The 144,179-nt window shown below is 42.1% G+C and overlaps 3 protein-coding genes across 3 annotated transcripts; 2 read left to right on the top strand and 1 right to left on the bottom strand.

Annotated features, from left to right (window-relative positions):
• The first annotated feature begins 32,620 nt into the window (after window positions 1-32,620).
• mrpl39 (mitochondrial ribosomal protein L39) lies at window positions 32,621-48,078 on the top strand. The gene is made up of 10 exons (XM_060899474.1): window positions 32,621-32,791; window positions 35,435-35,641; window positions 38,062-38,201; window positions 38,299-38,398; window positions 39,761-39,828; window positions 40,026-40,138; window positions 43,402-43,467; window positions 46,843-46,996; window positions 47,630-47,677; window positions 47,789-48,078. Exons 1-10 carry the CDS (start codon window positions 32,755-32,757, stop codon window positions 47,870-47,872), a joined length of 1,017 nt encoding a protein of 338 aa, XP_060755457.1. The 5' UTR covers window positions 32,621-32,754; the 3' UTR covers window positions 47,873-48,078.
• Window positions 48,079-70,830: 22,752 nt separating this feature from the next.
• jam2a (junctional adhesion molecule 2a) lies at window positions 70,831-107,553 on the top strand. Its single transcript, XM_060899473.1, has 11 exons — window positions 70,831-71,039; window positions 89,809-89,874; window positions 89,978-90,088; window positions 91,314-91,463; window positions 91,649-91,836; window positions 93,318-93,420; window positions 93,576-93,683; window positions 97,604-97,616; window positions 98,050-98,121; window positions 98,577-98,610; window positions 106,957-107,553. Exons 1-11 carry the CDS (start codon window positions 70,991-70,993, stop codon window positions 106,993-106,995), a joined length of 933 nt encoding a protein of 310 aa, XP_060755456.1. The 5' UTR covers window positions 70,831-70,990; the 3' UTR covers window positions 106,996-107,553.
• A 7,450-nt stretch (window positions 107,554-115,003) lies between these two features.
• atp5pf (ATP synthase peripheral stalk subunit F6) lies at window positions 115,004-129,804 on the bottom strand. Its single transcript, XM_060899472.1, has 4 exons — window positions 129,732-129,804; window positions 123,332-123,508; window positions 123,124-123,248; window positions 115,004-115,106 (listed from the first exon to the last, which is right to left on the bottom strand). The coding sequence occupies exons 2-4, from the start codon at window positions 123,499-123,501 to the stop codon at window positions 115,078-115,080; spliced, it is 324 nt and encodes a 107-aa protein (XP_060755455.1). The 5' UTR covers window positions 123,502-123,508; window positions 129,732-129,804; the 3' UTR covers window positions 115,004-115,077.
• Between the last annotated feature and the right edge of the window lie 14,375 nt (window positions 129,805-144,179).

The raw sequence follows: 144,179 nt of genomic DNA, 5'->3' as shown, positions 1-144,179 counted from the left end.
ACACAACAGGGACCTGGAGAGGACTATACATTTTACATGTGCTGTGAAAAGCATTTTCAGTTTTGTATAAGCTGGTTTTAACATCATTTCCTTCCTTTTGCCTTCACGGAAGCAGATATACTGTGAGCTTATCTATGTTGCTTTAAGGCGTTAAAGCGAAGCTAATGACGCTTTTCTTTTTCTGCTTACTGGAAGCATTGGTTAGCTACGAACATGACAGCGTGGGTCATAAATTTCCAGATTTTTAGGGGAGCCCCCTGATTTTTCTGTAAGTCCCTTCTCTCACTCTTTTTTCACCTCTTTCTCTTTTTGTCACTTCCTTACCTTAACCATTAAATGCCCCTTTCATTCACTTTCACTTGTCTTTCATTTTCTTAAAACTGAAAACTCTTGAATGAATGAATTCAGGTTCTTGTCTGTGTCAAGCCAGTGTACTCTAAAAAACGTTGTCAAACTGCCTTTAAAAATGCTATATAAGCCAAAGATATCTATCAAATATCTGGTATATCTTTCTTTCATTGTTACATAGTCTGTGTATAGTGTTACACTGTATATACTAGCTGTGCACTCTTGATAAACCCTTACTCTTAAATAAGGATTTGTACTATGCATTTACACCAAGTGAACCTTTTTCTGTCGAAAGAATTGTGCTGAACATCCTGTGGCAACATACAAATGATCTGAAGAGCAGCTGCGCCAGATTGAACACGTAGTTCCACAGGTGTTGAACACAGCCAAATTACTGCTAAAAGGTCCTTTTTTGTTACTGTATTTAATATAAATTGTATTAATAATGCCAAATCCATACATTCAGATTTTGTGTGAATGTTAAAGAATTGTAATATGGACACCTTTTTGATCAAATTATTACTATTAGGGGCCAAGCACTGAAGGTGCAAAGCACCTATTGTAATTGTTAGAATTTTTCACTATCAAACAGTCTCTCATGGTAATCTATTGTAGCCCATAGAACCCATTGGTGAATTTTGATGAAATTTGCTACATTAATAGAGAACAGTCCAGGCGTCAAATTTGGGGGCCACGCCATCCATCTTTTGCAGCACCACCAACAGGCCAAATTCCAAGGTACATTTTTTGCTTATAACTTTTTGTCCTTTTGAACTATTTGTCCCAGGGTTAGGATCCCCCCCCCCGAATCTGTGGGTCATCCATTGACATTAAAGTCATATATATTGACTTTTCTGCCATTTTGAATTTTTCAAAAACCTTTTGCATACTAGTCCTAGATCATTGAGCCTATCACCACCAAATTTGGCACACATCATCTACTAGTGCATCTCAAAAAATTAGCATATCATGAAAAAGTTCTTTTTTTTGTAATTTAATTCAAAAATTCATATATTCTACATTCATTACATGTAAAATGAAATATTTCAAGCCTTTTTTTGTTTTAATTTTGATAATAATGGCTTATGGCTCATGAAATCGTTATCGTTTTTTTAAAGGTTTTCTATGGAAGGCCATAACATCCTAGGTGGATTTTAGTGGAATCTGGCACCCTCATAGAGCACAGTACAAGGTATCCAGGCACAAAATTTAGGTTTAGTTCATTCCTTGTAGCACCATGAACAGGCCAAATTTCAGAGTATATTTTTGTTTATAACTTTTGAACCATTTATCCTAGAGTTGTGATCCTTATTTCCCCTGAATCCCTGGGTCCTGATGAATAGAATCATCTATTGCATTGGATTTTGGGGGGAAAAAATCATATTTTGAATTTTTTGCAAAACCTAATTTTCCAAACTAGTCCTAGACCACTGATTATATAATCCTCAAATTTGGCGAGAATCATCAATAGAGGGTTCTAACCAAAAGAATTGTGATAGGTCAACTGATATAGCCACAGTCATCAATGGAAATGGAAGTGAGACACATCTCAGCAGTGTTTTGTGGAGCCAAACTTGATACACTTTAATGGTATTAGGAATACTAGCCATGCACCAAGTTTCGAGAAATTGGGGTCACCTGGGGACACTATACCATTATAAAATACATTTAAATCCTCATAATGCTGGCACAAAAGCAGATGTTTCTACTAAATGTCTTATGCATTATCAAAGTTAAAGGGGAACTGAAGTCACTTTTAAACTTTTTTTATTTCTTAATTAGCGTGCTATTCAATTACATTTTCAGTTTTAGTAACCTTATATCGTGACTCGTATTGGCAACTAATTGCAATTAAATATTATACTTATCGGCCTAGGGCGGCACGGTGGTGTAGTGGTTAGCGCTGTCGCCTCACAGCAAGAAGGTCCTGGGTTCGAGCCCCGGGGCCGGCGAGGGCCTTTCTGTGTGGAGTTTGCATGTTCTCCCCGTGTCCGCGTGGGTTTCCTCCGGGTGCTCCGGTTTCCCCCACAGTCCAAAGACATGCAGGTTAGGTTAACTGGTGACTCTAAATTGACCGTAGGTGTGAATGTGAGTGTGAATGGTTGTCTGTGTCTATGTGTCAGCCCTGTGATGACCTGGCGACTTGTCCAGGGTGTACCCCGCCTTTCGCCCATAGTCAGCTGGGATAGGCTCCAGCTTGCCTGCGACCCTGTAGAAGGATAAAGCGGCTTGAGATAATGAGATGAGACTTATCGGCCTATTCGGTTTTTAGCCATGTTGAATTTAGTTTGCTTGGTCCATGGCAGGCATCACTTATCCGCACAATCTTCACGAGACGTGTGAGACTTTGAAACGTGAAGTGTCAACCAGGTGTCGGTGCCGCCATTTTGAAAACTGTTTTCCAAATGAAATATTGCACAAAAAGGAGTTTAAATGACGATTACTGCCAACTTTTTTCAAACTTTCCTGATTGCTATCAAAGCAAGCAAAACTCCCAGCTTGATTACATCAGCATTTGAAAGAGGGCGCGCGCGTCTTTTGACAACGTTGGCAGATGTCGGTCACTTTGATTTCCGCTGTACATTTTACTTCCGTCCTACGATGTCTCGCACAGGTCTCAACGAATCTCATTTACGGCCATTGCTTTGACATATGGACTGATATATTACAGAGCATATTTCAAACACTCATAACTTGCTATAGCAGTGACAAAATAGCTATCAAAAATGCATTCTTATATTTAATAAAATGAGATAAATAGAATTTTGATAATAAAAAAATTGTCTTCAGTTCTCCTTTAAGGATCCTAATTGGGAATCAATGAAACATCAGCTTTTTATGTTTCATCCATCTTTGAGTTTGCCAAAAACACATTTAACCATCTCCTCCTAATGTTATGGCACAATGAGGTTTTGTGTATTACCTCTTTGGACCATTGTTTTTAAGACTTGTTAAAAAAATAGTTGCCTGGTTTAACAATATGACCACAGTGTACCCATAAATTCACCAGTGAAGTCGCCATAAAGGAAAAGTGGCCATATCTCTGTAATGCTTTTGTTCATTGGCATAAAACTTGGTACGCTTACTTACCATGAGGCCTCTGTGGCACACACCAAGTTTAGTGAAATTTGGCCACTTTGGGGTGTTATACTGAAAAACAGATTTAAACACCAATGTGTCCATGTATTTAGATTTTAATGACATTTTGTTCCAGCGGACATCACAAGGCACAGACCATACAAAGAAAAGCAGATATTGTGACCAGTTCTTTGTAGATCTTACAGAATTACATGTCAGTTCCTAATTGGGAAATAAACACATAGTTCAAAGTCAAAATGACATGGCTGCTAAGATATAATCAGTTTATAATCAGTTTATAGGCACGTCTCCTGCACCTTTTCATGTACTACCACAACTAATACACTAAATAGTGTTGAAAAAACACTTGAACTTACCATATTGGCCTGAATATAAGATGGTGTTCTTTTTCCTTCCAGAAATTGCATCTGAATTTATCAGTAAAATGGATGCTTTTCACAAGGAGATTTGGATTTAATTTAATTAAGGTTCTTTTGAAAATGTTTACATTTTTTTATTTCAGTGTAACAATTTCTTTTAAAAGATGTAGAAAACATATCGGCATACCTTGTTTTATTCAATGTGTTCTATTAAATCATGTTAATTTTATGGCACTGCTTATTTACTATAAGCTTGTTCATTGGCATAAAACTTGGTACACTTACTTACCATGAGGTCTCTGTGGCACACACCAAGTTTAGTGAAATATATCACTAAACTTGATAGGGAGGCATTATGGTGGTGCAAATGGGTAGCACTACTGCATTACTGCTAGTCCAAACACATTCAGGTAATGCCAACTGAACATGCTATATTGCCCATTGGTGTGAGTGTAAGAGTGGGTGTCAATGTGTCTGTTGACCTTGTGATGGACAAGGTCTTGTTCAAGCATTGTTCTGATAATTAGTCTGCTTGGTAGCCCTGTAGTGCTTGGCCTTTTCATTGCTGCTTGCAGCTATTATCTCATCTCATCTCATTATCTCTAGCCGCTTTATCCTTCTACAGGGTCGCAGGCAAGCTGGAGCCTATCCCAGCTGACTATGGGCGAAAGGCGGGGTACACCCTGGACAAGTCGCCAGGTCATCACAGGGCTGACACATAGACACAGACAACCATTCACACTCACATTCACACCTACGGTCAATTTAGAGTCACCAGTTAACCTAACCTGCATGTCTTTAGACTGTGGGGGAAACCGGAGCACCCGGAGGAAACCCACACGGACACGGGGAGAACATGGAAACTCCACACAGAAAGGCCCTTGCCGGCCCCGGGGCTCGAACCCAGGACCTTCTTGCTGTGAGGCGACAGCGCTAACCACTACACCACCGTGCCGCCCACAGCTACAACCCCGATTCCAAAAAAGTTGGGACAAAGTACAAATTGTGAATAAAAACGGAATGCAATAATTTACAAATCTCAAAAAATGATATTGTATTCACAATAGAACATAGACAACATATCAAATGTCAAAAGTGAGACATTTTGAAATTTCATGCCAAATATTGGCTCATTTGAAATTTCATGACAGCAACAGATCTCAAAAAAGTTGGGACAGGGGCAATAAGAGGCTGGAAAAGTTAAAGGTACAAAAAAGGAACAGCTGGAGGACCAAATTGCAACTCATTAGGTCAATTGGCAATAAGTCATTAACATGACTGGGTATAAAAAGAGCATCTTGGAGTGGCAGCGGCTCTCAGAAGTAAAGATGGGAAGAGGATCACCAATCTCCCTAATTCTGCGCTGACAAATAGTGGAGCAATATCAGAAAGGAGTCTGACAGTGTAAAATTGCAAAGAGTTTGAACATATCATCATCTACAGTGCATAATATCATCAAAAGATTCAGAAAATCTGGGGGAATCTCTGTGCATAAGGGTCAAGGTCAGAAAACCATACTGGGTGCCCGTGATCTTCGGGCCCTTAGACGGCACTGCATCACATACAGGCATGCTTCTGTATTGGAAATCACAAAATGGGCTCAGGAATATTTCCAGAGAACATTATCTGTGAACACAATTCACCGTGCCATCCGCTGTTGCCAGCTAAAACTCTATAGTTCAAAGAAGAAGCCGTATCTAAACATGATCCAGAAGCGCAGACGTCTTCTCTGGGCCAAGGCTCATTTAAAATGGACTGTGGCAAAGTGGAAAACTGTTCTGTGGTCAGATGAATCAAAATTTGAAGTTCTTTATGGAAATCAGGGATGCCGTGTCATTCAGACTAAAGAGGAGAAGGACGACCCAAGTTGTTATCAGCGCTCAGTTCAGAAGCCTGCATCTCTGATGGTATGGGGTTGCATTAGTGCGTGTGGCATGGGCAGCTTACACATCTGGAAAGACACCATCAATGCTGAAAGGTATATCCAGGTTCTAGAGCAACATATGCTCCCATCCACACGACATCTCTTTCAGGGAAGACCTTTCATTTTCCAACATGACAATGCCAAACCACATACTGCATCAATTGCAGCATCATGGCTGCATAGAAGAAGGGTCCGGGTACTGAACTGGCCAGCCTGCAGTCCAGCTCTTTCACCCACAGAAAACATTTGGCGCATCATAAAATGGAAGACACGACAAAAAAGACCTAAGACAGTTGAGCAACTAGAATCCTACATTAGACAAGAATGGGTTAACATTCCTATCCCTAAACTTGAGCAACTTGTCTCCTCAGTCCCCAGACGTTTACAGACTGTTGTAAAGAGAAAAGGGGATGCCTCACAGTGGTAAACATGGCCTTGTCCCAACTTTTTTGAGATGTGTTGTTGTCATGAAATTTAAAATCACCTAATTTTTCTCTTTAAATGATACATTTTCTCAGTTTAAACATTTGATATGTCATCTATGTTCTATTCTGAATAAAATATGGAATTTTGAAACTTCCACATCATTGCATTCCGTTTTTATTTACAATTTGTACTTTGTCCCAACTTTTTTGGAATCGGGGTTGTATTATTATTATTATTATTATTATTATTTCTTTGTTTTCTCTGCAATTATCCAGTAGCTGCTAAGGTGTCTGTGACCTGACCAAGAACCAAAGGTTTAGCCTAAGATGTGTGCATAGGATGTGTGCAGTTACCATCAGTGCTATATTCTGCACTTCCGGGGCTGTGTGTTCTCTCTGTAACTCCTGCAGGTTCTTGTCAGATCCTTTCTTGATGGTGCCAAGAGTGCCGACCATCACAGGCACAACTCTGGTCCTGGCTCCCTACATCCTGCTCATCTTCAGCTTTCTGGCTTCCTTGAACATGATGTTATTGTAATCTGGGATCACTACATTGATCAAGCAGGCCTTGCTTCTGCTTCTCACAGTGGACCACCAAATCAGGACAGTTTGCTGGGATGGAATGGTTGGTATACATTGGCATTAGTATTAACAATTGCTTCAGTTAAGTGTTCATACCATTTCCTAGGCACTTGTCCACCAAGCCCCTTGTAGATCAACCAGTGCAAATGGCTTGTTACATCAGTGTGCCAGTTCAGTAGAAGTCAGTTGGAGTTCAATAGGAGTCAGTATTGTGCAATCAGCGATGACATGGTTGATCATCTCTTCAGCTTTGTTGAATATTCTGTATTTGGTATCGACCTGCTACTTCAAAATATTCCGCTGGTGGTACCTGGTTGAGTGCCTGGTCCTGCGCTGCTATATTCTGTCTCTCCCTTCAACCCAGAGCTGCTCAGCCATGCCACACTACCACTTTTAGTGACAAATGGTTCTGGTAGAGCTGGCCTTGTAGTGCTTTGTCTTTGAGTACTTGAATATTCTTGATATCAATGCTGATCTTGATTCTGTACTTCAATGAAGAAGTAGAACTGTCAAGTACTTGATCTTTATTTCTTTTGTCATTGTTATAAGGGAATATTTTGCTTTGCCAGCCTTATGAGTTTTCACAAGCCTGGTGAACTGGAATTTGGTGAGCTTGATGTAGTCAATCAATTAAATGATGGCGCAGTTGTATGCAGATAGTCCGCAACCAGAATTCCACCTCTTGATATACAGTCAACATTTGCTTTTGGATGGTAAAGCCCATGCATGATCAAGAGCTTTCTTGTCTTAGAGTTCACTCTTTTATTTCAGATCTTTCCAGTTAACGATCCTAAAGCTGTACATGGGGACTGAAATTATCAGATTGTTGATGATTGAGATCTTGTTTTTGAAGTTGAGCTTAGACTTTAGGACCAGGAACACCTCTGACAATCTTTGGCTATATTCTTCTTCATCTTAGACTGGTGGATCCTCTCACTGTCTTTGATGCCAAGGTATATTTAGACATGTTCATGTCCAAACTCTGAAAAGTCATTTTGTGGTCCAGCTAGATGTTTTAGCTCTTCAACTTTGCTACCCTTAAAGACTGCAGTAGCACCCTTGTCCAAGCCAAATTCAATTTTGATGTACTCACTGAACGCTTTGATGGTTACCAGGGCTAATTCTCATCTTTGGTGAATAGCTTGAGATTGTCCATGTAAAGCAAACGACTGATGTTGTGCAGTTTGTTCAGTGCATATCCAAGACCCTATCTGTGAGCAAAACAATGGTGGAAATGAGCCACCATGGAAGATTCCTCACTTGAATGTGATCTTTCCTGTCTTGACACATCATCCTTGGTAGAGGATGTAGATAGAGAGACAGTTGAAAAGGAAAGCCACATCGGCCTGTAGGTCACTGGGCACTCTGCAGAATAATATTTTCATTTCTAGGCCATTAGCGGAAATAGGGAGGGAGCAGGCCGCAGAGACTCTGACATGGATGGAAAGCTGGCCAGGTTTATCAGGAATTTTATTTGATTTTGTTTTGTACATTTCTTACAGAATAATAATATTTAATTGCTACATTGTAAAACGAATCTGATTAATTGAGTAAACACTGGCTTGGACAGCGTTGGTTGGCCTTTTCAGATTCAATTATTTCTGAAATTACTCACAAATTCTTAAACTAGGTTAATGTAATAATGTGAAATCAATTAATTTCCATATAAACCAAATCAATTACCATCCAAATCCTCAATCTTTTAAATTACCTTTATAACTATAACACTTAAAAATATTTACTCATATTTTCTCATACACAGTCCTTAACCATGCACAAATCTTTACCGGTATATGCACATATGATGGTTCCAGGTGGTGCAGTTGTGCAGTAGTTAACACTGTTGCTTCACAGCAAGCAGGGTCTGGGTTTGAACCTGGCACTTGACTGGGACCTTTCTGTGTGGAGTTTCCATGCTGTCCTTGTGTCTGCGCTGGCTTCTTCTTGTTGCTCCGGGTTCGTCCCACAGTATTAAAATATGCACATGATATCAACTGGCTACTCTAAATTGCCCATAGGTGTGAATATGAGTGCGAATACCTGTCTATCTCACTGTGTTAGCCCCGCAATAGCCTGGAGACCTGTCCAGGGTGTACTCTACCTCTCAACCAATGTCACCTGGGATTGGCTCCAGCTCACCTGCAATACACAATAGATATGCAGTATGAGAATTGAATGAATGAATGATGGCTCCAGTTTTTCAGTTAGCATGAGTCAATCATAGACTTTCACATTGGTCTTTTTTTTGCAGAATTGTGACAACCGACTGTTAAGACCATGCCACACCTTATGCTTACAACATTACCTCAAATGACCTGGTTACAATTGTACACTTCTGTTATAAGAATGTCTTTTAAGCAGGTTACTTGAGGTAAAGTTACAAGCGTGAGATTGATTTGGTTTGGCGTTGTCTTAACAGTCATTTTGTTACAGTTCTGAAAAAGACCCACAGTGAAAATCCATGACTGACTCATGCTAACTGAAAGAAAAAAAAAACCCCTAAAACCAGAATTTTTGAGTGTTGGTAAGAAACATTTTATTTACTGAGTTTACCAAATACAGTAGGAAGAGCCTCTTTAACATCTCACCATCACTATATACCATGTTACTGTGCATCATTTATTTGCAGCATCTTTCATTCATTCATTCATTCATTCATTCATTCATTCATTCATTCATCTTCAATAATTGCTTTATCCTGGCCAGAGACACCATGAATCTGAAGCCTATCCAGGGGACACTGGACGAGACACCAGTCTATTACGGGGCACCATGAAAACATACATTTGCACACAATTTAGTTCAGCCAAATACGGGAAGAAACCAGAGAACCTGGAGGAAACCCACACAGACATGGGCAGAGAATGCGAACCCTGGTTTCCCTGCAAGGCAACCTCTGGTTTCTACATCATATGATATGACTTTTAAGGCAATGATTAAATATTTGCTGATACAACTGAATCTGATACGATACAATTAGATATTTGAGCCCACTGAATCTGATATGTTGTGATAAGAGTCATTTTAGTGGCCTTTGATCAATATATGACCAACTGTGTTTTTAGAATCTGCGGTAGTCCTAAGGTTAAATTGTGAATGATGCTGATGTTGATGCTGAGAAGGACTATCAGAGTGATGGACAAATCACCTTGCTAGTGTATTTCCGTATCAGTTTAAAAATATGGTCCTTTTTCTGATAATAATCAATTTATAATGAATTCTAATGTAAAACTCTAAATATCCATATTCCTATGTCAACATAGTGAAAAATATTGTAATATTTGACATTTCAGTTGGTTGGATAAAACTGATAGTGTGATTATAAATGATTACAGTATAGAGCTGTGCAGTAGATGAGGAAAAGCAAACACTACTAAATGTACTGATGAGTATTTTGTTAATAAGAGACCTGCGAACAGCAGTTTCAAAGCAAAGGTATAAATCTAAAGTATCCAGGTATATTGTACACTAAAGAAAGGGTGAGACTTGGGTATAAACTGTTTAAGGCATAACATTTTTTTTTGACAATTCTGCCCTGCCCAGATCTTAACAGCTTAATTGTTGGGCACAGAACCTGAGTAATATCTTCAGTAGACATGATGAAGTAGTTAACAGTCTTAGTTTCATGTAGATGTGATCATCCGCCAATTACTTCCCCCCAGCTTGGGGAATTCAGATGACTCATTTCGCCAAATATATAAAGACAGTATATAGGGCTCCTTTAGATGTGCTCACGTAGTGTCTGTAAGTGTGTGTATGTGTGTGTTAGGAGAGATTGTGAAGTGTTGAAGTGAAAATGCGTGAGAAATTTGCTGATCTGAGACAACTAAGTGGAATACCACATGGGCATGGACATTTGCCGAACATAAACCCAGATGGAACGGAAGAACAGAGGAATGATCACGAACTAGAGACAGATGTTTCTGAAGAACATTCATAACTGCAAAACCAAAAAGAAAGAAAGAAGTGAGTTTGAGCAGGTAAATGAGTTTCGAGTTTTAAACAACCCACATGGCCACGTGGTACTTTTCTACAGAAACTATGTGCTGTGGTTTGTAGCCACATTTCCTTAACTTTTTTTTTTTAATTCAGTCTTTCAGTCTCAGTTTTAAACATGGCTTATTCTCTTTATGTCACTGCAAAAGGTAAAAGGTTCAAAAAAGTCTGAGACTGTCTTTCACTATATGGTTCAAGATTTGTGCCTGAGGCAGATAACGCAAGAATGTTAAACCTGCCTGTTCATATTGGAAGCTTTTTTTTTGTACTAGAAATAAAATGTCCACATAACATGCAATGTAAAGATGACAAACAGCAACTTTATGGTTTTATGCAATATTTAAGCAAATTAATTTCAAATTGTCAAGTTTTTGTTATTAAGACATGCAGCAAAGAAAAAGAAATCTCAGTGATTCCAACAACTGTGATAAATGTGGTAGTGACGAGTAAGCAGTGTGTAATTGGTGAGTGACAACCCCGTCAGAAAATGTTGTCAGAGCAAAATGACTCAGTGTTACCGCATTTAAATGTCACTGAATTTTGGAAGGATGGTACTCCTCTTGAAAGGAAAAACCTGAAGGTGGGTGCAAACGCAAACTACAGTATGCATGGCAGACGTCATTTTCCACACTGACCTGTTTCACACTCTTTTGAATGGCATTTAAATGCCAGGAGGCTCAATCTGCCTCGAGCTTTCATAAAGCAAGAAGCTTAGAACCTGTATTTTTTTTATTTTATTGCTACTACACAACTTAAACTTTGTACTTTATCTTACTATGTGATATGATTCACAATATATACTGTGTGTTCTGGATGATACACATGACTGGATTTCTCTTTATTTGTCTTGTAGGTGGCGTTCACGGCAGCCCTTCACTGCACCGAATGACCTGGTCAGTTCAGGATTAATGCTAATCGTGATAGGGGTTGTTTCTAAGTGAACACCTATGCTGTTAGCATTATTCCTGCATCGATCAGCTTACTTCAGTTAGGACATGGTGGCGAAACATGAAACATTGTGGAGCAATGATGGAACAAATCATGGCTGTTTATCAAACTTTGTCAGACACAGTCTCTTTCTGTAGCCCATTTTCTTTCTTCTAAAATACCACAGACTTTCACAGACATTGTGTTAATGCTGGTCATGACTGGGGTTGTGAGAGTAGAACCCCACTCCAGCTTGATAGCATTCACACATTCCAGCCAGCGAATGAATATGATGTAAATCCAGTCGACTACACAGTAACGTTGGTTCTTAGTCAGCTGTTGCTTAAATGTTTAACTTCTGTTTATAGTGAATGGTAGAGTATCAACATGGTCTCACAGATCATTAAGAAAGTTACTCTTATGTATGTATTTAATTTTTGTACTGAATTTATGTATATATGTATTTATTTATTTTAAATTGACCACAATGTTCTTGCTAGTTTTAATGTAAAGTTTTAATTTCTGCTTTCATAATGTCATTCTGTGTATACCACTACTCGCACTATTTTATGTCTCTTTTGTGTTTTTCTTACCTGGATCATGTGTAAATCATTTCTTCACCATGATACAAGTCATAAATTAAAAATAAAACACAACTGTATTCATAATCTGATATGTAAAATGCCCAGTGTAGCAATTTCTAATGAGACACTTAGCCATTCAAGAAGAAATAACTCAGCAATCACATTGAAAACTTGACTGCTGCAGTTGCACTTCACTCCTGCACGTGATTAAGAAGAAGAAGAACAACAACAACTTTATTCATCACACGTACACTTGTGAAATTCCTCTCTGCATTTAACCCATCTGAAGCAGTGCACACACACGTGAGCAATGAGCACACACACATACCCAGAGCAGTGGGCAGCCATGCTAACAGCGCACGGGAGCAGTTGGGGGTTAGGTGTCTCGCTCAAGGGCACCTCAGCCCAAGACCGCCCCATGTTAACCTACAGTTGATATAAAAAGTTTACACACCCCGTTAAAATGATAATTTTTTTTACATCAGAAAAACCTAGACCATGATAAAATAATTTCAAAACTTTTCCAACCTTTAATGTGACCTATAACCTGTAGAATTCAATTGAAAAACAAACAAATCTGTTAGGGGGAAAAACATTAAAAATAAAAAAAGGTACAATAAGCTGGTTGCATAAGTGTGCACACCCTTAAACTAATACTTTGTTGAAGCGCCTTTTGATTTAATTACAGCATTCAGTCTTTTGGGTCGGAGTCTATCAGCCTGCCACATCTAGACTTGGCAATATTTGCCCACTCTTCCTTGCAAAAGCACTCCGAATCTGTCAGATCGTGAGGGCATCTCTTGTGCACAACCCTCTTCAGGTCACCCCACAGATTTTCAATTGGATTTAGGTCTGGGCTCTGGCTGGGCTTTTCCAAAACTTTTTGGGGTCATTGTCATGCTGAAAGATGAAATCCTCTTCATCTTCAGCTTTCTAGCAGACACCTGAAGGTTTTGGGCCAAAATTGACTGGTATTTAGAACTGTTCATAATTCCCTCCACCTTGACTAAAGCCCCTGTTCCAGCTGAAGAAAAACAACCCCAAAACATGATGCTGCCACCACCATGCTTCACCGTGTCTATGGTGTTCTTTTGGTGATGTGCAGTGTTGTTTTTGCACCAAACATACCTTTTGAAATTGTGGCCAAAAAGTTCATCCTTGGTTTCATCAGACCATAACACATTTTCCCACATGCTTTTGGGAGAGTTCATATTTTTTTTGCAAAATTTAGCCAGGCCTGGATGTTTTTCTTTGACCCTACCTCATAGTCCAGACATATGGAGAATATGAGAGATTGTTGTCACATGTAGTACACAACCAGTACTTGCCATAAATTCCTGCAGCTCCTTCAGTGTTGCTGTAGGCCTCTCGGCAGCCTCCCTGACCAGTTTTCATCTTGTCTTTTCATCAATTTTGGAGGGACGTCCAGTTCTCGGTAATGTCACTGTTGTCCCATATTTTCTCCACTTCTTGATGACTGTTTTCACTGTGCTCCATGGTATATCTAATGCTGTGGAAATGTTTTTGTACCCTTCTCCTGACTGATACCTTTCAGCAATGAGATCCCTTTGATGGTTTGTAAGCTCTCTGTGAACGCTGGCTTTTGCTGGAGGAGGCAACTGAGTAACTGTCTGAACTTTATTTGGGGTTAATCAGAGTCATTTTAATTGATGGCAGGTGTGAACCCAAAAAGACTGAATGCTGTAATTAAATCAAAACGTGCTTCAACAAAGTATTAGTTTAAGGGTGTGCACACTTATGCAACCAGCTTATTGTACGTTTTCTATTTTTTACGTTTTTCCCAGGGGCGGCACGGTGGTGTAGTGGTTAGCGCTGTTGCCTCACATCAAGAAGGTCCTGGGTTCGAGCCCCGTGGCCGGCGAGGGCCTTTCTGTGTGGAGTTTGCATGTTCTCCCCGTGTCCGCGTGGGTTTCCTCCGGGTGCTCCGGTTTCCCCCACAGTCCAAAGACATGCAGGTTAGGTTAACTGGTGACTCTAAATTGACCGTAGGTGTGAATGTGAGTGTGAATGGTTGTCTGTGTCTATGTGTCAGCCCTGTGATGACCTGGCGACTTGTCCAGGGTGTACCCCGCCTTTCGCCCGTAGTCAGCTGGGATAGGCTCCAGCTTGCCTGCGACCCTGTAGAAGGATAAAGCGGCTAGAGATAATGAGATGAGATGAGACGTTTTTCCCACTGAACAGATTTGTTTGTTTTACAATTGAATTGTACAGGTTACAGATGACATTAAAGGTGGGAAAAGTTTTGAAATTATTTATCATGGTCTAGGTTTTTCTGATGTAAAAAAAATTATCATTTTAACGGTCGTTACAATCGCGACGCCAAGGGAATTGTCGACCAGGTGGTACTGGAACAGTTCATGGCCCGCTTACCAGCCGGAACCGCGGAGTGGGTCCAGTGCCACCACCCGGCATCGCTGGATCAGGCAGTCGAGCTGGCGGAGGATCATCTGGTGGCTGTCCCAGTGGCAGGACAGCAGATGGCATCTTCTCTTCTCTCCTCTTCTCTCTCTCTCTCTCCCTCCTCCTGTGTCCCGTCCTCGCCCCATTCCCCCACCGCGGAGGTGGGGGCCGGCACCACCCCAGCTGGCCCGCCGCACCCGCGGTGCCCTCCCGTTTCTCCCTTCTGTGTCTGTCTCTCCCCCACCTCAGGTGAGTGAGCCCCAGATCACCGGTGCAGGGGGAAAGCCCGGGCCGGTTTGCTGGCGCTGCGGGGAGCCGGGCCACCTTCAACAGTAGTGCACAGCAATGGAAGTGGGCATGGTGGTTCGGATCCCCGATGCGCCAGAGGCCGCCCTTGATCGGGCCGGAGCGTATCGCATACCGGTGAGTATCCAAGGGGCTACATATCAGGCGTTGGTGGATTCTGGTTGTAATCAGACCTCAATTCGCCAAAGCCTGGTTCAAAACAAGGCATTGGGGGGAGCACAAGGGGTGAAGGTGTTGTGTGTGCACGGGCATGTTCACCGCTACCCTTTGGTGTCGGTCCACATTATTTTCAGAGGGGAAAAATTTATAGTGAAGGCGGCGGTTAATCCTCGCCTTACCCGCTCTTTAATTTTGGGGACTGATTGGCCGGGATTTCAGGGTTTAATGACGCGCCTAGTAGAGAGTGGGTCCTGCCATTTGACAGGGGGAGGTCCCGGTGTCGCTTTGGCGGGAGCAGCTGTCACAGAGCCGTCTACGTCATCTCCGCGTCAGAGTGAGGAGCCACCGGCTCCTCCTCTCTCTATCGGGGATTTCCCATTAGAGCAGTCACGAGACGAGACTCTGCGGTATGTGTTTGACCAAGTGAGAGTAATCAATGGTCAAACGCTCCAGCTGAACGCCACCCCGTCCTTCCCCTACTTCGCGATTATGAAGGATAGATTATACCTAGTGACGCAGGATACTCAAACTAAAGAGCAAGTCACGCAGCTCTTAATTCCGAAGAGCCGCCGGGAATTGGTATTCCAGGCAGCTCACATTAATCCCATGGCTGGACACTTGGGGCAGGATAAAACACTCGCCCGAATAATGGCCCGATTCTATTGGCCGGGGATTCGCGGCGATGTCCGTAGGTGGTGTACGGCATGCCGCGAATGCCAGTTAGTAAATCCAGCAGCCATTCCAAAAGCGCCTTTGCGCCCTCTTCCATTGATTGAGACCCCGTTTGAGAGAATTGGGATGGATCTCGTCGGGCCATTAGATCGGTCAGCACAAGGGTACCGCTTTATATTAGTTCTGGTGGACTATGCAACGCGATACCCGGAAGCAGTGCTTCTGCGCAATATCTCAGCACGCAGTATTGCAGAGGCACTCGTCCGCGTCATCTCCCGAGTTGGAATCCCAAAAGAGATTCTGACTGATCAAGGCACCTCGTTTATGTCACGTACACTGAACAAACTGTATGGGTTGTTGGGGATTAAGCCGATCCGCACCAGTGTGTATCACCCACAAACAGACGGTTTAGTAGAACGGTTCAACCGCACCCTCAAAAATATTATTAAAAAATTTGTGAGTGAGGATGCACGTAATTGGGATAAGTGGCTCGAACCCTTGCTGTTCTCAGTGCGAGAGGTACCCCAAGCCTCCACGGGGTTCTCCCCGTTCGAATTATTATATGGGCGTAAGCCGCGCGGCATCCTAGATGTGCTGCGGGAAAATTGGGAGGAGGGACCTTCACAAAGTAAAAACGAAATTCAGTATGTTATGGACCTGCGCGCAAAACTCCACACGCTCACCCACCTAACTCAGGAGAATTTGCGGCAGGCCCAGGAACGGCAAGCCCGCCTGTACAACAAGGGTATGCGCCTTAGAGAGTTCACTCCGGGAGATAAGGTACTCGTACTGTTGCCCACGTTGAGCTCCAAATTGATCGCCAAGTGGCAAGGACCCTTTGAGGTCACACGGCGAGTCAGGGACGTCGACTATGAGGTGAGGTGAACGGACAGGGGTGGGGCGCTACAGATTTACCACCTCAATCTGCTTAAACTCTGGAACGAGGAGGTCCCCGTGGAGTTGGTTTCGGTAGTTCCGGAGAAGGCGGAGCTGAGGCCGGAGGTTCAAAAAGGGACATTGGCATCACGTACCTCTCCGGTCCCCTGTGGAGACCACCTCTCCCCGACCCAACTCACGGAGGTCGCCCAGTTGCAGACCGAGTTTTCGGATGTGTTCTCGCCCCTGCCCGGTAGCACTAACCTCATAGAGCACCACATAGAGATGCCCCCGGGGGTGGTAGTGCATAGCTGCCCTTACAGACTACCTGAACACAAAAAAAGGTGGTTCGGGAAGAACTTCAGACCATGCTCGAAATGGGCATCATCAAGGAGTCCCACAGTGACTGGAGCAGCCCGGTGGTCTTGGTACCCAAGGCCGACGGGTCGGTCCGGTTCTGTGTGGACTATAGAAAAGTCAACGTGGTGTCTAAATTCGACGCGTACCCAATGCCTCGTATTGACGAGCTGCTCGATCGACTAGGCAAGGCTCGTTTTTAATCGACACTGGATTTGACGAAGGGATATTGGCAGATCCCCTTGACTCCATTATCCCGGGAAAAAACGGCCTTTTCCACACCGTTCGGCTTGCACCAATTCGTCACACTTCCTTTTGGGCTGTTTGGGGTGCCTGCTACGTTTCAGCGGCTGATGGACAGGGTCCTCCGCCCCCACGCCACCTATGCGGCCGCATACCTGAATGATATAATCATTTATAGTAACGACTGGCAGCGGCACTTACAACACCTGAGGGCCGTCCTTAGGTCGCTGAGGCGAGCGGGTCTCACTGCCAACCCGAAGAAGTGTGCAATTGGGCGGGTGGAAGTATGGTATCTGGGCTTCCACTTGGGCAACGGGCAGGTGCGTCCCCAAATTAACAAGACAGCAGCAATTGCGGCCTGCCCGAGGCCCAAGACCAAAAAGGGGGTGAGACAGTTCCTGGGGCTGGCTGGCTACTATCATAGGTTTATACCTAATTATTCGGACGTCACCAGCCCGCCGACTGATCTCACTAAAAAGGGGGCACCAGATCCGGTCCAGTGGACGGAGCAGTGCCAGCGGGCTTTCTCTGAGGTAAAGGCTGCACTGTGTGGGGGGCCACTATTACACTCCCCTGACTTTTCTCTCCCTTTTGTGTTGCAGACCGACGTGTCGGACAGAGGGCTGGGGGCGGTGTTGTCCCAGGAGGTGGAGGGGGAGGACCGCCCCATCCTGTACATCAGCAGGAAGCTGTCGGTGCGTGAGGGGCGCTACAGCACCATAGAAAAAGAATGTCTAGCGATCAAGTGGGCGGTCCTCGCCCTCCATTACTACCTGCTGGGGCGCCCTTTCACCCTCTGTTCGGACCACGCGCCCCTCCAGTGGCTCCACCACATGAAAGATGCCAACGCGCGGATCACCCGTTGGTATCTGGCACTCCAACCCTTCAATTTCAAGGTGGTCCACAGGCCGGGGGCGCAGATGGTCGTAGCGGACTTCCTCTCCCGTCAAGGGGGGGGGGGGGGGGGGGGGGGAGTCGGCTGCAGGCCGGACAGCCGCCCGGCCTGAGTCGGGCGGTGGGGGTATGTGGCAGCGGGGGTGTGGTCAAGCGCCGGTCTGTGACAGGAGGGCGGAGTCAGGGAAGGTGAGTGGCAGAATCACTACACCTGACGGCAATTAACCTGTGTTTGTGTGTCTTCCCAGTAACCGCGCCCTATTTAAGGAGGCAGAGGGAGAGCAGAGGGAGAGCTCCCCCGGATGAGACTACAGTGTGTGTATGTTTGTCTCTGTCTCTGATTGCTGTTTGAAATTGTCTACTGAAAAGTGTGTCAATAAAGCCTCAGTTGAATCCTGATCTCTGTCCTGCCGTCCTCTGTGCTCCACCCACCCATAGGGAACTTACTACAGCTATCTATGGAGATGCGGTGTGGTACAATCAATGTCTGTCACATCCACCATTTACAGTGTCTTGCAAAAGTATTCATCCCCCTTGGTGTTTGTCCTGTTTTGTTGCATTATAAGCTGGAAGTAAAATGGATTTTTGGGGGGTTAGCACCATTTGATTTACACAACATGCCTACCACTTTAAAGGTGCAAATTGTTGTTTTATTGTGACACAAACAATAATTAAGATGGAAAAAAACAGAAATCTGGAGTGTGCATCGGTATCCCCCCCCCCCCCCCAGTCAATACTTTGTAGAGCCACTTTTTGCTGCAGTTACAGCTGCAAGTCTCTTGGGGTATGTCTCTATTAGCTTAGCACATCTAGCCACTGTGATTTTTCCCCATTTCTCAAGGCAAAACTGCTCCGACTCCTTCAAGTTAGATGGGTTGCATTGGTGTATAGCAATCTTCAAATTATTTCACAGATTCTCAATTGGATTGAGGTCTGGGCTTTGATTAGGCCATTCTAAGACATTTAAATGTTTCTCTTTAAATCACTCCAGCGTAGCTTTAGCAGTAGGTTTAGGGTCATTGTGCTGCTGGAATGTGAACCTTCGTCCCGGTCTCAAACCTCTGGCCGACTCAAACAGGTTTTCCTCCAGAATTGCCCTGTATTTAGTGTCATCCATCTTTCCTTCAGTCCTGACTAGCTTTCCTGTCCCTGCAGATGAAAAATATCCCCACAGCATGATGCTGCCGCCACCATGTTTCACTGTAGGTATGGTGTTCTCAGGGTGTTGCGTTTGCGTCACACATGGCATTTCCCACGATGGCCAGAAAGATCAAGTTTAGTCTCATCTGAACAGAGACTCTTCTTCCATGTGTTTGGGGAGTCTGCCACATGCTGTTGGGTAAACTCCAAATGTGTTTTCTTAAGCAATGGCTTTTTTCTGGCCACTCTTCCATAAAGCCCCACTCTGTGGAATGTACAGCTTAAAGTGGTCCTACGGACAAATACTCCCATCTCCACTGTGGATCTTTGCAGCTCCTTCAGTGTTATCGTTGGTGTCTTTACTGCATCTCTGATTAATGCCCTCCTTGCCCAGTCTGTGAGTTTTGGTGGGCGGCCTTCTCTTGTAAGTGTTTGTAGTGGTGCCATATTCTTTCCATTTTGCTATAATGGATTTAATGGTGCTCCCTGGGATATTCAAAGTTTGGGATATTTTTTATAACCCAACCCTGATCTATACTTCTCCACAACTTTGTCTCTGACCTGTTTGGAGGCTCCTTGGTTTTCATGTTGCTTGCTTAGTAATGTTGCAGAGTCAGGGTCCTTCCAGAACAGGTTGATTTATACAGACATCATGTGACACTTTGATTGCACACAGGTGGATCTTAATCAACTAATTGTGTGACTTATGAAGTGAATTGGTTGGACCAGCTCTTATTTAGGGGTTTCATATGAAAGGGGGTGAATACCTATGCACGCTCCAGATTTCTGTTTTTTTTTCATCTTAATTACTGTTTGTGTCACAGTAAAACATCAACTTGTACCTTTAAAGCTGTAGGCATGTTGTGTAAATCAAATGGTGCTAACCCTCCAAAAATCCATTTTAATTCCAGCTTGTAATGCAACAAAACAGGACAAACACCAAGGGGGATGAATACTTTTGCAAGACACTGTATGAAGATAGGCACTTACTGCTGTCTGCCAGAAGCTTAATTATACAGTCATGTGAAAAATAAGTACATCTCATGGAAATAGAAGACTTTTCTCAACATTTTTATTCAAGCAAATATTTCACCCTTTTGATACAGTGCTTACAGATAAAGGTGATATACTTGAACAAACAACAAGGAAAATGAGCTCTTTCAATCAGTTATTCAACAAAAATATCAGTAGATGTAATGTACTTCTGTGGAGAAAGTATGTCCACCCTTGGTTTTAGATGCTTGTATTGCATAATTGTACACCAGTCTCTGACATCAGATTGCTGAAATTTTTGTCCACTCTTCCATTCAAAATTCCTTCAGTTGCAAGATGTTTCAAGGTTTTCTTACATGTACTGCCCTCTTCAAATCTCCCCACAACATTTCAATGGGGTTCAACTCTGGGCTTTGACACAGCCATTCCATAATCCTCCATTTCTTCTTTTTGAGCCATTCCCTGGTGGATTTGCTCATGTGCCTAGGATCATTATCTTGTTGAAAGGTCCACCTCCGGTTCAACTTCAACTTTTGCCTCACATTATCTTCAAGCACTCTTTGATATGATTCAGGATTCATAGTTGAATCAATGAATGCAAGCTTCCCAGTCCCTGAGGCACCGAAGCAACCCCAAACCATAACATTTCCAACACCGTGTTTCACAGCTGGTATGAGGTTCTTCTCCTGAAAAGCCATCTTTGGTCTGTGCCACACATGTGACTCTTACTGTGGCCAAACAACTCTATGCTTGATTCGTCTGTCCAGAGCATATTAGTCCAGAAGGCCTGGTCTTTGCCTATTTGTTCACTGGCAAACTGTAGTCTTGCTTTAACGTTCCTTTTGGACAGCAAAGGCTTTTTCCTGGCACGCCTCCCATGCGGGTCAAATTTGTCCAATCTGTTTTTGATTGTAGATGTATGCACTTTCACACTAACAGTTACAAGAGTTACCTGCAGATCCAGTGATGAAATTTTGGGCTTCTTGGAGACTTTTTTTTTTAGCATCAGATGGTCTGCTCTTGGGCTGAATTGATTGGGGTGGCCAGTCCTGGACAAATTGGCAGTTGTTTGAAATCTACACCACTTGTAGATGATTTTCCTTACAGTGGAATTATTTATTTCTAGTAATTTAGAGATATTTTTTAAATGCCTTACCAGACTCATAAGCATCCACAACCTTTTTTCTGAGGTCCTTAGAGAGCTCTGTAGATCTTAGCATCACACACTTCAGTAGCAAAGAGAACACCAGACCCTAGATGTCAGGTTTAAATAAGACGGGTTGCACCTGCACCTCCACCTGCAGGAGGTTCAAGCCAATGAAACCTAATCTGGAACACTTGATTCTCATTTTATGAACTTGAAAGTGTGATAAATATAAGGGTGTACTTGCTTTTCTGACTAATTTTTAAAAATTATTTAAATTTAAAAATTTAAATTATGAAAATTGCCATTGCCATAAACTGTCATTTGACGTGTCATTTGTTGGAATATATCACCTTTACCTATAGGCACTGTATCAAAGAGAGTGAAATATTTGCTTGTTTAAACATGCTGAGAAAAGTCTATAATTTCCATGGGATGTACTTATTTTTTCACATGACTGCAGTTTGTACCCAGCCAATGAGGTGCACACTATTCACAGAACTACTTCTACCTAAGTGCATATGAGGCCAGTGTGTTCAGGAGTATTTGAGAACTGTTAGATCACAGACCTCAATTAATGGTGATACCCACAAGACACAAGTAACTAGACTGAATCTTTGTTTATATCAGACCGATGTCTGAGACGGCAGATCTGATCGGGCATTATGATACTTAGCAACTGTGCAAACCAAGGTGCTGATGGCAATCTCAGAGCCACAAGCCTGTGGTATATTTGCAGAATTCTGTACAAACAGATGCACATGATTCAAGGCTCTTTAACTTCACATAACTCAAAACAAAAAATATTTTATGACTTTCCCCCCTAACTTTTTTGCTCCGTATTATGATTTTTAACATTTAAAACATAAGCAAAACAATGAAGCAAAACACCTTATAAACAGCTGCAGTGACTTGAAACGGAGCAGCTTTTCCAACAGACCAGTTTGCTTTTAGGACAGATTAGTGGCAACAAGGGGTGGCATGGTCGTGTAGTGGTTAGCACTGTCGCCTCACAGCAAGAAGGTTCTGAGTTTGAGCCCAGTGACTGACTGGGGCCTTTCTGTGGGGAGTTTGCATGTTCTCCTCATGCCTGTGTGAGTTTCCTTTGAGTGCTCCGTGGGTGGTAGAAAAGGGCAACTGGACTTGCTTGAAGATTCTTGAAAACGTTTAACCTCTCGTCCGAAAGGCTTCCTCAGTTCTATCTGACTAATAGGGAGTATCAGATATTTATCCTCTCCTGGATCAGAATCAGAATTCTGATGACCAGCTCATTTAAGGTGTCATTGAGGCATCATGTTGGTGTGGGTCACTGGAGGCTGGGTGTGAACGGTGAGTCATTAGGGTGATCAAAAGATTGCCTGTTAGGGTGATCAATGGAAAGCTGACTCTCTCTGTCCTCCTGTGAGTCACTGAAAACAGCTGGGTCCTGGCGTACACCCAGCCGTCTGGGAAGAGTGTCCAAGACCGCATTGTAGATGGTTGATAAATGATGTCTTAGACCCCCACCTCTGTTCAGTGATGGCCATTCCAGGTTGACTAATGGTCCTTTTCCACTACCCTTTTTCAGCTCACTTCAGCTCGCTTCAGCTCACTTCAGCCCGACACGGCTCACGTTTCGACTACCTCAGAGCAGCACAACTCAGCTCGCGTCAGCCCTGCTTAGCACCCAAAACTCGCACGGTTTTGGAGTGGGGCTGAAGCGAGCCAAACCGAGCTGAGTGGGGCTAGGGATGTGAGGAGACACTCCCCTGTGCACTGATTGGTGAGGAGGAGTGTCCTCACATGCCCACACACGCCCCGCGAGCACGCTGGGATCTGTAAACACCGTAAACCCGGAAGAAGAATAATTACGAATTAGGAGAATTTCTGAAGCCTTATGCACCTCGCCTCATCTATACGCTCTTGCCAGTATCTGTTGGCGTTGTCGGTGACAACAAGCCACAGCACCAAGACCAGCAACACTAACGACTCCATGTCCTCCATGTTTATTGTTTACTATCCGGGTCGTAAGACTACCGCTTAAAAGATCACTGATGTCACTGTTTGCGCCGCCTAACGACATCACGTGACGTCCACCCATTTTCGCTAACTCCATCCAATGTGTCCACCCACTTCCAGCCAGCATGGTTCAGCGCGGTTGTAGTCGAAATGCAACTCCAACAGCCCCACTCAGCTCGACTCAGCCCAACTCAGCACGGCACGGCTCAGCCCAACTCAGCCACGTTTGTAGTGGAAAAGCGGAAAACAATGGCTTCTTTAACTCCTCGCTCATACCAACGATCCTCTCTGGCTAAAATGCATACATTACAATCCTGAAATGAGTGTCCTTTGTTGTTAAGATGAATGTAGACAGCCGAGTCCTGGCCTGAGGAGCTGGCTCTCCTGTGTTGAGCCAAGCGCCTGTATAGCGGTTGTTTCATTTCTCCAATATATGAGTCCGTGCAATCCTCACTGCACTGAATTGCATACACTACGTTGTCCTGTTTGTGTCTGGGTATTCTGTCCTTACAGTGGACCAGTTTCTGCTTCAAGGTGTTACTGGGTCTGAAATGTACCAGAATGTTGTGTTTGTAGAAGATCCTCCTGAGTTTCTTAGATAGACCAGAAATGTAGGGAATGACAATGTTCTTGCATTTGTTCCTGTTATCATCCTTGTCAGTTATGTTCCTTTTTATGCTCTTCAGGAAAGCCCAGTTGGGATAACCGCAAATCTGAAGTGCTTTCTTGATATGATTCTGCTCCTTCTCTTTTCCCTCTAATGTTGTAGGAATGTTCTGAGCCCTGTGTTGCAAGGTCCTAATGACCCCCAATTTATGTTCCAGTGGGTGGTGAGAGTCAAAAAGTAGGTACTGGTCTGTGTGTGTGGATTTCCGGTAGACCTTGATACTAAGGCTTCTGTCTTGTCTAATGTGTACATCACAATCCAAGACAGCTAGATTATTCCCACTGACATCCTCCCGAGTGAAGTTGATGTTACTATCCACTGCATTGATGTGTTTCGAGAAAGCTTCCACCTCATGGATTTTGATTTTAACCCAGGTATCATCCACGTATCTAAACCAATGGCTGGGAGCAACTCCTGCAAAAGAGTCAGAGACAGCCATTAGGAACAACAACCTGACCAACACGGAGTCAGAACAACTTAGACTGACGATATCAGCTGCTCTATCCAGTGCAAAAGCACCCCCTCCAACCTCACCAGCCAAGAAAGGGAGGGCTCTTACAGTGCTTCAAAGAGACCAGAACATCACCATCCTTCCTGCTGACAAAGGGAGATGCATAGTGGTGCTAAACACAGCGGACTACCACTCCAGGATGACCAGTCTCCTCAGTGATACAACCACTTATGAAACATTGAGGAGGGACCCCACAAGTGGTTACAAAAAGAAAGTTGTTAGCTGTTTGCAACAACTAGAAAAGGACCAAGCCATCAACCAATCTCTTTACTACAGATTGTACCCTGGGGAAGCCGTGCCTCTCATATATGGACTCCCCAAGATTCACAAAGAAGGAGCTCCTCTCAGACCTATTATCAGCAGTATAAACTCGGTCACATATAACATTGCCAAACACCTAGCCACCATCTTGGCTCCTCTGGTTGGGAATACACCATATCATGTCAAAAATTCCCAAGTTTTTGCTACTAAAGTTGCAGACCTCAAACTAGATTCAGATGAAACCATGGTTTCCTACGATGTCACTTCTCTGTTCACCTGCATTCCCACCACAGAAGCAGTCAAATCTGTAAGAAAATGACTCCTTCAGGATAGCTCCTTACTGGATAGAACGAAATTCACCACGGATCAGATTTGCACCCTGCTGGACCTCTGCCTGACTACCACTTATTTCCAGTTTAATGAAAGTTTCTACAGACAGAAGCATGGATGCGCCATGGGATCACCGGTGTCCCCTATTGTGGCCAATTTATACATGGAGGAAGTGGAACATATAGCTTTGACCACTTTTGCAGGAGTTGCTCCCAGCCATTGGTTTAGATACGTGGATGATACCTGGGTTAAAATCAAAATCCATGAGGTGGAAGCTTTCTCGAAACACATCAATGCAGTGGATAGTAACATTAACTTCACTCAGGAGGATGTCAGTGGGAATAATCTAGCCGTCTTGGATTGTGATGTACACATTAGACAAGACAGAAGCCTTAATATCGAGGTCTACCGGAAATCCACACACACAGACCAGTACCTACTTTTTGACTCTCACCACCCACTGGAACATAAATTGGGGGTCATTAGGACCTTGCAACACAGGGCTCAGAACATTCCTACAACATTAGAGGGAAAAGAGAAGGAGCAGAATCATATCAAGAAAGCACTTCAGAATTGCGGTTATCCCAACTGGGCTTTCCTAAAGAGCATAAAAAGGAACATAACTGACAAGGATGATAACAGGAACAAACGCAAGAACATTGTCATTCCCTACATTTCTGGTCTATCTAAGAAACTCAGGAGGATCTTCTACAAACACAACATTCTGGTACATTTCAGACCCAGTAACACCTTGAAGCAGAAACTGGTCCACCGTAAGGACAGAATACCCAGACACAAATAGGACAACATAGTGTATGCAATTCAGTGCAGTGAGGATTGCATGGACTCGTATATTGGAGAAACGAAACAACTGCTATACAGGCGCTTGGCTCAACACAGGAGAGCCAGCTCCTCAGGCCAGGACTCGGCTGTCTACATTCATCTTAACAACAAAGGACACTCATTCCAGGATTGTAACGTACGCATTTTTGCCAGAGAGGATCATTGGTATGACCGAGGAGTTAAAGAAGCCATTTTTGTCAACCTGGAACGGCCATCACTGAACAGAGGTGGGGGTCTAAGACGTCATTTATCAACCATCTACAATGCGGTCTTGGACACTCTTCCCAGACAGCTGGGTGTACGCCAGGACCCAGCTGTTTTCGGTGACTCACAGGAGGACAGAGAGAGTCAGCTTTCCATTGATCACCCTAACGTGCAATCCTTTGATCACCCTAATGACTCGCCATTCACACCCAGCCTCCAGTGACCCACACCAACATGATGCCTCAATGACACCTTAGATGAGCTGGTCATCAGAATTCTGATTCTGATTCTGATCCAGGAGAGGATAAATATCTGATACTCCCTATTAGTGAGACAGAACTGAAGAAGCCTTTCGGACGAGAGGTTAAACGTTTTCAAGAATCTTCAAGCAAGTCCAGTTGCCCTTTTCTACCACCCACAGTTTACTATGACCTGGATGATTGAGAATCTTCACAGACATGTTTCCACGCATTTTGGAATGAGAACCCTTCGACTGGTGCGGGAGTATGAGAAGTGTTCCAGAAAACTGGCAGACTACAGAAACCACCTGCGTTTTAACCTGAGATGCCGACAATCCAACATTATCCCCACTAGCCTACGCCTATTTTCAATGGTTAAAGGACACAGAGCTGAGATAATCCTGCAGAAAACCCAGAAGCGGCTTCTCAATGAGAGAGTGAGACAAGTACATTTCACCATCGATGCTCTCCAGAACAAGACTAAACTGAGGTTTGAGGAGTTGACAGCCCTTCTTCCCAGTGAAGTTTTGGAACGAGTCTCTGATCTCACTGAGAAGGCACAGCTTTCACAACACACCAAAGGTAAGGAACGACAGATGCGCAAATTTAAAAAAATTGCTGTCTAAAACCACCTCCTCTGGCAAGACAGAAGGGCTGACTTGGAGGAAGAAATCTGACCAGGCTACACAACCGGACATAGAAGAGAAATGGGTGAAGAACTTATCCAACAGGGTACTCACCCAACCAGAGAGAGATGTCTTATCCAAGGGTCTTAACTTTGCAGTTTCACCTGAGCGGATACCAGTAGTAGAACTCATCACAGCCACAGAGACAGCCATCAGGAACAACAACCTGACCAACACGGAGTCAGAACAACTTAGACTGACGATATCAGCTGCTCTATCCAGTGCAAAAGCACCCCCCTCCAACCTCACCAGCCAAGAAAGGAGGGCTCTTACAGTGCTTCAAAGAGACCGGAACATCACCATCCTTCCTGCTGACAAAGGGAGATGCACAGTGGTGCTAAACACAGCGGACTACCACTCCAGGATGACCAGTCTCCTCAGTGATACAACCACTTATGAAACATTGAGGAGGGACCCCACAAGTGGTTACAAAAAGAAAGTTGTTAGCTGTTTGCAACAACTAGAAAAGGACCAAGCCATCAACCGATCTCTTTACTACAGATTGTACCCTGGGGAAGCCGTGCCTCTCATATACGGACTCCCCAAGATTCACAAAGAAAGAGCTCCTCTCAGACCTATTATCAGCAGTATAAACTCGGTCACATATAACATTGCCAAACACCTAGCCACCATCTTGGCTCCTCTGGTTGGGAATACACCATATCATGTCAAAAATTCCCAAGTTTTTGCTACTAAAGTTGCAGACCTCAAACTAGATTCAGATGAAACCATGGTTTCCTACGATGTCACTTCTCTGTTCACCTGCATTCCCACAACAGAAGCAGTCGAATCTGTAAGAAAACGACTCCTTCAGGATAGCTCCTTACTGGATAGAACGAAACTCACCACGGATCAGATTTGCACCCTGCTGGACCTCTGCCTGACTACCACTTATTTCCAGTTTAATGAAAGTTTCTACAGACAGAAGCATGGATGCGCCATGGGATCACCGGTGTCCCCTATTGTGGCCAATTTATACATGGAGGAAGTGGAACATATAGCTTTGACCACTTTTGCAGGAGTTGCTCCCAGCCATTGGTTTAGATACGTGGATGATACCTGGGTTAAAATCAAAATCCATGAGGTGGAAGCTTTCTCGAAACACATCAATGCAGTGGATAGTAACATCAACTTCACTCGGGAGGATGTCAGTGGGAATAATCTAGCCATCTTGGATTGTGATGTACACATTAGACAAGACAGAAGCCTTAGTATCGAGGTCTACCGGAAATCCACACACACAGACCAGTACCTACTTTTTGACTCTCACCACCCACTGGAACATAAATTGGGGGTCATTAGGACCTTGCAACACAGGGCTCAGAACATTCCTACAACATTAGAGGGAAAAGAGAAGGAGCAGAATCATATCAAGAAAGCACTTCAGAATTGCGGTTATCCCAACTGGGCTTTCCTAAAGAGCATAAAAAGGAACATAACTGACAAGGATGATAACAGGAACAAACGCAAGAACATTGTCATTCCCTACATTTCTGGTCTATCTAAGAAACTCAGGAGGATCTTCTACAAACACAACATTCTGGTACATTTCAGACCCAGTAACACCTTGAAGCAGAAACTGGTTCACCGTAAGGACAGAATACCCAGACACAAACAGGACAACGTAGTGTATGCAATTCAGTGCAGTGAGGATTGCACGGACTCGTATATTGGGGAAATGAAACAACCACTATACAGGCGCTTGGCTCAACACAGGAGAGCCAGCTCCTCAGGCCAGGACTCGGCTGTCTACATTCATCTTAACAACAAAGGACACTCATTCCAGGATTGTAACGTACGCATTTTAGCCAGAGAGGATCGTTGGTATGAGCGAGGAGTTAAAGAAGCCATTTTTGTCAACCTGGAACGGCCATCACTGAACAGAGGTGGGGGGTCTAAGACATCATTTATCAACCATCTACAATGCGGTCTTGGACACTCTTCCCAGACGGCTGGGTGTACGCCAGGACCCAGCTGTTTTCGGTGACTCACAGGAGGACAGAGAGAGTCAGCTTTCTATTGATCACCCTAACGGGCAATCCTTTGATCACCCTAATGACTCGCCGTTCACACCCAGCCTCCAGTGACCCACACCAACATGATGCCTCAATGACACCTTAGATGAGCTGGTCATCAGAATTCTGATTCTAATTCTGATCCAGGAGAGGATAAATATCTGATACTCCCTATTAGCCAGACAGAACTGAGGAAGCCTTTCGGATGAGAGGTGAAACGTTTTCAAGAATCTTCAAGCAAGTCCAGTTGCCCTTTTCTACCACCCACAGTTTACTATGACCTGGATGATTGAGAATCTTCACAGACTCTGAGTGCTCTGGTTTCCACCAACAGTCCAAAGACATGCAGGTAGTTCAATTCAGTGTTGTAGTCAAATCACTAAACCTTGAGTCTGAGTCCAGTCTTGAGTCCCCAGTGTTCAAGTCCGAGTCAAATCCAAGTCATTAAAAAAAAGTCCGAGTCGAGTCCACTATTGATCCGAGTCGAGTCCGAGAACAAAACTCCAACCGCACCATTTGATGGTGGATGTTTTAGTTCCATTAACATTAGTTTGTTCCTGAACATGATGTATGAACAGGTGAATGTGCATTCTCTTTGTCAGGGAGTGCGAAATATTCTGTCAGAGATGGTTGGGAGAAGGATGTAAGTGCAGAAGGTGTGTTTATTAATGCAAGTGAAGGCAGGTCAACAATCCAGAACGGCAGGCAAAATTGTAAAATGGTGAAACATGCAATAGGTCGAGCAAGGCACAAACAGGCTATCGTAGACCAGACAGAATCAAAGATGAGAAACAGGAAATCAGGGATCAGGAAACCAAACAAGGAAATAAGGCTTGGTAATGTGTCAGCAATGCAACTCAATACTTCGCAAAGTAAGTGTTTTTTTCACAGTTTTTATATAGCCGTGCTGATAGCGCCTTAATCCTGTGCAGGTGTGAGTCGTTTACAGCGCGCGCGCAAGAGTCCGCTTGGCATGTGCGCTATCCGGAGCGCGCCCAAGAGTCTATCTGATGTATGCGCCAAGGTGCACAGGTGTGACACTCTTACACGAAATTAGTACAAAAAATATTTATGCCAAATTATTATGGCATGTTACAAAAAATTAAGAAAAAATCCGAGTTCTCATCTCCAATTTATGAGTCCAAGTACAAGTCCGAGTCAAGTTACGAGTCCTTAAAATTAGGGCATGAGTCGGACTCAAGACCGAGTCCTGGACTCGAGTACTACAAGCCTCAATTGGCTACTCTAAATTGCCTGTAGGTATGTATGTGTACCTGCCACCAGATGAGGGTTTGGGTGTGTTATAATCACCCAAGAGAGTTCATGGAAGCTAGTTGATGGCTTCCTGGATCACTGACCCTCAGCTCTGAGGATGGCAGTGGAGACAAACACTACATCAATTAATACTCTATTTTCATCCGAAAACAAATGAAACAGTGTCAATTGTTATTGTCTATAACTTTGTCAGTAAATTTTACAGCCTCTTCGTAGGCAAAATATGATGTTATGTCAGTAATTTCACCCCTTTAGAGCTTGAGCTCAGCCCTGCGATGAGCTGGTGACTTGTCCAGGGTGTACCCTGCCTCTCACCCATGGTCAGCTGGAATAGGCTTCAGCTTGCCCTGCGACCCCGCACGGGATAAGCGGTTACAGACAAAACAAACAAACAAACAAGAGCTTGAGTTTCTTTTAGGGACGCTCCCACTTGAGGTGATTTGGCTTCCTATAAGGATTGGAACTACTAGTTCACATACTGTGACCAAGCACACACACACAAAATACGAGTGTTTATTTTTAAATTTCTTTTTCAATAATAAACTTAGGGCGGCACGGTGGTGTAGTGGTTAGCGCTGTCGCCTCACAGCAAGAAGGTCCTGGGTTCGAACCCCGGGTCCGGCGAGGGCCTTTCTGTGCGGAGTTTGCATGTTCTCCCCGTGTCCGCGTGGGTTTCCTCCGGGTGCTCCGGTTTCCCCCACAGTCCAAAGACATGCAGGTTAGGTTAACTGGTGACTCTAAATTGACCGTAGGTGTGAATGGGAGTGTGAATGGTTGTCTGTGTCTATGTGTCAGCCCTGTGATGACCTGGCGACTTGTCCAGGGTGTACCCCGCCTTTCGCCCGTAGTCAGCTGGGATAGGCTCCAGCTTGCCTGCGACCCTGTAGAAGGATAAAGCGGCTAGAGATAATGAGATGAGATGAGATGAGATAATAAACTTATAGATCTCATCTCATTATCTCTAGCCGCTTTATCCTGTTCTACAGGGTCGCGGGCAAGCTGGAGCCTATCCCAACTGACTACGGGCGAAAGGCGAGGTACACCCTGGACAAGTTGCCAGGTCATCACAGGGCTGACACATAGGCACAGACAACCATTCACACTCACATTCACACCTATGGTCAATTTAGAGTCACCAGTTAACCTAACCTGCATGTCTTTGGGGGAAACCAGAGCACCCAGAGGAAACCCACGCAGACACGGGGAGAACATGCGAGCTCCGCACAGAAAGGCCCTCGTTGGCCACGGGGCTCAAACCTGGACCTTTTCGCTGTGAGGCGACAGCACTAACCACTACACCACCGTGCCGCCCTAAAATTCTTTATGTAAAAGTAAATTTTTAATATTAATTTCTAATTGTTTATTTCTAATTTTTTAAATAATTTTATCATGAAAGTTTGGATATTTGATACTATCTAAAAGCAGGTGTTTGACATTTTCTTTTACACTACAAGTTGTACATTGATTGGAGGTTTTTCAAAAAAATAAATAACTTGTGTATCATTAAGTAGACATTTTCCAAATCTGAGTCTTGTAATTATCTTTTGTTTGTTTTTGTCAGAATATGTGGTGGGGTGGCACGGTGGTGTAGTGGTCAGCACTGTCATCTCACAGCAAGAAGGTCCGAGTTCGAGCCCCGTGGCCGACAAGGGCCTTTCTGTGCGGAGTTTGCATGTTCTCCCCGTGTCCGCATGGGTTTCCTCCAGGTGCTCCGGTTTCCCCCACAGTCCAAAGACATGCAGGTTAGGTTAACTGGTGACTCTAAATTGACCGTAGGTGTGAATGTGAGTGTGAATGGTTGTCTGTGTCTATGTGTCAGCCCTGTGATGACCTGGCGACTTGATGAGAATATGTGGTATGTGTTGAAATATTTGGTTTAAGTTGGTAGAAGAATCTACCAGTTTGAGAATTTTCCCATCTGTCTTGCCATATTGTAAAAATAACATCTTTGATATGTTTTGTGATATCAGAAGTGGTAAAAGGGTAATGAATGTCATAATAGGTTTTATTTACAGATCTTTTGGCCAGTTTATCAGCTCACCTCTTTAGAAGAACAGAGGTTGGCTATTATATACACTGGTGCTAAGGCGGAACCTAAAATTTGGTTCCTAGTATGAACACGGAATTATTACGGTGGACACACAGCGGATGTCAAAGCATGGCGCGTTTAACTATGTGCAGTAATTGATTGGTTATTAAGTTTATTTAAGTTATATTGTCCTGTATAAGTATTTTTTACGTTATTTAATCAGTGTTCGCTTGAAACAGGAAGTTACATGGCGTGTCAGAGAGTTTATCAAATGATGCAGCGCCGTAAGTTTGTCTCTTTAATCTCATTCCCACTCTGACCTTGTTTGGCTGGAGTTCTGCAATTAAACATTCAACCCATTTTAACAATTCAGTTCTCTTTGTATACTTTTAACAATAGACATGATCACAAAGCAGCTTTAAGAAGTAAAATAAAGCCCACATGGTGGTTAAGATTCCTGTTGAGCAAGAGGTGACAGTGTGAAGGAAAAAAAACCCCTCAAGATTCAAGATTGCTTTATTGTCATTGTGGAAGATACACAACGAAATTCAGTGCACTGCCTTACGAAACTGACCTCAGTATGTATATACATAACAAATATTTACATAAAAGATGCAAGATTTACAAACAAGAAGATGCATAGACATAAGGGTTTGCAAATTTACAAGATATGGACAAAATTTATAAACAGGAAAGATCTACAGACATTCACATAACGTACACTGAGCACTTGGTAATAGAGCGGCGGCTACAATTATCGACACCTTAACGATCTTTTGGCCGTTGCAAAAGTAGAAAACACTTTCAATATGTAAATTGTGCATGAATAATTACTCAAACTTCCACTGGAAAAAAAAAAAAGAATTGATTCCCAATTATTTAGCATATCGGATCATGTGGCACTGTTCTACAATTATCGACACCTTTTGTCCACAGTTATCGACACCTTTTACCGGCTAGTGGCCTAGTGGTAGCGTGTCCGCCTCTCAATCGGGAGATTGTGAGTTCTCTTCGCGGTCGGGTCATACCAAAGACCATAAAAATGGTACCTACTACCACCTGGCAAGGCACGCTGTAATACAGATGTGAGTGGGGAGTTAAACTCTCGTGGTTACCAGAGGACTAGCCCCCCACTGTAACCCTAGCTATGTAATAGGCGAGAGGCCAAGGGCTGCGGAAACGGAGATCGGTGCCACATGGCGCGGGAAGGACTTTAACTTAACTTTTATTGACACCTTTTGTCCACAGTTATCGACACCTTTTGTCCACAGTTATCGACACCAAATGTTTGGTCGAGGTGATAAAATGTTTGGTCGAGGTGAATCTTGCGAAGAGACATTTTACCCAAATATTAGGTGTGCTGTATGTATATTTTTGACCCTGTGTTGATTTTGGAAACCAAAAGAAACTTAAAACTTGCGCACCAAATTCTAGGTTTTTTTTTTTTGTTTGTGTGTTTGTTTTAATTAAAGCTGTATGCTGTACAATCATTCTGCCACAGAAAAAGAACAGTTCAAAGAAATGACTGAAAGCCCAAATATTGCCATGACATTCATATCCAGGATGACCTTCATGCCATTGTATGTAAATTTCTGACCACAACTGTACATTGTATATCCTAGATATACCATGAACTAACGTCACAATTTCAAGCTATACGGCCGACTCGAGTCACAGCTGTGGCTCTGCAAGCATTTCTGTGCGTGTAGATCTATGTATCACGATCATGCCTAGTGAGGCAGGCAATAGCCTGGTACATTGTACATGCGAAGGTCGAAGTCTGGGAAAGAAGGATTTGTCATACGATCTCGAAAACTACCCTTCAGTCGAGTTCCCTGACATCTCGAACTATCTGGTGTTGCAGATGTCCTTCTACACCGCAAAACAGATGAAAGTGTGGAAGAGTATGGAGGCTTACAACTTTTTTGTATGCAGATGGGTAAAGGACCTCGGGATCAAGTTGCTGCCCAATGAATCCTGTATTTAATTTATTTATTTATTTATTTTTGCCTGTGTAAGTATGGGTTTTGTTTTGGTTTTTTTAAGCTTTTTGTTCGCATCTTTACAACGAAGCGCTGCAAGTTGAAGTGTAAACAAACAACAGTTGGCTTGATTCTCACTTGTGTTGGCTCTTATCTCTCAGGTAAATCATTCACAAAGATCATCAGAAACCCCTTTAAAGACCTGGATCCTAGTTAAACAAGACGGAGAAGTGATCACGGCGCATTGTAACTGGATGGCTGGGGAAGAATTTTGTCGCGACCTTCGTGCATATGGACTTTGTGAGGAGTAAACATAGAAACAGCTGGGGACTTTAGCGCTTCGTGACTAAAAAAAAGTACCGTAAAATAATGACACAAGAAAAGTACTTGGAAAACACTAAGGACAGAGCTCAGAGGGAGATACAAACCTTTCACCAAGTGATCACTGCAAACTCGAGCATGCTTCGACTCGGCTCCCTTTGATTTCAGCGAGAGGTTCAAAAGCCACCTTTCTCGACATCTTTTTGTGAAATCCTGTGTTCGATCACCCTTTTTATTAGCTCACAGGGAACCCTGAAGAAACGTTTATAAGTTTCACGGTTTAATCGAGTCGAACAACCTAAAACAATGCAAGTGTAAGGCATTTTTCATGCGAGCAATGGACCTCCTCCGTACAGACACTTTGTCAACTGAGCTTTGGTAGACCACCAGCTAAAGTTTTGAATAACTAATGAGGTGGATGTGACGTCATGTGAAACCGAAGAATTTGTTGACCCTAATCTGCATGTTTTAATACTGTGGGAGGAAAACGGAGCATCTGGAGGAAATCCACTCAAACACAAAGAGAACTCGCAAACTTCCCAGAGAACGGCCCCCTGGGTGACTGGCAGCTTTGGTGTCCAGAGTTTTGTTTAAGCTTTTAATACAAGTGTGTATTCCTTGCAGGTTTGGTGTCCAGTGCGGCAGCTGAGCGGCTTTCTGCGTCTGAATTGCGCAGTTGGCGTAGTACCCTGTTCTCCAAAGAGCAAGCTCGCCAACGTTCATTGTATCCCCGCATTGAGAAAATCGAGGTGACCATGGATGCCCCGGGGTTACAGGGAACACTTCTGGTGATGAACAAGGGCATGTCCACGCCATATAGCTGTGCAAGACGTGAGTAAAACGAACACTCTGCGACAGAACTGTATAAACAGTCTAAAAATGTTCACCAAATAACTGGGATTCTACTTGTTTAATTAGTGCTTTTCAAATCAGTGTGGGTGTATATGTGACCTGTTGGATAATTTTCACCCACCAGCCAGCTCTTCCCTGTCATGCAGCAGTTACCAACCAGAGAACTCTAACATGTGCCTTGTCTGAGTTACATGACTTCAGCCACTGCGTCTTTTTATACTCCTGCTCATGCTGCATCACAGGGAGGAAAGCACCATCTGCTCTCTTCCACATACAGTCCTGTGTAAAAGTCTTAGAAACATATAAAGAAATGCTGTTGTCCAAAAATGCCTTAAAAATAATGAAATGAAATGTTTCAACATTAAAAAAATACTACAAACAAGTGTTGCCAGGCAAAACAAACCTCGCCCGGCAACACTTATTTTATGCCTATGTTGATAATGGTAATATTTCTCAATCATCAGCTGTCTGGTTATAGTCCTATGAAAATCCATGACCTTGAGTTTGACATTTCAAAGTCATTCAAGATCAAAGGTCATGGCGGCAACTGAAAGCCCATATGGGACTACTTATATGTTGATAATGGAAAACATCTGGCTATCATGAACCTTTTTTTTTTTTTTTTTAAAAGTTATAGCCCTTTGAAAACCCATGACCTTCAGTTCGACCTTTCAAGGTCCAAGATCATGGTGCCAAATGAAAGGCCATATGGGAGTTCCTATATGCTTGTAATAGTAAACATCTGTCTATCGGCAGCTGTTTTTGAGTTATAATGGAAAATATGTTGTTTTGACCAAAAGGTTGATCTTTCCGGTGACCTTGACCTTAACCCGATTTACTCCAACATTTAATCAGGTAATCTACAGACCATCACCCACCTATGCTGAAAATTTGAAGTGAATCGGTGCAACCGTCCAGACGCTAGATTGTTAACAGACACACAAACAAACCAACAAACAAGGTCAAGGTGCCAAATGAAAGCCCATATATGACTTCCTATATGTTGATAATGATAAACCTCTCTCTATCTCTAACCGTTTTTGAGTTATAATGGAAAATATGCAAATTTTAGCAATGACCTTGACCCCAACCACAAAGAAAACTATGAGAGATACCCCATCATGTAGCATATCAATGGAAGCAGAATTGAAAGATGAACGTTTTGGAGTTGGTTTGAAGTAAATATGATGAATATGAAGGAAGATATTGCAAAAAAACACACACACCCCACCCCGATTTTGACCTTTTTGGTGACCTTGACCGGATGACCCTCAGAATGTTGGAAGTTCTATTTGAGACCAATGCACATCTATCCTGAAAGTTTCATGAAGATTGGTCTAGCTGTTTTCCCGTAATGTTGCTAAAAAAAACCCCACAAAAACCCCCCACAGAAACCCCACCGAAAACAATACCTCACCGCCTGGTGGACTCCGTCCCGGGTGAGGTAACAATAATCAGTAAGCCATAATAAATGAAACAAAGTCAGTATTTGGTATGAGACGACCCGTTGCTTTAAAAAACAATAGTAGTCTCAGGTCCAGTGAGCGCAGTTTTATGCGGAAATGAGCTGTAGGTTTCACTGAGCATCTTACAGAACCAGCCACAGTTCTTCTGGACACTTTGACTGTCACACTCGCTTCTTCATTTTGCACCAAAACCCAGCAGCCTTCATTATGTTTTCTTTTTTAATCTGAAAAGTGGGCTCTTATGTGAAATGCTGCTCAGATACAAACTTTTTTTTTCTCTAACATTTAATTTTGTGGGTGGCACGGTGGTGTAGTGGTTAGCGCTGTCACCTCACAGCAAGAAGGTCCTGGGTTCGAGCCCCGTGGCCGGCGAGGGCCTTTCTGTGTGGAGTTTGCATGTTCTCCCCGTGTCCGCATGGGTTTCCTCCGGGTGCTCCGGTTTCCCCCACAGTCCAAAGACATGCAGGTTAGGTTAACTGGTGACTCTAAATTGACCGTAGGTGTGAATGTGAGTGTGAATGGTTGTCTGTGTCTATGTGTCAGCCCTGTGATGACCTGGCGACTTGTCCAGGGTGTACCCCGCCTTTCGCCCATAGTCAGCTGGGATAGGCTCCAGCTTGCCTGCGACCCTGTAGAAGGATAAAGCGGCTAGAGATAATGAGATGAGATTTAATTTTGTGCTGGAAAAAACACGAACGTTAAAATGAATTTTGTACCAACTCGATAATGTAGAAGTCATAAAATAGAAACCTCTAACAAAAAATAGGGTGCCAAAGACTTGTGCACAGGACTGTATATGAGCTCAGAGATGCCCATGATTGGTGAATTTTGCTGAGAAAGAGTATTTTATGCCTCTCATACTCTCGAGAGCGTGCTCGACTCCTGGCCATTGTAGGGATTCAAACTCTGTGTTTGTCTTACTCCGTGTTTCAGATTTGACAGAGTGGCATGTAACGAGTGCAGCTCTCGCCCTGGTGGACGGAGAGCCATGGCACATGCATCGTCCGCTCACTCGCTCCTGCGCGCTCACACTACTCACATTCAAAGATGCCAATCCTCAGCTCGTTAACCAGGTATTGAACCTCTACTGAAATATTGTGAATTTGAGATGCGGCAATGCGAACAATGTATTTTTTGGTGCGTTATCAATACATGTCTTTCATGTGTTAGGCGTATTGGCGCTCCTGTGCAGCCTTGTTGGGCCAAGTGCTTGACGATGCCTTTAAGGAGGAGTACAGTGTGGAGCTGCTGAAGATTCCTGAAGTTCCTGGTACACAGTTAAAACTTCCGAGCATAAACGCAGTACACACAGCAAACAGACAAGTGTTTCAACCATATGTTGACAAATTTCTCAGTGGTATTACAATGTACTAACTTTTAGCTCCATCTGCTTTACATTCTTGTTAGTTACACTTTCGGTGTCAGTCGGAACATACCAGAATTATTGCCACCCTTCAAGAGGATTAGCAAAGATGATTTGTGTGAAAATAAATCTTACACACAATGATTTAAATTGTCTATCAAGCAAGTGCTCTCGTTCCTTGAACAAAAAAAACAAAAATTCCTCCAAAACACAAACGTGGCAAAATTATAGGCCTAAATATTACATAATAACTGTGATCTTTTGTGTGTTGTATGCATGTTAAGAGATTGTCTGTTGTCTTGAAGTGTGTCCACAATTACGCTATATTAAAGCGAGACGGCCTTTCAATTTCATAAATCGGTGAAATGTAGTTCCGTCTGAAATTTGATCGTTGTGATGCATGTTCATTTCTGTAATATCTCACAAAATATCAGGCCATTCTGTAGCTGGGAAGTTATTTAATTTGAGCAGATTCTGTAGCAAATAATGTGCATGAAATCGCTCGCTTCGCGCAGTCAAGCAGACAGAGGAAGTCCGTGTGCGTATGCACAGTTTACCTTGACCGTGCACTGACAGTTACAACATTCTGTCACTAAACGAACAGCTGATCACACCGAGGTGCTCGCTGACCGCCGATATTTATTAGTTTGGTCCTGCGTTTCCTTTCCTTCGTATACAACAATGTCTTTTCTTCTCGCTTTCTGTTACTGTAGTCGGTCTTTGAGGTTTCATTCGCACACTCCCATCCTCCATTTTTCTCTCCTGTTTCGAATTTGTATCCCACAATGCCTTGTGCGAACGGGGAAAGCCCACCACGTGATGCGTGATGTACTGTAGTATGTTGTATTGTGTCACGGTGAAGCAAGAAATAATAGCAGAGAATTTATGGCCATGTGGCCCTAAATTCATTAATTGTTCTATAAAAAAAAAGTAATAAAATTGGAAATCTGTGATTCGACTTCAGTAGCTTTCGGTCCACTAAACAAAAATAATTGGGTGTCGGAAATTTTTTTTATTTTTTAACAACCTAAACTTGAAAAATCTGAAAGGCAGTACAGCTTTAAGGGCAAATATAATTTATTAAAGGGTGCCAATAATTCTAGAGTGCATATGTGAGGGTACTTGGATTATATTTCCTTGCATGTTGTGATCTGCACCTGTTATAGTCGAATGAAACCTGATATAACACATTTCAACAAGGCGTATGTGCTCATTTCGGCAGGTGGTAGTATTGGCTGTAATGCGTCGTTGCTCTTTTGCTGTCTTTAGTGACTGCTGGTGCTTTCTGCTGTGACGTGGTCCTGGATCCTCGGTTAGATTCCTGGACTCCATCAGAGGTCGGTATACAGTAAATATGATCATAATGTTAATACTTAGTATAAACTTATGTGCAGGACAAATACATGAGGGAATGACATGATTTTTAGCCTAACTCTCGGAGACGACCTGGGAGACCCTGGTCACTTAGCTGTTATGGACTAATGATGAAACCAGGGTGCAACTTTCTTTGAGTCTGCCTCTGATTGACCCACAGGAGAACCTGCGCTCGTTAACTCGGGAAGCTCAGCAGCTCATGCTGAAAGATCTACCCTGGGAGCCTCTGGAGGTGGCGCCCCCTGTAGCATTGGAGATCTTCTCACACAGCAGGTACCTCCTCCTTTCTCTCTGAGGAGCAGTTAAGATAAAAAGCAGGCTGTATATACTTATTTTTTTCGAATGTCGACTTTCAGTGGAACAGAATTACACCAAATGAGTAAATGTGCCATTCATGTGTCAGGTATTTTCATGTTTGTGTCTAAAATCTCAGAGATGATAGATGGACTGGATTTACTACATTTCCTTCCCTGTACACGGTGCTTGCAAACCAATTAGACACTATTTATTGATCATGCGAAATATATAGAATAGCTTTTGAGGAATGTAAGACCTAATCCTAATTCTAACTTGGTGTGTAATTTGTCCTGGTGTTAAAGCAGACATATTATGAAAAACTCACTTTTTCAGTGCTTGTGCACATACAGTGCCTCACAAAAGTATTCATCCCCCTTGGTGTTTGTCCTGTTTTGTCGCATTACAAGCTGGAATTAAATGGATTTTGGAGGGTTAGCACCATTTGATTTACACAACATGCCTAGAACTTTAAAGGCGCACATTTTTTTTTTTAAATTGTGACACAAACAATAATTAAGATGAAAAAACAGAAATCTGGAGTGTGCATAGGTATTCCCCCAAAGTCAATACTTTGCTGCAATTACAGCTGCAAGTCTCTTGGGGTATGTCTCTATTAGCTTAGCACATCTAGCCACTGTGATTTTTTTTTTTTCCCCGTTCCTCAAGGCAAAACTGCTCCAACTCCTTCAAGTTAGATGGGTTGTGTTGGTGTACAGCAATCTTCAAGTTATGCCACAGATTCTCAGTTGGATTGACGTCTGAGCTTTGACTAGGCCATTCAAAGACATTTTAAATGTTTCCCTTTAAACCACTCCGATGTAGCTTTAGCAGTATGTTTAGGGTCATTGTCTTGCTGGAATGTGAACCTTCATCCCAGTCTCAAACCTCTGGCTGAATCAAACAGGTTTTCCTCCAGAATTGCCCTGTATTTAGTGCCATCCATCTTTCCTTCAGTCCTGACCAGCTTTCCATGAAAAATATCCCTACAGCATGATGCTGCCACCACCATGCTTCACTATAGGAATGGTGTTCTCAGGGTGTTGGGTTTGCGTCATACATGGCATTTCCCATGATGGCCAAAAAGTTCAATTTTTGTCTCATTTGACCAGAGGATCTTCTTCCATGTTTGGGGAGTCTGCCACATGCTGCTGGGCAAACTCTAAACGTGTTTTCTTAAGCAATTACTTTTTTCTGGCCACTCTTCCATAAAGCCCCACTCTGTGGGGTGTACAGCTTAAAGTGGTCCTATGGACAGATACTCCCATCTCCGCTGTGGATCTTTGCAGCTCCTTCAGTGTTATCTTTGGTGTCTTTGTTGCATCTCTGATTAATGCCCTCCTTGCCCGGTCTGTGAGTTTTGGTGGGTGGCCTTCTCTTGTCAGGTTTGTAGTGGTGCCATATTCTTTCCATTTTGCTATAATGGATTTAATGGTGCTCCCTGGGATATTCAAATTTTGGGATATTTTTTATAACCCAACCCTGATCTATACTTCTCCACAACTTTGTCTCTGACCTGTTCGGAGGCTCCTTGGTTTTCATGTTGCTTGCTTAGTAGTGTAGCAGAGTCAGGGTCCTTCCAGAACAGGTTGATTTATACAGACATCATGTGACAGGTCATGTGACACTTTGATTGCACACAGGTGGATCTTAATCAGCTAATTATGTGATTTATGAAGTGAATTGGTTGGAGCAGCTCTTATTTAGGAGTTTCATATGAAAGGGGGTGAATACCTATGCACACTCCAGATTTCTGTTTTTTTCATCTTATTGTTTGCGTCACAATAAAACAACAATTTGCACCTTTAAAGTGGTAGGCATGTTGTGTAAATCAAATGGTGCCAACCCTCCAAAAATCCATTTTAATTCCAGCTTGTAATGCGACAAAACAGGACAGACACCGAGGGGGATGAATACTTTTGCAAGGCACTGTGCATTTGGATATCTGGTGTGCCTATTAACCCACAAACTCTGACAACCCAGGAGAGTTTCTTTTGTTCTGCCTATTTCAGAAAACACGAGCTTCAAAAAGCTGTTCAGATTTGCCTCCCTTTTCTATGTCACAAGTGGAGCTCATTAGCATTAACCCGCCCACTTATCTCAGTATCTCCATTTGTGGCTTGTGAACTGCCTTTGTAAATGAATATTCATGAGGAAAGTACTACCCAATTGGCTGGTGGAAGAGGGGGGTGAGGTGAGCAGTAGCTCATTATCATTAAAATGAACAGGCCGTTTCTCAGCCATTTGGAGCTGTGGTGTTTTATCCTTGTGGCATTTTGAACAACACATGCCACAGACATTTCATTAAGACCTCAGGGAATTGCATCAACTTGTGGAAAGGGGGTATGTCACCTTTAAAGGAACAGTCCACAGTATTTCCATAATGAAATATGCTCTTATCTGAATTGAGACGAGCTGCTCCATACCTATCCAAGCTTTGCGCGACCTCCCAGTCAGTCAGACGCGCTGTCACTCCTGTTAGCAATGTAGCTAGGCTCAGTATGGCCAACGGTATTTTTTTTGGGGCTGTAGTTAGATGCGACCAAAATCTTCCGCATTTTTCCTGTTTACATAGGTTTATATGACCAGTGATATGAAACAAGTTCAGTTACACAAATTGAAACGTAGCGATTTTCTATGCTATAGAATGTCCGCACTATAATGACAGGCGTACTAACACCTTCTGCGCGCTTCGGCAGCGCATTGATACGGAGCTCAGATATCAATGCGCTGCCGAAGCGCGCAGAAGGTGTTAGTACGCCTGTCATTATAGTGCGGACTTTCCATAGCATAGAAAATCGCTACGTTTCAATTTGTGTAACTGAACTTTTTTCATGTCACTGGTCATATAAACCTATGTAAACAGGAAAAACGCGGAAGAGTTTGGTCGCATCTAACTACAGCCCCAAAAAATACCATTGGCCATGCTGAGCCTAGCTACATTGCTAACAGGAGTGACAGCGCGTCTGACTGCGTCTGACTGACTGGGAGGTCGCGCAAAGCTCGGACAGGTACGGAGCAGCTCGTCTCAATTCAGATAAAAGCATATTTCATTATGGAAATACGGTGGACTGTTCCTTTAAGCTCTAGTTATATGACAAATTTGTAGACAGTTTTTCTATCTTGAGTAATTTTACCTGTGCTGTTAAAAGTTGTAAAGTATGTTCCCTGAATTATCTTCCTGAATTGAAATCTGAGTGTACACATCACATTTTTCTTCAAAAGCCTCTTTCATTGTACAGGTGTAAACAAGAGGAGGTGGAAGAACTGGCTGCTAATTGCCCCAGTGGCACAGTGTCATTATACAGGTCAGTACACACAAAACAAACACACAAAGCCCACCAGACAATCCTGGAGAGACAGTATATCCATGGTTACCAATCAATATGTACTCATGCGTGTGCGCGCGCACACGTGTCCACACATTTTCAGATACTTCTTATTGAGTAAACACCTCAAATCACCAGATTTCAGGAAATGTTTCAGAATGACCAGCTCTGATTTGTTTCATGCTTTCACAAACTAATGTTATTATTCTCAGTAAACACCATACAAAATTTCAGCCTTATATCTTTATTAGTTTTTGAGATATTGGGGCTTTAAAAATGGGGCCTGACTAATTTTACTATAAAATCAGTGGTACAGAAAAGGATGCTAAGTTCAATAAGTCATTACTTTTGAACTATTCATGCTACAAAATGAGAGGAGAGTCCGGTCGATAGTGGAACCTCGGATTCAGGAGGAACAATGCAGTTTTCATCCTGGTCGTGGAACACTGGACCAGCTCTTTACCCTTGCAAGGGTACTGGAGGATGCATGGGAGTTTGCCCAATCGGTCTGCATGTGTTTTGTGGACCTGGAGAAGGCTTACAACCGTGTCCCTCGTGATGCCCTGTGGGGGGTGCTTTGGGAGTATGGGGTTCAGGGCCCACTGCTGCAGGCCATTCGGTCCCTGTATGACCGGAACAGGAGTTTGGTTCGCATTGCCGGCAGTAAGTTGGACTCATTCCTGGTGCATGTTGGACTCCGCCAGGGCTGTCCTTTGTCACCGGTTCTGTTCATAACTTTTATGGACAGAATTTCTAGGCCAACCAAGGGGCGGAGGGTGTCTGGCATCTGGTTTGGTCATCTCTTTCAATATCTCTGCTTTTTGCGGATGATGTGGTCCTGTTGGCTTCATCAACCTGTGACTTACAGCATGCACTGAGACGGTTTGCAGCCGAGTGCGAAGCAGCTGGGATGAGGATCAGTATCTTCAAGTCCATGGCGCTCAGCTGGAAACAGGTGGAGTGCCTACTCCAGGTCGGGGGGGGGGGGGGGGGGGAGTTGCTACCTAAAGTGGAGGAATTTAAGTATCTCGGGGTTTTGTTCACAAGTGAGAGTAAGGGGGGAGTGGGAGTTGGACAGAAGGATCAGGGCAGCGTCAACAGTGATGCGGACGCTAAACCGGTCTGTTGTGGTAAAGAGAGAGCTGAGCCAAAAGGCAAAGCTCTCGATTTACTGGTCCATCTACGTTCCCACTCTCACCTATGGTCACAAGCTATGGGTAGTGATCGAAAGAATGGGACCGCGGATGCAAGCGGTAGAAATGAGTTTTCTCTGCAGGGTGGCTGGGCTCTCCCTTAGAGACAGGGTGAGAAGCTTGGTCATTCGGGAGAGACTCGGAGTAGAACCGCTGCTCCTCCACATCGAAAGGAGTCAGTTGAGGTGGTTTAGGCGCCTTGTTAGGATGCCCCCTGGACACCTCCCAAGGGAGGTTTTCTGGGCATGCCCCACTGGGAGGAGACCCCGGGGCAGACCCAGGACATGCTGGAGAGATTACATCTCTCGGCTGGCCTGGGAATGCCTCGGTATTCCCATGGAAGAGCTGGTGGAGGTGGCCGGGAAGAGGGAAGTCTGCGCTGCTCTGCTTAGGCTGCTACCCTCGCGACCTGGATCCGGATAAGCAGTAGAAGATGGATGGACGGACAGATGGATATTCATGCTACATGCATGAAATTTTCAGGAGTTGTTCTTAAGTTCTAGATGTCTTTAACTACTATAAAAAGATGATCCATGGTTGCATATTTGTCAGTTTATAGCTTGCTGAAAACTGTACAAAATAAAATAAATAAATAAAAATTTGTTTTTGCTTTGGAGCAGTTTTGGCACTCTGTATTTTCCACATTGAAGCAGGTCAGATCTTTCAAATTTTCGTATTTATTTCTCATGCTGTGGTACTGTTTTGGTGACTAAGTATTTTTCTAAAATAAATTAAATTTTCTGATTTATGAGGTATTAAAAATGAAGAAAAAAAATCATTTCACATCTATATTTCAAATGCGTATTGCTCATGTATGACAAGGTCTACCATAAAAGAATTATACCACTGGAAAGAGCATGTATTCATTAAAATATTCACAAAGTATGAAGTTGGTATCTTGAACCAAACTATTTATTAAGGTATCAAATATGCCATGTTTCACCACAAACAGAAATGTAAAATACAGAGCCACTGTACTTAAAATACAATCTCAAAATTGTATCAGAGAACTAATATTTGTATTTTATTTCTCAATATTCAGCTTATGTTTATTCTGCAAGTTTTACCATTCTCAGTTCTACAATTTAAACAAACTACAATGTCAGTAGAAACAAAACTTCAAACATCAGCCACTGTATCTAGGTAGCAAGTAGAAAGCACACAGCTGTGTGCCTCTGAAGGATGCGAATAATAGCCTAATATTAAATATCTATATGAATTTGTCAATTTCCAGGTTTTATATATTACTTGGAGCATATATCGTATACCTTGAAACAGCATTTCCGTCTGTAGCAAAACATGGCATATTTGATACCTTAATAAATATAGTTTGGTTCAAGATACCAACTTCACATTTTGTGAATATATTAACAAAGATATGCTCTTTCCAGTGGTATAATTCTTTTTATGGTAGACCTGGTCATACCTGAGCAATATGCATTTGAAATATAGGCATGAAATTATTTTTTTTCATGCCTCATAAATCAGAATTAATTTTTTTAGAAAAATACTTAGTACAACATGAGAAATAAATACCAAAAATTGAAAGATCTGATGTGCTTCAACGTGGAAATATAGCAGGCCAAAACTGCTCCAAAGCACAAAAGAATTTTTTTTAACCGTTTTCAGCAAGCTATAAACTGACACATATGCAACTGTGGATAATCTTTTATAATAGTTAAAAACATCTAGTACCTAAGAACAACTCCTGAAAATTTCATGCATCTAGCATGAATAATTCAAAAGTAATGACTTATTGAACTTGGCATCTTTTTCTGTACCACTCCTTTTTTACAGTAAAAATCAGTGTCTCGCCCCATTTTTAAAGCCCCAATATCTCAAAAACTAATAAAGCTATAAGGCTGAAATTTTGTATGGTGTTTACTGGGAATAAGAACATTAACTTGTGAAAGTATGAAGCAAATCGGAGATGATCAGTCGGGAGGCCACCAGTGATTTTCATATGGACTGACCCTGTTAGGAGCTACACTCATGCCATTAGTGCAATAATTAGATATTGCATTATTAACCAGCCAGTATTTTTATATGTACTAAATGTGTACATAAATTTGTTTCTATTCAGCTTCTTTTAAGAAAACACTATCTGCAGTGCAGAGCAGTCAGCGACGTCAGTGTGGATAAGAACCTTGTTGTTTCACAGGTGTGGGGAGCATGTGACTCTGTCAGAGGGCCCCCTGGTGGCCAGAACAGGGCTGTGCTGTCAGTATGAAGTAACAGCGCTACATACGCTGGGAGGAGGACGATGGGGTTTACAGCGCCGAGCTCAGGGCCTCTCACTTCCCCTGAACCTCACGGTACCGTCATAATGATCCAGCTGTTTGTGTGGGAAAGAAAGTCAACATAAACAGAATAAATGACATACTATTTATTACAAAGGCATACATTATAAATTGACACAGTGGTTGTACATTTTGGTTATCTCTTATTTCTCTGATGACTGCGATGATTGATTAATGGTTTCATCATCTTGCTTCTGAATCGAGGGTTCCTCATGGGATCTTGGAACGGATTAAGGTTCTAGCTTTCTAAAGAGTTTCTACTTGGAACCATCTCTATTGTGTTAAGGGCTCTCTTAGAAGTACCCTTTCATATGATTGTATATCGGTATAAAGCTACATTTATTAAAAACCTCTGAAGTAGTTCACTTAACTCTATGCTGCATTAGTATAGGTGCTAACGTCATAAAAACAGGTTTGGAACCTCTACTGAAATGTATTATAAAATGTTTATAACAAACATGTATAAGAATCGGAGAGAACAACATTTGTATTTGCTTTACCAAACTACTGGATGACAAGTGAGTCTCTTAAGTGTTTTAAACAATATTAAGAGGTGTAAAGAATCAGACTAAGCAGAATTGCTCACGTCGAACAAATGCTTGTCTTTTTCTCCTTCCATTCTTTATTTTTAATTTTTTTTTTCTGCAGGCTCACCATACAGTGTGGAGGAAGCTGAGGAAGAGAGCTGAGAAACTGGTAAAACAATGTGATTTTGACTAAACCAGTACTTTCCCTCGTTTTCATTGTGCTCATATTGTAGTCATTAGGACTGGGGGTGTAACAACAGTCAGCTTCTCTGCCTTACAGGTGGAGACTCCCTCATCTGCAGCCAGTAAACCTGTGACCACACCCGCTTCTTCCAAAACCACGCCCTCATCTTCTCAACACTGACCACCTGCATTTAATCATATACAGTCCATACCAAATACTGTTTCATTTTTGTTTCCTATTGTTCAGTAAAATATGGAAATGTACTACTCTAAACTACTTGTGAAAGAATATTTGATGTCAACTTGATTGTCACAGAGACTTTAAAGGGCTGATGACACGAACATGACTCTATGCAATTTCTTAAATAAACTATACAACATGGCAAACGTTAGATTTCTGTTATAATTACGTGAAAAGAAGCTGTTGTTACGCGAATATCCAACTTTTAATTGCACAGCGCAAGAAAACTAGGTCCGTGGCTTGCGGCCATGTTGTGACATCAGCGGGAGAACACGCTGCGGTTCACTGGCTGTTCTACTCTGGTTCTACTCAATGGAAATGGTGCATGAAAACGCCGGTGAACTCTCTAGTGCTAGCTCTTCCTCTTCTGGGAGTCTAGAATTGTGTTGATCTCTTCCGAATAGAATCTATGATAGTCTACCCTCTTTACCCTTTGCCTCTCGTTGCTAGGCGGCAGTTACATGAAAGCCGCAAGCTTTCACAAGCAAATACATGACTGATATCACGCCGACTTTATGATTACATTTATGATTATCATGTAGAATCTATAGCTCTACGTACCTTTATCTTATGTCGTTTCACAACACATGTTCTGACAGGAGGACTGTCTTTGGATCCGGCATAGCTACGAGTAGACCCCCTCCGGAATACTGGCAGTGTTGCCAGATTGGGAGGTTTCCTGCCCAGTTGAGCGGTTTCAAGTGCATTTTGGTGGGTTTTGAACATATTTTGGGCTGGAAAACTTTAGCAGTATCTGGCAACAGATACTGCTGACGTTTTCCAGCCCAAAATATGTTCAAAACCCACCAAAATGCACTTGAAACCGCTCAACTGGGCAGGAAACCTCCCAATCTGGCAACACTGTGTAGGCACTGCTGATGGTAGCAGCACACGTTTGTGCTGAACTGAACACCCAAGAGATTCTTTTAAGCTGGGAAGGGTGTCAAAACAATCCAAATCGAAGTGTTCAGAGCACAGGACAGATGTTGGTGAGGGCTCCCACTTGTCACGAGTGCGCCTGACTTGCTTCACCCACTTCGCATGCAGCTTGGGATCTCTGGGAAACTTGCATAAACTTACCCCATCCTTGTAGGTTTTGGAGCAAAAGCCGGCAACACAACGCGAAGGCATAATAACTAATATGTGTATATATATAAAATAATGTATAATAAAAATACTAATAATGACAAACTGAACACCTGTCGCATCAACAACAAACTGGTAAGTTAGGAGGAAGGTTCTTTCGCTGACGTCATATAGCTCCTCCTCCTCTTTTGTCTCCTGGGTGCTGCAGCCCCGTCAAATTTGCCCAAATAGCCGCGTTTTTTATCATAACTTGTAAAATAGGCGCCTTCGTGAATTAATATATGGATCATCGGGAATTACTTTTTATGTTATAAAACATCGCCAAAGATGTCAAAAACGTGTCATCAGCACTTTAAAACGGAGCTTATCTGTTCAGTTCTTTTCGGCTGATGAGATCTGACTGTGACGACCTGATCAAGCAGCAGGGCCCTTGAATGTCTTTTGTGGCTTAATTGTTCAGTTCTACAGTATAAATCTACAGGATTAATGATGTCTGGTCATTGTTAGTAATCTAGCTCACACACTAGCTAGCCAATATAGTACCAGGTAAAAGTTTGGACACACCTACTCCTTCATAGGTTTTTCTGTATTTTGGCTATTTTCTACATTGTACCACAATACTGAAGTCATCACCACTCACTGGCTACTTGAATAAGAACTTGTTCTTGACTCTAAGATCCCTGTTCTTGGCTGCAGGACTGGAACCCAATGTGGTCTCCTGCTGTTGCATGCCGAGATGCTTTTTTGCTCACCACGGTTGTAAAGAGTTGCTATGAGTTACTATATCCTTCCTGGCAGCTCGAAACAATCTGGCCATTTTCCTCTTACCTCTCATCAACAAGGCATTTATTTCCACCCACAGAACTGTCACTCACTCGCTCAATGTTTTTCGCACCATTCTGTGTAAACTCTACAGACTGTTGTGTGTGAAAACCCCCAGGAGATCAGCGGTTTCTGAAATACTCAAACCAGTCCATCTGGCTCAAACCAATACCCACAGTGAAAGTCACACTTTGAGACCACAATTTTTCCCATTCTGATGTTTGAAGGGAACATTAACTGAAGCTCTTGATTTGTATCTGCATGATTTGATGCACTGTGCTGCTGCCAAGGGATCGGCTGATTAGAGAACTGCAGAAAACAGCAGGTGTGTTTAGTACATTTCAAGGTTTCATAGTTTTTGATTCTTCAAAGTAGCCAGGGTTTACCTTGATTAAACGCACCCTTAAAGGAACAGTCCACCGTACTTCCATAATGAAATATGCTCTTATCTGAATTGAGACGAGCTGCTCCGTACCTATCCGAGCTTTGCGCGACCTCCCAGTCAGTCAGGCGCAGTCAGACGCGCTGTCACTCCTGTTAGCAATGTAGCTAGGCTCAGCATGGCCAATGGTATTTTTTGGGGCTGTAGTTAGATGCGACCAAACTCTTCCGCGTTTTTCCTGTTTACATAGGTTTATATGACCAGTGATATGAAACAAGTTCAGTTACACAAATTGAAACGTAGCGATTTTCTATGCTATGGAAAGTCCGCACTATAATGACAGGCGTACTAACACCTTCTGCGCGCTTCGGCAGCGCATTGATACGCAGCTCAGATATCAATGTGCTGCCGAAGCGCGCAGAAGGTGTTAGTACGCCTGTCATTATAGTGCGGACTTTCCATAGCATAGAAAATCGCTACGTTTCAATTTGTGTAACTGAACTTGTTTCATATCACTGGTCATATAAACCTATGTAAACAGGAAAAACGCGGAAGAGTTTGGTCGCATCTAACTACAGCCCCAAAAAATACCATTGGCCATACTGAGCCTAGCTACATTGCTAACAGGAGTGACAGCGTGTCTGACTGACTGGGAGGTCGCGCAAAGCTCGGATAGGTACGGAGCAGCTCGTCTCAATTCAGATAAGAGCATATTTCATTATGGAAGTACGGTGGACTGTTCCTTTAATGTATTTGAGATCAAATAGTAAATAATAAAAAAATACAGTAAATATCCTTATTCCACAACTGTAGTAATCCATATTACGTCAAGAACTGCTCAGCTAACTAAAGAGAAATGACATCCATCATTACTTTAAGAAATGAAGTGACGTTTAATAATAATAATAATAAAGAAAAACCATTGAATTAGAAGGTGCATCCAAACATTTGACTGGTACTGTGTAGGTTTATCACAGAAGGCAAATCTATCACAGCTGATCACTAACAGCCGCAGATTGGTGGATGAAGTGTACACACACCATTGGTAAAAATTGAAGTACTAAAATACACACCTAGTTATTGACTAACTGGCTAGTCTTATCTCTTTAGTTAAAACTACTTCACAACTAGGTAATGATACAAATTTCATAAGGATTAAGAAAGAAAGAAAGCACAACTTTATTCATCGCACACTTGTGAAATTCCTCTCTGCATTTAACCCATCTGAAGCAGTAAACACGTACATGCACAATGAGCGCACACACATACCAGAGCAGTGGGCAGCCATGCTAACAGCACCCGGGAGTTAGGTGCCTTGCTCAAGGGCACCTCAGCCCAAGGCCGTCCCATATTAACCTAACCGCATCTCTTTGAACTGTGGGAGAGCACCCGGAGGAAACCCACGCAGACACGGGGAGAACATGCAAACTCTGCGCAGAAAGGCCCTCGCCGGCCGCTGGGCTCGAACCCAGAACCTTCTTGCTGTGAGGCGACCATGCTAACTACTTACACCACTGTGCCGTCAAGCTAGTGCTGGCTAGTAACCAACAGTTACTAGCTTACATCACCGTGCCGCTTTCTTTTTCTTTCTCTTGCTGTGGAAAGCACATTTGTGAACTGTTACCTCAACAAAGTTGATTTGTTTTATGTTTTGCAAGAAATGGATAGTATTAACATAAGCCTTACTGAAACTGTATAGTTTTAATTCTATTGTAGTTTATTATATGGTGATTTTTTTCAGTGGAAGCTAATAACTGTTAATACCAAACTTGAGGAAAAATAACAGCCTAACCTGTTCAGCAAGAAAAACATGTACTGCTCCATCAGTCCTGAATCTATTTTCAGACTTCTTGTTTACACTCTCATGATCTTTTCTCTGCCCTGATTGCTTGCCAGGTTTTGACCATCACTGTGCTGTCTTTTTTTTGTTTTGACTCTTGAACCTGGAGCCTGATGACAGCATCTGTAATGTGTGATTACCACAAACAAGTTCCTCGTACGAAAAAGATTCAGAAAACACATTTACTTAAAGCTGAATTCTGTCAGTTGTTTAAAAGATGAGACTGGCATGAGAAAGTTTTAGAAAAATTTGGCAAAGACGAGTCAGTACACAGGACACTAGTGTTTGAGCTTCAGACTCCATGATGTTTTTTGCATGGTTGGGGTATCTTCAGATCAGCTTTTCACTAACAAGTTTAATTTCAGAAAATCTTCACCAGCTCCGTCTCAGGATTGGGATGCCAAATGTGGTGGTTGTGGAGAGAAGCAGACCTTATGGCTGGCTGAGCCAGGGAATGTTGTCACCTTTGACCTTAGTGTGTTCTGTCAGAGACCCACCATAACAAAACACAAGGGCTAAGAGGTGGTCAGCACTAGGTATAAACTATCGAGACAATTCTAGATGGTCAAACCAACCAAAGATAAGTAAAAACTCAAATTGAAAAGTTACGGTGGTGCTTGAAAGTTTGTGAACCCTTTAAAAATTTCTATATTTCTGCATAAATATGACCTAAAACATCATCAGATTTTCACACAAGTCCTAAAAGTAGATAAAGAGAACCCAGTTAAACAAATGAGACAAAATATTATACTTGGTTATTTATTTGAGGAAAATGATCCAGTATTACATATCTGTGAGTGGCAAAAGTATGTGAACCTTTGCTTTCAGTATCTGGTGTGACCCCCTTGTGCAGCAATAACTGCAACTAAACGTTTCCGGTAACTGTTGATCAGTCCTGCACACTGGCTTGGAGGAATTTTAGCCCATTCCTCCGTACAGAACAGCTTCAAATCTGGGATGTTGGTGGGTTTCCTCACATGAACTGCTCGCTTCAGGTCCTTCCACAACATTTCAATTGGATTAAGGTCAGGACTTTGACTTGGCCATTCCAAAACATTAACTTTATTCTTGTTTGACCATTCTTTGGTAGAATGACTTGTGTGCTTAGGGTCGTTGTCTTGCTGCATGACCCACCTTCTCTTGAGATTCAGTTCATGGACAGATGTCCTGACATTTTCCTTTAGAATTCGCTGGTATCATTCAGAATTCATTTTTCCAGCAATGATTGCAAGCTGTCCTGGCCCAGATGCAGCAAAACAGGCCCAAACCATGATATTACCACCATCATGTTTCACAGATGGGATAAGGTTCTTATGCTGGAATGCAGTGTTTTCCTTTCTCCAACCATAACGCTTCTCATTTAAACCAAAAAGTTCTATTTTGGTCTCATCTGTCCACAAAACATTTTTCCATTAGCCTTCTGACTTGTCCACGTGATCTTTAGCAAACTGCAGACGAGCAGCAATGTTCTTTTTGGAGAGCAGTGGCTTCCTCCTTGCAACCCTGCCATGCACACCATTGTTGTTTAGTAGTGTTCTGATGGTGGACTCATGAACATTAACATTAGCCAACGTGAGAGAGGCCTTCAGTTGCTTAGAAGTTACCCTGGGGTCCTTTGTGACCTCACCGACTATTACACGCCTTGCTCTTGGAGTGATCTTTGTTGGTCGATCACTCCTGGGGAGGGGAACAATGGTCTTGAATTTTCCTCCATTTGTACACAATCTGTCTGACTGTGGATTGGTGGAGTCCAAACTCTTTAGAGATGCTTTTGTAACCTTTTCCAGCTTGATGAGCATCAACAATGCTTTTTCTGAGGTCCTCAGAAATCTCCTTTGTTTGTTCCATGATACACTTCCACAAACGTGTTGTGAAGATCAGACTTTGATAGATCCCTGTTCTTTAAATAAAGCAGGGTGCCCAATCACACCTGATTGTCATCCCATTGACTGAAAACACCTGACTCTAATTTCACCTTCAAATTAACTGCTAATCCTAGAGGGTTACATACTTTTGCCACTCACAGATATGTAATATTGGATAATTTTCCTCAATAAATAAATGACCAAGTATAATATTTTTGTCTCATTTGTTTAACTGGGTTCTCTTTATCTACTTTTAGGACTTGTGTGAAAATCTGATGATGTTTTAGCTCATATTTATGCAGAAATATAGAAAATTATAAAGGGTTCACAAACTTTCAAGCACCACTGTATTTATAAGCAGTTTCGTCCAACTTTTCAACAGTGGATCAATACAGTAAAAAACAGCTCCAGTTACTGACATTTTCTTGGATGTTTTCTGTTATCCGTGTGCTGTGTTATGAGTGCTATCCCTGAAAGAATGAATTATACAAATTGTACGAGGGTACTTCAAAAGGTTCTCGGCCTCACCCAGAAAACATCACAGGAGAAAGATTGTTCTTGCATTACTTTTTCATCATAGTCTCCTTTAACTTCAATGCACTCAGTCCACCAATATTCAAGCTTCATGATCCCTTCGTGGAACAAGGTTACATCTTGAGCCTCCAGATCCTCCGACAGCATGGATGACGTCATCATCACTCTGAAAATGGTGACCACGCAAGTGGGATTTCAGTTTGGGAAACAGATAGAAGTCAGACGGTGCCAGGTCGGGTGAGTAAGGTGCATGGGACAGCAGTTCAAAGCCACATTTGGCTGTTTCTCCCGCTGCCACCTGTACTGTGTGGACGGATGCATTGTCCTGGAGCAACAGCACACCAGTTTGAAGCGTTCCTCTCCTTTTTTTCTTTGATTGCTTCTTTCAGTTGAGTTTTTGTGGCCAGAGATACAAGGCTGGGGCGGCACGGTGGTGCAGTGGTTAGCGCTGTCGCCTCACAGCAAGAAGGTCCGGGTTCGAGCCCCATGGCCGGCGAGGGCCTTTCTGTGCGGAGTTTGCATGTTCTCCCCGTGTCCGCGTGGGTTTCCTCCGGGTGCTCCGGTTTCCCCCACAGTCCAAAGACATGCAGGTTAGGTTAACTGGTGACTCTAAATTGACCGTAGGTGTGAATGTGAGTGTGAATGGTTGTCTGTGTCTATGTGTCAGCCCTGTGATGACCTGGCGACTTGTCCAGGGTGTACCCCGCCTTTCGCCCGTAGTCAGCTGGGATAGGCTCCAGCTTGCCTGCGACCCTGTAGAACAGGATAAAGCGGCTAGAGATAATGAGATGATATGAGATGATACAAGGCTTTATAGGATACAGTTATGCCCCAAAATGGGAGTTACACCCAGGGCCGCATTAACCCTTGCCGAGGCCCTGGGCAGACACACCCCTGAGGCTCCGCCCCCGAGGCCCCACCTCCGCCTGTTGTCAACTGCGCTCAGCAAATTCACCCCCTCAGACGTGCCTGTCTAACTAGACACAGAAACTTAAATAATGACAGTGGCACAATTCGAAATACTATTGAACAATAAAACTTTATATCCATCAACACCTATTTAATCGAGAAAAAGCAATGGTGAAATAGGCAATTGCATGGTGAAAAAATCCATCAGACATCACGGTTAACAAGTCTGGTTAACTAACATTTAGCCTCAAGCAGCCTTTGAATGAGTGAGTCAATGAACAACATGTCAAGAACATAACCTAGGCCTACAACAGTTTCTTCAGTATTCAGAACAAGAACATTCATTTGGTATATAACCGTTCGTTTTCATTTTGGAATCCAGGCGACTTTTAACTTGTGAAAACAAAGAGCGATAACAAAGAGAGAAAAATATCTTGCTTCTCAGAAATAAATCTCAAAATGTTAGGCTATGTGAAACATTTCATCCTTTCACACACGTAATGTCCCAAACAGCAGTGGCACACAGCTTTGCGCATTCAGTTTGACAGCCATGGGTCAACTTACAAGGGCACTTTCCTACTTTTCTGGAAAGCGAAGTCATTAATTAAATCATTGATCTTAAGCTGGCGTAGCGTGTGAAGACATGGTGGACAGTGATCATATTGACAATGACGGGTGATTTATGCGACGGGACAAGGTGGGCTTCCTTACGGGTGGCGAAATGCATCAAAAATGTTATCAATATGATCAAAACATCTGAAAATATCGTTTCATATTTTCCGATCTTGCTACCTCCTAGGCCCCCTAGTGGCCGAGGCCCTGGGCAGCTGCCCATGAAGCCCATTAGGATAACCTGTCCTTGGTTACACCCCTTGTACCCTCATCAGGTTTCTTTTATAGATTTTGACTAAATGTTTCATGAAAATATTCCATAGAATAACATAAAGGTTTATTGACAGAATTCAGTAACTGCCCTTAGATTCTCATTATACTAGTACATCTCAAAAAATTAGAATATTGTGAAAAAGTTCAATATTTTCCATCAGTTATTTAAGAAACTGAAAATGTTATATATTATAGACTCATTACACAAACTAAAATGTTTCAAGCATTTTTCTATTTTAATTTTAATCAGTATGGCATACAGTATAAAAACATAAAAAAAACCCCATCTCAAAATATTAGAATATTTCATTTCGAGTTTGAGTAAAACAGTATGAACACAGTGCATCTCTTGGTCTAGTTCAGTACACACAACCACAATCATGGGGAAGACTGCTGACTTGACTGTTGTCCAGAAGATGATCACTGATGCCCTCCACAAGGGGGGTAAGCCACAAAAGGTCATTGCTGAAAAGGGTGGCTGGAAAAGGTGCACAAGCAACAGGGATGGCCACAGTCTTGAGAGGATTGTCAAGAAAAGTTGATTCAAGAACTTGGGGGAGCTTCACAAGGAGTGGACTGAGGCTGGTGTCAGTGTATCAAGACCCATCACGAACAGACATCTTCAAGAAAGGGGATACAACTTTCACATTCCTAATATCAAGCTACTCCTGAGCCAGAGACAATGTCAGAAGTGTCTTATCTGGGCTAAGGAGAGAAAGAAATGGACTGTTGCTCAGTGGTCCAAAGTCCTCTTTTCAGATGAAAGTACATTTTGCATTTAATTTGGAAATCACGGTTCTAGAGTCTGGAGGAAGAGTGAAGAGGCACAGAATCCAAGGTGTTTGAAGCCCAGTGTGAAGTTTCCACAGTCTGTGATGATTTGGGGTGCCATGTCATCTGCTGGTGTTGGTCCACTGTATTTTATCAAGTCCAAAGTCAACACAGCCATCTACCAGGAGATTTTAGAGCACTTCATGCTTCCATCTGCTGACGAGCTTTTTGGAGATGCTGATTTCCTTTTCCAGCAGGACTTAGCACCTACCCACAGTGCCAAAACTACTACCAAATGGTTTGCTGACCATGATATTACTGTGTTTGATTGGCCAGCCAACTTGCCTGACCTGAACCCCATAGAGAATCTATGGGGTATTGTCAAGAGGAAGATGAGAAACACCCGACCCAAAAATACAGATACGCTGAAGGCCACTATCAAAGCAACCTGGGCTTCAATAACACCTCAGCAGTGCCACAGACTGATCACCTCCATGCCACACCGCATTGATACAGTAATTCATGGTAAAGGAGCCCCAACCAAGAATTGAGTGTATAAATGAATATACTTTTCAGAAGTATATTCTGAAATATTCACACCTACGGTCAATTTAGAGCCACCAATTACCCTAACCTGCATGTCTTTGGACTGTTGGGGAAACCCACACAGACACGGGGAGAACATGCAAACTCCACACAGAAAGGCCCTCATCGGCCGCTGGGCCCGAACCCCAAACCTTCTTGCCACCTGTCTGATAATCACACACGCTAAAGATGCAGCAGACAGATATTAGGTTGAAAAGGGCTGGAGTGATTTATCATAAATGACAACTTATCAACAAGAAATCTAGCTAATGTTTTTTGACAGAGAGATCTATTGCCAAGCCAAGTTGTTGAAAATGGCCAGCGAGATCACATGACATGTCCCATCTCTGCATCTGTTAAGTTTTAAAGCTCTAAAGGAATGTCTCGTGTTGTGGAGTACATGTGTATGTGTGTTTTTGTGCGTGTGCATGCACATCAGTGGGGTGTGTTACTGTATTGCGTGTCTGGCCTTGTCTGGTCAGCTGGAGCTGTGTGCGCGCAAAAGCGAGAGCGTGTGTGCGTGCAGGCGAAGTCAGTGATCAGCACTTCGGCTGAACTGAGACAAAGACCTTGTTGTGTGACTGTCAGCCTCTCAGCAACTGGTGCATCTGTCGTGTGGGGACAGGTGGCGGGATTTAAATGCCTGTGCTGTTGACAAGTTATGATTCCACAATTATTTCAATCCCTGCAACATTGAAAAGAGTATAACTTGTTTTCTCAAGCTTTGAAAAACTCATTTTTGTACACTGTTTATGTAAAAGTTTATCTTTGTTGGAATTTTATTGTATTTTTCTCTGTTTTATTATTGTACCTTTGGGGCGTAACGTTACTCTTAGTTTGTCACAGATTGAATCTAACAGTCTCTGAAATGGCATCCCTTCTTTTTGCTCCTTTCATTTCACGTTTTCATTTGTTCAGTGTTATTACTCAGAGTTCAATGTAGAAATATTGTTAAGCCATTAATCCTGACTGCTGCACTCCATTTCATATCCCATTTTTACAATTTAGTCCATTTTTCTGCAAATATTGCGTGGTATAACACTGTGGTTATTTGTGTTCAATTCAGGCATAACATACCATACCATAATTTCTGCTTGTGAATCGATTTCCTGCTTAACTTCAGTGTCACTGTGATTCATCTGTAAGTTTCCTGCACAGTGAAGGGATTTGCGACATTACACAATGATTCGAAGCTTTTGAGGTTGGGCTGCCAGCTGTTGTCTTTACTCAAACTTTAAACCACAAGCAAGTGTGTAAAGGGATACTTTGGTCCTGCCCTGAAGAAAAACACACTGCCCCGCTGCATGTTGTCGAGCCGATGGAGATGTTTGAACCACAGCCCATAAAGACCAACAGTGTTAATGCCTTCACAATGCCAACACATTCTCAGCATTAATCTTTCTATCCAAATACCTAACAAATGTTGAGCAATAAATCGAATTATTGAATTAAAAATGTGCACAATATATAAAATTCCCTCCAGAAATGAAAGGTTCAAGGAAAATATTTTCAGGTTTCTTCAGTTTGCCTAATGAGTGCCTCCAGGAACCTTGTTGCAAAGGTTCTTGAAGCATGAATGGTTCCTGAGAGCAGGGCCGCGTTAACCCTTGCCGAGGCCCCACCCCTGCCTGTTGTCAACTGCCCTCAGCAAATTCACCCCCTCAGATGTGCCTGTCTAACTAGACAAAGAAACTTAAATAATGACAGTGGCACAATTAGAAATACTATTGAACGATAAAACTTTATATCCATCAACACCTATTTAATCGAGAAAAGCAATGGTGAAATAGGCAATTGCATGGTGAAAAAATCCATCAGACATCACGGTTAACAAGTCTGGTTAACTAAAGTTTAGCCTCAAGAAGCCTTTGAATGAGTGAGTCAATGAACAACATGTCAAGAACATAACCTAGGCCTACAACAGTTTCTTTAGTATTCAGAACAAGAACATTCATTCGGTATATAACCGTTCGTTTTCATTTTGGAATCCAGGCGACTTTTAACTTGTGAAAACAAAGAGCGATGATAAAGAAAGAAAAATATCTTGCTTCTCAGAAATAAATCTCAAAATGTTAGGCTATGTGAAACATTTCATCCTTTCACACACGTAATGTCCCAAACAGCAGTGGCACACAGCTTTGCGCATTCAGTTTGACAGCCATTGGTCAACTTACAAGGGCACTTTCCTACTTTTCTGGAAAGCGAAGTCATTAATTAAATCATTGAACTCAAGCTGGCGTAGTGTGTGAAGACATGGTGGACAGTGATCATATTAACAATGACGGGTGATTTATGCGACGGGACAAGGTGGGCTTCCTTACGGGTGGCGAAATGCATCAAAAATGTTATCAATATGATCAAAACTTCTGAAAATATCGTTTCATATTTTCCGATCTCGCTACCTCCGAGGCCCCCTAGTGGCCGAGGCCCTGGGCAGGCCCTAGTGGCCATGAAGCCCATTAGGATAACGCGTCCTTGCCTGAGAGAACCCTCAAAGATGTCAAGCTTCATGAGAACAGATGAACACAGATAATATTGGACAAATTCTATTTTGTATTTCATTCCATCATAGTATAAACAAACAAAATCCACTTGGCTTGTTTAATGCACCTGGAAGTATACACATTTGCCTTTTGTAGTTACATGAGGCCAAATTTAAATAATGTTATTGTCAAATTAATTGGCCATTATTGCTTATTTGTGGTGTAATAGTAAGGTGCCTTGTGCCATGGGTTGCTTTTCATCTAGTTTGATGGCTCCATTAGGCCCTTGAATCAAATAAAGAAAGAAAGAAAGAAAGAAAGAAAGAAGACTTTCTACTAACTTTGCGGATGTTGATGTGGGGATTTTTGCTCATTCAGCCACAAGAGCATCAGCAAGGTCAGGCACTGATGCCAAGTGAGGAGGCTTGGGGTGTAGTTGGCATTCCATTCATCCAGTGAAGTTGAGATCAGGGCACTATGCAGGACACTTGAGCTCTTCCTTTCCAATCTTGGCAAACCATGTCTTCATGGAGCTCGCTCTGTGTAAAGGGGCATTGTCATGCTGGAACATGTTTGAGGTTTCTTAGTTCCAGTGAAAAGAAAAATTGTAATGCGACAGTAAACAAAGACATTCTACACAAGTGTGTGCTTCCAACTTTGTGGCAACAGTTTGGAGAAGAACCAAATATGAGTGTGATCATCAGGTTTCCACAAACCTTTGGGCATACAATATACAGTGTCTCGCAAACGTATTCATCCCCCTTGGTGTTTGTCTTATTTTGTCACATTACAAGCTGAAATTAAAATGGATTTTTGGAGGGTTAGCACCATTTGATTTACACAACATGCTTACAGCTTTCAAGGTGCAAACTGTACTTTTATAGTGACACAATAATTAAGATGAAAAAACAGAAATCTGGAGTGTGCATAGGTATTCACCCCCTTTCGTATGAAGCCCCTAAATAAGAGCTGCTCCAACCAATTCACTTCATCACATAATTATTTGATTAAGATCCACCTGTGTGCAATCAAAGTGTCACATGATCTGTCACATGATGTCTGTATAAATCAACCTGTTCTGGAAGGACCCTGACTCTGCGGCACTATTAAGCAAGCAACATGAAAACCAAGGAGCCTCCAAACAGGTCAGAGACAAAGTTGTGGAGAAGTATAGATCAGGGTTGGGTTATAAAAATATCCCAAACTTTGAATATCCCAGGGAGCACCATTAAATCCATTATAGCAAAACGGAAAGAATATAGCACCACTATGAACCTGACAAGAGAAGGCCGCCCACCAAAACTCACAGACCAGGCAAGGAGGGCATTAATCAGAGATGCAACAAAGACACCAAAGATAACACTGAAGGAGCTGCAAAGGTCCACAGTGGAGATGGGAGTATCTGTCCATAGGACCACTTTAAGCCGTACACTCCACAGAGTGGGGCTTTATGAAAGAGTGGCCGGGAAAAAGCCATTGCTTAAGAAAACACATTTGGAGTTTGTCCAACAGCATGTGGCAGACTCCCCAAACACATGGAAGAAGATTCTCTGGTCAAATGAGACTAAAATTGAACTTTTTGGCCATCATGAGAAATGCCATGTGTGGCGCAAACCCAACACCCTGAGAACACCATTCCTACAGTGAAGCATGGTGGTGGCAACATCATGCTGTGGGGATATTTTTCATCTGCAGGGACAGGAAAGCTGGTCAGGACTGAAGGAAAGATGGATGGCACTAAATACAGGGCAATTCTGGAGGAAAACCTGTTTCAGTCAGCCAGAGGTTTGAGACTGGGACGAAGGTTCATGATCTAGCAGGACAATGATCCTGAACATACTGCCAAAGCTACACTGGAGTGGTTTAAAGGGAAACATTTAAATGTCTTTGAATGGCCTAATCCAAGCCCAGACCTCAATCCATTCGAGAATCTGTGGCATAACTTGAAGATCGCTGTACATCAATGCAACCCATCTAACTTGAAGGAGTTGGAATGGGCAAAATTCTCAGTGGCTAGATGTGCTAATCTAATAGAGACATACCCCAAGAGACTTGCAGCTGCAATTGCAGCAAAAGGTGGCTCGACAAAGTATTGACTTTGGGGTGTGTGAATACCTATGCACACTCCAGATTTCTGTTTTTTCATCTTAATTATTGTTTGTGTCACAATAAAACAACAATTTTCACCTTTAAAGTGGTAGGCATGTTGTGTAAATCAAATGGTGCTAACCCTAAAAAATCCATTTTAATTCCAGCTTGTAATGCAACAAAACAGGACAAACACCAAGGGGGATGAATACTTTTGCAAGACACTGTATAACATAGCATACACACACCTCACTAATGAATGTTCTCTTGAATAAAGTCGATTTTCAGCTGTTCTAAGGGTGGAGTCTCATGTATTAGAGACAACAATGTTCCTGAAAATATCTCGAGGGTAGTTTCATGGGAAGTTCAGGATGAAGTTAAAGGCAGAGTAGGTAATTGTGTAGAAACCAGCAAGAGTAAGCTAGATTTTGAATGTATCCAACTGAAAAATCCTACCCTTCCCTTCAGCATTTCCTTCAAAGCCACTCCTCCAAAACACATGAACGCGCACTGCCTGGCTACTTGGAGGACAAGTCCATGTGTTGGTTAGAGGAGTGCATCACATTGTTGTCATATCCAACTACCTCATGTCTCATTCACATGTATGAAAACAATTAACATTATCACAACAAACATGGCTGTTCTTCGTACCCACAGCTGTCAACTTGCTCGCTAGCTTTAGTAATATGTCTGCAATATGTCTGTCTAGCCTTGTGGAAGACACAAGGCCCAACGAGCGCACAAGCAGAATATGCACAGGTAGGCAAGTAGGTAGGCCATCCAATTATTTCATTCAGTCCGAATGAAATGATTGGACGGGCTTTTTCTGCGACTGCCACAGATGACAATTTTTTTCCATTTTATTATCAGAGCATCTGATGTATTCATTGCTGTTGGAAATATAACAAAAATGCCAATAAAAGTGTTACTCTTCCTCCTGCCTTCACTCCTTCCTTCCTTACCTCTGATACCCCTTTTTGACCAAGAAGGAATGGGTTCTGTTCTTGTTTGCGCACCAAATTTTGAACCTTTCAGAATTTTTGGTTTTTCCAGCACGAACCGTGATGACATCAGAGGGGGTGCCATTAGTTTAGAGAGGAAGCAGAGCACAGCAATGGAGAAAAAATGGGCTGAAAACAAATATAATCTCACAGGTAATCAATACACACCACCATCTTGTTATGACTGTTTCTGCCCATTGTTCATTGTTCAGTGTCTCCCATAACCCAGTACAGAAAGTATGAACCGGAACAGGACGGTACATTACAATAACGTTACGTTTTCTAAATATTCAGGGGTTTCATACTTAACATCTCACACGTATCACTCTCATGTATTCTTTGATTATCCAGTATTATTATATCCGTCACATTATATTAACGTTATATTCATGATATTTTCAATTGAAACTGATCTAAAAGCCCAGAACTCCAATTATGGAATACAACCCCGATTCCAAAAAAGTTGGGACAAAGTACAAATTGTAAATAAAAACGGAATACAATAATTTACAAATCTCAAAAACTGATATTGTATTCACAATAGAACATAGACAACATATCAAATGTCGAAAGTGAGACATTTTGAAATTTCATGCCAAATATTGGCTCATTTGAAATTTCATGACAGCAACACATCTCAAAAAAGTTGGGACAGGGGCAATAAGAGGCTGGAAAAGTTAAAGGTACAAAAAAGGAACAGTTGGAGGACCAAATTGCAACTCATTAGGTCAATTGGCAATAGGTCATTAACATGACTGGGTATAAAAAGAGCATCTTGGAGTGGCAGCGGCTCTCAGAAGTAAAGATGGGAAGAGGATCACCAATCCCCCTAATTCTGCACTGACAAATAGTGGAGCAATATCAGAAAGGAGTTCGACAGTGTAAAATTGCAAAGAGTTTGAACATATCATCATCTACAGTGCATAATATCATCAAAAGATTCAGAGAATCTGGAAGAATCTCTGTGGTTAAGGGTCAAGGCCAGAAAACCATACTGGGTGCCCGTGATCTTCGGGCCCTTAGATGGCACTGCATCACATACAGGCATGCTTCTGTATTGGAAATCACAAAATGGGCTCAGGAATATTTTTAGAGAACATTATCTGTGAACACAATTCACCGTGCCATCCGCCGTTGCCAGCTAAAACTCTATAGTTCAAAGAAGAAGCCGTATCTAAACATGATCCAGAAGCGCAGACGTCTTCTCCGGGCCAAGGCTCATTTAAAATGGACTGTGGCAAAGTGGAAAACTGTTCTGTGGTCAGACGAATCAAAATTTGAAGTTCTTTATGGAAATCAGGGACACCGTGTCATTCGGACTAAAGAGGAGAAGGACGATCCAAGTTGTTATCAGCGCTCAGTTCAGAAGCCTGCATCTCTGATGGTATGGGGTTGCATTAGTGTGTGTGGCATGGGCAGCTAACACATCTGGAAAGACACCATCAATGCTGAAAGATATATCCAGGTTCTAGAGTAACATATGCTCCCATCCAGACATCTTTTTCAGGGAAGACCTTGCATTTTCCAACATGACAATGCCAAACCACATACTGCATTAATTACAGCATCATGGCTGCGTAAAAGAAGGGTCCGGGTACTGAACTGGCCAGCCTGCAGTCCAGATCTTTCACCCATAGAAAACATTTGGCGCATCATAAAACGGAAGATACGACAAAAAAGACCTAAGACAGTTGAGCAACTAGAATCCTACATTAGACAAGAATGGGTTAACATTCCTATCCCTAAACTTGAGCAACTTGTCTCCCCAGTCCCCAGACGTTTACAGACTGTTGTAAAGAGAAAAGGGGATGTCTCACAGTGGTAAACATGGCCTTGTCCCAACTTTTTTGAGATGTGTTGTTGTCATGAAATTTAAAATCACCTAATTTTTCTCTTTAAATGATACATTTTCTTAGTTTAAACATTTGATATGTCATCTATGTTCTATTCTGAATAAAATATGGAATTTTGAAACTTCCACATCATTGCATTCCGTTTTTATTTACAATTTGTACTTTGTCCCAACTTTTTTGGAATCGGGGTTGTATATCTCGGCATGACATCACAAAGAAATCCCGTGTGGTGGAACGAGCGCCATCCTGTTGGGATGGGTTCTCACTGGATAGTTGTCTCCACTTTTAACTGTCATGATGGAGATGTTGATGTGTTAGACAGTGGAGGAGGAGACTATCTCAGGTTAACATGTTAAAGAAGTGTGGCTCGGTTTGCAAGACCAGTGTCATCAATGTCACTAGTTTTGAAATTTGTAGATGTTCAATCCCAACCTGATACTAATTCCTGTGGGTCATAAAACAGAAGCATAAGATCAAAAAAGATAAGAACTTGAATTGTACACAATGTCAGCTCAGAAACGAAAAGGTAGAGGTAGGGGAAGAGGCAAGAAATTATAAAATAGATGAATAAATAGTCTCATCTCATCATCTCTAGCCGCTTTATCCTTCTACAGGGTCGCAGGCAAGCTGGAGCCTATCCCAGCTGACTATGGGCGAAAGGCAGGGTACACCCTGGACAAGTCGCCAGGTCATCACAGGGCTGACACATAGACACAGACAACCATTCACACTCACGGTCAATTTAGAGTCACCAGTTAACCTAACCTGCATGTCTTTGGACTGTGGGGGAAACCGGAGCACCCGGAGGAAACCCACGCGGACACGGGGAGAACATGCAAACTCCACACAGAAAGGCCCTCGCCGGCCCCGGGGCTCGAACCCAGGACCTTCTTGCTGTGAGGCGACAGCGCTAACCACTACACCACCGTGCCGCCCTGAATAAATAGTAGTTAAGTTATATGTTTTGACAATAAAACAACTAAACAATATATTTTGTTTTTCTTCTAACTTTATTTATCATACGTGACGGGACGGGTTCATCTATAAAGGTGGGATGACTAATGTAAGTACCGATTAATAAAATGCTGGACGTGACGGATGTCTCTGTGAAACTGGAACAAAATGGTAAGGTTATACATTATGGAAATAAATGTCACAAAAATGATATTGCGGGACGGAACACTTGTTATACATGGGACGGAACAGCATATAAAAACCCGGAAGGCAAATATAAGAAAATACGTGACACCACATTAAAATACATGATGGTACTGTTCCGTGTGCGTGTGTTCACCTTGATGAGACGGAGGATATCTGACACATCCTGGAACAAAAAAGGTAAGATTATACATTATGTAAATAAATGTCACAAAAATGGTAGTATGGGACGGAACAGCATATACAACCCCGATTCCAAAAAAGTTGGGACAAAGTACAAATTGTAAATAAAAACAGAATGCAATAATTTACAAATCTCAAAAACTGATATTGTATTCACAATAGAACATAGACAACATATCAAATGTCGAAAGTGAGACATTTTGAAATTTCATGCCAAATATTGGCTCATTTGAAATTTCATGACAGCAACACATCTCAAAAAAGTTGGGACAGGGGCAATAAGAGGCTGGAAAAGTTAAAGGTACAAAAAAGGAACAGCTGGAGGACCAAACTGCAACTCATTAGGTCAATTGGCAATAGGTCATTAACATGACTGGGTATAAAAAGAGCATCTTGGAGTGGCAGCGGCTCTCAGAAGTAAAGATGGGAAGAGGATCACCAATCCCCGTAATTCTGCGCTGACAAATAGTGAAGTAATATCAGAAAGGAGTTTGACAGTGTAAAATTGCAAAGAGTTTGAACATATCATCATCTACAGTGCATAATATCATCAAAAGATTCAGAGAATCTGGAAGAATCTCTGTGCGTAAGGGTCAAGGCCAGAAAACCATACTGGGCACCCGTGATCTTCGGGCCCTTAGATGGCACTGCATCACATACAGGCATGCTTCTGTATTGGAAATCACAAAATGGGCTCAGGAATATTTCCAGAGAACATTATCTGTGAACCAAATTCACTGTGCCATCCGCCGTTGCCAGCTAAAACTCTATAGTTCAAAGAAGAAGCCGTATCTAAACATGATCCAGAAGCGCAGACGTCTTCTCTGGGCCAAGGCTCATTTAAAATGGACTGCGGCAAAGTGGAAAACTGTTCTGTGGTCAGACAAATCAAAATTTGAAGTTCTTTATGGAAATCAGGGACACCGTGTCATTCGGACTAAAGAGGAGGACGACCCAAGTTGTTATCAGCGCTCAGTTCAGAAGCCTGCATCTCTGATGGGGTTGCATTAATGCGTGTGGTATGGGCAGCTTACACACATGGAAAGACACCATCAATGCTGAAAGATATATCCAGGCTCTAGAGCAACATATGCTCCCATCCAGACGACGTCTCTTTCAGGGAAGACCTTGCATTTTCCAACATGACAATGCCAAATCACATACTGCATCAATTACAGCATCATGGCTGCATAGAAGAAGGGTCCGGGTACTGAACTGGCCAGCCTGCAGTCCAGATCTTTTACCCATAGAAAAAATTTGGTGCATCATAAAACGGAAGATACAACAAAAAAGACCTACGACAGTTGAGCAACTAGAATACTACATTAGACAAGAATGGGTTAACATTCCTATCCCTAAACTTGAGCAACTTGTGTCCTCAGTCCCCAGACAGTGGCGGCTCCTGAATTTTTTTTCAGGGGGGGCAATTTTCCCCCGTTATGTCTACACGGACCGTAAATGTCCACAGGACTGAAGTAAATTGACCTAGGTAGCAAATAAATTGGCCGAACTTGTTTTTGCCTGGTAAATTCAGATATCAATATAGACAATCTCTTCTCTCCACTAGGTGGCAACACTAAACAAGTTAAAGGTGGCAAACTAAGGTAGCCTAGTAAACTAGACCCACCCGCCTAGCGGCCAAAAATATTTTTGCCTACGAGTGGCAAATATTCACATTTAGTCTGGCTTGCCAGGCTAAAACTAAGGAAGATTCATTGTGAAGCCTTCAAAGCAAAACATTTGGCATCACAATCAATTAATATTACATTACTCATTTATTTTCTCATATTATTCCAGTATTCTATAATAAATAGACACAAATTCTTAATTATAAACATATTCTAATTTCTTCATTCTAAAGAATGCAATTAAAGTGGCAGGATATAAATCCAAAACAAGTGTTTATTTAAGTTTTGAAAAAGATGAAGAAAAGCATAACCATCAAACAAACATGTGCAGCTTAATTATGTGTTTTTTTATATGGAATTGCACCATTTTAACAAATAATAATTCTAAATAAATTCTGCAGTTTTTTTTCCCAAGAATTCCTCCAGAAAGCCATGCCTTAAAAGGAAATTTAAAGTATTACAAGCATGTCAATGAACACAAAAGGCTTTAGTTATTTAGCTATATACACACAAGGTTACACAAGGTTTTGTAGTCAGTGCAACTTGGCTTAACAAGTTGGAAAAAAGGTAAGGTGCTGCTGGCTCCAATGAACACATACTGTACAATATATAAAAACTGAAAATATGCTTAATTTACACCAAGTCAGAGAGAACTTGAGGCTACTGAAATATTCCAAGCATGGCAATGTTAAACTGCCATTGGTAACTAACACACACACACACACACAAAAAAAAAAAAAACAACAACAACAACTTTTGCCTAGTAAATTCAAATATCAGATATCACTGTACCATCTGCTGTGCTTCCAGGGTGGAAGAGAACGCAAGGGTAGCAAAAAAGAGCATTGACTACATCACAGCCAGCTAGCCAAGTTTTCCGGTGGTACCAGTTCTTGTTAAAACCTCTTGAGTATGTCTTCTCCCCCTTCGTAAACACTTGCTTGATGTTTAAATTCGGTCTAGGAGGTCCTAGCTGTTTGATTGCCGTTTTCTCCTCATTGGTATGACGACTAAAGGGAACTTCTTTCAGAGACGCTATCGTATTGTTGCACTCAACACTCGCCATCTTCTTCATAGAATGTTCACACATTTCCCACGCAAGTTGCATTTTCCAGCCCAAAATTATGTTCAAAACCCGCCAAAATGCACTTAAAACCCCCCAATCTGGCAACACTTGCGCGGCGCAACAGGCGTATGACGTAAGCACGCTGCTTGTGCGAGCACATAAAACCTAATAGAAAATGCATTGGGAGCATGATTTTCGAAAAAAACGTACGTACCATTAGTGTCAATGGGAGATTTTGGGGCAAATCTGAACCTGACAGAAATCGCCCCAAAAGGGCGTGGCTACACCAGGCGCGACCTTAGCTTGATTGGACAATGACATTACTGTTGCCGTGGTAGTAGGAGTAGATAAAAAAAAATCTCCCTCCCTGTTTGGGAGTGCGTCGCCCAAATCGCCCCTATTAACGAGCCGCCAGTGTCCCCAGATGTTTACAGACTGTTGTAAAGAGAAAAGGGGATGTCTCACAGTGGTTAACATGGCCTTGTCCCAACTTTTTTGAGATGTGTTGTTGTCATGAAATTTAAAATCACCTAATTTTTCTCTTTAAATGATACATTTTCTCAGTTTAAACATTTGATATGTCATCTATGTTCTATTCTGAATAAAATATGGAATTTTGAAACTTCCACATCATTGCATTCCATTTTTATTTACAATTTGTACTTTGTCCCAACTTTTTTGGAATCGGGGTTGTAAAAACCCGGAAGGCAAATATAAGAAAATACACTATATTGCCAAAAGTATTCGCTCACCTGCCTTGACTCACATATGAGCTTAAGTGACATCCCATTCCTAATCCATAGGGTTCAATATGATGTCGGTCCACCCTTTGCAGCTAGAACAGCTTCAACTCTTCTGGGAAGGCTGTCCACAAGGTTTAGGAGTGTGTTTATGGGAATTTTTGACCATTCTTCCAGAAGCGCATTTGTGAGGTCACACACTGATGTTGGACGAGAAGGCCTGGCTCTCAGTCTCCGCTCTAATTCATCCCAAAGGTGTTCTATCGGGTTGAGGTCAGGACTCTGTGCAGGCCAGTCAAGTTCATCCACACCAGACTCTGTCATCCATGTCTTCATGGACCTTGCTTTGTGCACTGGTGCACAGTTATGTTGGAAGAGGAAGGGGCCAGCTCCAAACTGTAAAAACAAACACTCTGCATGCCTAGATGCTTGATTTTATACACCTGTGGCCATGGAAGTGATTGGAACACCTGATTCCGATAATTTGGATGGGTGAGCAGATACTTTTGGCAATATAGTGTACGTGACACCACATTAAAATACATGACGGTACTGTTCCGTCCCGTACCGGGTTATGGGAGGTGTGCATTGTTCATGGTTTATGCCCTCCGTTCATGACTACATAGGTTCCGCTCAAAACTGGTGAAAACATGGGCCGCTTCGCGACCTGGCACCAAGGTTCAAAAGATCCTGAATGGAACCTGTTCAAGAACCCGTTCCCTGTTGGTCAAAAGGGGATATGAGCAGCAACGAGGGATGGAAGTAGACTTGTGGAAAACCAAAAGGGCCATAAATACAAAGCACTCCCTTGTACACATCTAGCATATCCACATATATTAAGATCAGCTCAGTGCACACATGCTATTCTTAGATTATAGCCTGTAAAATGTGGACCCAGTTAATGTGTCATTTATAGGCGCATGTCTCTTTGTGTTGCTTTAATATATTGACCCCTTTGGCCTACCATACAGAACGCGCCTCTCAGGCTCTACAGGGTACTGGAATATCAGACTGGAGAAAGTACCAGTCGTGTCTCGGATTAAAAGGACTTGTCTGCTATACACACACACACACCTGTTTGGAGAAAGGAAAACTCTCAGACAGCACAGGACTCTTGTTATCCTTCAAAGCTCTAAGAGCTGACATACTCATCTGACAGCACAATAAAATCAGGATAAAATGAAGATTCTTGCTTTCCTGCCAGCACTATTATTCCTGTTAATCCAGAGTAAGTAAAATGACTTTTCACCCATCTGCTCTTCCTCAGGCTTTGACAATGGAATTAACTTGTACTTCTACTTAGGAAGTGACTGATTGTGTAGCCTGATCAGAAAAAAAAAACAAAAAAACATTCTTGAAAGGACATCCCCCCTACTTAAAATGCATTTCACTTATTCACATGAACTTATAATTATAGACTAATTATAGATCTTTTTTAAAATGTAATATGTAAAAATACATGTTTTTCTGGAGAATTGTGTGTTTCTAAAGATGGAGTTTTTACCTACAGCTATTCAGAGCTGGGGAGAAAAATAATTCCATTAATGAATAATTGATAGCAAATAAATCATTGTTACAAATAAATGCTTAAATAAACGTTAATTAGCCGACAGGAAAAGTTGAACTGTTTTGGGATGGGATCAATAAACTATGGGACAATATCATAATAGATTACTGCACTCACAGACTTTCATAATACACAACATTAATTGATCCCAAACAATTTGTGTAGAATTTACAAAATATTTGCTGCATTACTATAAAAGGAAAAAAATAATAAATGGCACATCATTAATGGATGAATAGCCAGTGGCCAGTTGTTGTAGGGATGTTGAATTTTCCATGTGAGGGATCATTTACACTGACTGTGATTTTCCAACTGGAAAATAAACCCCTCGGAAATGATAAGCAACAAAACATTTTAAAAAATTATGGTCCTGGTCAATCAGTAAAGGCATCAAACTGAGAACTTATCGCTATTGCAGTACATGTTGGTAATAAAGAACCTCACAGGAGGGAAAAACTACAAAGCCAGTTTGTAGTGCCAGAGGCAGTGTCAGGGCTCGCAGTGTAATCAGCTATAGTTGAGTTGTAATTTATAATCCATCGGAAATTTAACAGTCAACACACTGAATGTGTTCATCTGGTCTGAGACCCTTTAGATATCCATGAGTTTATGTAGTTATTAAGCTCAGCAAGTTCAACAGTGATGTTTATGATGTACTTGATGAGGCTTTCTTCTGCTTTGTTGCCTTTAGAAATAGAGTTTCTCTGTTCTGTGAACTTGAAATTTATGATATCGAACACAAGGACACAAGCGTGTGTTTTTGCTTATGCTCCCCAGTTGATTCAGATCTATGTGACAAAGACAAACTATTGCGAACTGTTGGCTGCTTGTGCGTGTGTGTGTGTGTAAAGGTGGGGCTCTCTGTACCAGAGCCACCCGTGTAAGCCAGCTGTTCCCTCTAACAAGTGCAGAATTACATGCACACAGAGATCCTTTGTTTTCTTTCTCTGTCATTCTTTCTTACCACTTGCCAAGTGACTTACATGAGAACATTTATAACGTGCCATGAAATGATCTCCCTCTGTCTAATGATGAACCAACAGATGCAATATCTAAAACATTATTTAGGGTTGCAGAGTGATGTGGCAAGTAGTGCTGCCGTCTCACAGGTCCACTGTGTGGAGTTTCACGTGTTTCCCCCATGTTTGTGTCCTGTAAAGATGCCAGGACATGGATTGGCTGCAGTAAATTGCTCCTAGATGTGAACGTGTGTGTGTGTGTGCGCATGATGCCCTGTGATGGACTGGCATCCCATCCAAAGTGTATTCCCACCTCATGTTTTGCATGAAGCGTGACCCTGACTCAGATAACATGATTATTAAGATGAATGAATGAATAAAAATCAGTTTATTTAAATAAACAGAATTATAGCTTCTTCCTTTATATAGTGTTATAGCTTTAACTCTGTCCTTATCATTTACTGTAAGTCGCTTTGAGTGTTTTTTTGGACAAAATGAGTTAGCATCTACTGTGTGTTGGCTGTTACAGTTTCATCAGGAATGTTAAGCAGAAGTGTGGACAGCATGTCCCACTTGTCCTCACCATGTTTTTATCTCCTTTTATGTCAAAGTGTCCATGTGAATGGCTGCCATCCACCTGATTGCCTCGTACAAAAACTTTATTTCTTACTTTCCTCCTCTAAGTCCTGTGTTCTGGCCGGGTTGTTATAGTAGAGGTCAGAAGGAAAGTGAATTGATAAGATGCCTGCTGCAAGGCCATGTCTGACAAAGCTGTACTGATAAAATGTTTTGGGAGCAGAGTTTAAGCTTAGTGTGGAGTAAACTGGTCCTGCGTTAATCCAAAATAAAGGACAATTGTACAGGACAGTAAGTATCTCAGAGGAACAACTACACAGATCCAGAGATAAATTGGTGCGGTTGGTCTCTGCAAAGTGTATATACTACACAAGTGCAAAACTCACTCAATAATGAAAGTTATCACACTTTATTGCTTCCAAGTGGAAATTTTTGTAGCCAATTCACATTACTGGCAATTTGTCCTGTCTGGCTTCATGTCATGCTGCATCACAACATCCTGTAGCTGATTATTTTGCAGTGACAGCACATCCTGAATTTATTATCCATCCATCCATTATCTGTAGCCACTTATCCTGTACAGGGTCACAGGCAAGCTGGAGCCTGTCCCAGCTGACTATGGGTGAGAGGCGGGGTACACCCTGGACAAGTCGCCAGGTCATCGCAGGGCTGACACATAGAGACAAACAACCATTAACACCTACAGTCAATTTAGAGCTACCAATTAGCCTAACCTGCATGTCTTTGGACTGTGGGGGAAACTGGAGCACCCAGAGGAAACCCACGCGGACACGGGGAGAACATGCAAACTCCACACAGAAGGCCCTCGTCAGCCACTGGGTTCAAACCCAGAACCTTCTTGTTGTGAGGCGACAGTGCTAACCACTACACCACCCTCTGTAAGTTCCTTAATAGATAAACTTCACCTCATGCTGTGTAGATTGTTTCTCATCTCATTATCTCTAGCCGCTTTATCCTTCTACAGGGTCGCAGGCAAGCTGGAGCCTATCCCAGCTGACTACGGGCGAAAGGCGGGGTACACCCTGGACAAGTCGCCAGGTCATCACAGGGCTGACACATAGACACAGACAACCATTCACACTCACATTCACACCTACGCTCAATTTAGAGCCACCAGTTAACCTAACCTGCATGTCTTTGGACTGTGGGGGAAACCGGAGCACCCGGAGGAAACCCACGCGGACACGGGGAGAACATGCAAACTCCACACAGAAAGGCCCTCGCCGGCCCCGGGGCTCGAACCCAGGACCTTCTTGCTGTGAGGCAACAGCGCTAACCACTACACCACCGTGCCGTCCGTGATGGGTTGTTTATTTATTTATTTTTTACTAGTCCTTGATGTTGGCCAAACTTTTTGAAAGCCCACACAGAAAAGATCAGGAAAATGGAAGATGGTCAGATAACAAGGATCATATTCACATCACTTACTTCAAGAAATATTTGATAAAGTTTTATTATACTGCAAGTGGGCCTAGTGGGTAGCGTAGTAGGAAAAATCTTTATTCAGAAGACCTACGTCATACAATGTACATATAGTAGGGCTCTGGAAAAATTGGAATATATATATAAAATTAAAAACTACACTTAAGTAAACAGTTAGTAAGTCATTCTAATAAATAATATAATAAAAAGACAACATAACAAAAAAATAACATCAATAAAATAAATATATGGGGGAAAAAAGAACAAAGCCTATTTATTTACGATGAAGGAACTTTTCCCTGCTCTTTGAAATTTATTAACAGTTGACAGCGATTGAATGTAAAGAGTTTCAGCTGTGCAGACATGAGATTTGAGATCTTAAGAGACCCCCAGTTTGTGTTGGATTTAACCATTCGCAGCATATTTTTATTGTGCGTATTGTACTTGTGGAAATCTGTGCTTTTAGAGAAACTTGATGCATCTTCAGATACTTTGTTATACATGTAAACACAGCAATGGAGTTCTCCTCGTTGAGATGCATCCAGCCACTTGAGTTATTTGAGTTCGTCAGTAGAGGAGGACCACGTTGATCGATTCAGGATTAATTTGGCCACTTTGTTATCAAGTACTTGGAGCGAGTTCATTAACGTTTTATTGTCCTTATCACCCCAGACAATGGGCGCATAACCAAATAGAGAGACTATTAATGTCATGACATCGAGTTTCCTTACAAACAAATGCAACAGATGTTGTAGCCGCTTTAAAACTCCAAGCCGTTGTGCAACCTTAGAGTGTAGCATTTCAACATGATCGTGTCATGTGAGATGTTGGTTAATGACTATACTGAGATATTTGAACTCTGTAACATTTTCAAGTTCATCTTGTTCCACCAATAGCTGCACATCTTGAAAGTTTCTCAACTTTGTCCTGCTAACTGATAATCATGAATTTAGATTTTTTTTCACATTCAAACTAAGCTTAGGATTCTGTAACCATGAAGAGACAGACTGAAAATCTTGGTTAAGCTTGCATTGTAGATCAACAGGTGAAATCTCAGAGCAGTAAAAGGCCATGTCATCAACAAACATTGTTATCTTGGAAAACTGGAGAGTAGACTCTATCCCATTGATGTAGATTCAAAAGAATAACAGGCCAAGAATGCTACCCTGTGGTACTCCAATAGACACTTTAGCTTTGGATGAGATGGTATTGCCACACACAGTACACTCTCATTAAGTGTACTGAAGTTTGAAAATTCACTTGCACACGGATTTGAGCTGAAGTATTATAAGCAATATCCTGAATATCCGCCTCTTGAAACAGTGGAAACAAACATTTCAAACAAGACCAATTTGTGAAGGTTTGCTGGCATAGGTTGATGTACTTGTCCTTTCCCATACGAATATCAAGTATCACAGTCATCGCATTGCACTGCTTTTTGATTTTTACGGCAGCCATTCAAACATAGACCACATAGATCTGTGATGGGGCCAGGATTAAGGCTCACATCACCAGCAAGAAGTACCAGCAAAGCAACGAGCATGATATTTACTAGCTTGAGTCCTACTTTGGCTTTTAAAAATGGCGGCAGTCCAGCAATGACCGAACAAGTACGATACCATCCAGGATAGACTTTCACATCTAATCCACTACTTATTATCAAAGTAGTGGCATTCTGAAGACCACCTTTAGGCTTTAGAGATATAAGAAAAATTGAAACCAGCAAAAAAAATTAAAAACAATGAAGATCTCAAGAGCATATGTCTAACCGCCATATTGTGCTAACACTTCCAGTTAGCACAGGTACTCCAGCCATAACTGTGCTAACTTCCATGTCCACCCCTTGACCATCATAAAAATGGTACCTACTGCCATCTGGCAAGGCACACCGCAATACAGATGTGAGTAGGGAGTCAAACTCTTGCCATTACCAGAGGACCATCCCCTGCTGTAACCCCAGCTATGTAATAAGCGAGAGGCCGAGGGCTATTGCTGGGTTTCACGTGACATCACATCCACCTCATTAGTTATTCAAAACTTTAGCTGGTGGTCTACCAAAGCTCAGTTGACAAAGTGTTTGTATGAAGAAGGTCCATTGCTCTCATGAAAAATGCCTTGTTTTAGGTTGTTCAACTCGATCAAACAGTGAAGCTGATAAAAAGTTTCTTCAGGGTTCTCTGTGAACTAATAAAAAAGGGTGAACAAACGCAGGATTTCACAAAAAGATGTCGAGAAAGGTGGCTTTTGAACCTCTCACTGAAATCGAAGGGAGCCGAGTCGAAGCATGCCCGAGTTTGCAGTGATCACTTGGTGAAAGGTGTGTATCTCCCTCTGAGCTCTGTCCTTAGTGTTTTCCAAGTACTTTTCTTGCTATGTGTCGTTATTTTATGTTACTTTTTTTTAGTCACGAAGCGCTAAAGTCCCCAGCTGTTTCTTTGTTTACGCCTCACAAAGTCCATATGCATGAAGGTCGCGGCAAAATTCTTACCCAGCCATACAGTTACAATGCGCCGTGATCACTTCTCCATCTTGTTTAACTAAGATCCAGGTCTTTAAAGGGGTTTCTGATGATCTTTGTGAATGATTTACGTGAGAGATAAGAGTGAGCACAAGTGAGAATCAAGTTAACTGTTGTTTGTTTACACTTCAGCTTGCAGCGCGTTGTTGTAAAGACGTGAATGAAAAGCTTAAAAAAAACCATACTTACACGGGCAAAAACAATACAGGATTCATTGGGCAGCGACTTGATCCCAAGGTCCTTTACCCAGCCACATACAAAAAAAGCTGTAAGCCTCCATACTCTTCCACACTTTCATCTGTTTTGCGGTGTAGAAGGACGTCTACAACACCAGATAGTTCGAGATGTCGGGGAACTCGACTGAAGGACAGTTTTCGAGATCGTATGACGAATCCTTCTTTCCCAGACTGTAGGAGTCGATTCCATTGCACATCGCAATCTTCTGAATGTATCTAAAGCGAGCAGTGGCTTCTAGATTACCGACATACTCTGATAAGTTATCGCTAGTTGTTTGCACTATGGCAGCCGTTTAGACCACCAGCTATTTCCCTTCTGGTAAAACTGCAAAGAAAAGTCACGCCACTGAAACCCAGCAATAGAAACAGAGATCAGCACCGCCCACTGTGCCTTAAGGGCTTGGTAAGTACTGGGACGGGAGACTTCCTGGGAAGACCAAGCCCTGGCATGGGAGATACTTTAACTTTTTTAAAGTTTAATTACATGTTCAATCAAAAGTCATTTTATTATTCCATTTAGAATAAGAATTACAGCTAAACATTACTAGATTTGATATAATACTTTCCTACACTCACTTTCCTATGTGAATGACGCATACCAGAGGTGGGGACTTGAGACTTGGGGACTTGGACTCGAGTCGACTCGAGTCACTGTTTTCATGACTTGTGACTTGACTTGACAAAACATGAAAATACTTGAGACTTGACTCGGACTTGGAAGTTTAAGACTCGGGACTTGACTTGACTTGACACACGATGACTTGAGTGACTTGAGTGTTATTTCCATCGTGTTTTTATTGTGAAAATAAAATGTAATATGCACATACTTCAGTAATTTTGATTGCACTGCCGTTGCGTTGTCACCACCCTGTCCATCAGGCACGCTCTCTGCGTGGGCTATATACCGGCACGCCCAATGCCACGATGTGTTCACAGATTTCACATCATATCATCATGTCAGCCATCCCAAGAGTCATCACTTTCGGCTTCAAGGGCTACTGCCTAGAAGGTAAACGACGAACGGCGCAGTGCAAGATTTGCAACGTGACGATTTCTGACAGCCAGGCCACGACCTCCAATTTCGTCCGGCATTTGAAGATCCATTCTGCCCAGTAAGTGTTTATTAATGTGTTGTTATTTGGTGATAGCAGCTAAACTCCTCGTTTAGCCAATGTTAGCCACGAGAGTGAGCGGTAGGAGGATTTTAGCCGTTGCAGATGTAGCTAGGGATTCAGTTTATTATTGTGAAATTCTTATGTGAATGCTGGTAAGCAATGTAGTTACCTCAAGTTTAATGATATTGTATATCAGTAGTAGTAAGTTGATTGTGCACTTTGCAGTCGTGATGCTGAATAACATAAGCAGCTTCCTACCCTGTTGTTCTGTTTCAGGGTTAAGCTAATGGTCAGCTTGTGAACATGTACACGTTCATGAGCAGTACAAATTTGTGTAAGTGTGTTCGTGTACATTAGCCAGACTGTCCATAGGGCATAGAGGCAGGGGAGTTTATCATAGCCGTTTGAAATAGCAGTGCAGCAACCTGCACATTTTTTTCGTCACACTACCCGATCAAGAAAGAAAAGAAAACTCCGTCCCACTGCCTATCATGCACTATTGAAAAAAGCGCCACAATTTGGATTCCCCGGCATGCCACTCGCTGTTTGAATACAGGCTAGCAGCAATACTAAACTCTGCAAAATAGGCTGACTGTGCGCGGGAGTCTCGGTTCCCGCTGTAACACAGTGTTACGAAAATAAATTGTGCAGTCATCCAAACCATGCATTTACATTTAGTATATCAGGCTACCAGGCCGCCAAAACAATGGTTTGAATGACTACAATTTAGAGAGCACAACTCTGTAACTGAACAGGTGCATTGGATATTTCCCAGTGAGGTCATTTAAAAAGTCTCTGGGTAATTGTTCAAGGAAAGATGAATCCCGCGCGCTGTCCTTTCCGTATTGTTCCCGAAACGTTGCACTTGTGGTAAGGAGGACAGTGCGTTAGCCACGACCGAAACGTTGTGAGCAAAGTTCCTGTGGAAAGGAATGCGCGGGATGCATATTTCATTTAACATTTATTTTCGTAACAATCTATTATAGCGGGAACCAAGACTCCCGCGCCAAAGTCGTTCTATATGTCCCCGCTCCGCACAGGCTGAGGCAGCCTCGGAGAGGGAGAGAGCGAGAGAGCGCTTTTGCACACACCTCTGTAGCTTGTCATATGGGGTATGATGATGTCACTTTTGCACGGGCGAACAGGTCTTCTTTTTGAGACCTAAATTATGTCTGACACATTTCTCTATCCTTTGTTTGTTTGTTTTTTTACTGGCGCAAACATACATCGAAGTCACTTCAGGTTTCTCCACGTGTATCTTATTAATAATAATCATCTCATGTGACGTGATTAGAGATTGGAGGAGCTCATGCCCCTGTTAACCCAAGGTGTCGTCCTACCCTCTTTTAACTACGCACATAACAGAATGCCAATTCTCTGTTTATTTTTCTTGTTGGCTGATGACAATGTGAGAAACTTAGTTGGCTTTCAATCTTGCAATCAATTTTGCCATCAATAAATAACTTTGTGACATTATTACTGTTTTGTTTTATGTATTTTACAGAACATGAGTATTTAAAATGCAAATATTTAACAGGTTGGGCACATGTGCCAGGGATGTTTACTGACATTTACTTATGTATTGCCTTTTCAATGTATTAAATTCATATTCTGCTGCTAAAATTACGCCAATACGCCTAAGGTGACTTGACTTATTATAGGACTTAGCCTGTGACTTGACTTGACTTGCCCAAGACAAAAAAGACTTGGGACTTACAGGTTAAGACTTGAGACTTACTTGAGACTTGCACATGTGTGACTTGGTCCCATCTCTGACGCATACTATGTATGAATACTAAAGATATCCTTGACGGTACAGCCCTTTTGTTCTAAGAATGATGAATTTGTTGCCTTCCTATTTACTGAAAAATTCCTTCCAGCAGTGACACTGACATTTGTACCTACTTGTCATCACAAATAAGGAAGTGATACTGAAATCCGGAGCAGGAAACACCACTTGATACATGAATTTGAAGTGTGACATTGCTACTGAAGGTTAGCCCTTGATAGAAATAGGGAGCTCTTACAGTTTCCTAACGGGAAGCTGCTTTTCTGAAATAGATTGAGCTATGAATCAGACAACCAGCAATCAGGGATTCTAAGTTTCCTATTTGATTAGATTTCCGATGTCCGTAAACAAGGCTCTTTTCCTTTAGCGTGACTGTAGGTCAGTGTGATGCTAAAGCAATGTTTCATAGTATGAGATTAAGCTCAGCTGAATATCTGCATCTTTTTTTTTAACACATTACCCCGACTCACCTACATTAGTATTTCTTATGTTCTTAATTACACAGGGTGCTTGCGCAAGTCTTGAAAGTCTTAAAAAGTATGGAATTTTGAAATGCTGTTTTCCAGACCTTGAAAAGTCTTGGATTTTGTGAGAAAGTCTTAATAAAGTATGGAAAAAAAATCTCAAAGACACAGATGCTCAAAGACGCACAATATTGTGAAATAAGAAACAGGAAGGGTGTAAAAACTATGATTTCGCTAACCGGTCACGTACCCAGACAGCAAATTAGGTCTTGCTGACGTTGGGGCAACAGGTGCCGCCCGACATGGTGCATTGGTGAGATGTATTATGGAGATCGGTAGCTAATTGGCAAGATATCGGGAAGATGTTGGCATTAGAATGGTGGCCGAACATGAGCCAACGTACACCCGACATAACCGTGACCTATGCGGCTCATGAGTCAACGTACACCCGACATAACTGTGACCTATGCGGCTCATGAGTCAACGTACACCCGACATAACCGTGACCTATGCGGCTCATGAGTCAACGTACACCCGACATAACCGTGACCTATGCGGCTCATGAGCCAACGTGCACCCGACATAACCGTGACCTATGCGGCTCATGAGTCAACGTACACCCGACATAACCGTGACCTATGCGGCTCATGAGTCAGCGTACACCCGACATAACCGTGACCTATGCGGCTCATGAGTCAACGTACACCCGACATAACCGTGACCTATGCGGCTCATGAGTCAACGTACACCCGACATAACCGTGACCTATGCAGTGCAATCCTACTAGAGCGGGGAAAGCATTCGGGCGCCTCGCTCTCCCATTGACTTAACACTGAAACAGCTGACGGCATTGCTGGAAACACCGCAGCACGTTTGAAAATCAGCCCTTCCAAAGTTAAGTCAACGGGAGGGAGGCATCTGAATGCTTTTCTCTGCTCTAGTAGGATCCCACCGTTATATTAGGTGTTATTGATTTTGTTTAGGCTGCATGATGCACAGATGCACTAAACTGTACTGGTATACTTTGTATCGATACAGTTATACCACTTTCGTACCGGTATAAGTGTGAACACAGCATATGGCTAATAAGTTTTTGTGTTATCTTTTTAACACTTTCTGAAAGCAACAATTAGTTAAACATAAGTCCATCTGCAACATTTGTTCTCATAAGTTACAATCAATCAGGTTTCTCCACGTGTATCTTATTAATAATAATCATCTCATGTGACGTGATTAGAGATTGGAGGAGCTCATGCCCCTGTTAACCCAAGGTGTCGTCCTACCCTCTTTTAACTACGCACATAACAGAATGCCAATTCTCTGTTTATTTTTCTTGTTGGCTGATGACAATGTGAGAAACTTAGTTGGCTTTCAATCTTGCAATCAATTTTGCCATCAATAAATAACTTTGTGACATTATTACTGTTTTGTTTTATGTATTTTACAGAACATGAGTATTTAAAATGCAAATATTTAACAGGTTGGGCACATGTGCCAGGGATGTTTACTGACATTTACTTATGTATTGCCTTTTCAATGTATTAAATTCATATTCTGCTGCTAAAATTACGCCAATACGCCTAAGGTGACTTGACTTATTATAGGACTTGACTTGACTTGACTTGACATAGCCTGTGACTTGACTTGACTTGCCCAAGACAAAAAAGACTTGGGACTTACAGGTTAAGACTTGAGACTTACTTGAGACTTGCACATGTGTGACTTGGTCCCATCTCTGACGCATACTATGTATGAATACTAAAGATATCCTTGACGGTACAGCCCTTTTGTTCTAAGAATGATGAATTTGTTGCCTTCCTATTTACTGAAAAATTCCTTCCAACAGTGACACTGACATTTGTACCTACTTGTCATCACAAATAAGGAAGTGATACTGAAATCCGGAGCAGGAAACACCACTTGATACATGAATTTGAAGTGTGACATTGCTACTGAAGGTTAGCCCTTGATAGCCAGAAAGAAATAGGGAGCTCTTACAGTTTCCTAACGGGAAGCTGCTTTTCTGAAATAGATTGAGCTATGAATCAGACAACCAGCAATCAGGGATTCTAAGTTTCCTATTTGATTAGATTTCCGATGTCCGTAAACAAGGCTCTTTTCCTTTAGCGTGACTGTAGGTCAGTGTGATGCTAAAGCAATGTTTCATAGTATGAGATTAAGCTCAGCTGAATATCTGCATCTTTTTTTTTAACACATTACCCCGACTCACCTACATTAGTATTTCTTATGTTCTTAATTACACAGGGTGCTTGCGCAAGTCTTGAAAGTCTTAAAAAGTATGGAATTTTGAAATGCTGTTTTCCAGACCTTGAAAAGTCTTGGATTTTGTGAGAAAGTCTTAATAAAGTATGGAAAAAAAATCTCAAAGACACAGATGCTCAAAGACGCACAATATTGTGAAATAAGAAACAGGAAGGGTGTAAAAACTATGATTTCGCTAACCGGTCACGTACCCAGACAGCAAATTAGGTCTTGCTGACGTTGGGGCAACAGGTGCCGCCCGACATGGTGCATTGGTGAGATGTATTATGGAGATCGGTAGCTAATTGGCAAGATATCGGGAAGATGTTGGCATTAGAATGGTGGCCGAACATGAGCCAACGTACACCCGACATAACCGTGACCTATGCGGCTCATGAGTCAACGTACACCCGACATAACTGTGACCTATGCGGCTCATGAGTCAGCGTACACCCGACATAACCGTGACCTATGCGGCTCATGAGCCAACGTGCACCCGACATAACCGTGACCTATGCGGCTCATGAGCCAACGTGCACCCGACATAACCGTGACCTATGCGGCTCATGAGTCAACGTACACCCGACATAACCGTGACCTATGCGGCTCATGAGTCAACGTACACCCGACATAACCGTGACCTATGCGGCTCATGAGTCAACGTACACCCGACATAACCGTGACCTATGCGGCTCATGAGCCAACGTGCACCCGACATAACTGTGACCTATGCGGCTCATGAGCCAACGTGCACCCGACATAACTGTGACCTATGCAGTGCAATCCTACTAGAGCGGGGAAAGCATTCGGGCGCCTCGCTCTCCCATTGACTTAACACTGAAACAGCTGACGGCATTGCTGGAAACACCGCAGCACGTTTGAAAATCAGCCCTTCCAAAGTTAAGTCAACGGGAGGGAGGCATCTGAATGCTTTTCTCTGCTCTAGTAGGATCCCACCGTTATATTAGGTATTATTGATTTTGTTTAGGCTGCATGATGCACAGATGCACTAAACTGTACCGGTATACTTTGTATCGATACAGTTATACCACTTTCATACCGGTATAAGTGTGAACACAGCATATGCCTAATAAGTTTTTGTGTTATCTTTTTAACACTTTCTGAAAGCAACAATGAGTTAAACATAAGTCCATCTGCAACATTTGTTCTCATAAGTTACAATCAAGTAGGCTAAGGTCTGAGATAGCCTAGGACACTGCCATACATAACATAAGGTTAAAATAAAATTGGAAACCTAATGTTAAGCAAACGAAGTTGCGCACAGAAGAGAAGGGAAAAGGCAGCTGGAAAAGCTGCTGCAAGTTAAATCTAGGGAAGATATTTCCCTATCTTGAGGTGCTCGCAATGTGGACATGTAGCCTGAAATAAGTGACTTCGCTGAATGGAAGGACAAGTGAACTTCTAAGGGTGAGTTACAGACCGCTTTCCTCTATGTAATCAAGTAGGCTAATGTTATTGTGGAGTCGAGTCAAGATAGCCTTACTGCAGCATCTGTCGCTGCTTGATATACGTACAGTATGAGGATAGCGATTGTGCCCACGTTTCGTGTTGCGTGTTTGATAGCTGCTATTTGCTTGTGTTGGTGCATGTTGATGAAACATTTAGTAGTGCGCATAGGCTGTCCATGCTCACCATGGCTATACAGTCTACAAATTATTTCGCTGTTTGTTTACATGCTGGTGATAAGCAGGCTATGTCAGATGTTTGAAAGGGGAAGTAAAGATGTATTGGTTTGGTGGTTGTTTTGTTGAGCTGACGTGAAAGGGGGTTTACTGGTGGCGGGTGTTGGGGGGGCGATGTGAGAGACTTGCACCTGGGCCCGGCTTCACCGTTACGCCACTGCCTGCGGGGCACGTAACTATGGAGAGAAATTCCTCTTGCTGTCTCATGGACAAGCCTCAGTTGAGCGTGGCTTTTCTGTGAACAGAGAAATAGAGGTAGAAAATATGAAGGAGAGAACACTTGTCACACAGAGGATCATCAGTGATCACATCTCTTATGTTGGAGGTTTGACGAATGTCGCAGTTACAAAAGCACTTCTCCTTTTGGCATCGTGTGCTAGACAGAAGTACAGGTGTTTCTTGGAAGACAAACAAAAGAAAAAAAGAAGACTTGCAGCGTGGAGAAAAGAGAGAGGCCCTCTTGGAAGATGTTGATGAACTAAAGAAAACAAAAAAAACGGATCGAGTTGAACATCAGTGGCCTCTTGTCCTCCGCTGATGACCTGGCTACCAAAGCGGAAAAGCTCGGTCAAATACAATTGATAGCCCAGTCAAATGCTATGAGGAAGGCTGCCAAAGAAAAGGAATGGGAACTTGGTGATATCCAGAAGAAGCTGGATTTGAAGTTAAATGAAATTAGAATTTAGACAAGTCTTTGCCATTTGCGATTTATTTATTTTTTCTAACCAAATGCTTGGTGGTATATATGCACTTTTGTGAATGTTCTTGCGATACAGCTTGTTAAAGTTAAATGGAACATAACATATGAGAACATAAAGATAGGTTCAGTTATGTCAAGGATAGAAAATAAGTTGTGAATGAATTGACTGAATTCTACATACATTTCTGTTTTTATACTTACAGATGACCTCTTAGTGAAACTTGTTTGTGTGAAATTCTTTCACTTGTTGTTTTTATCCTGAAATCATTTTTGTTAGTAAAACATAATTTAAACATTTTGTTAATTCGATTTTATTAAAATGTACTAAACACAACTGGTACTATCTCAACCAATAAAGTAGGCAGTAGGCACGCAAGTGTAAAAGTACATAAAGTCAAGGTCTTGGGAATAAAAATATCAGTTTGGAAAAAGTCTGGAATTTTGATTTGGAAAAAGAGCAAGCACCCTGTTACACAAGGAGTCAGCAACATATTTTTGTCCTAATTTTAAGTTCATTTCTATTCACAATTTCTTTTTAATTGTGTTTCATACAGATGAGTGAAGGATGGGCAGTCAGATATGAAACTCGTGGGACAAAGAAAGACCATGCTTATTAACATAGGAGCATATTGGTCACAGTTCAGCGCTCATGTGGTGCTTCACAATGTGTTTACTCTTTTGCATATACTTATTTTTTGTATTTTGGGATGTAGAACCATGTAAGTCAATTAGAAAATACAGTGGGAGCACCGTATCCGCGTAGGATACATTCAAACATCTAATGCGGATAGTAGCAAACGATGTTCTATGTTATAAAATTATATATGATAAAGTTTAATTTATAAATTACACACAATATAACACCAACAATGGTAACTAATAATAACATAATTTTAACAAGATACTGTATTGTGGGCGGCACGGTGGTGTAGTGGTTAGCGCTGTCGCCTCACAGCAAGAAGGTCTGGGTTCGAGGCCCATGGCTGGCGAGGGCCTTTCTGTGCGGAGTTTGCATGTTCTCCGTGTGGGTTTCCTCCGGGTGCTCCGGTTTCCCCCACAGTCCAAAGACAGGGGCGCTGCCAGAAATTTTGGGCCCCCCAACTTTGCCCACCCTCGTCACAATTGCACTATTGTCATTATTTGACTTTTGATAGCCCATGGACCTTGAGTTTGTGACTTTATTACATTTTATGTATTAACCTACCAGGGACTAGATGAAAACTGGTCAGTGACTAATTCTGGTGCATTTACAATCACAAATGAAAGTTCAAGATTTTGCATTTCATTTTGATCAATTATGTATGTATTTCTTCATATGTTGTAACCTCTATCCCTCTTTTATGTGTGCTGCGCTTTCTCCAGCTCCTCAATTTGAAACCAATGGTTTAGAACGTGTGAACATTCCACACACGTAACCATGTCAAACACTTGACTGGTGTCCGTTATTAGCAACACTTTAATCTAGCAAACTGTATATGGCGCTCGCTCATTAAAAACTTCAATCCTAAAGCATTTATGGGTTGTATTGCTGCTTACCTCCTTCTCCAAAGGGGGGTTCAGTGGTTTGGTAGGGCGGAGGTCCCCCTGAGGCTGAATCTGTGCATATTTAGGGCACCCCATTAGTTATGAAACTGGTCATTAGCACTAGTTATTAGCACCAGCATAACGTAATATTTCATCTTGTTTATCACACAAGTCAGTTCAGTTATTAAAATGGAAAAAATGTCACTGTACAAACTGTAAAAGTGTTCTCTTGATAGGCTAATCCAACCACGTTCATACTGTTCATTTACCATTCGCTAATATTTTGAACACACATGTGAGCGATAGCTACCTTTCTTTGGGAAAAACTGAGTGACCAGTTGCCTACCTCTCCGGTCCCTCTCAGCTTTCAGCTGCCTTTCTTTACGTTTTTGACAGCCACTCTTCATATTTAGCGATCATAGACTGTACGCACTCCACTGCTGGCTGGCTGGCTGCTGCACCGCGACACAGCAGCAAGTAGCGTTGCACTGATCAGCACACAGATTTAACGCATCACGCTTCTACCAGAACTGGACCGTAACCATTTCGCAAAAGGGGGAGGGTTAAATGACAATATGTTGAAGAACTCAAGAAATAGACAACCTTGTTCAATTAGCTCATTTTACCAGATGGAATATTGCATTGTTGTTATTTCAAAAGTCTTATTAAAATAATTAAAAGCATATTATCAGCCCCTTAAAGGGCCCCATGGCAGTGCTGGGCCCCTAGAATTGTTCTAACCTTTCCCCCCCTGGCGGCGCCCATGTCCAAAGACATGCAGGTTAGGTTAACCGGTGACTCTAAATTGACCATAGGTGTGAGTGTGAATGGTTGTCTGTGTCTATGTGTCAGCCCTGTGATGACCTGGCGACTTGTCCAGGGTGTACCCCGCCTTTCGCCCATAGTCAGCTGGGATAGGCTCCAGCTTGCCTGCGACCCTGTAGAACAGGATAAAGTGGCTAGAGATAATGAGATGAGATACTGTATTGTACTGACATTTCTGTTTAAATGTGGATAACTGAAAGCGGTTAGCGAGTCAGCGAATATGGCAGTTCTACTGTATTACCAGTTGGTGCAACCAAAAATAACTGTGTGAGTGGGCGGGGTTAGTCAGAATTGCTTTGCAAATGGGATTTCAAAATACAGATCTGCCCTAATAAATTATAAAAACAGGCTAAACCAACTCAAAGATTATATAGTTGGAGTCTCCTGCTAAATATAGTCTTCAATCCTTACTTATATTTACAACTACCAAAGAGACCAAAGTGTATTTGGAACATGAAACATTCATTTCAAGACAATAGTGTATGGGAATATACTGTAAATTTGAAGCATGGCTAGCGAATGGTGACTGTTGGCTTGATGATGTGACGAATGACCTATGAGCAGAAACAGGATGATGAACAATAGTTGTGATTCATAATCCAATCAGCAGGGAGGAAGGGCTGCACCTGTTTCCTGTTCCTGAAAGGAAGTCAGCTATGGACTCACTTTAAAGAAAACTAACCTGGTCACTGCTTGTTCATCATAACACCCATGTTTGAATGGCAACTATTTATATAATGTATTTTTAGTAGCTTCACTTTCTAGACAAAAACATGGATGCATGGATAAGTAGAACACTTCGGGATTTCCATTTGGGCTAGAAACCACATTTTATATACAAGACTATTATTTCTTGAGAATTGGGGGAAAACATGGTGTATTTACTGTTCTTTCTTTGTATATAGTGCTTGCAAGCAGTCAGTTTTTTTTTCTCTTCTGAATTCTGCACCAAACATAATTCTGAAGTTAATGGATATATGTTTGGATTGAACTTCAGCCATAGATTATACACTCCACAGCATTATTTTAAGTGTAGAATAATGCAATATTATAAGTATACAATCTCTAAAAATGGTTAAATGTAGAATCATTCAAGGTTCTTTCGCTTCTCCTTCTGGAGGAACCCTTAAAGATTTTTTTTTTTTTATGTAGAAACATACAACAGGGGCGGCACGGTGGTGTAGTGGTTAGCGCTGTCGCCTCACAGCAAGAAGGTCCTGGGTTCGAGCCCCGGGGCTGGCGAGGGCCTTTCTGTGTGAAGTTTGCATGTTCTCCCCGTGTCCGCGTGGGTTTCCTCTGGGTGCTCCGGTTTCCCCCACAGTCCAAAGACATGCAGGTTAGGTTAACTGGTGACTCTAAATTGACCGTAGGTGTGAATGTGAGTGTGAATGGTTGTCTGTGTCTATGTGTCAGCCCTGTGATGACCTGGCGACTTGTCCAGGGTGTACCCCGCCTTTCGCCCGTAGTCAGCTGGGATAGGCTCCAGCTTGCCTGCGACCCTGTAGAACAGGATAAAGCGGCTAGAGATAATGAGATGAGATGAGAACATACAACAGATTGTTTCCCAATCTGATTGGATTCTAAGCAGGGATGCCTTTAGGAACATCTTGAACTTTTTTTCAGATCTGTAAGGTCCAAAAAGGATGGTTGTGTACTAGGTTTGGGTTTATTTCCAATGGTAATTATTCCAATTAGTGATGCTGGGAAGAGTCTGAACACCTAACTTCATCAATAATACTCAGTTATATAATTTTTACTTGTGTGTCAAAAGAAACCAAGATGACTTGAGAAAGGAAGGACTGTTATTTGATCTTCTTCTTTTTCTTCTTTTTCTTCTTCTTTCGGCTGTTCCCGTTAGGGGTCACCACAGTGGATAATGTCCCGCCATCTCCTCCTGTCTTCCTTATCTTTTTCTGTCACACCCTCCGTCCTTATGTCCTCCTTCACCATATCCATAAATCTCATCTTTGCTCTTCCTCTTTTCCTTCTACATGGCAACTCCATCTCCAGCATTCTTTTCCCAATATGCCCTGGACGTGTCCCAATATCTCCTCTATACATGTCCAAACCATCTCACTTTGTCTCCAAGCCGTCTTACATGTACTGTCCCTCTAATATACTCATTTCTAATCCTGTCCAACTTTGTCACTCCCAATGAAAATCTCAACATCTTCAACTCCGCTACCTCCAGTTCAGCCTCCTGTCTTTTTCTCAATGCCACTGTCTCCAAACCATACAACATAGCTGGTCTTCATAGCTCTTCATATATCAAGAATTGATATATGAACAAAATTTTGTTGACTGTCTCTATATTAGGTGTTCCTGTTGCTCCCGTCACAGTCACCACCTCCAGCCCCATCGTAAAGGTGGAGGAATACTCAGGTGAGTGAAGCTTGGTGAGAAATGAGACACGATGTAACACACATCTCTGTACAATCAGTTATTATTATTGATATTATTCTATATTTCTCTTTTTCCATTGTAGAGGCCAAGCTTTCCTGTGAGTTTAAGACAGAGAAAGATCAGAATCCTCGCATTGAGTGGAAGAAAAAAGATACTGGCACCTCCTTTGTCTACTTTAATGGCACCTTCATAGGTGAATGGCTTACTTCTATCTAAGAAACTTACTAATTACTGTTTAAATGCATCCAAATGTACAGTTGTATCATTAAGGAAAAAATACCTGCAGGATAATTTGAGTTTAAGAAAGCGTAATATGTATGAAAAATAATTTGTATGTACATTTAATTAAATGCACTATAAATACCAGATGATCACATCCATATGTGCTTATAGATCATCCCAGAACCAAACCATGGGCATTATTATGGAGTTGGTCCCCTTCTGGTGCTATAACAGCATCCAGTCTTCTGGGGAAAGCTTTTGGAATTTTGGAATGTGGTTGTTGGGATAGATGGAGAGCTGGATGTACTTTATTGATCCCCAATGGGAAATTCAGCCAGAAGGCCTGATACATACCCAGTGATCCAATTTATCCCAAAGGTGTTCACTGGGCTTGAGGTTAGGGCTGTGTTTAAGGCCATTCAAGTTCTTCTACACCAGGAAACCATGCTTTCACGGACCCTGATTTATGCACTGAGGCACTGTCAGTGGCATAATCTGTCCCTCTGAGTTACATGTCGGTCCTGGGATCAAGATGCTGACCTCTTCTGCTCCTCGGACTTGCCTGATCCATCCTGGTGCCCTGTGTCTCGTTGGAGTCTCATCGCATCGCTCCTGTGGAGGGCGGCCCCATGTGGACAGTTGGGGGTCACGCCTGGAGGACACTCTCTTGCAGTGGTGCTTTTGTGGCTGGGGACTGCAGTTGACTTACTGACTTTGGGACTGCAGTTGTCGTGAACAGTTTTGCACTCTGGTTTCCGTCGGTGGGGGGTTTACAGCATCAACGAAGCTGACTTTATGTTAAGACTGTTAATGTTATAGTCATGTTGTCTGTTGTTGCCCGGATGGGGACAGGTTCCCTTTTGAGTCTGGTTCCTCTCGAGGTTTCTTCCTCATGTCGTCTGAGGGAGTTTTTCCTTGCCACCGTCGCCACAGGCTTGCTCATTGGGGATAGATTAGGGATAAAATTAGCTCATATTTTAAGTCGTTCAAATTCTGTAAAGCTGCTTTGCGACAATGTTTATTGTTAAAAGCACTATACAAATAAACTTGACTTGACTGTCATGCTTTTTAGATAATTGTGTGCTTACAACTATGTGCCAACAGTTTGAGGAAGGTCCACATATGGTTATGATGGTCAGGTGTCTTTTGACCATATAGTGTATAAACGTGCAATCATCTTAGCGTTTGTTTCACAGGATCTTTTGTGGGACGTGCAAATATTGAAGGGGCAACAATAACATTACAGAAGGTGTCACTGAAGGATGCTGGAGAATATCGCTGTGAGATCAGCGCATCTGGTGACAAAGTCCAGCTGGGAGAGACCAGTATCACTCTAAAAGTGTTAGGTAGGAGACTCCATTTGTGTGACTGGTTTACTCTTTATTTTCACTTATATGTGCATCACTATTATTCACTAGCATCTGCAGATTGCAAACTCTTCCAGATTACTGTTGGAATTCATACAAAGTTTTCATGTAGTGAATTCTGGTTTATTTCCTTTGGTCAGTATGCTTTGCTTTCTCTGCCTCAGTACCTCCACATGTCCCATCCTGTGAGATCCCGAGCTCTGCGCTGACTGGATCTTTGGTGATGCTGCGCTGTAAGGACCAGTACAGTATTCCTCCTGCAAACTACACCTGGTACAAAGACAAGAAGCCTGTCTTTCCATCGCGCCATGCCAATGCCACTTATTCTGTCAACAAGAAGACCGGAATTCTTGTGAGACCAAACATTATGTATATAATGTATATAATGTTTAAAACACCAGTGCTTTACCTTTTCATTACCCTGTCTAACTACCAGTCCGACTCATGCCCTAATTTTAAGGACTCATGACTTGACTTTGACTTGAGCACTGATAACTCGGTCTTGGACTTGGACTCGTAAATTGGAGACCAGGACTCGGATTTTTTCTTTATTTTTTGTAACATTCCACAATAATTTGGCATAAGATATTTATATCTACATTATTTTTTGTACTAATTTCGTGCAAGCGTGTCACACCTGCACGCCTTGGCGCATGCATCAGATAGACTCTCAGACGCGCTCTGGACAGCACGTGCCAAGCAGACTCTTACGCCGTAAACGTCTCGCACCTGCACAGGATTAAGACGCAATCAGTGTGCCTATAAAAAGCCTGTGAAATTACTCTTACTTTGTGAAGTATTGAGTTGCGTTGGTGACACATTACCAAGCCTTATTTCCTTGTTTGGTTTCCTGATCCCTGATTTCCTGTTTCTCATCTTTGATTCTGCCGAGTCTACGATAGCCTGTTTGTGCCTCACTCGACCTATTGCCTGTTTCACCGTTTTACGATTTTGCCTGCCGTTCTGGATTGTTGACCTGTCTTCACTTGTATTAATAAACACACCTTCTGCACTTACAGCCTTCTCCCAACCATCTCTGACAGAATACTTCACACTCCCTGACAAAGAGAATGCACATTCATCTGTACATACGGCATGTTCAGGAACAAACTAACGTTAATGGAACTAAAGCACCCACTGTCAAATGGTGCGGTTGGAGTCTTGTTCTCGGATTTGAACACTGGGGACTCGAGACTGGACTCGGACTCGAGGTTTAGTGACTCGACTACAACACTGCTAACTACTAAACATGCTGAGTCTACTAAACATTAATGGGGGAGAGCATGCCATCCCTTCCACCAAATGAGAGCACAGGTTGTTTTCTTTCTTGATAAAATAGCTTTCTTTCTTAGCAACAATAGCACTACATTTACTCCACAGATTAGGGAAACGTAATCAGTTATCACTGTACCTTTATAGTATCTTGAACAAATCGCTTAGGACCTATAGAGCTCTTTATAGATAAAGCTGATCCACTGATGTTCCTCTGTGGTCAATCATTTTGCACAAACGGACAAATACTGTAAATGCAAGTCCTGTACATAATTAGATTGTTTCCTCTCTTCTTGTCACCTACATCGAAAAACCTGTTAAGAATTCTGAGACCAGTTAAATCTCTGTTACAAAGTAATCCGAAACAGACTTAGAGAGCCCGAGTGACAAATAGATTTTGACAGACAGGACTAATCTCACTAAATAAACACTGACATGCAGACTTGACCCTGACTTTTCCAACACATACACATAGACAAGCACCCAACCAGCCGTCAGTACAAATCAGTTGGAATACTCAGTATTAGTTATTAACATATTAACGTTGTCTCTTTTGGATAGACATTTCATACAGTTACCATAGCCGACGCAGGACTGTACCACTGCGAGGCCAACAATGGGGTTGGAAAGTCAAAGAGCTGCGTAGGAAATCACATGACAGTTGGTGAGTGCATGCTTCTGTGTGTGGAAGGCCATCAGATAAATACAGATCCAAATACATATCCCTTATGCTCCCTTGTCATTACTTTCACACAGTTTTCAGCTTATTTTTCCATGAGTTGGTTTGCAATGCTTTTTTTTCTCATCCCACTCTCTTAGATGATCTAAATGTCCCAGGGATCGTAGCTGGGATTGTAATTTTGTGCCTGATTATATGTTTATGCACCCTTGGAGTCTGTTATGCCCACCGACAAGGCTACTTTAACCGTAAGTTTACAAAAACTGATTTTTACTGCACCATGTTATTATGTAGGGCTACTAATTGACTGACTTATGATTGTGTTTCAAATGTCTAATTTGCTGTACACTGAACTTTATTGAAGCTTACATTTTGTTTAGTTCAGCGGGAGTGGGTGATATGGCAAAAATATATCACTGTGTACATATATAAAATATTACATAGACACAAGTGTTTTACTGGGAAATACGTCACTCGTATTTTTCATATGAGCTACGTCCGGGACATGGAGAACCAAAAACCGTAAAATAAATCTCTGTCACTTGTGAGGAAATTGATTAATTGTTTTAATAAATTTGGTTACTTTTTGCTTGTGAATGTGTCTATATAATAAAAAGACAATCACACGTTGACTTGAAGATATGAAGTTTATCTTCTTGTGTAGAAAAACTCACATTTTTCATACGAAATACTTCACAGATCTGAGTGACATAATTAAATAATATTAGCTGGCTTTGAGTGGTATATCAGATATATTCCATTCAGCTAGCATGATACTGAACGAGTCGAAGACGAGTAACTCAATGGAATATATCTGATATACCATGAAAAAAGCCAGACAATATTATTATTATTATTATACATACACATTCAATGGAACAATTATAGATTTTACAAAAAGTTAAGACCAGGGGGTAACTTACCAATATTGAAAGTCAAAGTTCTAACAATAAAAATGGTACAAGTCCAGAAAGCCTGAACAACAACCCAACTTGTACACAAGCTTTGTGTATAAGTTGCGTGGTACACAACCCTTTGTGTACCACGCATGGAGCGGGATTTTTTTTTTCTTCAATCAGAAATATTGGTAGGGACACGTCCATACCGTCCATACCCAATTCTACACCTATGGCAGAAGGAGACTTCCTGGATTTCTAAGGTGTAAGGAACTGTGTTAAATACGAGGTAAAAGATGAAATAGAGGATGGCAATGTTTACTTGAAATTCTGTTGAAAAGAGAAAGATCTGATTTTTCTCCAAGGTCAGAAATAGTTATTGGTTGGGAAATGTACTGTAGCAGTGTGTAAGGAAATTATGGACAGTAGTAAGTTCTGGAGGAGAAGCGGCATAGACAGATAAACCATACGTAATTTCTGACAGTGTATAGACCAAGTAGAAACTTCCATTCTTCTACTTCTGCTATCCGGCTTGTCCCAGTCTCCTACAGACTGAACAATTATGGTTTTAGGGCTTTTTCTTCACATGCTTCGTTTCTTTGGAATAAATTGCCTGACCATGTGCGGATTTCCAAGAACGTTAATGTTTTCAAAGCCAGATTTAAGACGCATTTTTTTAGGCTCGCTTTTAATCTATAGTTTTTTTTAATTCATTCATTTTTCATTTAGTTATTAGTCTTGAGCAATTCCAGCGTTATGGACGTGACACTTGAACTCAAAATGGCAACAAATGACCCAGTGCATGTTTTATTGTCTCCCAGTATTTAAACAGGTGTTGCATATTTTAAGGCTGTACCATACTAGAGAAGTGATAGAACAAGAACAATTCCCATAGTACATCTAGGGCATGCCAGAAAATGCCAATAAAAGATGCGTTATGGATGTGACAGAAAAAGTATCACTTTTCTTGGGTGACTGTACATTTTTATCAAACTCTGTGAAATTGTAAACCTAATGTCGAAATGGAGATGTCCATTTGATAGAGGGGTCCAAGGTGAATATTAAAAAATCTTTGTTTAAAATATTTTGTATTTCATGCAGAGTTTCAGAAGGAAAAGTCAGCGTTATGGATGTGACGAAATTCCGTTATGGATGTGACGCGTCTGAAATAGATATGGCATATGTTTAGAAAATCAGCAATTTAACCACCATAACCTTTTGAAAAACTCTCTAAATATCAGCTAAAACTATCAAAGTTCTTAAATAATATTTAGGATGGCTATTGTTTTGCTGTTTTGTGGATTTTAGCATACATTTCTGTGGCTTGTGGCAATAATATAGAATTGTACATGATCAAAGTTGATTTTAGCTTGGGTTTTACATTATAAGAAAGAAAGACTGACAGTGACATATTAAGTTGGTTACAAATTGGTTCAACTTATTCACATCTGTAAAATACAGGCCTAGGTGATATCTCTGGGAGTGGTTTTGATGTATTACATGTTGATTTATTTTTGCATGATGAGGTTGACATTTACATGGAATTGCCCTCTTTTTAATTAGTTATTGAATTATTTATTAGTTTGTGATTGTAAAGCGCTTAGAGCATATTTGTATAGGTGCTAAATAAATTGTATATTATTATTATTATTATTATTATTATTATTATTATAAGCGATATCCAGGTTGACAGTTCAAGTTCAAAGTTACTTTTGGTCATAGTTAATTGTTACATTGCAGTTGTTCAAAACAAAAGGGCTTTGCTGAGTGAAGTCCTCTTGTAAAAGTCTCCATCACTTTTCCTCACCTCCAAGTGGAACTTTGACAATATTTCTGCTGTTGCTCTCTTTTCCAGTTTTTCAATGTCCATTGGTATGTTTTTTCTCTTGTAAATATGCATGAAGAATATCCAGTGAAGTTTTGATAGCCTTTCAGGAGTTCAGCGTGTCTTTCTCTTTCAAAATATATTTTCCACTTTTAATCTTCTGCTTTAAATCTTCCGCTTTTAATGAAGCAAACCTCATGGCCATGTTTGTGTACAAACTGTCAGTCACTCACTAGCACAGAAGTTTTACATCTCTGACATGTCTCTTTTCCAGTTTTTCGATGTCCATTGGTCTGTTTTTCTCTTGTAAATATGCGTGAAGAATATATAATGAAGTTTTGGTAGCCTATCAGGCGTTCAGTGTGTCTTTAGTTTCAATTTTCAGTTTATTTATTTCATGCTTAAACCTAGCACAGGATCTTCTCTCTCTCCCAGCCGACAAAGAAATGATTGTGCGCATGCGCAGCAGAAAAGTTGTCATTGGATCTTTGCATGTGACATTGTGTTGTCTTGACAACGTGCAATATTATAACAATATTGCACACTCATTCTCCATTGGGGAGAGTGGCGTAACACATGGAGGATAAGTGATATGATAACAATAAACCCCTTAGAAGGGGATAGAATACATGTTTTTATTCCGTTTAAAAAGTGTCCCGTATGTGTAATAATTCCTGATATTTCACTCCGATGACATCACTCCCAGTGTTTTCCCGTTGACTAGATGCACGTTGTCAAAATGGCAAACCGGTTCAAAATTAAAATTCTTTTGATTAACTTGCATATTTTTTGTGGATGTGTCCATATAATATAAAGAACATTACACGGTGGTGCAAAGATATGAAGTTTATCTTCTCATGTTGAAAATATTTTCACTTGTTTGCTTCGCTCACTCATGAAATATACATTCACCACTTGAAGTTAAACTATATTTTCGTGCAACTGTGTAATATCATCTATACTGTGTGTATGTATATATATATAAAGGTTGTGTTACATGTTACTGAATTATAGAGTGTATGTATTTTTTTCCCACATCGTTTCTGAATATTGGTTAACTTTTGGGGGAGGAAAATTACACCATATTGAAATCTGTTGTGTTTTTTGTTGTCACCTGAGGCTACTTATTTGTTTATGGAAGGTGGTGAGGACAACACAATTGTTATTTACATAGAATCGAAGGAGGGTTTTTCCCATGACTGTAATTAAGGAGCAAACTTTTTATAATTCAGACACACATAAAAGAAATCTAACCTTTTCACCTACAAAGTTTATTTAAGATAAGTGCCACAAAATTGTTTTGTTAATAAATTGGCTGAATAATTGTGGGAAGTAATGACTATACTAGTGAACTAAATCTTGAGGTAAATTTCATTCGAAATGAGTATATTTTTTAACCTGTTTTCTGTTTTCCTTTCATTCTTGTGGCTGAATCTCTTCATGACAGGACACAGAGGAAGGTAATAATAACTCGCTTCATTGAGAATCTGATTTTGTGTGTGTTTTACTGTGTACCAAACTAAAGACTTCAGACTTTTTCTAATATCTAAAAATGGGTTTTTCAGGAGTTCATTCACACGTGCAGTTCTTTTGTTCCTAAATGGAGATTATATTTATTTGCTAACGCATGGGGAATATCACAGAAATGTGATTGGCTAAACCTGGCTTAACTGTCCACTTGAATAATGGCTTGTTAATAGCAGCATGAAGTGTGTTTGGCTTGTCAACTGCGAGGACTGTAGTATAGTAGAGTAGAATATTTGCATGCAGCTGGTTAATGCCTCTTCATTTCCCTCCCAACGTCAACTACACACACTCATCGGCTGGAAAATATTAGCATGTTGCCCCAAACTGTTACCTCTGACCTGTTACCCCCATGGCCCCTTATTGCAGGTCATTCTGGATCCAACAGTGTCATGGAGTGGCTCACATCAGCAGCCAGAACCTCAACAGATCAGAGGACATGTGAGTTAGACAGAGTGACTGCTGAAAAAAAAATATATTGAGAAATAGGAGCACTATAATGGCTGAAATGCCTGACCTAAGGACTTACTAAGCAGTAAAATTAAGATTTGCACCAAATATAAAACATGATCGTGAACAAACACAGCATAATAAATCTTTAAAAAAAAAAGGTCCATTTTGTCAACAAGCCAAGAACAAGCCATGGGGTTAGACTTTCAATGATGGACAGCTAAGTAAATGAGACCAATGGAAACATCTAAGCCGATAAAAACACAGGTTAATGTCTACGCCTACAGTGTTTTATTTTTAGGACAATAGCATTTTATTTTAAGCATAAAAGGATTTGTTCTGGAGAATTTGCCATTATTTGAGCATCCTGCTAATTGAGATACTCTAAAATACTATTCACAGATTTATTGTTTTTAATTTAAGTGGTGTATTTTTTACCCCCATAGCCCCCATGCTGGTTATGGACCTCCTTCACAAAATGTGAGTATAAAGTGCTCCACATTAAACTATGAATTAATGTACATGTTTAAAACAAGAAAGAGTATTTAGTAGGTGTGTTAAAGGTGGAGAAAAAATGTAGAAGAAAGGTTCAAAGCTGTCCAAACCAAAATGTATAAGCATTGCAAAATGTACAACATGTACGTCATTCACGCTGTGCGATTCTACATAGAAATTGGAAGGATTCTACATTTAGAGTAGCTTTAGTGTAATTTCTACTTCTAATTGAGTAAAAGTATAATCTACAACTCCAAATCAGAAAAAGTTGGGACGGTATGTTGGAATTAAATTTAAAACTGAAAATAATGATTTGTAAATAATCTTTGACCTGTACTATACTCAAAACAATACAACAGCACATTATTTGATGTTTTACCTCATGAATTTTATTGTTTTTTCAAAATAAACACATTTCAAAAAAGTTGGGACAGATGTTGAGGGACTGAAGACACCAAGTGATGAAACGTTTCAGGTGTTTTGTCCCATTCTTCCTGTAAACAGGTCTTAAGGTGTGCAACAGTACAGGGTCGTCATTGTCATATTTTTCATTTCAAAATTCTCCACACATTCTCTATTGGGGACAAAGGGGACAGGCACCCTCTTCTTCTACAGCCCTGCCTTTGTAACGTGTGCAGAATGTGGTTTTGCATTGTCTTGTTGAAATATCCCTGGAAAATATGTCATCTTGAAGGCAGCATATGTTGCTCCAAAATCTCAGGGGACTTTTCTGCATTAATGCTCCATCACAGAAGCGTAAGTTACCTTTGCCAAGGGCACTGACACGACCCCATACTGTGACAGACCCTGGCTTTTGGACTTGTTCCTGGTAACAGTCTGGATGGTCCTTTTCATCTTTGTTCCAGAGCATCAGGCATTCATTTCATACAAAAAAAGACCTGGAATACTGACTCATCTGAACACAATACACATTTCCACTGTGTGATGGTCCATCCCAGATGCCTCTGAAACCAGAGGAGTCAACAGCAATTCTGGACACCGTTAACATAAGGCTTTCTTTTTGCACAGTAAATTTTAACTCGCATTTGTGGATGTAACTCTGTATTGTAGTGCTTGACAAAGGTTGGCCAAAGTAGTCCTGAGCCCATGTGGTTATATCAGTGTGGCAGTTTGTAGGAGTGGGAGGAGCACAGAAGACGGCAGACCAAAACTGAGTTTCGTAACTCTTTGTTTATTTTGACACTTTTCAGTGGTCTCTCATACACACACAGACACGCTCGCACACACACAAATCAGGTGTCTGGTTGGGGAGAGAGCTCCTCCTCTGCTCTTGCTCTCTACTTAAATAGGGCGCGGTCACTGGGGAAGACACACAAACACACACGTTAATCAACATCAGGTGCAGTGATTCTGCCACTTACCTTCCCTGACTCCACCCTCCGGTCACAGACCGATGCTTGACCACGCCCCTGCTGCCACATACCCCCACCGCCCGACTCAGGCCGGGCGGCTGTCCGGCCTGCAGCCGACCCCCCTTGACGGGAGAGGAAGTCCGCCACGACCATTTACGCCCCCGGCCTGTGGATCACCTTGAAGTTAAAGGGTTGGAGTGCCAGATACCAACGGGTGATCCGCGCGTTGGCATCCTTCATGCGGTGGAGCCACTGGAGGGGCATGTGGTCCGAACAGAAGGTGAAAGGGCGTCCCAGCAGGTAGTAACGGAGGGCGAGGACCGCCCACTTGATCGCCAGGCACTCTTTTTCAATGGTGCTGTAGCTCCCCTCATGCACGGACAGCTTCCTACTGATGTACAGCACTGGGCGGTCCTCCCCCTCCACCTCCTGGGACAAAACAGCCCCCAGCCTTCTGTCCGACACATCTGTCTGTAACATAAAGGGGAGAGATAAGTCAGGGAAGTGTAACAGTGGCCCCCCCACACAGTGCAGCCTTCACCTCAGAAAACGCCTGCTGGCATTGCTCCGTCCACTGGACCGGATCTGGTGCCCCCTTTTTAGTCAGATCAGTCAGTGGGCTGGTGACGTCCGAATAATTAGGTATAAACCTACGATAGTAGCCAGCCAGCCCCAGGAACTGTCTCACCCTCTTTTTGGTCTTGGGCCTCGGGCAGGTCGCAGTTGCTGCTGTCTTGTTACTTTGGGAATGCACCTGCCCATTGCCCAAGTGGAAGCCCAGATACCGTACTTCCACCCGCTCAATCGCACACTTCTTCAGGTTGGCTGTGAGACCCGCTTGCCTCACCGACCTAAGGATGGCCCTCAGATGTTGTAGGTGCCGCGGCCAGTCATTACTACAGTATAGATAATGATGTCATCTAAGTATGTGGGCGCGTAGGTGGCATGGGGGCGGAGGACCCTATCCATCAGCCGCTGGAACGTAGCGGGCACCCCAAACAGCCCAAAAGGAAGTGTGACAAACTGGTGTAAGCCAAACGGTGTGAAAAGACCGTTTTTTCTCGGGATAATGGAGTCAAGGGGATCTGCCAATAACCCTTTGTCAAATCCAGTGTCGAGTAAAAGCGAGCCATGCGTAGTCGATCGAGCAACTCATCAATATGAGGCATTGGGTACACGTCGAATTTAGACACCGCGTAGACTTTTCTATAGTCTACACAGAACCGGACTGACCCGTCGGCCTTGGGTACCAAGACCACCGGGCTGCTCCAGTCACTGTGGGACTCCTTGACGATGCCCATTTCGAGCATGGCCTCGGGTTCTTCCCTAAACACTTTTTTCTTGTGTTCGGATAGCCAGTAAGGGTGGCTGCGCACTACCACCCCCGGGGGCGTCTCAATGTGGTGCTCTATGAGGTCGGTGCGGCCGGGCAGGGGCAAGAACACGTCCGAAAATTTGGTCTGCAACTGGGCAACCTCCGCGAGTTGGGTCAGGGAGAGGTGGTCTCCACAGGGGACCGGAGAGGTACGCTATGCCAATGTTCCCTTTGGAACCTCCGGCCCCAGCTCTGCCTTCTCCGGAACCACCGACACCAACGCCACAGGGACCTCCTCATTCCAGAGTTTGAGTAGATTGAGCTGGTAAATCTGTAGCGCCCCACCCCTGTCTGTTCGCCTCACCTCATAGTTGACATCCCCGACTCGCCGTGTGACCTCAAAGGGTCCTTGCCACTTGGCGATTAATTTGGAGCTCGATGTGGGCAACAGTACGAGTACTTTATCTCCCGGTGCGAACTCTCTGAGGCGTGTACCCTTGTCGTACAGGCGGGTTTGCCGTTCTTGAGCCTGCCGCAAATTCTCCTGGGTTAGGTGGGTGAGTGTGTGGAGTTTTGCGCGCAGGTCAATAACGTATTGAATCTCATTTTTACTTGGTGAAGGTCCCTCCTCCCAATTTTCTCGCAGCATGTCTAAAATGCCACGCGGCTTACGCCCATGTAACAATTCGAACGGGGAGAACCCCGTGGAGGCTTGTGGGACCTCTCGCACTGCAAACAACAAGGGTTCAAGCCATTTATCCCAATTACGTGCGTCCTCGCTTACGAATTTCTTAATTATATTTTTGAGGGTGGGATTGAATCGTTCGACTAAACCGTCCGTTTGTGAGTGATAAACACTGGTGCGGATCGGCTTAATTCCTAATAACCCATACAGTTCGTTCAGTGTTCGTGACATAAACGAGGTGCCTTGATCAGTCAGAATCTCTTTGGGGATTCCAACTCGGGAGATGATGCAGAAGAGCGCTTCCGCAATACTGCATGCTGAGATATTGCGAAGAGGCGCTGCTTCTGGGTATCGTGTTGCATAGTCCACTAGAACTAATATAAAGCGATACCCTCGTGTTGACCGATCTAATGGCCCGACGAGATCCATCCCAATCCTTTCGAACGGGGTCTCGATTAATGGGAGAGGGCGCAAGGGCGCTTTTGGAATGGCCGCTGGATTTACTAACTGGCATTCGCAGCATGCCATACACCACTTACGGACATCGCCGCGAATTCCTAGCCAATAGAACCGGGCCATTATTCGGGCTAGTGTCTTATCCTGCCCTAAGTGTCCAGCCATGGGATTAAAGTGAGCCGCCAGGAATACCAATTCCCGGCAGCTTTTTGGAATCAAAAGCTGCATGATTTGTTCTTTAGTCTGAGTGTCCTGCGTCATTCGGTATAATCTATCCTTCATAATTGAGAAGTAGGGGAAGGACGGGGTGGCGTTTGGCTGGAGTGTTTGACCATCGATTACTCTCACTTGGTCAAACGCATGCCGCAGAGTCTCGTCTCATGACTGCTCTAATGGAAAATCTGCAAGGGATTCCCCAATAGTAGGAGGAGGAGCCTGCGGCTCCTCACTCTGACGTGGAGATGACGTAGATGGCTCTGTGACAGCTGCTCCCGCCAATGCGACACTGGGACCTCCCCCCGCGGAACTACGGCAGGACCCACTCTTCACTAAATGACTCATTAATTCCCCAAATCCCGGCCAATCAGTCCCCAAAATTATCGAGTGGGAAAGGTGAGGATGAACCGCCGCCTTTACTCTAAATTTTTCCCCTCGAAAAAGAATGTGGACCGGCACTAAAGGGTAGTTGTGAACATCCCCGTGCACACACAACACCTTCACCAACTGTGCTCCCCCCAATGCCTTGTTTTGCACCAGGCTTTGGTGGATTGAGGTCTGATTACAGCCAGAGTCCACCAACGTCTGATATGTATCCCCTTGGACACTCACCGGTATGCGATACACTCCGGCCCGATCGAGGGAGGCTCCTGGCGCGTCGGGGATCCGAACCACCGTGCCCACTTCCATTGCCGAGCACTGCTGTTGGAGGTGGCCCGGCTCCCCGCAGCGCCAGCAAACCGGCCCGGGCTTCCTCTCTGCACTGGTGCTCTGGGGCTCACTCACCTGAGGGGGGGGGGGAGACAGATACAGAAGGGAGAAACGGGAGGGCACCGCGGGTGCGGCCGGCTGACTGGAGTGGCGCCGGCCCCTGCCTCTGCGGTGGGGGAACGGGGCGAGGATGAGACACAGGAGGGGGGAGAGAGAGAGGAGAGGAGAGGGAAGAAGAGGTTGTCTGCTGTCCTGCCGTCGGGACAGCCGCTAAATGGTCCTCCGCCAGCTCGATGGCCTGATCCAGTGACGCCGGGCGGTGGCACTGGACCCACTCTGCGGTTCCTGCTGGTAGGCGAGCGACGAACTGCTCCAGTACCACCTGATCGATGATTCCCTCGGTGTCGCGGTTGTTGGCCCTCAACCACCGCCAGCAGGCGTCCTGGAGTTGCTGGCCAAACACGAACGGCCGGCCGACTTCCTCCAAGCGCAGAGCGCGGAAGCGCTGTGGCTGCTGTTCAGGGGTGTGCCCCACACACTGGAGGATGGCCTGGCGGAGGTCCACGTAGACCAGCCGGCGGTCAGCAGGGAGCTGTAGCGCGGCCAGCTGCGCCTCGCCTGTTAGCAGGGGGAGGAGGCGCGCCGCGCGCTGTTCCACCGGCCAGCCCGAGGTCTCTGCTACCTGCTCGAAGAGCGTGAGGAAGGCCTCGGGGTCATCCTGCGGGCCCATCTTCATTAGGGTGAGGGGGGAAGGGCCTGCGGCGGTGGAGGTGGTGGACCCCGCCGACACGAGGAGGTGCCGGAACGCCTGTCAATCTTCCTGCTGTGCCAACACCAAGGCCTCAAACCGTTGCTCTTGCTCCTTCCGGAGGGCGACTAGCGCCTGGTGCTGGCTCTGCTGGGCCGTGGCGAGGGCGTGGACCAGGTCGGCGAAAGGGGAGGACTCCATGGGGCTGTTCTTCTGCGCTCCACGTTCCGGGTTTCGGCACCACTGTGGCAGTTTGTAGGAGTGGGAGGAGCACAGAAGACGGCAGGCCAGAACTGAGTTTCATAACTCTTTGTTTATTTTGACACTTTTCAGTGGTCTCTCATACACACACAGACACGCACGCACACACATCAGGTGTCTGGTTGGGGAGAGAGCTCCTCCTCTGCTCTCGCTCTCTCCTTAAATAGGGTGCGGTCACTGGGGAAGACACACAAACACACGTTAATCAACATCAGGTGCAGTAATTCTGCCACTTACCTTCCCTGACTCCGCCCTCCAGTCGCAGACCGACGCTTGACCACACCCCCGCTGCCACAATCCGCTATAGATGAATGACGGTTCTTGGCGCAGTGCCGTCTGAGGGATCAGAGATCACAGGTGTTCAGCTTAGGCTTGCGTCCTTGCCCTTTCTGCACCTAAATTCCTCCAGATTCCTTGGATTGATTAATGATATTATACACCAGAGATAGTGAAATATCTAAATCCCTTTGTTTCTTTCTTTGAGGAACTTTTTTTTAAAACATTTCTCATGCATTCATTGGCAAACTGGAGATCCTCAGCCCATCTTTGCTCCTCAAAGACTAGGCCTTTCCTGGACACTGATTTTGTACCAAGTCATGATTACAGTCCCCTGTTGACATCACCTGTTGCAAATCACATCATTATTTAATTGTTTTACCTCATTACTAGCACTAAATTGCCCCTGTCCTGACTTTTTTTGGAATGTGTTACATTCCTGAAACCAGGAATGGATGTATATTAAGAATTGAAATGAAGTTGACCAGATAAAACCTGAAATATATTGGGTTCATACTGTCTGCAATGAAATACAACCCCAATTCCAAAAAAGTTGGGACAAAGTACAAATTGTAAATAAAAACGGAATGCAATAATGTGGAAGTTTCAAAATTCCATATTTTATTCAGAATAGAACATAGATGACATATCAAATGTTTAAACTGAGAAAATGTATCATTTAAAGAGAAAAATTAGGGGATTTTAAATTTCATGACAACAACACATCTCAAAAAAGTTGGGACAAGGCCATGTTTACCACTGTGAGACATTCCCTTTTCTCTTTACAACAGTCTGTAAATGTCTGGGGACTGAGGACACAAGTTGCTCAAGTTTAGGGATAGGAATGTTAACCCATTCTTGTCTAATGTAGGATTCTGGTTACTCAACTGTCTTAGGTCTTTTTTGTCGTATCTTCCGTTTTATGATGCGCCAAATGTTTTCTATGGGTGAAAGATCTGGACTGCAGGCTGGCCAGTTCAGTACCCGGACCCTTCGTCTACGCAGCCATGATGCTGTAATTGATGCAGTATGTGGTTTGGCATTGTCATGTTAGAAAATGCAAGGTCTTCCCTGAAAGAGACGTCGTCTGGATGGGAGCATATGTTGCTCTAGAACCTGGATATACCTTTCAGCATTGATGGTGTCTTTCCAGATGTGTAAGCTGCCCATGCCACACGCACTAATGCAACCCCATACCATTAGAGATGCAGGCTTCTGAACTGAGCGCTGATAACAACTTGGGTCGTCCTTCTCCTCTTTAGTCCGAATGACACGGCGTCCCTGATTTCCATAAAGAACTTCAAATTTTGATTCGTCTGACCACAGAACAGTTTTCCACTTTGCCACAGTCCATTTTAAATGAGCCTGGGCCTGGAGAAGACGTCTGCGCTTCTGGATCATGTTTACATATGGCTTCTTCTTTGAACTATAGAGTTTTAGCTGGCAACGGCGGATGGCATGGTGAATTGTGTTCACAGATAATGTTCTCTGGAAATAGTCCTGAGCCCATTTTGTGATTTCCAATACAGAAGCATGCCTGTATGTGATGCAGTGCCGTCTAAGGGCCCGAAGATCACGGGCACCCAGTATGGTTTTCCGGCCTTGACCCTTACGCACAGAGATTCTTCCAGATTCTCTGAATCTTTTGATGATATTATGCACTGTAGATGATATGTTCAAACTCTTTGCAATTTTACACTGTCAAACTCCTTTCTGATATTGCTCCACTATTTGTCGGTGCAGAATTAGGGGGATTGGTGATCCTCTTCCCATCTTTACTTCTGAGAGCCGCTGCCACTCCAAGATGCTCTTTTTATACCCAGTCATGTTAATGACCTATTGCCAATTGATCTAATGAGTTGCAATTTGGTCCTCCAGCTGTTCCTTTTTTGTACCTTTAACTCTTCCAGCCCCTTATTGCCCCTGTCCCAACTTTTTTGAGATGTGTTGCTGTCATGAAATTTCAAGTGAGCCAATATTTGGCATGAAATTTCAAAATGTCTCACTTTCGACATGTGATATGTTGTCTATGTTCTATTTTGAATATCAGTTTTTGAGATTTGTAAATTATTGCATTCCATTTTTATTTACAGTTTGTACTTTGTCCCAACTTTTTTGGAATTGGGGTTGTACAAGTCAAAATATATATTTTTCTGCATTTTCCATACCGCCCCAACTTTTTTTCCTTTGGGGTTGTCCTATCTTGAGTAGTACTTTCCTGGAGTAATGCACATATTTGCAGTATTTGTTAGTTGGCAAAACTTTAAATTTTACTCTTGAACTTTCACAGGTTCAAGACTTCAAACACACACAGTCATTTATGCTGTAAACCTTCCTCAAATCAAAAACACCCATTCAGCATTTACACACCCTGGAACTGGAGACTGGTGCTTACTCTCACTGTTACTGTGGACGTGAACGGGACACGAAATCAGAATTTATCTTTCATGTATGACTGCTATGGGGATATCTATCCTCTAAAAAAAAAGACTTGGGGTGGTAGTGCTGTGTGGAACTCAATGAAACTGTATTAAACCATTGCCTTACTGTGTTCTTTGCCTACTTCTGCCCTCTGGTGGATACACTATGCACACAAACATAATCATAGCTGAAATGTGCAACACTTTGGAGTTAAGGGTGAGCCTCTTTAAATCATATTCGTATAAAGCCCATGTTATTACAGAGTTTACAACTTGATGTTCCCTGCATCTCCCTGTGCCTTGCTAAAGGAATATTACCAAGAATTGAACTTTTTCGAATGCCTCCCATGAGTGAAACGACCTTTTATTGTATGTAATTAAGACTGTATTTGGAACTGTGCTTTTTCATTTTAACTGTACAGTATGTGTTTTGGTTGAAATGCATGAATGACTTGCTGTATATTTTGTCAGAATTAAAAACTTTTTTGTTACATGAACTCATTAATAATGCTCCTTTGTAGAAGAATATAATAATTTTTATAATATAATACAAAATTTCATCAGATGGGTCTACATTGTTTCTGAAGCTGCAGGAAGTCAACCAAGGGCAGATGAGTTCCCCCCCCCCCCCCCCCCCCAGTCTCCCATAGTAACAACCAGCAATGCAAACAGATGTCATGAATGTCATTTGTCATTTAAGTCACACAGAAGTGTTTCATTCCTGGAAATTCATGAATTTGGGTTCTTTCCCACCTCATCTCTATTCACTGTAAATGATTACTGCAGACAGTAATTTTGGTTTCATGTAATTAGAAGAAAAAAAATTCCCTGAAAATTCACATCACAAAAAGCATACGGAAATCCAAATATAGAAGATCCTTAGTGAGTAAGTCAGAGGTGACATTGATAAAAACTCCGAGAGATGAGGAATAAACCTTCAGAGAAACCAGATTCACAAGGAAACCTTTTGAGTGACACAGCAGTGGGATTGTGAAGTCATTACTCTGCTATAACTGTATATTATAGAGTCAAACAGTATGTTGTGTTTTGAAAGGAGGTTCAGTATGCGCCAATACAGGCCTTTTTAAAGGCTTAAATGTAAAATACTGTTTTTAACAGATTTCCTGGTTTGGCACTAGTCAGTACAGTCTACTGGTACATACACAAGTGTATCATACTGAGCAGCTTTACAAAAAACGCCAAACAGCAAATGTATGAACGTTAAAATGTAGATCTGGATGTGGGCTTTGGACGCGATATATTTTATTCGACCTAATGCTTGGCTAGACTAGCAACATGTTTGCTATGTACTGATAATTTAGACGAGGCTAAACATCATAAAATATGCTAGATCTAGGCCCTGGCTTGTTCATTACTGTTAGAAGTCCACATTTGAACATATCTTAGTCATAATAAGGTATTTTTCTTTCTCGGGAATTTCCCATAACATTCTGACATGCATGAAACCTGCCTCGATTTTTGGAGGAAAACCTACTTTTATATGCCTTTAGCATCTCTGGTGTATTTAGAAATCCAAATACTAAATAGTTCAGGATGTTGTAGTGTCCCAAATCCGGTAGCTGGTTTGCCATACACTTTTCCAAGTGGAATAAAAACATTAGTGGGTAAATTATATGGATCTGTGATGCCTGCACGTTTCAGCTTTTGGACGCAACACGGTCTTCTAGTTATAAAATACATTTTTAATCCTTTCACAGAGATTATACTGACTGCAGTCATCTCGATTTTCATTATTAAATGTCTCGGACATATTTCTCTGTTTGCCGGCGATATGGCAGACGCTGCGTGATAAACAAAAATCGGTGATGTCAGTTAAAAGCCCCCTATAGCATTAATAGTAGGAATCCTGGGACAAGCACAAGAGTCTTTATGATAGCAGCAGCAGTTCTAAAGCACAAGTCTGTAGTATCCACCAAAGTGAAATGATCCAGTGAAGTGAGGCCAAGTCTTAGGCATAAACTGTTTTGGGAAGTGGACATTTTTCACATAGCTAAGTGAAAACAACATCCAATCTCTGTAAGGTCAAATGATATACAGTGGTGCTTGAAAGTTTGTGAACCCTTTAGAATTTTCTATATTGCTGCATAAATATGACCTAAAACATCATCAAATTTTCACACAAGTCCTAAAGGTAGATAAAGAGAACCCAGTTAAACAAATGAGACAAAATTATTATACTTGGTCATTTATTTATTGAGGAAAATGATCCAATATTACATATCTGTGAGTGGAAAAAAGTATGTGAACCTTTGCTTTCAGTATCTGGCAGAGGTGGGGACTTGAGACTTGGGGACTTGGACTTGAGTCGACTCGAGTCACTGTTTTCATGACTTGTGACTTGACTTGACAAAACATGAAAATACTTGAGACTTGACTCGGACTTGGAAGTTTAAGACTCGGGACTTGACTTGACACACGATGACTTGAGTGACTTGAGTGTTATTTCCATCGTGTTTTTATTGTGAAAATAAAATGTAATATGCACATACTTCAGTAATTTTGATTGCACTGCCGTTGCATTGTCACCGCCCTGTCCATCAGGCACGCTCTCTGCGTGGGCTATATACCGGCACGCCCCATGCCACGATGTGTTCACAGATTTCACATCATATCATCATGTCAGCCATCCCAAGAGTCATCACTTTCGGCTTCAAGGGCTACTGCCTAGAAGGTAAACGACGAACGGCGCAGTGCAAGATTTGCAACGTGACGATTTCTGACAGCCAGACCACGACCTCCAATTTCGTCCGGCATTTGAAGATCCATTCTGCCCAGTAAGTTTATTAATGTGTTGTTATTTGGTGATAGCAGCTAAACTCCTCGTTAGCCAATGTTAGCCACGAGAGTGAGCGGTAGGAGGATTTTAGCCATTGCAGATGTAGCTAGGGATTCAGTTTATTATTGTGAAATTCTTATGTGAATGCTGGTAAGCAATGTAGTTACGTCAAGTTTAATGATATTGTATATCAGTAGTAGTAAGTTGATTGTGCACTTTGCAGTCGTGATGCTGAATAACATAAGCAGCTTCCTACCCTGTTGTTCTGTTTCAGGGTTAAGCTAATGGTCAGCTTGTGAACATGTACACGTTCATGAGCAGTACAAATTCGTGTAAGTGTGTTCGTGTACATTAGCCAGACTGTCTTGTTGGCTGATGACAATGTGAGAAACTTAGTTGGCTTTCAATCTTGCAATCAATTTTGCCATCAATAAATAACTTTGTGACATTATTACTGTTTTGTTTTATTCCATGATGTATTTTACAGAACATGAGTATTTAAAATGCAAATATTTAACAGGTTGGGCACATGTGCCAGGGATGTTTACTGACATTTACTTATGTATTGCCTTTTCAATGTATTAAATTCATATTCTGCTGCTAAAATTACGCCAATATGCCTAAGGTGACTTGACTTGGACTTGACTTGACTTATTATAGGACTTGACTTGACATAGCCTGTGACTTGACTTGCCCAAGACAAAAAAGTGTGTGAGGCCCTTGTGCAGCAATAATTGCAACTAAATGTTTCTGGTAACTGTTGATCAGTCCTGCACACCGGCTTGGAGGAATTTTAGCCCATTCCTCCGTACAGAACAGCTTCAACTCTGGGATGTTGGTGGGTTTCCTCATATGAACTGCTTGCTTCAGGTCCTTCCATGACATTTCAATTGGATTAAGGTCAGGACTTTGACTTGGCCATTCCAAAACATTAACTTTATTCTTCTTTAACCATTCTTTGGTAGAACGACTTGTGTGCTTAGGGTCGTTGTCTTGCTGCATGACCCACCTTCTCTTGAGATTCAGTTCATGGACAGATGTCCTAACATTTTCCTTTAGAATTCACTGGTATAATTCAGAATTCATTATTCCAGCAATGATGGCAAGCTGTCCTGGCCCAGATGCAGCAAAACAGGCCCAAACCATGATACTACCACCACCATGTTTCACAGATGGGATAAGGTTCTTATGCTGGAATGCAGTGTTTTCCTTTGTCCAAACATGACACTTTCTCATTTCAACCAAAAAGTTCTATTTTGGTCTCATTCATCCACAAAACATTTTTTCCAGTAGCCTTCTGGCTTGTCCACATGATCTTTATCAAACTGCAGACGAGCAGCAATGTTCTTTTTGGAGAGCAGTGGCTTTCTCCTTGCAACCCTGCTATACACACCATTGTTGTTCAGTGTTCTCCTGATGGTGGACTCGTGAACATTAACATTAGCCAATGTGAGAGAGGCCTTCAGTTGCTTCGAAGTTACCCTAGGGTCCTTTGTGACCTTGCCAACTATTACACGCCTTGCTCTTGGAGTGATCTTTGTTGGTTGACCACTCCTGGGGAGGGTAACAATGGTCTTGAATTTCCTCCAATTTGTACACAATCTGTCTGACTGTGGATTGGTGGAGTCCAAACTCTTTAGAGATGCTTTTGTAACCTTTTCCAGCCTGATGAACATCAACAATGCTTTTTCTGAGGTCCTCAGAAATCTCATGTTCATGCCATGATACACTTCCACAAACGTGTCATGAAGATCAGACTTTGATAGACCCCTGTTCTTTAACCCTAATCATACCGGGTGGGGTTGTTTCCGACCCTGGACGTCTATTTTTTAGGATAAAAAATTTAATATGCGTTATTTTTTCATGAAATTTCATGAATTTGTCACATTTTTTGCAGGTTACAGGATACGCATCTGGATTATTTGTGCCCTCGATGCCTGCTTTTTATCGGACCAAAAACCATTGGGGTCGTAAATGACCCCACTCATTTTTCACTATTTAGCCATATAGTACTTGTTTTTTATTCAGTGTATTTTACCCAATTTTGTCTTTTCAGATTGAAATATGGCAGGCAGACCAAGAGTAGTGAGATACTTAAGAGTCTTTTGAATCTCTTCTCTTAGAGCAGGACAGTACCACAGATGAGAGTGAACCAAATGAATCTGACTCTGAGGAAGAAGCAGACCACATATCTGAAGCATCAGACAGAGGTGACACTGAGAGTGCCATTGATAATGATCCAGAGGTTGAACACCATGGAAATCAACAACGCCCTGACGACAGAGAGGCTGAAATAAATCAAGGAAGGGGAAGAGGCCATGGCAGAGGTCATGGCAGAGGTCGTGGGCGTGGGCGAGGCCAGGACAATGGTGCAATTCCCGAAGGCCAAGCCCAGCCCAACAACCCTGCTGTGTACCAATTATGAGGTCTTGGTCAAGATGGAACTGTTTGGGATAAGGCCCAGCCACCGCAGGGACGAAGGCGAGCCCAGGATATTGTGAGATAGGCCCCTGGAATCACACCAGATCATACTGCAGTCTTTCCAGCTTTTTATCACCCAGCCAATAGTGATTCAGATTGTCCAAGAGACAAATAGAGAGGGTCACCGGAAGACTACTAAGTACAATAGACTGGTACCAAAATCCAGAATTGTGACACTCAAAGGCATTTTTGAGACGAAGTCGGCAAACAGTCTTATTTTGTCAATTTGGGTGTGCCGAATTCAAATCTGCAATATGCCGAGCTCTATCTGACCTCTGTTGACCTCTAGAGGTCATTGAACTTTGGGCCTGTAAACGTCTCAGCTGAACCCAGTTTCTCAGCTTTCTAAGGAATGAAATGTACTAAAATGATTAATGAAGTTAGCAAATGGCCTTGTTTGTTAAATGTTTGGGTGCTGAATTCATTTTTCATTTGTAAAACGACATATGACCTCTGATAACCTCAAGGTCATTAAACTTGGCCTATAGGCCTATGCATTTAACGGCATTTTTAAACTGACTTTACTCCCCCAAAAAGAATATGAACAGACAAAAAACAAACAGAAAGGAACAAATACAACATTAAATGCCAGTCCATGTACATGTGACTTACTTTTCACAATGAGAATGCCTAGGCGATCACCTTACATAACATTGCATTACATTTAGCGGTTATTGTTTATACAAAGCTACTGAAAAAAGGACAGATTCAGCAGCATACAAAATGTGGGGGCATACAGGGTATACAGGTTAATCAGGGTATATATGAGAGTTTTTTTCTTTGTTGTTTTTTGTTTTGTTTTAAACGGGGTAAAGCCTTTACAAAAAACAAAGAAAAAAACTCTCATATATACTAACCCTGATTAACCTGTATACCCTGTATGCCCCCACATTTTGTATGCTGCTGAATCTGTCCTTTTTTCAGTAGCTTTGTATAAACAATAACCGCTAAATGTAATGCAATGTTATGTAAGGTGATCGCCTAGGCATTCTCATTGTGAAAAGTAAGTCACATGTACATGGACTGGCATTTAATGTTGTATTTGTTCCTTTCTGTTTGTTTTTTGTCTGTTCATATTCTTTTTGGGGGAGTAAAGTCAGTTTAAAAATGCCGTTAAATGCATAGGCCTATAGGCCAAGTTTAATGACCTTGAGGTTATCAGAGGTCATATGTCGTTTTACAAATGAAAAATGAATTCAGCACCCAAACATTTAACAAACAAGGCCATTTGCTAACTTCATTAATCATTTTAGTACATTTCATTCCTTAGAAAGCTGAGAAACTGGGTTCAGCTGAGACGTTTACAGGCCCAAAGTTCAATGACCTCTAGAGGTCAACAGAGGTCAGATAGAGCTCGGCATATTGCAGATTTGAATTCGGCACACCCAAATTGACAAAATAAGACTGTTTGCCGACTTCGTCTCAAAAATGCCTTTAACTCCTTAAATAAGCACTTTTTTGAATTTTGGTACCAGTCTACAATGCTGTTCATCCTCTGAGTCAGAAAGTAATTTCAGATTTTTGAAAAAAATAGGTTTGGTTGAATCAAATTGGTGTCCTAGATATACATAGAATAGTACAGAATAGTATTTGTGGATCTCTAACAAGATGTTTAATAAAGAATATTGATCTCTTAAGCTTTTGTTGTCTACACACAAAAAATGTAATGATCTTCGGCTAAAAATAACTTGGGGTCGTAACTGACCCCACCCGGTATGAATAGGTTGCAAAATATGCCGGCATGATTAGGGTTAAATAAAACAGGGTGCCCACTCACACCTGATTGTCATCCCATTGATTGAAAACACCTGACTCTAATCTCACCTTCAAATTAACTGCTAATCCTAGAGGTTCACATACTTTTGCCACTCACAGATATGTAATATTGGATCATTTTCCTCAATAAATAAATGACCAAGTATAATATTTTTGTCTCATTTGTTTAACTGAGTTCTCTTTATCTACTTTTAGGACTTGTGTGAAAATCTGTTGCTGTTTTAGGTTATATTTATGCAGAAATATAGAAAATTCTAAAGGGCTCACAAACTTTCAAGCACCACTGTAGATATGGATTTAATTTACAAATCCATTTGACTGAAGAATTTAAAAAGTATGTTTTATATAAGCTTGACACCAAACAAGTGCCCTTAGATTTCCATTATGAAATAATTTTACAAAAACAGGCCACCATCGGGAAATGTTGAAATTTGTGTCTGTAGTCATTACACATGCACTACACGTGATAGAAAAACCACTAGAGTAATCTCATCCTCTCTAGCCGCTTTATCCTGTTAATCCTTTAACTCAAATAGTAAAAATTTGCTTGGTGAAATGACAAGCCAATTTTTTTCAGTTGTTTCCACAATGCACAGCTGATTACATTTCTCACAATAGATACGATGAATGACGTCTGCAGTGATGCATCAAGACTGACAAGTGACAGAAATCCTTTCCAGTCTAATTTTAGAGGTTATCAGTTCAACTTCGTCTTGAAAAGGCTGAATGCTACACTCCTCTGCTGTAATTGTTATTTTACACATTACATCATTTTATTCTTGATGGTGTCTGACTTTTTTTTTTTAATCCTGTAAGAAAAGGATTTTATTATGACAGATGGACAAAAATGAACATTCTACCAGTTTTCCAACCAAAGGCTTTATTAAATAATTTTCATCACTCAATGACAGACATGCAGTTTTAAGCAGATGGCTGTTCACTTGGCCACCTCCTCCAGCTTGGGCTCTGTTGAGTTAAAAATAAATATATAAAGATTTAGTGGAATGACATGAAAGCACGCAGACTCAAAATATAATAATTCTTCATGTTGACATTAAAAACACCACAGCATGAAATTATAGAAGGAAAAATGAAGTTAAAATCTACAATCCTGATTTATAGAGTCAGTTCGAATTCCTTCTGGTTAAGCACACACAAGTCCAGCGTTTAGATTCATTAAAGAAGGATAAAAACATCTTAAAATGGCCTCAGAGATACTTTTACAAATAATGATGTCACTAACCTCATTTGGCTGACTTGAGGGAAACGTACAGAAGATTATTTATTCACTCAATTTCTTTAAAGATTTTACTGTACATTTAAATACATTAGGGTGTTTATAAAAAGCTGTTAATGAATACAGGAGAATATTTAGATTTGACTGTTTAAAAAAAAAAATCAGCCTTGGACTAATAACCAAATTAAAGTTAATATTTTCATAAAATACAATTCACTCGGGGGCGGCACGGTGGTGTAGTGGTTAGCGCTGTCGCCTCACAGCAAGATGGTCCTGGGTTCGAGCCCCGTGGCCGGCGAGGGCCTTTCTGTGCGGAGTTTGCATGTTCTCCCCGTGTCCGCGTGGGTTTCCTCCGGGTGCTCCAGTTTCCCCCACAGTCCAAAGACATGCAGGTTAGGTTAACTGGTGACTCTAAATTGAGCATAGGTGTGAATGTGAGTGTGAATGGTTGTCTGTGTCTATGTGTCAGCCCTGTGATGACCTGGCGACTTGTCCAGGGTGTACCCCGCCTTTCGCCCGTAGTCAGCTGGGATAGGCTCCAGCTTGCCTGCGACCCTGTAGAAGGATAAAGTGGCTAGAGATAATGAGATGAGATGAGACAATTCACTCGCTGATGGAAGCTACAAAGTGTGTTTTGGTCATATTTGCAGCTCAAATACTCTACAGTACGAGACAAAAAGAGGACTTATAATGGATGGCAGCTTCAGCCACACAGTTTGATTTGTCTGGCTTATAAACTAAAATAATCCTCAGTAGGGAGAGATGGAGAATAATGCATCACAGTGCTGTCTCTATCCACCTCACAAGGCTAACTATTGAGCATGGGGCAGAGTCGTTAATCTCAGTTGCAGTAACGGCAGTGAGGACGCTAAATATTCTGTGGCACTCTGTTGGGTATATAGTGCACTAGATACAGTACCAGTGAAAAGTTTGTACACCCCTACTCGTTCACAGGTTTTTCTGTATTTTGACTGTTCTACAATACTGAAGACATCAAAACTATGAAATAACATCTGGAACATGTATGGAATTATGTGGTCAACCAAAGCGTTAAACAAAATGTTTGATATTTTAGATTCTTCAAAAGTAGCCAGCGTTCACCTTGAGGACACTTTGCACACTACTGGCATTTTCTTATCCAGCTTCATGAGGTAGTCGCCTGGAATGCTTTTCAATTAACATGTGTGCATGGTCAAAAGGTAAATCAGTGCAATTTCTTGCCTTCTTAGGAACAAAAACAACTTTATTCATTCCTCTCTGCATTTCACCCATCTGAAGCAGTGAACACACATACCCAGAGCAGTGGGCAGCTATGCTACAGCGCCCAGGGAGCAGTTAGGGGTTCGGTGCCCTGCTCAAGGGCACTTCAGTCCAAGGCTGCCCCATGTTAAGCCTAGGTCACAACCAGACGTACGATTTTTTGGCCGTGCGATTTTTGCCGTTTCCCAAATCGCTGCGGTTTTTTTGTTCGTGGAGAAAGACGCACATTGGCCGTAAGTTTGTCTTACAACCTGAAAAAAAATGTAAGTGCCCGTAGAGTTTGTTTGACATGACAAAGAACCTCTGCGGCCGGTGTGCGGCCAGTCTACGACTCGAAAATCAGCACGTCACACGCACGCCCTCTGTGCATTTCTTGCGTTTTTTGCACGTAGACCGGCCGTAGGAGCACGTATGGCTGGTTGTGACCAAGGCTTTAACCTAACAGCATGTCTTTGGACTGTAGGGGAAACCAGAGCACCCAGAGGAAACCCACGCAGACACGGGGAGAACATGCAAAATCCACACAGAAAGGCCCCCGTCAGCCGCTGGGCTCGAACCCAGGACCTTCTTGCTGTGAGGCGACAGTGCTAACCACTTCACCATCGTGCCACCCTGTTTGATTTGAGATCAAACAGTAAAAAAAAAAAAAAAAAAACACCGTAAATGGCCCTGTTCCACAACTGTAGTAATCCATATTATGTCAAGAACCACTCAACTCAGCAAAGAGAAACAACATCCACCATTACTTCAAGGCATGAAGTAACTTAATTAAAAAAAAGAAAAAAAAAACCACATTGAATTAGAAGGTGTGTCCAGACTTTTAACTGGTACTGTATATTCTACAAGACAGTGAACACATGTATCTCATCTCATTATCTGTAGCCGCTTTATCCTGTTCTACAGGGTCTCAGGCAAGCTGGAGCCTATCTACGGGCTGACTATGGGCGAAAGGCGGGGTACACCCTGGACAAGTCGCCAGGTCATCACAGGGCTGACACACAGACAACTATTCACACTCACATTCACACCTACGGTCAATTTAGAATCACCAGTTAACCTAACCTGCATGTCTTTGGACTGTGGGGGAAACCGGAGCACCCGGAGGAAACCCACGCGGAGAATATGCAAACTCTGCACAGAAAGACCCTCGCCGGCCACGGGGCTCGAACCCGGACCTTCTTGCTGTGAGGCGACAGTGCTAACCACTACACCACCGTGCTGCCCATATATACACATACTGTATATATACACACACACATACATAAACATTAAGCCATTTGCTAATTGCTCATATTTAAAGATCATGGACTGTATACACTTCAAACTGTGCGTGTTTCATTAAAGCTCTTCACCCGCACATCCACTCGACTCAACACTCTTGCAAGATGACATTTAGCACAAGTACTCAGTGGAAATAATGTCAGTGTGGGATTAGGGATTTGTTTCTATCATATTGTACTATCTGGTGGAAATATGTTACAACTAACAGTTTTCCACCAGACACTGCTGAACAGCACAGTCATCACTCCCGTCACTGACAAGTGAGCCATGTTGTACTTAAAAGACACAGGTGAGCCTAAAATAGTGCAGATCATCAAATAATCATACACATGGATGCGCTGTTTAACATCTCTGCTTGGAATTAACTCTCAACAAAAATCTTCAGCTGGAGGCTAGTGGGGTTTCTGGCAACGTTTCTCACTCTTTTCAAACATCCTTTTTGTGGAGGATTTAAACATGACATTACATAGCATTTAGCAGACGCTCTTATCCAGAGCGATGTACGAGGAGTGCAAAAGTCAGGTACGTGAAGTGCTGAACTTATGGACAAGGAAGTTCTAGTGCCAACTGAACAAGTGACAGCAATACAGAGTGTAATATTCTGTTAAAAGTACCAGTACTCAAACGGCCAAGGAAACAAACCACCCATATAAAGTACAACTAAACAGAGAACTCTAACCCCAGGCAAAACAGTACTGTACACAGCCTGGGTTGGTCAAGACCAAAAAGCAGTTAAACAGTGGAGCAAATTGAAAACACTTCAATATTTCTGATTCATTATTTATTTACCCATAGTAATGTTAAGATGCTGCTATTTAGCTTGATCTTACATTCCTTCCCCATGATCCAAGTCAAACCTGCCATCTTCCAGAGATCAGTATACATAGTTTCATTTTGCTAACGTCCTCTATATGAATCTAATACAAGGCCATTATTAAAAAAAAAATGTTCCGTTTCTGGTCCACCAGCCGGGTGAGTGCCATTTGTGCGGTTGAAATTATTTTTTTAACGCCGGTTTTTCGACATTTTTTTTCGGGTTCGTAAATCTAAAATCGAACTTGACATTTATGCATTCCCAGGGCTTTCCAAACACAAAAACTCCTGTGCACGCAGTTCCCAGGATTAAATGTATTTTCCACAGACCATTTATTTATTCACTTTACTCAAATACAAAGTAAAATGGCAGTAAATCTTTCTTTTCTTGCGTATTGCATCATGAGGCGTTCCTGGCTTGTAAATCTCTTATTTTCGGTGCATGACACATTCACGCAGCTGAGCATGCTATGAATTAACAACGACAACGGTCTGCAGTGGGGCTACACAATTACACACTCAGCGAACATTTCTCCATTTGTGTATGAAAATACACTCCAACCACTCAGCTTGGTTTCATTTACAACCAACGGTGTCTTGATGCCAGCACGTAATTGAACGAGAGAAGACTGGTTTACCGGAGACAAAATAAGCGTCATCTCTGCTTCTGTTCCCTCCGACACACTACTGCCTCCGCCGAGTGTGCGCGCACACACCGCATGTCGGGGCCACAGATGAGTTACTCTCCCTTACTCTGCGCATGCGCCGTGCGGCACAAAAAAACAGCAGCCACCATGAAGGAAGGAGATCCAGAGTTTTCAAATATTTGCTTAAGTGTGAAATCGCAAAATGGTATTCTAGCGAACAACAAAATAGTAAAGATTCAGAAAAACAAATCATTCAGTGATCATTTTAATAGTGTAATTTCATCCGAACTAGGCCTAACGCTCGATTTAGAACTACAAAAAGTCCGTGTGTCGGACATTTTAAGTACCTTTGTAAAAGTTTTGCAAATGTTGCAGTCAGCATTTAAAATGCTAACTTAGTTTTTTGACAGTTGATTAAACTGTCATTTTATTAAATGGTGTCTGCTTTTGTAATAAAAAAAGTACAGAAAGAAAACGCAAACAGCATTGCGATTATATATGGATCCATATATATATATATATATATATATATATATATATATATATATATATATATATATAAAAAATCCCTCCCTCCCGACTGAAAATTTTTTTGCTCACCCGGTGGACAGGAAACGGATTTTTTTTTAAGGATGGCCCGAGATGAACAGTCTATGTTGTGCACATAAATAGTGTAGAAAACAAGAGTGCTCTGAGAGCACAATATCCCCCGCTGGCAACTCGGCCATAACCCTGGTAAAATGTGACTGAATTGAATGAAATTGCAACATGCGTGTTACCGACATATAACAAAGAATCCTGCAAAGTTTTGTGAAATTCCTCTAAAAATTGTGAGAGTTGATTTCAGAAGGTGAGTATCTTTCCCGGGACGGACATCGCCACGACATAATCCCCCTTTGGGCCTTTCAGCCAGCGGGGGATAAAAATTTTGAGGGAAGTTGATTTCAGAAAGCAAGCACACCTTGACGAAATTGCCAAAGTACAAGTTTGTTAATAATCGAGGGCATAACTCTGGTAAAATTTGCCCAAATTAAACGAAATTTCAATCTGCATATAACTGTCATATAACAAAGCCTTTTGCCAAGTTTGGTGAAATTCCTCCACAAATTGAGAGAGGAGGTGATTTCAGAAGAGCGTACACCCTCATGAAATTGTCAAAGTTATTTAATCAAGGCTCAAAACTCTGGTAAAATTTTCAAAAACAAAATTAAATCGCAAATAGCGCATTAGTGTCATTAACAAGGCCTTCTGCCAAGCTTCAAGAAATTTGTCCAAAAATTGTAAGAGGAGTTGATGTCAGAAGGCGAGCACACCGTTATGAAATTGTCAAATTACAAGGTTGTTAAATCAAGGGCTGTACCTCTGGTAAAATGCAACTGAATTGAACAAAATAACATGCGCACTACCGACATAGAACAATGCCTTTTGCGAAGTTTGGTGAAATTGCTCCACAAATTGAGAGAGGAGTTGATTTCAGAAGGTGAGCACCCTTTCCTGGGATGGATGGACGGCCGGACATCGCCACGACATAATCCCCCTTCGGGCCTTTCAGCCAGCGGGGGATTAAAACTCCACAAAATACACATACAACTGTGCCTGTTTTTTTTTTTTTTTTTAATTTCCTAATAAGGCTTGCACTCAAGTTTCTCTGTATCTTTACAGATTTGTACTCCGTATTGGCATACTTGGTTGCGTTTGTGTATGCAGTCTACCATTAAATAAATTTGCTTTATTTTCACTACATGTTCAAGTATTCTTTTACAACCCCGATTCCAAAAAAGTTGGGACAAAGTACAAATTGTAAATAAAAACGGACTGCAATAATTTACAAATCTCAAAAACTGATATTGTATTCACAATAGAACATAGACAACATATCAAATGTCGAAAGTGAGACATTTTGAAATTTCATGCCAAATATTGGCTCATTTGAAATTTCATGACAGAAACGCATCTCAAAAAAGTTGGGACAGGGGCAATAAGAGGCTGGAAAAGTTAAAGGTACAAAAAAGGAACAGCTGGAGGACCAAATTGCAACTCATTAGATCAATTGGCAATAGGTCATTAACATGACTGGGTATAAAAAGAGCATCTTGGAGTGGCAGCGGCTCTCAGAAGTAAAGATGGGAAGAGGATCACCAATCCCCCTAATTCTGCGCCGACAAATAGTGGAGCAATATCAGAAAGGAGTTCGACAGTGTAAAATTGCAAAGAGTTTGAACATATCATCATCTACAGCGCATAATATCATCAAAAGATTCAGAGAATCTGGAAGAATCTCTGTGCGTAAGGGTCAAGGCCGAAAAACCTTACTGGGTGCCCGTGATCTTCAGGCCCTTAGACGGCACTGCATCACATACAGGCATGCTTCTGTATTGGAAATCACAAAATGGGCTCAGGAATATTTCCAGAGAACATCATCTGTGAACACAATTCACCGTGCCATCCGCCGTTGCCAGCTAAAACTCTATAGTTCAAAGAAGAAGCCGTATCTAAACATGATCCAGAAACGCAGACGTCTTCTATTTTATTTATTTTTATTTATTTATTTTGAGGATAACCCCTTGAGATGTGACATCTCATTTTCAAGGGGGTCCAAATGACAATACAAAAAAGAAAAACAAGGCTCTGGGCCAAGGCTCATTTAAAATGGACTGTGGCAAAGTGGAAAACTGTTCTGTGGTCAGACGAATCAAAATTTGAAGTTCTTTATGGAAATCAGGGACACCGTGTCATTCGGACTAAAGAGGAGAAGGACGACCCAAGTTGTCATCAGCGCTCAGTTCAGAAGCCTGCATCTCTGATGGTATGGGGTTGCATTAGTGCGTGTGGCATGGGCAGCTTACACATTTGGAAAGACACCATCAATGCTGAAAGGTATATCCAGGTTCTAGAGCAACATATGCTCCCATCCAGACGACGTCTCTTTCAGGGAAGACCTTGCATTTTCCAACATGACAATGCCAAACCACATACTGCATCAATTACAGCATCATGGCTGCGTAGAAGAAGGGTCCGGGTACTGAACTGGCCAGCCTGCAGTCCAGATCTTTCACCCATAGAAAACATTTGGCGCATCATAAAACGGAAGATACGACAAAAAAGACCTAAGACAGTTGAGCAACTAGAATCCTACATTAGACAAGAATGGGTTAACATTCCTATCCCTAAACTTGAGCAACTTGTCTCCTCAGTCCCCAGACGTTTACAGACTGTTGTAAAGAGAAAAGGGGATGTCTCACAGTGGTAAACATGGCCTTGTCCCAACTTTATGGAGATGTGTTGTCATGAAATTTAAAATCACCTAATTTCTCTTTAAATGATACATTTTCTCAGTTTAAATATTTGATGTGTCATCTATGTTCTATTCTGAATAAAATATGGAATTTTGAAACTTCCGCATCATTGCATTCCGTTTTTATTTATAATTTGTACTTTGTCCCAACTTTTTTGGAATTGGGGTTGTACTTGTGTGCTGCCATTAAAATGAACTCGCTGGGTCTCCTGCTTCCTTTCATTCTGAAAGAAACCAGGCAACACTGTGCAAGTTTTAACATCAAATCAGACTTTTTTTTTTTTATATTTCATTACTTGTGCCCATCAAATGACCTCTCGAGAAACTCCGCCTACATTCACATGACAGGAAAATGGCTCATGTACTCATCCAGGATACAGACAGCCCTGGGTTTGGATGATGTTCAGTGGATAAGTGCTATAAGAGTACTACTGTAGGTCCCATACTGACCTGGAAATTTGAAGTCAGGGAATTTAGTCAGGTCACCTCCTCCATATAACCTTTGCAGTTTGTTTATCTCTTCTGTCATGTTCTTCTGGTAGTTGGGGCCAGCATCAACCACTCCGCCTGAAGTCCTATACAAGAAAGGACTTGACCTTTATCTCAAGGACATGACAAAAGATCCATGGCTCTCATCCATTTGGTCACCGATACTCACTTGCTCTTGACGCTGTACTCGCGGATTTTGTCCAGAAAGAGTTTCTGTACAGGGTCCAGCTCTTTAGCCTTGTTGAAAAGGACAGCAGAGAGGCCGATGTTCCTGCGCAGAGTCACACTCACAGATGAGTGGAAGATTGAGGAGAGCTGAAAGAGCCGATGGAGAGTCATGCTGTGTCTGAACAAGAAAACCAAACACTTTAGTTAGTGTGTAAATACCTGAAGACACGTTTATTCTCAAGCAGCCTGACATAAATTAGTTAACTATAACTGCATTTGATCTGCTTGCCTTAAAGCTCCAAAAAAGTTTAATTCCAGCTCATAAAATCATACAATCCCAAAAAAGTTGGGAGGCTGTGTAAACTGTAAATAAAAACAGGATGTGATAATTTGTAAAACCATGAAAACTATATTTCACTGAGAATATTACAAAGACAACAAATGTCAAAACTGAGAAATTTTTAATTTGATGTCAGCAACATGTTTCAAAAAAGTTGGGACAGGGCCATGTATACCACTGTGTTGCATCACCTCTACTTTTAACAACACTCTGTAAACGTTTGGGAACTGAGGAGACCAACTGCTGTAGTTTTGAAAGAGAAATGTTGTCCCATTCTTGCCTGATAAACAATTTCAGTTGCTCAACAGTTCGAGGTCTCCTTTGTTGCATTTTGCACTTCATAATGTGTCAAATGTTTTAAATGAGAGACAGGTCTGGACTGCAGGCAGGCCAGTTTAGCACCCAGACTCTTACTATGGAGACATGTAGTTTTAATACATGCAGAAAGCGGTTTGGCATTGTCTTGCTGAAAGAAGGAAGGCCTTCCCTGAAAAAGGCTTTGTCTGGATGGCAGCATATTGCTCTGAAACGTGTAAATATCATTCACCATTAATGATGCCTTCCCAGATGTGCAAGCTACCATGTCATGTGCACCCATATACCATCACAGATGCTGGCTTTTGAACCGTGTACTGATAACAAGCCGGATGGTCCCTCTACTCTTTAGCCTGGAGGACGTGGTGTCCATGATTTGTAAAAATAATTTCTACTTTTGTTTCATCAGACCACGGGGCAATTTTCCACTTTGCCTCAGTCCATCATAAAAGAGCTCAGGTCCAGAGAAGGTGGCGGTGTTTCTGGATACTGTTTATATCTGGTTTTAACTTTGTGGATGCAGTAATGAACTGTTTTCACAGACGATGGTTTTCTGAAGTATTCCTGAGCCCATAGAGATCTTGCAGTCACGTGACCAGAAAGTACACAACCGCCATCTTGTCGGTCAAAAACACTGCTGAATACTGCTGCACTCATGTACAGAATGGATCAATTTCAACCGACGGACTACACGGCTCATTTTTCTAATGAACAGATAACTAGATATATGTCTAAAATAAACGATCTACAGATTTGTGACCCTTATGGCTTACCGGACGGAGTTTTCACGACCGGATTTTGAACTGCCAGCGGAATACCCGGACGTGTATAATTACCTCATTAACTTTCCCCTCGCTGTTCAGTGGTAAAGCACTGCGTGTTTATAAATCTCTGGACAGTTATCTTTACAGAAATTCAGGATTTGTCAGCAACTCAGATGTGGTATCTTGTAAACAAGAATCCTCACTGGATGGGTAAGTCACTTAAGTATTGAGTATAGCACTGACCAGCCGATTATAGAATAGAATAAGGTAATTCCAGCTGTAATTCCAAATCGTCCGTCTTGTTTACATGGATCTGGCGTTGGAGAGATAGAGGCTTAGCAGTGGAGGTTTGAGTGGCTGTTTTCTGAGCTTAGTCAACAGGCCGGCTCTGCAGCCTTGCTTTTGCTTCCGCTCCTGGCGCCGCCTCCTTCGCTTTGCTTCCGATAACAATCTACGGAGACCCCGCTGGTCTCGCTATCTTGTCCGGAATGTTGTGCAGGCGATGGAAATCGCTACAAACCGTCATTTTCTGCTGGAAACCAATGTCCAGTAAGTCCAAACGGTTGTAGTGGATATTGAAGTCCGGTACAGACGAACAACACGCAAAAACACACACAAAAACCATAAAAACTGTGCACAGGTAGGGAGAGCTTGTAGCCGCAGCCGTTGTAGTAGAATTGTATATAGTAGGGTTTTCCAGAAGAAAAGGTAGAAGTAAAAGCAGAAGTAGAACCAGAAGTAGAAGGCGGAATATGGCGTTTGACCGACAAGATGGCGTCTGTCACAATCTGGATCGGCTGTGACGTCACATGCAAGTGCTCCATACAGTGATTTCCACTACAGACACGTGTCTGCTTTTAATGCAATGTCTCCTGAGGGCCTGAAGATCACAGGCATCCAATGTCAGTTTTCAGCCTTGTCTCTTGCATACAGAGATTTCTCCAGATTCTCTGAATCTTTTAATGAGATTATGTATCAGAGATGATGTGATCCCCAAATTCTTTGGAATTTTACATTGAGGAAAGTTATTCTTAAAATTTTTGCACTGTTTGCCCACACAGTCTTTAACAGAGCGGTGAACCTCTCCCCATCTTTACTTCTAAGAGACCCCGCCTCTCCGGGATGCTCTTTTTACACCCAATCATGTTAATCCTGGCGCACACAGGCGACTTTCCGTCACTTGGTCGTACAACTTTTTGATGCAAGCGAAAAATCGCTTTGTGTGCAGATATTTGTGACAGTGATTTTTTGTTGCTTGCAACAGATTGCAGGTATGCTTGATATTCTGCGATTAAAAAATATATATATCAGCGCTCGAAACTAACGGTGTCCCGACGTCCCGGGGACCATAAAAAATGTCATCGGGACACAAAATTATCATATCTGGGACAATCCCGGGACAATGGGAAAAAAAATAGATCTAGAAAAAAAGTTCACATTAATATTATTTACAAAGCCGTAACACATACGTAGACATTCACCTAATTTGTCAATTTTAATTTTAAAACGTTAACAGCGAAAAATACATAGTAGCTACACTTTCGATGCACCTGCATCCGTAGGCTACAGAGCAGCGCATTCTGTTCTAGAATCTTCGGCCGGTGTCCGCATTATATGGACTTGGAATGGAATTGCTACCGCACACGCTGCGCCGACTCTTGCCAGAACAAAAATGCTGAAGTGGTTGAAGCGGACCGACCGCGGGGAAGAAACTGAAAGCCCAGACATAACGTCTCTGGGACCTTCAGGATCCGAAGTGTCATCGCCTGGTCTGCAGGCAACGCTAGCAACTGAATGAACTTAATGAACACTGTTAGACACGTTATAAAATACAACAGGAATGATGTGGATGATATTAACGGAAGATACCGTTCAACAGAATAAGTGAGTTTTCTTGGTGTCTTTCTAGTTCAGAAAGTTTAGTCAGTCAGCAGCACAGCTAGGCTCGGACCTGCCACTATGCTGATGTTGCTAACATTTGCACCCACGTTTCGGCAGCGAAAGTTCATAAAATGGATAACGGAAAGTTCATAAAATGGATAACGGAAAGTTCATAAAATGGATAACGGTAATGGATAACGGAAAGTTCATAAAATGGATAACGGTAATGGATAACGGAAAGTTCATAAAAATGGATAACGGTAATGGTGAAAATAATAAGTTGGCCTTATAAATGCCAACAGATATTCAAGGTATAAGTAGATGAAATGAACATAAAAGGGGTCTTATTTTCAACTAAAGTGTACTGCAGATGTAGGGAGTTGAAACATTTTCTGAATGAGCTAGTTGGCCCCTTTAAATAAACATTCATACAGTGAGATCGCCAAAGTTTAATAAACTGAAAATGCAATAACTGTAATTTTGAAGTAGATGATGTATAGGACATGTGTCGCTTGTGTCTTGTGACTTATTGTAAAAATGATATAAAGGGTTCAAAATTGCATAGTTACAAATATAATAGTAACTTCATACGATAATATTAACCACTGGTTATTTCAGAGAGGAAAAAAATGGGGACACTATTGCTTCCATTCGGGACAATACAACACAGAATTCGGGACCACTGGGGGACACAAAGAAAAAAAGTTAATTTCGAGCCCTGATATATATAAATCGCCAGTCGCTGACTTGTTGCAGAGATATCGCTGTGTGCGTGCGTGTCTTTGTGATAAAGCGATCACTTCCAAAAGGTGAAGCCAATCCCTGCCTGCGAAGTAGTCACGTGATTTCAATGCAAGTTGCATCGCTATGACCAAATCACCCTCTGGTCGCAGATAACACGCACACGCAGCTACCCGAGAGAGGAATTTGCGTCCAAAAATCGCAATACGCTTGCGACAAGAAGTCGCCTGTGCGTGCCGGGCTTTACTGACCTGTTGCCAATTAACCTAATTAGGTTTTTTGAGCATTACACAACTTTTTCAGTCTTTTGTTGCCCCGGCCCAACTTTTCTGAAATATGTTACGGACATGAAATTCAAAATGAGCATTTTTTTTTCAAAAATCTCAGCATCAACATTTGACATGCTGTCTTTGTACTACTTTCAATGAAATATAGGGTTTCCATGAGTTGCATTCTGTTTTTATTTATTTTACACAGCACCCCAACTTTTTTGGAATTGGGGTTGGATTTTAACACTCCCATGGATTAATGCTTCCTTCACATGCTACCCTGATTATCCAAGTTTCCTACTTTACAACTTGTGTAACAAACATTTTAAATACAATAACTACTAAAAGCATTAAACACTAACTGGCCTTTTCTCCTTTGGTATTTAAAAAAAAAAAAAATCACTCAGTATAACAACAAACATAAGGCAATCAGCTCTTAAAGCAGTATGTATGTGTATATAGGTGTATATGACATATATACATCATACCTGTCAACCCTCCCGTTTTTCCCGGGAAATCCCTTATTTTGACTTATTTCCCGCTATCTTCCCATTTTTTTTTTATTTTCCCGAAAATATCCCGTATTTTCACATTATATAAAAGTCCCGTATTTTCACAAAATAAAAAAGTCGGTAGGTCCAGAATTCATGACGCGCCTCTGACAGGAGTTTACAGCAGGAAGTCGCGCCATGAATTCACGTCCCCGCCCTCTCAGGCATCAGTAATTACAGAACTACGTCCGGAGGCGAGGCTGAACAAGTAATTAGGTCCAGTGTTGCCAGATTGGGCGGTTTCAAGTGCGTTTTGAACATATTTTGGGCTGGAAAACGTCAGCAGTATCTGGCAACACTGATTAGGTATGAGGTGAAGATGGCGATGCTAATAGCTAAGAAAAACATTAGCCTCTCTTTCTATGATGATTTCAACAAGTGCGTGGCTGGAATGTTCCCAGACTCTTCCATCGCAAAGAAATTTTCCATGGGGAAAACGAAAGCCTCCCAAATAATCAAAGGTAAGCTACACATGTTTACATTAAGTATGTCCTGGCTAAGACCTCATAAATAGCCTAGTGTAAACTAATTGGTGTATTAACTGTTATCCACTCATTGTCTATTTTATTTTCTATCTGAAACTTGCCCATTTTAAATCACTCTTGGTTTAATATCTTATATTACTCTTTATCTATCTATCTATCTATCTATCTATCTATCTATCTATCTATCTATCTATCTATCTATCGTTCCGAGGCCATGACTATGGTAAAACCATAAATTGCAATGGAATTGAATTTATTGACTGGTTATATAATGACCTTTCTTATTTTAACATAAGATACGGATTTTAGCCCTTAATTTGGGAAATAACTGGTACCACTGAAAGCAAATAAAAATAAATGTATAGTTTATTCACAAATGCACTCTATAAACCATAAGCATATTGAGTTTGGGTCTTGGCTATCACCAACATGCACCAGAGTACAGGAAATCACAAATACTAGACAGAAAATTGCCCCCCATTCAACTACACACCCACTTTTGGTGAAGGGTATGACTTTCCGAAATCTTCCCTTATTTTGAGTTAAAAATCTGGGAAATATCCCTTTTTTTCAAACCTCAAAGTTGACAGGTATGATATACATCCACACACTACTAATACTAATTCATTCTCTCTCTCTCTCACTCACTCACACACACACACACACACACACACTGTCCTTTCCTGCGCCAGAATGAAGAGTAAAGGTTACTAACAAAACACAAACTCGGGTATCTAAACTCTTCTCAATTAACATAACGACTTTGTACATCGTAAACCCAGATTCACCTTAAACCCAGTCGCACATGAACGCAGCATTAACGCGCTGCTGAAATGACTTTAACTGTCACTCACTGTAATAGTAGCTTATTAGCTAACTAGCATTAGCATATATCTTGCCATAACCCATTTGAACGTCACGACAAATCTAAAAATAAAGATGTGCATACATATTTGCTAGAAACTTACAAACAAATACCAAGAATAAACGTAAGTACAAACTGACTACAGTTTAAATCAAAGAAAATATTTAAAGATAAAGAACATCACAGTCACCTTGCAAATAACTTCCGTTCGCAAGTAATGGCTGCCTCACTGTCGCAGAGTATTCTTCTTCTTCCGGTTTTATGGCGGTTGGCAACTAGCTTCAATGGTGCAATACCGCCACCAGCTGGACTGGGGTGTGATACTTGAGTTAAAAAAAAAAACCTAAATTCTTTTAATTAAACCTGTGTTCCTTAAGAAACTAAATACATATTTGAAGCAGATTTCACCTGTACTTCTTTGCAGAATGTCCTCCAAGTTTAACACTAATTGTTTCCCTTGCAACTGTAAAATTAATCATCTTTCTTCCTGGTATTTAGGACATTGCAAAATAACATGCTCTATAGACTCCGGGCTGCCACAGAAATCACATTTTCCATCTGCATGCTTTTTTATCATCACCAAAGAACTATTTAATCTTGTGTGTCCAAATCTCATTCTCGAAAAAGCATCCTCCTCTTCCTTACTTCTGTTGGTGTTTCTGCTCTTTCCCACTTTGTTCTGGATATTATAAAACTGTCTCCCAGTCTGGCCATTTTCCCTTAACTATGTTTTTAATCATACTTTTAATTTCTGCCTTGCTGTAAGAGACTTCCATATCTATGCTGGGATTTCCAGCTGCTTGTTTAGCGCACTTATCTGCCATCTCATTCCCTACAACTCCTATATGAGCTGGTACCCATACAAGAGTTATCTTAACTCCTGTCTTTAACAGATTATTTGCAACTTGTAATATTTCATACACAATGTCCTGCCTTGATTTTGACTGGGACGTTCTAATGCTAATCAAAGCTGAGCTGGAGTCTGAAGCAATTACTGCCTTCCTTGGCCTGTTAACTTCCACCCATAGCAGGGCTGGCCACACAGCAACCAACTCCACTGTATAAACTGCTAGATCATCATTGATTCTTTTTCCTACTTTGACTTTTAACTTTGGGATAACAAAAGCAACCCCAATTCTTTGACCAGCCATTTTAGAGGCATCTGTATATAGAATTATATCCTCTCTATGGAGCACTTGCATGTGACGTCACAGCCGATCCAGATTGTGACAGACGCCATCTTGTAGGTCAAACGCCATATTCCGCCTTCTACTTCTGCTTTTACTTCTACTTTTTCTTCTGGAAAACCCTACTATATACAATTCTACTACAACGGCTGCGGCTACAAGCTCTCCCTACCTGTGCACAGTTTTTATGTTTTTTGTGTGTATTTTTGCGTGTTGTTCATCTGTACCGGACTTCAATATCCACTACAACCGTATGGACTTACTGGACATTGGTTTCCAGCAGAAAATGACTGTTTGTAGCGATTTCCATCGCATGCACAACATTCCGGACGAGATAGCGAGACCAGCGGGGTCTCTGTGGATTGTTATCGGAAGCAAAGCGAAGGAGGCAGCGTCGGGAGCGGAAGCAAAAGTGAGGCTGCAGAGCAGCCTGTTGACTAAGCTCAGAAAACAGCCACTCAAACCTCCACTGCTAAGCCTCTACCTCTCCAACGCCAGATCCATGTAAACAAGATGGACGATTTGGAATTATAGCTGGAATTACCTTATTCTATTCTATTCTATAATCGGCTGGTCAGTGCTATACTCAATACTTAAGTGACTTACCCATCCAATGAGGATTCTTGTTTACAAGATGCCACATCTGAGTCGCTGACAAATCCTGAATTTCTGTAAAGATAACTGTCCAGAGATTTATAGGCACGCAGTGCTTCACCACTGAACAGCGAGGGAAAGTTAATGAGGTAATTATACACGTCCGGGTATTCCGCTGGCAGTTCAAAATCCGGTCGTGAAAACTCCGTCCGGTAAGCCATAAGGGTCACTAATCTGTAGATCGTTTATTTTAGACATATATCTAGTTATCTGTTCATTAGAAAAATGAGCCGTGTAGTCCGTCGGTTGAAATTGATCCATTCTGTACACGAGTGCAGCAATATTCAGCGGTGTTTTTGACCGACAAGATGGCGGTTGTGTACTTTCCGGTCACGTGACTGCAAGATCTCTATACATCTCCATAGCTCTGAACCCTTAATTTGTCCATGTTACTCTCTTGCATCTCCTCTAATAACCCCAGGTCAATGAATATCTCTTTAAAGACCCATGGTAGGACAGCTGGGATAGGCACAGTAGGACTTATCTTTAATTCACTAAACCCTGTCTCATTAACGATCATTAATCACCCAACCAAAACTTCTGACTGTCGCAGAGTATTGTGGGTATTTTTCTTCTCTTTCTATCCGGTATTTTTCCCCCCTACCCGTATTCAATAAATCACACTTCCAGTATAGTGGCTACCCTCTGATTCATGGACTCCTTGTAAGTAAGAATTTTATCCAATCATAATGCAGGAGGCGGGACTCAGTGAGCTGAATTCAGAGAAAGAGGCGGGGTTTGTTGCAAAAGGAGTAGAAATTTTAAAAGACGGAAAGGAGGAAGCTACATTGCAGCCATCTACTGAGTTAAATTAAGAGCAATTTCACTTATTTGCATGCACAAAAGATAAATGTTTTGTACATCAGTTTCATTTTACATAAAAAAAATGAAACTGAGTAGAAAAATGAGCTTAAAGAAATGCAGCAAAAACAACCAAGATACAACTCCTCCCATATGGGTCTGTCTCAGAAACTGGGTCCCCCACTAAATATACTCACAGTCAATAAACTATACGGTTTTGAATGGTGATGGTTTTAATTTGAAATAAAATGATGAAAGAAATAATACAGATTAAACTAAATCTTTGATGTGAACACTTCAGAATTTGGAAAAAATTCTGCAAATTTGTGGAAAAATGGCGGCTTGATCTGGGACATGATAAACGGTTGACTACATCGCATTCCCTTAAAAAGGTTGTATTCCACTGAAAAGTCTACAGTTATCACTAATTATATTTTAAGTTGTAACTTTATCCACCTAAGGATTGGTGCGCTCACAGAATAATCATAACCGTAATAAAACATCATGCAAAATATTTGATCACCGTCATAACTCCCTTTTCCGCAGACCCAAAACCAATACGATCGCGTGTTTTGATCTAAACGGAAAGCCTCAGGGTCAAGGTCACTACCTCACCAAAAGTAGTAACTTAAAATCACTACGCCATATAAAAATTTAGTTATAAATCTGTGATTTTGTTTTTTAAAACGAAAGCTGAAAGTTCGGTATAGAATATGTTTCTTACAGAATATGTTACGATGGTAGCTGGTCTTGTATGAATTTCTGAGCTATAAAATGAGTCGTGGTCTATTTTTTACCATAGCATGTTATTTTTGTGCGGGGAAGGACACATTAACAATTTGCATGTGTAGAATGGAATTTTCCACTCCAACAGTTAGAAGTTGATTGTGCTTCCATTTGCGGCCTTTCTGTTACGCGAGTGATCTGTTCGGACGTTATCACTGAAAAGGTGAGTTTTGACAGTTTTATTTTGTTTTAGTCTTGCAGTATAAGGCAATTGAATGTTTCTTTTTCATCTTACTTTCATATTTCATAGTGTTTTTGGCCAAAATTTTGCCACCATGGTCAATTTAGATCGAACTTTTGACAGAATCTACGGCCAGTCATTTTGTCCCGCCCCCGCTCCGTCCGGTGCAATAGTCATGTCCCGTTGCTCGTGTGCTGCAGCAGAGACCCGCGCGACCTTCAGCCGGTACAGTCACTGTTCTTTTACCACTGCCGTTATTCTCATCTTTCTGGTGTGTTCTTGATTTTTCCATTGTGTCCTATTTCGCCATATCAAATACCCAAAATGTATTATATTATTCATATTTAAGTGAATAATCAATTCAGTCATCATAACTTGGCATTTTTAACCCAAGCAATCAAAAAGAGGAAATTTATTCAATATTTTCACTCATCTGTGGAGGGGCTTTAATTCTTCATGATGTAGTTATTTTATATGTAAATCAATTTTACAAAAGCATTTGAATTGTAATAAAAATTTCCACAGTGGAGGCCAGATAAAGCAAGATGCTATCTTTATTCTTATTAAACATGACAAAAGTAACATTGAGTGTTAGGTAAATGCAAAAAAAAAAAAAGTAAAATTAGAAAATTTATTTTTTGACCATAATGTCCCAAATGAGAGACCAGTTTCTGAGACGTATATATATATATATTATATATTATAATAATAATATATATTATATATTATATATATATTATATATATATATATATCTAAATTGAGCGTAGGTGTGAATGTGAGTGTGAATGGTTGTCTGTGTCTATGTGTCAGCCCTGTGATGACCTGGCGACTTGTCCAGGGTGTACCCCGCCTTTCGCCCGTAGTCAGCTGGGATAGGCTCCAGCTTGCCTGCGACCCTGTAGAAGGATAAAGCGGCTAGAGATAATGAGATGAGATAATGATATATATATATATATATATATATATATATATATATATATATATATATATAAACATACATGTTTATATATCACGTTATACAACCCCAAATCAGAAAAAAAATTGGAAGGGTATGAAAAAAAAAAAAAGTGATTTCTAAATTTACTTTGACTTGTATGTCATTGCAGACAGTATGAACCCAAGATATTTTACGTTTTGTCTGGTCAACTTCATTTCATTTATTAATATACATTCCTACAGTTCAGGCCTGGAACACATTAAAAAAAAAAAAAGTTGGTATGAGGGTAATTTAGAGCTAGTAATGAGGTAAAATAATTAAATAATGATGCGATTTGAAACAGGTGATCTCAACAGGAGACTATAATCATGATTTAGTACAAAATCAGTATCCAGGAAAGGCCTAGTTTTTGAGGAGCAAAGATGGGCCAAGGACTTCCAATTTGTCAATGAATGCAGGAGAAATTTGTAAAAAAAAAAAAGTAGTTCCTCAAATAAATAAATAAATGGATTTGGATATTTCACCCTATAATATCATTAATCAATCCAAGGAATCTGGAGGAATTTAGGTGCAGAAAGGACAAGGGCACAAGCCTAACCTGTGATCTCTGATCCCTCAGACAGCACTGCGTCAAGAACCATCATTCATCTATAGCTGATATAACCACATGGGCTCGGGATTACTTTCGCAAACCTTTGTCAAGTACTCCAATGAGAAGTTACATCCACAAATACCAGTTAAAACTTTGTGAAAAAGGAAGCCTTATATTAGCTGTGTCCAGAAGCACCATTGACTTCTCTGGGCTTGGAGGCATCTGGGATGGACCATCACACAGTGGAAATGTGTATTGTTTTAAGACGAATCAGTGTTCTAGGACTTTTTTTTAATAAGAAATGGGCACCGTGTGCTTCAGACCAAAGACGAAAAGAACCATCAAGACTGTTACCAGCAACAAGTCCAAAAGCCAGGGTCTGCCACAGTATGGGGTTGAGTCAGTGCCCTTGCCCATAGTCAGCTGGGATAGGCTCCAGCTTGCCCATGACCCTGCACAGGATAAGCGGTTACGGATAATGGATGGATGTTTTTAATTTTCATTTCAATCTCAACATACTGTCCCAACTTTTTCTGATTTGGGGTTGTATGAAGTAAGCAAGTTAAACAATTCTTTGAGCAAAACAGTAAAGTTTGGTAGGGAATTCAAGGATCTACATTTATGATTTTTTTTAATTGACTAGAATTAAATGTTGTTAATTAGAAAGTATTCCAAATTTAATGTTATCAATAACAAAAGCTGGTATAACTCTGTCAACCTATTGTAAACCAACCAAACAGTTTTATATTGCTACAATTGAAGAATACGTGTGTTGACTTGTGATTTCAGCTTCATTACAGAAATAACAATTATTGAAATATGAGTTAGATTTCAGCCTTAGAAATTTATTCGAAGGATAAATTTCACTTATAATTTTGAAATCTATTGCAGAGAGGGATATTGTTCTAAGTTTGCCTATAATCATTTTTGAATTGCCTTTAAAGATGTAATCTCTGGGTGGTACAGTGAGTAGCACTGTTGCTTCACAGCAAGAAGGTTCTGGGTTTGAACCTTATGGCTGACTGGGGCTTTTCTGTGTGGAGCTTGCATGTTTTCCTCATGCCTGTGATGGTTTTTCCCCCACACTATAAAGGATTGGGTACTCTAAATTGCACATAGGTGTAAATGGCTGTTTGTCTCCGATTGTATGTTTTCTTATTATTATTACTACTACTTCTTCCTATGGGAGCCCATAGAATGTTTCCCATGCTTTTTATGAAATTTAGCACAGTGATGGAGGACACTTACACTCAGCTACCTTCACAGCTATTTAGGTGTATGCCACTCTAGCCCTCTAGCACCACCAATAGGGCAAATTTGGACATATGCTTACAATACGTATATGTAAAGTCATCTACTGTATGTCAGCCGAGTGGCCCTCACTAAGCATAGGAGGAGGATTGAGACACCACCTGTCCCCAGCTTATAATGCGTGTTAAATACTGCACCTCAGCACTTTACGGATGAATAAGTTTGCTCTACCTCACCAGTGGGAGGGAGGCACCACCGTAAGCTGCTGGAAACACCATTTTCTCTGAGAAACACAATTCTATGACATCTTAAGTAATTATGTGACTTTAACATCTCTTTATGGTGATGTTTGTCCATCGCCAATGCGAAGATGACCATTACATTGGAGTAGTTGATTAGGTTCTGTGTGTCTGAAGATGACTGATGAGGCCAATTCGAGCACGAAAATATCGACCACATGTTGGGCACAAATGTTCAGTAATAGCTAATGATGTGCCTGCCATCTTCGTCTTGCGGACTTCACATTTCCTCCTACACTCTGAAGTGAAGACTCGGCATAATTAAAGCCTTTATTTATAGCAGCACTTCAGGAAAGGCAGTCTTGTGCAAGGCTTTCCCATGAGTCGATGCAAATTCCAAATTGTTTCAGAGACACCTTGAGACTGTTTTTGAATCTTTTCCACTGACCTCCAATGGATCTTTTTCCAGATGACAGTTCACCATAAAGAAGCTGTTTGGAGAGTCATGAATCAGACATGCAACAAATGTGACCCACCCAGCGAACCTGAGACAACTGCAGGATGGAATAGATTGATGGAAGATTAGCACGTGACAGGACTTCAGTGTCTGGAACTTTGTCTTGCCACTTAATATTCAGCAGCCGGTGAAGGCAAGTCATGTGAAAATGATTCAATTTTTTAGCATGTCTGGCATAGACGGTCCAGGTTTCGCAGGCATACAACAGGGTGGTGATGACAACTGCCTTGTACACTCATAACTTTGTTGATAGGCAGATGCCTCTATGCTCCCAAACTTTGGAGCGGAGTCAGCCAAATGCAACACTTGCCTTTGCTATTCTACAGTTGACTTCATCATCTATGTGTAGAACCCTTGACAGGGTACTGCCAAGATAAGTGAATGTTTCCACCACTTTGAGGTTCGATCCATGAACTTGAATCGAGGGTTCAGCATACAGTTTTCCTGGAGCTTGCTGATGCATTACTTCAGTCTAATTTATCTCATCTCATTATCTCTAGCCGCTTTATCCTGTTCTACAGGGTCGCAGGCAAGCTGGAGCCTATCTCAGCTGACTACATTATACTGAACAGTGTTGGGGCTAAAACACAACCTTGTTTGACACCATTACACACTATAAAATCAGGGGATGCCTCACCGTTGTCTAAAACGTGAGTCATCGTACCATCATGGAACTGGCGTACTATAGCGATGAACTGATCAGGACATCCAAATTTGGCCATTATCTTCCACAGTCCATTGCAGCAGACAGAGCTGAAGGCCTTTGTTAGGTCCACAAATGTGGTGTACAGGTCCTGATGTTCTTAACATTTCTCTTGGAGTTGCCTGGCAGCAAAAATCATATCTGCTGTGCCACGGCCAGCACGAAAACCACATTGACTTTCAGGAAGTAGACCATCCTCCAAATGCGTGTTTAGGCAGTTAAACAGCAGTCTGGCAAAGATCTTTCCAGCGATACTGAGGAGAAATATTCCTCTATAGTTATCACAACACTGCCTGTTTCCTTTTCGCTTGTAAAGGTGCACAATGGATACGTCCTTGAAATCCTGTGGTAGTGTACCCTTGTCCCAAAAGGATAAGAACAGTTCGTGTAGCTTCCGAGTTAATGTAGGCCCACCAACTTTGTAGATTTCAGGAGGTATGGCATCAGCACCTGGAGCTTTACCACAGGAAAGTTGCTTGATGTTTTTTTCCACTTCACAGATGGAAGGTGTGCTGTTGAGGGTGTCATTGATGTCTATTTGAGGTAGGTAGGCAATAGCCTCTTCACTGATAAAGGAGGGGCGGTTTAGAACTGAGTGAAAGTGCTCAGCCTATTTGTCCAGGATCTTGGCACGCTCAGTGATCAGGATAGATTCGTCAGCACTCAGGAGTGGGGATTTAACAGAGGACTGAGGTTCATACACTGCTTTTAAGGCATCATAAAAGCGCTTAGAATCATATATATCAGCAAATTTTTGGATCTCCATAGATTTGCATCTAAGCCAGTTGTCTTGCATGGCACGTAGCTTTGATTGTACAGCTCGACGGATGCTTGAGAAAGCTGCTTTCTTGGGGGCTGAGCTAGGATCTTGGTGGTAAGCCAGGTGGGCCTTGTGCTTTTCCAGGAGTAAAGCACGTATTGAGGTGTCGTTCTCATCGAACCAATGCCGATGCTTCCTTGTAGTGTGGCCAAGAATTTCTAATGAGGTAGAGTAAAATGTATCCTTGAAAACCAACCAATCATCCTCAGCATTTGATCCGCCAAATTGCAGATCAGTGAGTTTAGTATAGAGACCATTGATGAGAAGGGCAATGTTATAATCTACTTTCAGCTTTGAGACGTCAACGCGCTTCAATGTATTTTTACCCTGAGGTCGACGTTTAGCCTGAATGTGGAGGTTGAGCTTGGAGATGACAAGTCTATGGTCGGTCCAACATTCTGCACCACACATGGCCTTAGTGATCAGTACATCCTGCCTATCAATCTTTCTAGTGATGACATAGGTCAGTGAGGTGCGAATGCTTGGATCTTGGGTGCATCCAGGTGGTTTTGTTCTGATTAGCTTGACGAAACACAGGGTTGGTGATCAACAGATCATGTTTGATGCAGGTAATGAGCAGCATAAGACCATTGCTGTTGCACTTGCCCAAGCCATTTCTGCCTATAGCATCTTCCCAGGTTTGGTGGTCAGTTCCAATTCTGGTGTTAAAGCCTCCAAGGATAAAGAGCTTCTCTTCCTTGGGAACACCTGAGATGAGACATTCTAACTCTTGGTAGAACTTATCCTTGAGGTTGTCCAGGTTGGTCATCGTGGGAGCGTATACACTTAGAGTGGCATGTTGTTTTTTCCCGATGAGCAGATGCAGTTTCATGAGGTGATCGTTGATGCCTTTAGGCAAGGTGATTAGATTAGATAAAACTTTATTGATCCCTTTGGGAGGGTTCCCTCAGGGAAATTAAGATTCCAGCAGCATCATTACAGATAAACAGAGAAAAGAAAACTTCTAAATAAATTACAACCCCGATTCCAAAAAAGTTGGGACAAAGTACAAATTGTAAATAAAAACGGGATGCAATAATTTACAAATCTCAAAAACTGATATTGTTTTCACAATAGAACATAGACAACATATCAAATGTTAAAAGTGAGACATTTTGAAATTTCATGCCAAATATTGGCTCATTTGAAATTTCATGACAGCAACACATCTCAAAAAAGTTGGGACAGGGGCAATAAGAGGCTGGAAAAGTTAAAGGTACAAAAAAGGAACAGCTGGAGGACCAAATTGCAACTCATTAGGTCAATTGGCAATAGGTCATTAACATGACTGGGTATAAAAAGAGCATCTTGGAGTGGCAGCGGCTCTCAGAAGTAAAGATGGGAAGAGGATCACCAATCCCCCTAATTCTGCGCCGACAAATAGTGGAGCAATATCAGAAAGGAGTTCGACAGTGTAAAATTGCAAAGAGTTTGAACACATCGTCTACAGTGCATAATATCATCAAAAGATTCAGAGACTCTGGAAGAATCTCTGTGCGTAAGGGTCAAGGCCGGAAAACCACACTGGGTGCCTGTGATCTTCGGGCCCTTAGACGGCACTGCATCACATACAGGCATGCTTCTGTATTGGAAATCACAAAATGGGCTCAGGAATATTTCCAGAGAACATTATCTGTGAACACAATTCACTGTGCCATCCGCCGTTGCCAGATAAAACTCTATAGTTCAAAGAAGAAGCCGTATCCAAACATGATCCAGAAGCACAGATGTCTTCTCTGGGCCAAGGCTCATTTAAAATGGACTGTGGCAAAGTGGAAAACTGTTCTGTGGTCAGATGAATCAAAATTTGAAGTTCTTTGTGGAAATCAGGGACGCCGTGTCATTCGGACTAAAGAGGAGAAGGATGACCCAAGTTGTTATCAGCGCTCAGTTCAGAAGCCTGCATCTCTGATGGTATGGGGTTGCATTAGTGCGTGTGGCATGGGCAGCTTACACATCTGGAAAGACACCATCAATGCTGAAAGGTATATCCAGGTTCTAGAGCAACATATGCTCCCATCCAGACGACGTCTCTTTCAGGGAAGACCTTGCATTTGCCAACATGACAATGCCAAACCACATACTGCATCAATTACAGCATTATGGCTGCGTAGAAGAAGGGTCCGGGTATGGAACTGGCCAGCCTGCAGTCCAGATCTTTCACCCATAGAAAACATTTGGCGCATCATAAAACGGAAGATAGACAAAAAAGACCTAAGACAGTTTAGCAACTAGAATCCTACATTAGAAAAGAATGGGTTAACATTCTGTGACAGTTTGTATGGGTGGGTGGAGCACAGAAGGATGGCAGGCCAGAACTGAGTTCACAAAACTCTTATTTTCACTTTTCAGTGTAAAACTTTAACTCTCCCAGCCACGCGTGCACACAGTCGTCTGGTTGGGGAGAGAGCTCCCTCTGCTCTCGCTCTCTCTCCTTAAATAGGGCGCGGTCACTGGGGAAGACACACAAACATTAACATCAAGTGCAGTGATTCTGCCACTTACCTTCCCTGACTCCGCCCTCCGGTCACAGACCACCGCTTGACCACACCCCCGCTGCCACACATTCCTATCCCTAAACTTGAGCAACTTGTCTCCTCAGTCCCCAGACGTTTACAGACTGTTGTAAAGAGAAAAGGGGATGTCTCACAGTGGTAAACATGGCCTTGTCCCAACTTTATGGAGATGTGTTGTTGTCATGAAATAAAAAAAAAAATAAAAATCACCTAATTTTTCTCTTTAAATGATACATTTTCTCAGTTTAAACATTTGATATGTCATCTATGTTCTATTCTGAATAAAATATGGAATTTTGAAACTTCCACATCATTGCATTCCATTTTTATTTACAGTTTGTACTTTGTCCCAACTTTTTTGGAATCGGGGTTATAAAATAAATTATTTACATATACAAATATAAAAGAATAAGATATGGGGAAGAGAGGAAGGGGGAGGGGGGAAAGGGGGGAGAAGTGGGGTTAGGGTAAGTGTGTGTGTGTGTGGGGGGGGGGGGGGGGGCAGGAAAGATATTGCACTTTATATTGCACATTGTCCAGTATTGCTTATTGTTAGGCTAGGCTACTGCTCCTTCCCATCCTCTGTCCTCCTGTTACCCCTCCTCCCCCCAGAGAGGAGTTGTACAATCTGATGGCATGAGGGACAAAGGAGTGTTTGAGTCTGTTCATCCTGCACTTGGGAAGGAGCATTCGGTCACTGAACAGGCTCCTCTGGTTGCTGATGATGCTGTGCAGAGGGTGACTGGCATCGTCCATGATGTTCAATAGTTTGTCCATAGACCTCGTCTCTGCCACTGTCACCAGAGAGTCCGGCTTCATGCCGACCACACAGCCGGCCCGCCTGATCAGTTTGTCCAGCCTGGATGTGTCCTTCTTGGATGTGCTGCCCCCCAGCACACCACGGTGTAAAACAGGACACTGGCGACCACTGACTGATAGAACATCCACAGGAGTTTCCTGCAGATGTTAAAGGACCGCAGCCTCCTAAGGAAGTATAGCCTGCTCTGTCCCTTCCTGTATAAGTGATTGGTGTTGCAAGTCCAGTCCAGCTTGCTGTCCAGCCACAGCCCGAGGTACTTGTAGGAATCCACAGCCTCCACCTCGACTCCCTCGATCAGAACTGGTCGTGACCTTGGTCTGGACCTCCCAAAGTCAGTGACCAGCTCCTTGGTCTTCGAGGTGTTGAGCTGCAGATGGCTCCTGTTGCACCACACAGCAAAGTCCCTCACCAGGCTCCTATACTCCTCTCTGTCGTCACTGATGCACCCAACGATGGCTGTATCATCGGCAAACTTCTGAATGTGACACAGCTCCGAGTTGTAGCAGAAGTCCGCAGTGTACAGGGTGAAGAGAAGAGGGGCCAGCACCGTGCCCTGGGGCACTCCAGTGCTGCTAATTACAGTGTCAGACGTGATTGTCCTTCAGGCTGACGTACTGCGGCCTGTCAGTGAGGTAGCTGGAGATCCAGGTGACCAGGCAGGGGTCCACTCGCATCCTGTTCAATTTGTCCTGAAGCAATAGGGGCTGGATGGTGTTGAAGGCACTCGAGAAGTCCAAGAAGTGGATCCTCACTGTGCCATTTCCCTTATCCAGATGTGAGTGGGCTCGGTGTAGCAGGTAGAGGATGGCGTCTTCCACACCAACACCTGTCTGGTACGCAAACTGCAGACAGTCCTGGGCATGCTGTACCTGGGGTCTGAGGAGGCTGAGGAAGAGCCGCTCCAACGTCTTCATCAGATGTGAAGTGAGTGCCACCAGTCAGAAGTCATTCAGCTCGCTGGGCCAATTCTTTTTGGGAACTGGAACAATACAGGATGTCTTCCAGAGGGTTGGCACTCTCCCTAGCTGCAGGCTGAGGTTGAAGATGCGTTGGAGTGGTTCACCCAGTTCAGCAGTGCAGGTCTTCAGTAGTCGTGGACACACCTTGTCCGGGCCTGCTGCTCTCCTGGAGTGAAGCTTCCTCAGTTGACCTCTGATCTGGTCTGCAGTAATGCATAGAGGAGTCTGTGTTGAGGTGGGGGATGAGGGGGCTGCTGTGATGACTGGGGGGAGGTGTGCTGAGGGAAGGAGGAGAGATTTCTGCAGTGAGGGAGAGGGTGGGGGGGACATGGGCTGGTTGAACCGACTGAAGAAGTCATTCAACTCATTAGTCTTCTCCACTGTCCCCTCAACGACTCTGGTCTTTGTATGGAGCATTTGCATGTGACGTCACAGCCGATCCAGATTGTGACAGACGCCATCTTGTAGGTCAAACGCCATATTCCGCCTTCTACTTCTGGTTCTAATTCTGCCTTTTCTTCTGGAAAACCCTACTATATACAATTCTACTACAATGGCTGCGGCTACAAGCTCTCCCTACCTGTGCACTTTATGTCTTTTGTGTGTATTTTTGCATGTTGTTCGTCTGTACCGGACTTCAATATGCACTACAACCGTATGGACTTACTGGACATTGGTTTCCAGCAGAAAATGACGGTTTGTAGTGATTTCCATCGCATGCACAACATTCCGGACGAGATAGCGAGACCAGCAGGGTCTCCGTGGATTGTTATCGGAAGCAAAGCGAAGGAGGCGGCATCGGGAATGGAAGCAAAAGCGAGGCTGCAGAGCCGGCCTGTTGACTAAGCTCAGAAAACAGCCACTCAAACCTCCACTGCTAAGCCTCTATCTCTCCAACGCCAGATCCATGTAAACAAGACGGACGATTTGGAATTACAGCTGGAATTACCTTATTCTATTCTATAATCGGCTGGTCAGTGCTATACTCAACACTTAAGTGACTTACCCATCCAATGAGGATTCTTGTTTACAAGATGCCACATCTGAGTCGCTGACAAATCCTGAATTTCTGTAAAGATAACTGTCCAGAGATTTATAGACACGCAGTGCTTTACCACTGAACAGCGAGGGAAAGTTAATGAGGTAATTATACACGTCCGGGTATTCCGCTGGCAGTTCAAATTCCGGTCGTGAAAACTCCGTCCAGTAAGCCATAAGGGTCACTAATCTGTAGATCGTTTATTTTAGACATATATCTAGTTATCTGTTCATTAGAAAAATGAGCCGTGTAGTCCGTCGGTTGAAATTGATCCATTCTGTACACGAGTGCAGCAGTATTCAGCTGTGTTTTTGACCGACAAGATGGCGGTTGTGTATTTTCTGGTCACGTGACTGCAAGATCTCTATAGATAGTTTTCACTGACGTCACGGCATTCCGGGGAACGCCCCCCAGCCGCCATCTTGGAGGGCAAACAAAACGGACCATCGCCACTACTGGCTACGTTATCTCGGACGAATTTATGAAGTTATATAGTCAGTTTTCTAAAATAAAGATCAATGTCGGCAAAATCAAGCAAACAGAAGTATACAGAGACACATCTCACGGTATGCAGCCAAACTGGCCTTGATTGGGGAAATTGACCCCTACGAAGTGAACAAAGATGCATTTTCAA

Source organism: Neoarius graeffei, chromosome 18 (assembly GCF_027579695.1).
Source record: "Neoarius graeffei isolate fNeoGra1 chromosome 18, fNeoGra1.pri, whole genome shotgun sequence".
NCBI classification, from domain to species: Eukaryota; Metazoa; Chordata; class Actinopteri; order Siluriformes; family Ariidae; genus Neoarius; species Neoarius graeffei.
Note: the sequence above shows the minus strand (reverse complement) of the source record. Positions and strands in the feature narration are given on the sequence as shown.

Coding starts and splice junctions, on each gene's coding strand:
- mrpl39 (XM_060899474.1), top strand. CDS start 32,755: ATGGCGTGTCAGAGAGTTTATCAAATGATGCAGCGCC. Junction 35,642..38,061: donor GCCATATAGCTGTGCAAGAC/GTGAGTAAAACG, acceptor TCCGTGTTTCAG/ATTTGACAGAGTGGCATGTA. Junction 38,399..39,760: donor GAAGATTCCTGAAGTTCCTG/GTACACAGTTAA, acceptor TGCTGTCTTTAG/TGACTGCTGGTGCTTTCTGC.
- atp5pf (XM_060899472.1), bottom strand. CDS start 123,501: ATGACTCTCCATCGGCTCTTTCAGCTCTCCTCAATCTTCCACTCATCT. Junction 123,249..123,331: donor GAGTACAGCGTCAAGAGCAA/GTGAGTATCGGT, acceptor TTTCTTGTATAG/GACTTCAGGCGGAGTGGTTG. Junction 115,107..123,123: donor CCCTGACTTCAAATTTCCAG/GTCAGTATGGGA, acceptor TTAACTCAACAG/AGCCCAAGCTGGAGGAGGTG.
- jam2a (XM_060899473.1), top strand. CDS start 70,991: ATGAAGATTCTTGCTTTCCTGCCAGCACTATTATTCCTGTTAATCCAG. Junction 89,875..89,977: donor AAAGGTGGAGGAATACTCAG/GTGAGTGAAGCT, acceptor TTTCCATTGTAG/AGGCCAAGCTTTCCTGTGAG. Junction 91,464..91,648: donor TATCACTCTAAAAGTGTTAG/GTAGGAGACTCC, acceptor TCTCTGCCTCAG/TACCTCCACATGTCCCATCC.